Source organism: Phacochoerus africanus, chromosome 2 (assembly GCF_016906955.1).
Source record: "Phacochoerus africanus isolate WHEZ1 chromosome 2, ROS_Pafr_v1, whole genome shotgun sequence".
NCBI classification, from domain to species: domain Eukaryota; kingdom Metazoa; phylum Chordata; class Mammalia; order Artiodactyla; family Suidae; genus Phacochoerus; species Phacochoerus africanus.
Window position 1 is genome coordinate 264,255,944 of NC_062545.1, and position 110,629 is coordinate 264,366,572.

Below are 110,629 nucleotides of genomic sequence, written 5' to 3' on the forward strand. Positions count from 1 at the left end.
ACGTTGACCTTTGAAGGGAGACACGAACAAATGAGGAATTGGGCTCTGTGAACAGCTAATGCCAAGGCCTTATGATAGGAGCTCCCTGTATTCGAGGACTAGTAAGGCCCATGTGGCTGGCTCACAGTGAAGAAAAGCAAGTTAACAGGCTACAGGGTCAGACAGGCAGTCAGGGACAGGTCATTTAGGGCCTTTAGGATTTAGGTCTTTGAATTTCATTCAAGGTGAGATGGAAAGCCACTGAGAAGGGAAGGACACGCTCAGGTTTTGAAAGGATCTGAAAGTAGCTTTGGTTACTGTGGAGGCACGAGGGGAGACAGGGAAATATTTAGGAAAGAACTGTAAGAGTCCAGGCAAGAGATGACAATGGCTTGATGGTATGTTGAAGGTGGTAAAAGACTTTTTTTTTTTTGGCTACATCCATGGCATATAGAAGTTCCTAGGCCAGGGATCGGATCCACGCTGAAGCAATGACTCAGCCACTGCAGTGGCAACGCCAGATCTTCAACCAGCTGCACCACAAGAGAACTCCCATTTTTTTCTTTTTTCTAATTTTTTAAAGATGCATTTTGAAAGTAGAGGGCACAGGATTTGCTGAAGGACTGGATAGGAGGAACGGAAGAGAAAAAGAGAAATCAAGGATAAATATGATGGAATCAAGTCATGTTTTAGGAACATAATGATTATATAAAGGAAAATTTAACATTAACCTGTACAAATTAAACCCATTTATATAGTAGTATTAAAAAGAGATTTATCTGGTGATTTAGAAATTAACAGCACATACCTTAATAGACTTTTAAAAAATTTTTGGGGAATTCCTGTTATGGTGCAGCAGAAACGAATCTGACCAGTATCCATGAGGATGCAGGTTCGATCCCTGGCCTTGCTCAGTGGGTAGGGAATCTGGTGCTGCCATGAGCTATGTAGTAGGTTGCAGACACGGCTCAGATACTGTGTTGCTATGGCTGTGACTGTGGCTGGCAGCTGCAGGTCTGATTCAACTCCTAGCCTGGGAACTTCTATATGCTGTGGATGTGGTCTTAAAAAGAAAAAAAAAAAAAAAAAGACAAGACAGTTCATACCTCTCTCCTAAATACTTCCCTTAATTCTTTACTATGGTATAAATCAAATAAGTGACATACTTTCAGCAAAACAGTAAACCAACACATCCTTTTAAAGTAAAGACAACTTCATAATAAAGATCTGACCAAGTCAACACTCACATTGCACAAACCTTTCAAACTGCTTCAGCAGATGTACAACACACCCATTTATTCTTTTGAAAACCCTACTCTGAAAGAAGGACTAAACACTTTATGATCCTTTAGGGGACTTCCAATAACAACTTCTTTTCAAATAGATAGAGTGTGAAGAGCCAGTCTCTTTCTCACCTCTAACAGTACAAGCAGGCAGGCATAACGGTTGGAGAGAACTTCTGCTGAGATCAGAGAAAGAGCACTCCGCCAGGACACACCAGCTACACCAGAACATACCAGCTACACCAGGACACACCAGCCGAGGCCCATGTCCTGAAGGGAAACAAGCCTCCCCGAGTGCTACAGTCTTTGTTGCAGGACATGGACAAGAGAAGACACAACCACAGACACGGTCTTGCGTTTATTCACACAGAGGAATCAGAATTGGTACAAATAATAAACATTGCTTTAAATACAAATAAATAGCTCTGGTTTCTAAAGGAAACAACTCTAGGTAATTCAAAGTTAAGTATTTTCTAAGTTCCTATTAAAAATAGAAGACTATTTTGCATTAAGTAAGTCCTACTCCACCATAACCCTTTGAGGACTTAAGGATAAAACGGTGAATTCTATGTTCTAAGAAGTCACCAGAAAAATGGGAGATGATGCTCCCACCTCCCTGAACCATCCCCCAAGTGGAAGGAGAGTTACCTGCATCTTAGAGCTAATAAATGCAGGAAGTATTTAATATTTAAACATATCTGAAAAGTTTTACCTTGGGAAAGGTGATACGAATTTTTCTGAACCAGGTCTGTGAGTTCTGAAACCTCACTATGCTCAAGTTTTGGTTCAAGTGTCCTAAATTCATTTATGCTCATGGGAACACTTAAGCTCCTATAATGAAAGCTTCCTCTGCTAGGAACAATGACAGTAAACAGTCTGTAATCATTAAAAGTGGCAGCCTGGGTACCAAAAATGATTTACCCAGTCAAGAAGCAACAGTGCTGCCCAATGAAGCTGTCCATCAACCTGGCACCAAAATGACCAACACTGCTGACAGAAACATACTCCCAAATCTAGTGATTTATTTTTCTTTCTCTATTGTTATATTTTAAATGTTCAAAGTGGCAAAAGTTATCTGAGGAGAAGTATGTTTAACAAATGAAGAATCGTTTTAAAGTCATGCAGCTTTTCAAGTCTTTTTTTTTAAACACACAAAACATGAGGTCATTACAGTCCTGGTGCCAGAGCAGTGGCTGCTCCACTGACTTTGTGTGTCCACTGTATGTCCCCACCTCACCCCATACAAGACAACTCAATTTCTTCTACTCAGACCCCTACACAATTATTAATAAATAACATGTTTGATAGTGATCAATACATCAGTGTTTAAGTTTTCAAAGAAATTTTGCTTTTCCATTTAGACTGACCATGATACAATTCCAAATAGAACATTCTCATGCTATTAAAAACAGTCTCATGCAATAAATGCAATTTTAAAAGTCCCGCATTAATAATGACATTTGGTATTATAGAAGGCAGGATTATTAAGATTAAAAAAAAATGATCACAATAGAATAAAAGTGGGATTTCCAAACAGAACTTCTGTTGTGGTATAAAATGCTAAATTTCATTCTACAGTTTCGTTGACGCAAACAATTTTAAGATATACTCCATGTTTTCCTAATTGGGATTTTGAAACAATAAGCATAATTCTTAAAGAGATTATTACTACAAATCTTGCTCAAAAACCAGTTCTTTTTGCCAAGAACTTTTTCTTATTAGTCCAGTTGGAGGGATTTCCATAGAAAGTTTTGGGAAGAGCAGTCCTGAACATGATTCAAAATTTCTCATTTCCCTCCCTGTCTTTTATGTTTTCTTTATGTTGTAAAGACACTTGAGCACAGAAAATGCTGTTTGTTTTTTTTTTAAAGACAGATGTTAATAAATTAAGTTTCCTGATTGAAATAATAACATTTTTTTTTGTGTTTGCCTTTCTCTCTGGCACACTATACAAAGTTTCTGGAGTTACAAATCCAAACAAACCAGCCAATTAGAGCATCTCAGTGTTCAAATCAGTTTTGGATACAATCCTATTTATTCTGGATGATGCTCAATTCTACACATACTTCAGGGGAGAAACATTCAGAAGAACATCCAAAAATGTTATGTTACCAAACTCTACCATGTGATTGTGCTCTGTCTGATAGTACCATTCACATCTACAAGTACAAAGGCAGAGGATTTCAGGTGTGAAGACCGATTTGCTTTTGCTGTTACAGTGATTCATAACCATCATCTTCGAGATTTCCAAGCTGTTCTAGAATAGGGAGTAGTCCTTTTTTTATCTGGTGGCTTGAAGTAGGAATAAACTGGTGCTGCTGGATACTCGGCATCAGGATTTTCTGCCATCATTTTCAGCTTTGCTTCAATGGCTTTTATCTTTGCAGTGACACTGGAGAAAGAACAGAAGATAACAGTGAGCCTGGGCACATTCAGAGAATACCTGGGTATTTCATCTTCCTGCCTCTTCAGAGAAGCATCAGAGAAGCAAGAGCAACTCAAACACAAACTTTCAAACATTCAGAGAGAACACACACAAAAATAATTAATGTTCTCATTTTAGGAAAGAGATCAAATCTGAACCATCTACTAGGTTTTTTCTATAAGATACTGTTAGGAATACTTTGCACATTGCTATACTTAAACCTCAGACACTAACACTATCCAGCACCTTAGTGCTTGCAGATAGTAGGCACTCAAAAATAATTTATGTAGGGATTGAAAGCAGAGTCTGGGAGAGATACGAATATAGCCATGTTCATGTAGCATTACTCACAACAGAGAAAATGTGGAAGCAACCAAAGTGTCCATGGAAGAGTGAGTGGATAAGCCAAATGTGGCCCACACACATGCTCCAACATGCCTGAACCTGGAGGACGTCGTGCTAAGTGAAACAAGCCACTCACGAGGAAACAAGTATGTGTGATCCCACTTATATGAAGCACTTAAAAAAGAGTAGTCAGAATTACAGAGAAGGTGGAATGGTGGTCGCTAGGGCCTTGGGGGAGGTGAGAATGGGGGGTTATTATTTAAAGTGTATGTAGTTGCAGTTTTACAAGAGGAATTATGGAGATGGAGGATGGTGCTAGCTGTACAACATTATGAATATATTTAATCCCACTGAACTGTATACTGGTTAAGGTGGTAAATGCTATATTATGCATATTTTACCATAATTTTAAAAAAATGGAAGAAATAATCCATGTAGGCTATATCCTTCTTCTTTTTTTTTTTTGGTCTTTTTGCCATTTCTTGGGCTGCTCCCTCGGCATATGGAGGTTCCCAGGCTAGGGGTCTAATTGGAGCTGTAGCTGCTGGCCTACACCAGAGCCACAGCAACTCGGGATCCGAGCCGCATCTGAGACCTACACCACAGCTCACGGCAATGCCGGATCGTTAACCCACTGAGCAAGGGCAGGGATCGAACCCGCAACCTCATGGTTCCTGGTAGGATTCGTTAACCACTGCTCCACGACGGGAACTTCTATATCCTTCATTTCTCGGATGAAACTAAGGCACAGAAAGATTAACTTGCTCAGTGTTACATAGCTAGTAAGTGGCAGAATTGAGATATGAATACAACTGGACTTTGGAGCCATGTTATGAATTATTATACTGTACCACCTTCTGAATCACTGAATAATAATTGGGAAAACATCCTGGAAATCCTATAGAGTCCCCTTTTACTGACACATGTGTGCTTAGGCTACCATTTACATTTACAGAGTGCTTACAATGAGCCAGGCAGTACACCCAGCATTTCACTTACATCATCTCCAATCCTTGCAATAATATTCCAAGGGTTATCATCCACATTTTATAGCTAAACAAATGCAGAGAGGTAATGATTCACCTAAGGTTCACACAGCTAACAAACTGGAGCCAGGATTCAAGTGCAGTTTGCTTATATCAAAGCCCTTGCTTTTTTCCTCTCCCTTAGGTTGGGAGCTGAGGAGTCCTGTACTAGAGAGAACGGGTAAGGAGACGCTGCAGAAGTTGTGAGGAATTCCCTTCTGATCAAGGTCACTGCTGTCTCTGGATCAGAATGCAAAGCACTGAGGGAGAGTATTTTTGGTTCACGGATCCCTTTATTTTCCATTCTGATGCTGTCAATGGTCTACAGTTAGGGAGAGAAGCTTGGGAGGGAACGTGTATGTGGCCTTTTGGAGATCCTCAAAGGCATACCTCAGCACATACTCATCATTTTACACGGGCAATGAAAAATTAAAAAAACTAAGTTGCAATACAAAAGAACCCTGGGGAGTTCTTTCTGTGGCTCAGCTGGTTAAGGATCTGGCACAGTCTCTGCAGTGGCTCAGGTCGCTGCTGAGGCATGGGTTTGATCCCCAACCCGCCTGGCTCAATGGATTAAGGATCTGGCATTGCTGCAGCTGTGGCTCGGATTCAATCCCTAGCCTGGGAACTTCTAAATGCCTCGGGTGTGGCAAAAAAACAAAACAAAAACCAACAACAACAACAACAACAAAAAAAACAAAGAAAAAAAATGAGAGAAAGAGAGAGAGAACCCTAAAATATCACCAAGGTGCATTCCAGCACCTTTTCCATTAATGGAAAATTAACAGCCAACCATTCATTCTGCTTGCGTCACAGGGAAAACAACCTTCTCTAATTTGTCATAGATGTTAATCAAAAGCTATAAACTGAGATCCTCTGGATTAGAATATAAATGGAAAACACCACACTAGATTATCTAGTAAAAAGAGCAAATACTGAAAATAAGAAACTTAAGATATGTTCATTGTGCCATGGAGATCACCAAACATAAATGCAGTTGTCTCTTCCCAAAAGGACTCAGATCTATGAGAACCTCCATAAAACCAATCTGTGATCAAGGAGGTTCAATCTAATGGGGAGAATAGGATAGATAAAACAAGTTCCCAGCGCATCCACAGAAGTCATAATTAATCAAAAAAACAACAACTGGGGAGTACAACATAAAGCAGCACACATTTATAAGAAATCAATGATATTAAACAAATTAGTAACCATAAAGTTAATTTTAATGGACCAATTTTATGACTCCTGAAAACATTTTAGGATTACCTCCCCCTGAGTTTAATGAGGTGCTTATAAATCTGTTTTGTTTGCTACATATAATATTCAAGAAAGGTTGTTTTTTTTCTGTCTGGCCCTCTATCCAAATAGGCATCGCTTTCCCAACTTTAGGATGAGTGCTAATTTCTGATTCTTATAAAACACTGATGCTCTTTTCATGTAGCCTCCCCCCACCCCCACCCCAGGGACAGGCTTTAAAACTGCTCCTGCATTTACAGCCTGGAGTTTCTTTGAAGCAGAAACTAGAAGACTAAATTTTGAAGTCCAGGTAAACCTGGCTTAGAATCTGGACTCCGCTATTTGCTACCTGTGTGATCTTGGCCAAAATCTAAACTTCAGTTTCCTCATGTGTAAAACGAGTATAAGCGTACTTTCCCAAAGTCTTTATAATTCAACGACATACGGCAATGTAAAATGTTTAGCACAAACCCTCCCTGCTTCATGGTAAGCCCAATAAATCCTGGCTATTGTTACTGTTAACATTTCTCCCTAGGCTACGATGCAAAATAAACCCTCTACTTCTGCTTATCCATCTACTTAACTTTCCCTTTCTCCACTCAACCCTCAATTCCTTCTGTTCTGAATTAACTCCAAGGAAGTTAACTGACAATCTGTATGTACTAGAACCAAAACTGGTAATCGTTGCTGAAATAGCACATAAAATTAAAGTGCCGCCACTTCGAAATCTGTATAAAGGAACTCATAGCTGGGGAGGAATTACTGTATAATGACAAATGCTGAAGATAAGGCCTTATTAAGATGCTCATGTTCACGGCCAAGGCTCGTGTCTGACTGACCTTTGTGTTCCCAGTGCCAAGCGTGATGGCTGGCAGTGCCTTCTGAGCATATGAATTCTGTAAATGGGTGTTACACACTTTTGGGGGTATGGGAAGAGGTGAAATGTATACGTTCTGGACACATCCATATACTAATTGAACACATCTCTCAAAAGTTAGTAGATTCTACTCTAAATTGAGAGTCCAAAGATTGATGAGAGCCTGAGTGAAAGTTAGAGTGAAGAAGTACTCAGGCTCTCGTACACATGTTTGCGTCTTTCTCCAGCGCACCTTCTTACCTGAGGTTAGACTGAGCGGGCTCGGTGCTGGAGGACGGCTCCAGACTAATGGGAAGGATCTTGTCATTCTTGTTATGATCATACCTCTGAAAGTAAGAAAAAGGCAAATTATCTCACCTGGGAGAAACCAGCCCTTTACTGTAGTGCAGGTGTTCAGAAACTCCAACCCCAGGTATATTGTTAGATTATTTCCAGACAATCCTAGGACTGCTTTACATTTAGAATTAATGCAGAAGTTACATAGTTTTAACCTAAAAGTTATAAACTGAGAAATTTAGAAGAGGTGTTCCATCTAGGCATTAGTTCTAGTAAGGTAAGGAAAGAATTTCAACCTTTAAATTCATAGATAGTACAAATAAACAGCAGGACTGACCTCTTTACATTCTTATTGTCACATATCACTTCTTCACAACATTTATTTTGCTTTATTCAAAGCATTTTGAAATTCTGCTAGATTTTTACAAAGTACCAACTGTAATAGTCAACTCTTAACAGGTCTAAGGGGAGCAGAAAAGTAGGAATAGCTTTTAGCTACTGAAATATTCTCCAGGAAAAGAGCAGCTTAATTGGTGTCAGAAAATTATATACTTCTTTTAAAAGGTAAGTACAATATTAAAGAGCAATCAAGAGCCTCTGATCAAAAAGACTTGTAGGAGAAGAGAACTGTGGGGCATAGAGATTCCCAAATGAAACACAGGATGAAGGATGATTTATTTCTCTTGCATGTCTTTTCTTTTTCTTTCTTTCTTTCTTTTTTTTTTTTTTTATCTTTTTGCCATTTCTTGGGCCGCTCCCACGGCATATTAGGCTAGGGGTCTAATTGGAGCTGTAGCTGCCAGCCTATGCCAGAGCCGTGGCAATGTGGGATCCGAGCCGCGTCTGCAACCTACACCACAGCTCATGGCAATGACGGATTGTTAACCCACTGAGCAAGGGCAGGGATCGAACCTGCAACCTCATGGTTCCTAGTCGGATTTGTTAACCACTGTGCCACAACGGGAACTCCTCTCTTGCATGTCTTTTCAATGAGATGCAGAATGAGAAAATGACAGTCAGACTGGCAAACGAGACTTGATTTTCTTTTGAGTAAAAAAGCATTGGTAATTCTCCTTGTTGTTCCTATTTTTAAGGCAATGAAATTGAGAAGGCTCTGTGATTACCTGAAACTCTCATAAAGATCCAAAGTGTCTGAACTCTGTTTTTCAGCTTGGACACTGAGCTCAAATGTTTAATTTCTGTGACTCTTTACTGGGAAGCTTGTTGGGTAGAGTCTCTGGTCAAAAATCATGTTCACATAGCTAAAGACTGAGGCTCTAGTTCTAACTGCCACATATCTTTTTGCAGGCAGGTCTGTCAGGACCACACTGCAGAAGGAAGAGAATGAACTTTTGGGATTGCTCAAGTGCACATACCTCACCTGTGCTGGTTGTAACATGACACTTTTTTTTTTTTTTCTTTAATGGTTGTAGCTCTTTCAGTGCATTTTCTCAAGAGAACTAGGATATGAAGACCACAGTTCACCATGGCTTGAACCTCTGGAGTCAAGGCAGACAGTGCAAAGTCCCACAAATAACTCTCAAAAAAATCTATGGAGTAAGGAAATGCCAGTGCTTTAAGCACTCTTAACAAATTATCCATTTCTCAAGCATTTAGAATAAACAATTCAAACTCTCCACAGAACTGAGAGGCTGGGAAGAATCTAATAATGCCTAAAGCAACTAATTTTAAAAATAAATACATTTTTTCCTCCAAAGAACCACCCTGACCAAAAAAATGATAGAGGTCTGAGTATACACATCAGTCACATGGAAAAATCAATCAAAACCAGAATCTGTGGGTATGTGGAGAGAAACAATGAAGGAACTTAATCCCTCCTGAGATGTTTCTCAAAAGAAAAATCTGGCAACACACATGGTAAATACAAGTAGGAGACCACAGTATGGCTGCTCCAGATGTGCAGAGGCTGTGATGCAAATGGGTAAGTGGACAACTGTCTATCTGAATATTCATTTAGGATGAGCTGGTGCTGTCTTTTTAGCCTGTTACACTTACCTTTACTTGAGCGTGTGCCCACCGTACCACCAGCTTCTTAGACAGAGCCAGCTTGCCATTGAGACAATGGATGGCTTGTTCTGCTTCCTGTTTGAGAAAGGGACTAGTGTTAGTCAAACACTTAAAATGCTTAACTAGCTACATGTATTCTCACAGGGCCTCACAAGCTTTGATGGCTGAATTTCTAACTGCTTTTGGTAAACAAGTGGCAAAGGGTTTGCAATAAAGTAAAAAGGCAGAATAATGAAAAGGGTATGAGTTTTTGTAAACTCAGTCAAATACTGGCTCTGTTCACTTCCTGGCAGTAAAACATCTGGCTGGTCACTTAATCTCTCCGGATATTAACTTTTTCACCTGTGAAACATGGACACTATGGCATGTTTGGCATGTTCCTCAGTGTCACTGTGAGGAGTCAAAGAGCACAGGTAAAGTATGGAGCATATGGTAAGGACTCAACCAACATCAGCTAAGAGTACTGTTCTTATTAGGCGATACCTTTCTATACACTTCTGTTACAGTAGCATCTACTATGTCAAGAATGTACTCCATCCTCCCACCACCCTCCTGGGGGGGGACTATGAAACTGTATCCTGGACTAGGGCTTATACTCCCTGCATCCCAAGTGAGAAACAGTAATGGCTTCAAAGGATACGGGAGTGAAGGAAATCGGGCCGGAAAAAGCAGGAGTGAGTCAAAGAGACTATGAGCAAGGTATCTGTGTGAGCCAATTCATGCACCTGGCTTTCAGAGGCAAAAGTTCTCTGACTCTTTCCCATCAGATATAGGAGCAACAAGGTTGAAAGGAATTCCTGGAGCTGGATAACAGGCACTCTAGGACATTCCCAGGAAGCCTGGCTGTACTTTTCCATCCTGCAAACCTTCTCTGCTCTATTTGTATGCATGGGGCATTTGGCCAAGTGTAACCCACGTTTACTGGGAGTGAAGAAGCCCTTAAGGAACAGGAAGAGGAACAAAGAGAGTCTGAGGCTTCAGGGTAAGACGAGTAGGCATTCCAGCCTGGTTTTACCAGACTCTTTTACTCCTCTGCATTGCGCCATCAGGACATTCAACAAACAGATGGGTAGCCGCTATGTGTCAAGTGTTCGTCACTGGCACCCTTGCCTCACTATGGCACACAAAGTTAGAGGGACCGATGTGACAGTTCATTCTTTTAAGTGTCACTTAGTGAATTAGAATTTACATAACGCTCTATTAATTCTGTACATCAACAGTCATAAGATGCCAGCAGGTAATAAATGTTGCAAAAATAACTTCCTCTCCTCTCTCTGTAACTTGTTTCAAAGTTCATGTATCCAATGATATTATTAATCATATCTATCCTCAATTATTCTTTCAACTTCCTATAAGGTAATAATGAGGGTGTGTTTTTTTTTGTTTTTTTTTTTTGTCTTTTTGCCATTTCTTGGGCCGCTCCCACGGCATATGGAGGTTCCCAGGCTAGGGGTCTAGTTGGAGCTGTAGCTGCTAGCCTACGCCAGAGCCACAGCAATGCGGGATCTGAGCCACGTCTGCGACCTACACCACAGCTCACGGCAATGCCGGATCGTTAACCCACTTAGCAAGGTCAGGGATCGAACCCGCAACCTCATGGTCCCTAGTTGGATTTGTTAACCACTGAGGCACGACGGGAACTCCAGGTGTGTGTTTTTAATCTCCATTTATAGATGAAAACTGAGGCCAAAAGAAGTTATTTATTAAACTTGCCCAAAGTTAATAAATAAAACAGCCAGAAACTGAGCTTTGTTGACTTCTAGTTTAATATTTTTAAACCACTATTTATCTCCAACATGATCACTGATTTTAGTCGTCTGTAAAAATCCTCATCACACTCTATTGTTAGGGAAGAATAAAGAATTTTTTTTTTTTTTTGTCTTTTTGCCTTTGCTAGGGTTGATCCTGTGGCATATAGAGGTTCCCAGGCTAGGGGTTGAATCGGATCTGTAGCTGCCAGCCTACACCAGAGCCACAGCAACGCGGGATCCGAGCCACGTCTGCAACCTACACCACAGCTCACGGCAACACCGGATCCTTAACCCACTGATCAAGGCCAGGGATCGAACCCTCAACCTCATGGTTCCTAGTCGGATTCGTTAACCACTGAGCCACCACGGGAACTCCAGGGAAGAATGAAGAATTTTAAAATGCTAACTATATGGGGCATTCTTTCAGTTTCCGCACCCCCCCCCCCAAATTGAACAATTAGAACAATAATGTATCCCTTACTGTCCATTACTTTTGCAAAATTAGTGGAATTTAACATACAAACAAACAAACCCTGCAGCACTGGTAAGGACAAATGACACTTGCAGAACACACTGATACATCATTTCTTGAGGGCAATTTGGCAGCCTTATTAGGAAAAAATACTCGTGGCCTTTGTTAACACCACTCCATTTCCATGAATATGATAAATATGATAAATAGAGCTAAAAAGATGTTCACCATCGCACTATTTACACATTTGGAAATTAATCAAGTAACGTATCATTTGTTCATATAATAAAGTATTATGCAGTCACTGAGGATGATATTGATTCATTTTTCAACTGAAGTCTAAATAATAAAATGTATAACAGATATAGATCAATGAATTTTCACATATAACTATAGTTGTACAGATGAAACCACAATATGATATAGAATGTTATCTTGATGTGTATTAGAATACAGAAAAGATTTTCATTTGTTTCCAGTGGTAAAGAGGATAATGCGATCCTATTTGTGTGTTATAAGCTGTACATTTTTTCACGTCTGTGTATGAATGTGAAGAAAAAGAGGCTAGAAAGATACGTAACTAAATATTAAAAACAGTGATTACTGGAGTTCCCGTCATGGCACAGTGGTTAACAAATCCGACTGGGAACCATGAGGTTGTGGGTTTGATCCCTGGTGCCGCTCAGTGGGTTAAGGATCCAGAGTTGCTGTGAGCTGTGATGCAAGTCGGAGACGCGGCTCGGATTCCTCATTGCTGTGGCTCTGGCGTAGGCCAGTGGCTACAGCTGCAGTTAGACCCCTAGCCTGGGAACCTCCACATGCCACAGGAAGCAGCCCTAGAAAAGGCAAAACAAACAAACAAACAAACAAAAACCCCAAAAAACAGTGATTATTGTTGAATATTAAGCTGGTAAATGAAGTTACCCATGTTTTCATCTATAGGAAACAGATATCACTTTTATAATAAGAAAACCGTACAAATACAATTATTATTAATAAAACGACAAGCAGGCAATGTTCTCATATATGACTAATAAAGTTATAGGGCTGTAAGTGGTGTGTCTATATTTCACTACATTCAATTCAATTTCTTTATCAATCCATGTCCACTCCCAGGACTAAATTTTAATGCAGAGTATGTGGATATATTGTGGTTGAAGCTGGACTTTCTTTCTCCATATATATTCAAATTTGTCTGTATTTATTCTAAGACATTGAGAAGAAGGGTCTATTTTTAAGAAATCAAAATAAAAGAGTTTGCGGGTGGCTCACCACAGTCATGGAGGGCTTCTACACCATGGGGCAAAACTACTGAAAGGAAAAGAGGCTTTGTTGGCCAGCCACTAAAGGAACAAACAAAAGAGAACAGGGAGGAGGATGTCCATGTGCTTCACGAGGGCATCCCAAAGCATCTGGTCAGGAAAGTGGGTCAGTCGCCTTAGACTGCCAGCCGAGGGAAGGGAGACTTTGAAAGCTATTCAAATAAACTAATTCATTTGTTTACTTCACCTCCTTGAGGACACACAGAGATGAGGCAGACGCGGCTCCTGCCCACAGGGAACTGCCACTCTAGCAGTCAAGAGGGACACACAGATAATGAGGAGAGTGTAGGTGCTGAGAAAGTGGGGGGGGGGGCTTCAATTACCTGCTTTGTCTCAAAGTTAACGAAACAATACCCTCGAGGCTGTCCCTCCAGAGCACCTGACTTGTGGAAGAGGAAGTCAAACTGCTTCACTGTGCCAAACTTCTGCAAGAGCTTGAGGAGGTGGTATCTGTGGAGAAAGAACAGGGAACTCAATTGGCCCCTCAGCCTTAAGTGGGAAATAAAAGCAGGAGACAGTCTACCCAGGGATAAAATCTCGCCCTGCCCCCCTGCCTTCCTCCAAACTGCCTTGTTAGTTTATTTGGCAAACACAGTTGTTTGCCTCTATTTGGAATGGGAACGAGAATTGTCATGGCTATGCGTTTGTCCAGCACAAAAATACCAAACAAACAAACAAAAAAAACCACACCTAACAAACAGCTGTCTGGCTCACAAGCACCATTTGTTTTTCTTTTGGAGAAATGCTCAAAAATAGTGTTGACTGATTTATTTTTAATTTCTTGGCAATGAAATAGTATTTGTGAGTAACTACAACTCCATCAGAGGCACACATCCACACTGGAAACGCCAAAGCCAACCCTATCTCAGAAATAAACAAAGTAACACATATAACAAAGGGTAAAACAAACCTGGAAGACTTCCCTGTCAGATTCACAGTTAATTATTAGCCCCAAATTGCACTTGAGGGAAACTCTGCCAAAAGCCCAACCACAGCCAGTGGCACTTTGATAAGCACCTGAGAGGTTCCATTCCTGATGTGACTGAATGACAGGACAATGTGGAACCTGAGGAACCGCAATGTGACTGAGGCTGGTCTCACACAGGCGGGGGAACCTGGCCAATCCTGTAAATCTTCCAGCTGCAGATAACTACCCAACTTCAGTTGCTTTGACAGAATTTATGCTCCGGAGTGTGGTCCAGTGATGAACACAGGCGCACAGGGAAGAAGACACTCCCGCAGGAGGTTCACCCAAAGCTCTTGCTCGCCACTCTGCCCCTCACCCTCTTTCTGGATTCCTTTCTCCGAAACTTATTTGGTTTCTATAGAGCTTTTAAGTTATTCAAACAGATGTGGCCTTAACAGGTTGCTGTGGCCAATCTCAATTCCGACTTCCTGTCATCTGATGTGAGGGTGAGACAAACCAACAGCTCTCCCGTTTCCTTTTCCTCTGGCCTTCCTCCTGGCATCCTCCCCGCTATTCAAATGGAGTCAAGGCTTTCTCTAAACAATGCTGTCCCTGTGATACTAAAAAGGTATCAACCCACATGCTAAATCTGTTATTACTGGGAATTCTACCCCACAGGGAGTCAGCAAAGCTGTCGTTACAGCCACATTTATATTCACATTGTTTTCTAGGAGAAACTCATCAAGATTTTATTCTTGAGTAAGAATCTCCTTTGGGAGGCAGAAAGATATGAAATGGATCATAAGTTACACTGAATTTGCGACTAACGCACATCAGCAAGCGAGCCCTTTATCCTGGATCAGGTGCCTGACACACTGCAGCAGGGAAGACATAGTACAGGTCTTATACTGGGGCAGGATGTGACGATCCCAAGGCACACTGTGGACATGAATTAGGTCTTTAGATGTGTTTTGAAAGGGAAAACAACCATAACCATCTAGGTTCCAAATTCTCAATTTCCATGGAGATACCTCAACTGCTAATGAGAACCTAAGAGGTGACCCTTCAGGGGAAAGGGAGACGCCTCAAGAGCAAATTTCTGGTGTTACTTGATTTCTGTGAACAGGCTTACAGCAAGGGTGAGTGAATGTACATCAAATGCACAGACAGACAGGCTAGCAGAATTACTCTCAGGGTCTTAATTCACAGCTGCATCTTCCACTTACTAGACCTTAACACTGCACCAGTTGCCATGAATGGTGGGTCAAACCTGTTTTTTAAAAAACTCAAGGATGACTGTGGGCTGGTCATCTTTTCATTAGCTCCATTCTACTTAATAGCAGGAAGGTAAGGCGATTGGCATTTCCTAGGAAATGAATTTTAATTTACTCAGGAAAAAAAAAGAGCCGACAGATTATTCTTTGAAAAGCTAACAAATGCATTCTGCCCGAGAAGTGCGACCTTAAGATTCCAGGAACATCTGCTTAGGTCTGTGTCTTTCAACTTCTCCAGGATTTCTTTTCTTGTCTGATAATTTCTTGAAATTATCGGAACACCGAAACAAAAGGAATGAAATGTTTACTATTTTGCTTCCTGGAGATGGGGACTGCAAGCTCTGATAGTGAAAAAAGCCTGAAGAATCTTGCTTTCACATCTGCAAGCACTTTCATCTGCTGCTGAAGTCTGAGAGCTCGCTACTCATCAGAGCCTTGCTTCGTGTAGTGAAACGTGGGCTCTGCAGCCTTCAGGAGCCGCAGAATTAGTACACCAGTCCTATACAGAATTCTGTACAGGAAATTACAGAAAACAAGGTTTGAACGGGTCATCAATATAATCAATGAATGTAATCAATGTTTTCTGTAATGGGTCTTTAAGACAGCCTTCCTGCCTAATGACACAGAGGGAACTGATCTACACAAATGTCAAAATGACACCTATAAGGTGTCAAGCACTGTATTAGGCACTTGGCCTACCCAGATGAATATAGCTAGGTCTCTATCTTCAAAGACTCCTCTGGTTAGAGGAGAGAAATATGTAAACAACCAATTTTACAACAGCATGAAGCTTGCACAAAGGGGTATGTCTGTGACCACACAGAGGAAGATGACAACTGTGCAGGGAAGGTGGTAGTTGGTGATATCCTGCGCAAAGATACAAGGTGAAAAAGACTGATCCATTGGAGGAGAGTGTGGATAGACACTTAAGAGATGAGGCTGAAAGGCAGGCAGGCGACAGGTTGTGAAAGATGTTGTGGGCTTAGTGAGGGGATTTTACATGATGCTGTAGGCACTGGGAAGCCAATGAAATGACATTTAAGATTGTTTTTAATGCACAATTTGTTTTAGAGAAACAAAGAAATTTTCTTTATAAACTTATACAAATTATTGTGTGACAGGTCTTTATGCTGTATGCCCTGTATGTTATTAAATGGTTTTACTTTGTTTCAAATTTAAATAAGCAAACAGTAAAGATTGTTTCATACAAACAAAGCATGAGAAGAAGCATGGATCATGAAGGGAAAATAAGGAACGGGCTAAGAGAATCAAGGATATCTTCGGGGAAAACTCTGTTCTTACATGCGAGTGCACTTATTCTCCCTTGAATTCTAGTTTAGCCCTGAAAGTCTGCATTAGAAGCACACTCCACCTGGGTGGCTCTTCACTGTTTTTAAGTTTTCTTACTATACCTCAACCTCTCCTCTTCCTCTCTACAAACTATGCCTCTTTCTAACCATTCCACTGGCCAGTGGACACGATTCTCTTCAACTTCTCAAACAAGAAACACAGGGTTGTCTTCAGCTCTTCCCTCCTCTTCAATCACTTTCTTTATCTTTCAGACTCTGCCCACTGGTCTCCAAGTTCACTATCTCTCCCTAGGTGATACTACTGGCAGGGCTGAAGCCAACTTTCTCAGATTCTCTGTTGAAGGCACTAGTAATGATATTTAGAGGTATTGTTTTCACTCTTACAGTTAGACTGGGTCCTGTAACAATTTAAAAGAAGTCCTGACATTTTAAAATTTAGAATAGAATATGTTATGACTGTCCAGTTGTTTGCATTGTTAGAATATCTGTGCAAAGAGCCCTAAATTAGGTGGTGGGAAACTAATCCTATCATTAACTACTTTAGTGAACTGAGTCAACTCACGTAACTCTTCTTTACTTAAAAAATAGGGAAATATTGGAGTTCCTGTGGTGGTTCAGTGGTTAATGAATCCGACTAGGAACCATGAGGTTGTGGGTTCGGTCTCTGGCCTCGCTCAGTGGGTTAAGGATCCGGCGCTGCCATGAGCTGTGGTGTAGGTCGCAGACACGGCTCGGACCCGGCACTGCTGTGGCTCTGGCATAGGCTGGCAGCTTCAGCTCTGATTGACCCCTAGCCTGGGAACCTCCATATGCCGCTGGTGCGACCCTAAAAAGACAAAAAAAGACCAAAAAAAAAAGAGAGAAATATCTGTTCCACTTGCCTCACAAGGTTGTTACAAGCTTAAATAAGAGCAGCTATGCAATATTACAGCTAGGAGACATCTCTAGATCATTCAGTGGAATATTCTCACTCTATAGGTAAGAATTATGAGGTATAATGTAGTTAAAAGGAATCAGACTATAGTAGAGAGAACATGGGCTTGGAATCTGCTACCACCCTAAATAAGAGTATGTCATCATTCCCTTAAATCCAAATCTCTAAGATCTATTTAGTTATACAGACATTCCTGGCAGGTCACAGGGCCCCAGAATGGTCAGTACTGCAACTACACAGTGAACAGAGGATCAGAGGGCTAGACGGGTGGTCAGCAGTCCTGTTGGGAAAGGCTGACGGACCCCCTACTTAACTTGAGTAGAGCTCGGATTAATAACATGCACACATACACCAAAGACTAGAGTTATTACAAAATAAACTTTGAAAAACTGAGGGGAAAAATTTTTTTTTTTTTTAACTATCGCTGTCTTACATGTCCTATAACCCTTCGTGACAGTAAATATATACTCTTACTTCTCTCCTAACAAGAATTGAGAGAGCATTTGTAAAGGAGAAGCATTCACATCTGTTTATAAAAGAGGTAAAGAAGAGGGATGGGAAAGATTAGGGACCTGTGTAGGAGGGAGAGATAAGGGTCTGTTGAAGGTAGGAGCAACAGGAACCAGCAAATCTAAAGCAGAGATCTGCAGTGGTATCAGTTTAATTGGCAAAGCTGGAGTGTGCTTTGCAACCATCTGTCAAGAGTCACTAGAAGTTTAGGGATTTTTTTTTTTTTTGATGGGATGTATAAATTCCCAGGCCAGGGATCAAACCTGTGCCACAGCAGTGATAATGCCAGGTCTTAACTTGCTAGGCTATGAGGGAACTCCCAGGGATCTGAATTCAAATAATATTTTCTGAGATCAGATTACCACATGTTCACATAAGTTTTATCACGCAGTCCTTCAATGCTTGGGAATGATTGTATGTATATATATTTTTTGCCTTTTTTTAGGGCTGTACCCATGACATATGGAGGTTCCCAGGCTAGAGGCTGAATCAGAGCTGTAGCTGCTGGACTACACCACAGCCACAGCAACACAGGATCCAAGCCGCATCTGTGACCTACACCACAGCTCATGGCAATGCCAGATCCTTAAGTCACTGAGTGAGCCAGAGATTGAACCTGCATCCTCCTGGATACTAGTCAAGTTCATTATTGGTGAGCCACAATAGGAACTCCAGGAATGACTCTATTTTAATAATTAGTTCGGGTCCATCATTGCCTACTTTGAGAGGAATAGGATTCAAAAACTTGGAAGAGGAGTTCCCGTCGTGGCACAGTGGTTAACGAATCCGACTAGGAACCATGAGGTTGCGGGTTCGGTCCCTGCCCTTGCTCAGTGGGTTAACGATCCGGCGTTGCCGTGAGCTGTGGTGTAGGCTGCAGACGCGGCTCGGATCCCGAGTTGCTGTGGCTCTGGCGTAGGCCGGTGGCTACAGCTCCGATTCGACCCCTAGCCTGGGAACCTCCATATGCCACGGGAGCGGCCCAAGAAATAGCAACAACAACAATAACAACAACAACAAAAAAAGACAAAAAAAAAACTTGGAAGAAAATCACATATTTCTACAAGATAAGACCCACCTAACTACAATGTTAGGTTTCTTTGCTGTAATTAAGTAGATTAAATGAAGTAATACTAAGCATTCCATGCTAACCATAAGTACAGTCAGTAGTTATGTCTTTAAGAAGAAATTTAAGGAGTTCCCTGGTGGCTCAGCAGGTTATGGATCTGGCATTGTCACTGCTGTGGTGTGGGTTCGATCGCTGGGCTGGAAACTTTTACATGATGTGGGTGCAGCCAAAAAAAAAAAGAAAGAAAGAAAGAAAAGAAAAAGAAAAAGAAATTTAATAAATCAGTTTGTTTAATCAAGAAAACATTTTAAGATAAGGAAAAGCAATAGAAATGATCTCTGACGCTAGGGAGGTGGGAAGTCAGGGTAGAGCCAGCAAGGCCCTGATGGGCAGCCTAGGACTTGATGTCCACTTTTGGCCTGATATAAAAAGAACAGAGATACCAGCGGGAAAGTTTCATGAGTCAATGTTCCTGTCAATGCTCTAACTAAAGCAAACATTCATATTCTCCAGCTTATGACATGAACTGAGGTGGCAGATGCCCATTTGAACCTTCCTGTCAAGCAGCAGGATACAATTACAACAAGAGTATCATTACAGGGAACTGCAGCCAAAACAATGAACATTGTTTCCACGCTTCAGATTTCCATTCAGAGGAGCAGAGGAGGGAATGGAAACCACTCTTGGGAGCATCCTCTCATAGCTTGGGTTTTAGATGATGGAAACAGCTTCTCTGTTTAATTCCCCCATTAACTGAGAGCTTGGTCAGGTTCACATGTTCATCCTCAAAGCCATAAGCCATAGAGAGAGCCAAAATAAATGCACAGTCTACATCCCAGGGCCTTCACGACCAAGGTAACGTCATTAGGGGGCAACGCATCTTAAATACCATCATAATTTCTAGAGGGACCCAATGATATCTACACTTAGCCAACTGCACTGGAGCAGTTTTAAAGAACTGAATATTGTGTCATGTTCCTGATATGTTAGTTTACATCTCTTTTCTTCTCTCATAATCCCCAAATCCTTTCATACACCTCTTCTCAGACTCAAAACAAGCATATTCCCTTGTCTCCTCTCCCCTTGTCTTTTAACACTATTCCAAAGGGAGTAAGTTCTAGAACCCGGGATACACGCCATGCTTGGTTTAAGCACTGACCCTGTACAGCTCAATCCATTCACCCATGACTATCCTGCCACCAAGCACCACCTGCCCCTTCTGAATAACTGGGGGAAGGAAAAATCTCTCAATTCTCTCTGCTAAGAATTTTCTTTCCACTATAATATCCACAATGGAAAGAGTGGGAAGACAATTCAATTAGTTTTGTGGCCAAGGGCAAGGCACGTCCCATTTCTTGGGCCTCAGTTTCCTCTGGTGTAGGATGAAAGAGCCGAAACATACCAGAGGTTTTTAATTATGCTCCACGGAACCCTAGAAATGACTGCCAAAGAAGAGGTGGCTGTTGCCAAAAGCCATTGGGTGCACCATTTCCCCCCTTTAATCAGAGCAACTCTTAGCTTTTATTTTACATGCAGGTTCTGATTGCTTTAAGACAAGGTTCTTCAGATTTAAAAAAATTGGCTTAGCAGGACACCTGGCATACAATAGGCAATCAAATCATTTAATGAATGAATGAAAACCAAAGGGACTGGGGTGATCTCTAAGATCCCTTCTGACTTTATGTAGTTTCATGGCTGCTTTACATGAATGAGAGTCAAATGGTACCTCTCTGCCTTTTTGCGATGGTACTGATGCTTCTGCTTGTTCCTTCATTTTGAGCAACAAAAGTACGCCCATGGCTGGTTTTAGAAAATAATTTCCTAGTCAATGGGTATAAGTATTTTCAAAATAGTTGAAAGCAGAGAACATCTTTGGCAAGCAGGGAAGAGAAGTATATGGTTTAAAAGGGTACCCAAGTCTGTATCTTCATAGTAGAAGAGTCCAAATATAAGAAAAATGACAAGATAAGAGGTTAAAACAACATCACATTCCTTTTGAAGATGATGAAAACATAAATAAATGGGCCAAAATATATTCTACAACTCTTGAGAGTTCTCTTGGACATCATCACCACAAGCATCCCAATTCTGTAGGGAATTAAAACAGCTCGGACTTACTCTGTGATTTTGGGGTCCAGGTTGCCGATCCATAACCGGTGCCCTTCCTGTAGGGAACCCTCTGAAAGGATGGATGCGTTCTCCAGGGGAAGAGTTTTGGTTTCTGCTTCCATCAATCTCTATGAAATACTAGAGGAATGTGAACATTCAGGCAGGAGAGGAGCAATGCTGTGTGAACAAGAGACTTCAGATTCAATTCAACAAACATTTATTCAAGGAGGGCATGCCCTGGGCAGTCCTTCAAAGGCCTCAGTTATTCCACAACCAGGGCCCCAGCACCAGTTCCCCTGGGACAGCTCCTCTGGCAGCCAGAGAGCAAAAGATTCCACGTAAGGAGAAAGGGGAGTGGTTCTGTGTGTAGACCGAGTTTTCCTCCTCTGAAGCCAGAGGCTGACTGGGCAGGAGGCCAAGATTTCTACTACGATACTCTAGTTCAACAACTGTCACCCAAAGTAAGTCTTGGAAACCACCGGAGAGTCTTTATGACACTTAAAAGGATGGGTGGGGAAGAATAACAATAATTAGTCAATGAACTATTTTCATGTTTAATATTTTGGCAGACACTGGGAAAAAGAAACTAACTTCCAGAGTTCCTGTTGCAGCTCAATGGTAACGAGTCTGACTACTATCCATGAGGACAAGGGTTCAATCCCTATCCCTGCTCAGTGCGTTAAGGATCCAGCATTACTGTGAGCTGCAGTGTAGGCTGCAGACGAGACATGAATCTGGTGTTGCTGTGGCATAGGCTGGCAGCTGCAGCTCCAACTCGACCCCTAGAACTTCCATATGTCACGGGTGTGGCCCTAAAAAGCAAAAAAAAAAAAAGAGTAACTAACTTCCTCCTTAGTTATTCCAGTTCTACTATTTACTAGTTCTATAATCCTAAGCAGCAAGTTACTTAACCACTCTGTGCCTCAGTTTTATCTGTAAAAAGAGGATAATAAGAGTTGTGCAGATGCACTGAGTTAATACACCAAAAGCATTAAGAACAGTGCGTGGAACCTAGAAGCACTCAAATAATTTTAGCTTAAGTTATTACTAGTCTTAGTTTCTGAAATGTCTCACCTCACAGCCACAGGATGAGGGTTATGATGGAGTCGGTAATGGAAAGAGCAAAAACCCTGTGGTCAGAAGGCCTGGTTTCAAATTTTGGCATTTCCATTGGAAGTTACTTCTCTCATAGAGTTTCAGTTTCCTCATCTCTAAATAATAAAAGCTGCTCTGCTTATAACTTAAGAGATGTTGAGATGACCAAAATTAGACAACAGATATAAAATTAAGCTTTAATGTATAATGTGGTAGAGAAAGAAAAAAGGCCTGGGCAGATGGCAGGCTGTGCCAGACTTCAGAACTCCTTGCTAGAAAAAAACATGGGTCCTATAAGACCAGAAGTGCCTTTGAGATCAGTGCTGTAGGAACTGCGTCTTAATAACAACAGCTGCCATACTGAATGCTGGCGTTATCTCTCATTCACCTCAGCACAGCCTCTACAGTCTAGCACACAGTAGCCCCTAGATATTATTTGTTAAATGTGTTTATCTACCCCCCCAACACACAAGGGCGTTCTTCTTCCTCTCTCACATGTTCAATCTGTTCTGTAATGTGTGACAAGCAGCTACCAGCTGCTGAAAAAGAGAAATGAATAAGCCATAGCTCTTGCTTTTACTTCCTGGGAGAAAGGAGAAATAGGCATGACTAGAATCCCAGGCATGGAGGTTGGGGGAGGAGAAACATTTTGTCTTCTCCTGGATTTCCTTTCCTTCTACTTTCTTACAGACCATTCATTCAAAAAACTTGTAGAAAGCCTGTATTTTCCAGGCATCGTCTAAGTCCTGGGGACAGAGCAGTGAACAAGCAAGGTTTCTGCCTTCTGGATACACATATTTAGAAAAGGGGCAGGACAAAACAAATGCAAAATAAATATACAAGGTGTAATTTGTGATCAGTGCTGCAAACGTAGTTAAGCAAGGAGATCTGACAAGGAGACTGGGGCTGGACTACTTCAGAATGAGTGGAAAGCCCTCTAAAGGAAATGACATTTGAGACGAGACTTGAATGTAGACCCTTCTGACTCTCTCATGTCTAAAAACAGCAATAAATAATACCAACAAGTACTTAATACCACACAAGTGAATCATTTTAAGGGGAAAGAGTACAGGGTATGGGGCCAAAAGACAGGCACTCAAATCCTGGCTTTTGCACCCAGGATTTATTATTTTGTGACTCAAGTCGTGATCTCCCCTCAAGTGTCCTCTAGCCCTAGAAAAGCTTTCCCTTAACAGAGTAAGGGCGTCTTGTTAGTCTCTATCATAGGCACTTTTTCTTTCCACTCAATACCAGTTCAATGCCTTATACGTTGTTTTATCTTTCGTTTCCCTCACTAGAAAGTAAGATATGAGAAAGTAAGCTACTACTGAGCAGGGTCTTGATTATTTTGATGATTCTATTCCCTCCCCACCCCCCCGCACTTAGTACACTGGCTCCTGGCTGGTGCTCAAAATTTAGTGAATGAACGAATGAATGAAGCAGGCAAGCCATTTCCCCACTTGGAGCTTCCGTTTTTTCTTCTTCCTTGATATGGGCATTATTATCCTTATCTCGAGTTGTTATGAGGCTAAAATATGGCAATACATTTGATAAGTTGGCACAGAGCTTTTTGAGAAATGCTAAAGTGTGATAAGTGATTAAGATGGCATGCAACTATCTCAAAATTCTTGGGTTTGCAATGGCGACAACCCTTCAGATTCATAGTTCACAAAACGCTTTTTAACCTTCCCCCATCCCGCCCCCGCTCAGCTGAGTTATAACTACCCTGGAAGCCAAGAACAGTCATTTGGAAAAACTGAAGTGCAGAGAAGCAAAGGCGCTTCTTCTTAAAAAGCTAATGGTAATGGTGGGGGTCAAGGCTTGAATCCCGGCTTCCCGATCCCTGGCCGCGAATTCCCAGCTGCGAGGGGTCATTACTCGGATTGATATTTCCGGGCCAGCGGCGGGACGATCCGGGGCGGGGTCTGAGGAGCCGTCTCACTGGGGGAGCCTCCGCTGGGAACTCTTTGTCGGGCCGGCGCTAAAGGGTAGGGACGCGTTGTGGCCGGACTCACCTCTTGACTTCGGAGTCCTCTCCTCGGCTCATGCCCCCAAAGCAGGTCCCGTCTCCGCGGTCCCACGGCCCTACACCCGTCCACCTCAACGCCGCCAGCTGCCAGGCCGCCCTTGACGCTCTACGCCTGCGCCGCCGCACCGCCCCGTGACGTCACGACGCCCGCGCCGCCTCCGTCGCCGCGGTCGCGCGAGTCTTCCTAGTACCCTGGGAGCTAGCTGGTGAGTGTCCTCGGTGTAGTCTTGAGGCTCGCGCGCCAGAGACTTCTGCTCAGGGACGTCTCAGGGGACTGTTAGGGCCCGGAACACCGTTCCCGATGCATTCCGTTGGAATCCGGCTTGACCTTTACAGATGGGGGCGGGACTGGTAGATCCGAGAGTCTCACGGGTTGGGGGCGGGGCTAATCGCATCAGCTAGGAACTTCCAGGATGGGAGGCTTAGGTTACTAAATAGTATCAGGTACTTAGTTGCCCGCTATCTGGCAGGAACATTTAATTTTCTGAACAATCCCGTGGGAGGTTTCTCCCCATGATGGAGAAACGGAAGCTCGAACGAGTAATTTCATCACGGTCACGCGGCTAGTGAGTGAGGGGACTCAATTCCAACATTACTCTGTGCCGTCCAGTGGCAAAACAGTCATTTCAGTAGCCCTTCTGTATTGGTAAAGTGCTTCTGCAGCTCTTATCTCATTCGATCGTCCTGGTAACCCTAACAAGTCGTATTGTCATCTGCAGATGAGACTGAGGCCAAGAGAGTTTGACCTATATAAGGTCACATACCCAGGAAGTGCTGGAACCAGCATTCTTTCCCAGGTCTTTTCTGAGTTGGATGCTTTTTTCCACTCACCCCACTCTATTGCGTTCTCAGAATCTTGAAGGCTCTATAGTTAGAAAGAATGAAAATCTGGTCTGACTCTTCGTATTATAGTTGAGGAAACAACCTCAGAAGAAATGACTTGATATAAGTCAAGTCAGCGGCAGAGCTTCCACAAATACTTTTTGAATACAGAGTAGTTACGAATCTAAAAAGGATAGTTGGCAGGAGTGATGAGGTAGGAATATCGGAATCCAGGCCTCCTAGCTCTTAGGCAAAGGCTCTTTCTCCATCTGTTAAAGTGTCTTATCCTCCCTTTAGTTGTGCCAGGGATGTGATCTTGTATATAGTCAGATACTATAAATGCCCTCACAAGGCACCGAATTTAGAGAATAATATGCCTTATTATCTCTAAGTGAAAAATCTGTCAACCAAGAGACACTGGAAGCAGTTTTGGGAAACAGAGCCCAGGACCTACAGTCTGGGGCTTAGATTTCAGTTTTGGTGCCAGCATTGTGACCTTGAGGAAGGACTTAACCTTTCTAGACTTTCACTCATCTTTCATCACATTTATTCAGAGTCTTCTGTGTTCAGGAATGTGCTGGAGACTGGAGACGTAGCCATGAACAAGACAAGCATACATTAGTCCTTGTGGTGCTTATAGTCTTATGGAGGGAATTAGACCATGATCAAATAACTGCATAAATATTAGCTGATATTGTTAAAGTGCCATGAAAAAGTACAGGGTGTTATGAAAGTGGGCTATAGGACATTTGACTTGTTGGGCTAGAGGAGGCAGCCAAGGAAGGCTTCCTCTGAGGAAGTGATGTTTAAGCTGCAGTCTGAAAGGAAAATGTGAGGTTGTTCATTAAAGAGGTGTGGGAAGACCTTTGCAAGCAGATGCAACAGTATGTTTGAAGGCCCTGAAGCAGGAGGAGTATTCAAGGAAATGGAAGATCAGTTTGCTTCTTTGTAAAATGTGGGTGGTAATCATAACCCTGGTTATTGTGGGAATCAGGTAATACATATGAAAGTATTTTATGTACAGCAAGGGTCTGTGTGTATTATTAGCGTATTATAAGCTAATACACGACTGGATTGGTAGGGGTTGCTGGCGTAGTGGATGAGCCAGGACGTGTGTTTTCCTCATCTAGTTCTTTACAAAATTAAAATGTGCCTTCTATGAAAAACAGGACAGTTTGGAGTTCCCGTCGTGGCTTAGCGGAAATGAATCTGACTAGCATCCATGAGGACGCAGGTTTGATCCCTGGCCTTGATCAGTGGGTTGAGGATCTGGCATTGCCATGAGCTCTGGGGTAGGTCATAGACTCGGCTCAGATCCTGCGTTGCTGTGGCTGTGGCGTAGGCCAACGGCTATAGCTCCGATTTGATGACTCCTAGCCTGGGAACCTCCACATGCTGTGGGTGCAGCCCTAAAAAGACAAAAACAAACAAAAAACCACAAGGAAAATTCAAGTTTTGAGAACCTCAACTTTAGAGAATATGTACTTCTGTAGTTTTTAAAAATATTTCAGTAGTTTGAATAACAGTGCCAGCAACCATACTGTTTTATATACACAGTATAGGATAGTGGTTAAGAGAACAGACTCTGGAACAAAATTGCTTGAAATAAAATCTTGGGCAAAGGATTTATCCGTGCCTCTGTTTCTTTATCCATAAACTGTATTATAATAATAGTATTTATCTCCTAGGCTTATCATGAGGCTCAAATGAGTTCATGTATGTAATATAGCACTTAGAATTCTTTCTGGCTCATAGTTATCAGTGTATAATTATAAGCTATAATTTCACTATTATTGTCATTGTATTTTTAAAGGTTTATTAATATCTCCATGAGAAAGATGTGGAAACTGTAGCTCAGAGAGGCCTATCATCTCCCCAAGGTCACACAGCTAGGAAATAGGCTAACACAGATTCCAGTTCAAGATTGCATCCAAAGGCCCGCTACTTCCAGCTACTTTATTTATTTATTTATTTATTTTTGAGTGTTGGTTAATTTTGTTTTATCATACTTGGGTTCCTGTGATGGTTCCTTTCCTTGACCTTACTTCTATGCTGAAACTTACTTCTCTGTTCTTAAGGTAAAGGGTCCAAGGGACTGCTTTTATTGAACTTCTACTTTAATGTTTCCTGACTTCTGTGCAATTAAAATCTACGCCTTAAGCTTTTCAGCAATGTGGTTTATTTATAGAGTTGTCTTCCGGTTCATGTGTGCTGGGTGTGCTTTGGGGTGTTGCGTTTTCTGTCAAAGGTTGTTTATTTCTAACCCATTTTGATTTCCTGTTGCTTTGTAGATTGGTGTTATGACCTGCAACAGGAACACCAGGAAACCTGTCTTAAATGGAACAGCCAGATTGAGACCCTGTAGATTAAAAACAACAACAACACATTATTTATTATACAGCCATATTTGGATATGTGTGGATTAGGCATTGGCTATATTAGGCAAAAAGCTAGATATAGAAATCTCACTTAGATGCAGATTTCTGTGAACAGTTTTGCCGCTTTAGGGCAGAGCTATTAGCTTCATGCCCTTGGTCAGTGACACTCTCTTTGAACCTCAGCTTCTATATCTATAAAAAGAAAATTAGTACACTCTTTGTGGCATTTTTGAGAGGATTAAAATGAATAATATGGGTAAAGCAGGCAGCTTAGGCCTGACCTCCATTAATGGTAGCTATTGATAATAATTAAAGAAGAGGAAAAAAATATGCCTTCATTTTTTTTAATCCAGATCTTTTTATACTGACTTCATAGTGATTATTGACATCTAGCATCTCTTGCTATTAAAAATTCCATCAGGAGAAATTATTTGCCTTTGTGCATCTCATTCGCTTTTTTTTTTAAAGATAATGATAATGATAGCCAGCTTTTATTAAAAAGCTATACTAGATTTTTTTTGCATGAGGTTTTTACATGCATTCACTATCTTATTTTAAGAACAGAATTATTTTTGTCATTTTGAAAATGAGGGAAGTGATGCCTAGAAAGTGGAATGAATTGCCCAGAGTTGAAATTTATATCCAGATGTGACCGACTCTAGGCTTCCTTGTACATCAGTAATGACAGGCAATATTTCTTTATAGTGTCTGACCCTGGCATGGAAGTCTTTGAAAGGAAAGGTGATAGCCAGCAATAGGTATCCTTTTGGGGGGCTCCTACTGTCTGCTAGACACTATGCCAAGTGTTTTACTTACATTAACTCATTTATTCGTCCCAACTGTAAGAAATAACTATAAATATCCCCATTTCACAGTTGAGGAAATCAAGGTGCAGAGATGTTCGAGGGCATTTAGTCATGACAGAGATGGGATTAAATTCCAAATCTTCTTGCTACAAAGCCCATGTTCTCATTCAGTCTGTTATACTGCATCAACATTTTAGAATGGAATTTTTTTGTTAATGAGGTATGGGACTGTTTTTTTAAAGATGGTACCTTCCAGGTGTTTGGTACTAATTGTTATTAATTTTTCAGCTGAGTAATAATGGCCAGATTCCTGGCAGAAGCTATCAATGCTACATTTGCCAGTTAGCTAGACCTGTGTTCTGTCCCAGAGGTAGCCATAGGCTGTAGCATCTTTCCATGGTCAAAGACCCCAGAAGTATAATATGTAACTTGTGTTAACACGGAGGAGGGTGGCATTTTCCAGGGCTTTAGTTCTATTGCATGGAAGACCTCAAACCTCAGCCATGCTTCAGACTCACATTAAAGTGCACTCTAATTGGTAATCAGTGCATAAGGAACCAAAGAAAATTTTAATTAAATGCTGCCGTGTGAATTTTCCAGTCATTTTATGCCTGTTGAAATGATTTTATTTAAAGTCCTCTTCCAGTGCTCTGCCCTTCTTCTTTATGGTATAACTTTATCAACATTTTGTGCCTTTTCTCATATTAGGGTTTAATTTCCATCGTTAAGGATTAGGCTGTTGCAAATTTACTTAACTCTGTTCCCTGTGTACCGAGAGGCATTTTCCGTAGTAGAAAGCATGACGATTTGGAGTCCTACAGACTGTGAGCAAGTTACTTAAATCTTTGTGAGCCTCACTTTCTTTGTTCTGTAAAATGTATTTCCTTGTACATCTGTTGGGAGGAGGGTTCGAGGTCGTGTATTTCAGTTACCTGGCACATAGCACCGAACTGATTGATAGGCTGATAGGCTCTGTTGAAAGGTTTTGCTTGTTGACTGGACAAATTATTTTCTGAAGTTGTAATAGAGTCTGTTTTACTTAGATCTCTTTTTTGCCTTTTTTTTTTTTTTAGTGGATGTTCACAAGGATTGTCTTCAGTCATGGCCTTGGGTTTAAGGTGCTTCCGCTTGGTCCACCCTGCCTTTTGCAACTCCCTTGCAGCCTTGACCAGACCTGTTTCAGAAGTTACACTGAAGACAGTGAGTGGAAGCCGAAATAACCATGGACAATACATGGCCTATCCAGCTGTACCGGTCTGCCATTTTGCTACCAAGAAAGCCAAAGGTAGGGACCTGACCACTTCACTCCTGTCTTATATTCAGCCATTGAATTATCATTGAATTACCATCTCAGATGTCAGAGATGTTCTGAATTTCTCCCCTTGCCACATGAGGAAATGGTGTCTCAGGTGGTTCAGCTGATTAGCTTAAAAGGTCACAGTGACAGAGATGATATTGGAACTCAGGGTCTGTTTTCTTGTTGCTGTGCTATCTGATGGCTCAGAAAGTGCCTACTTTCTTTTAGATTTAGAATTAGGGGTGTAAGGGCCAAGCAAACCAGAAAACTTGTGGCAGGGCTCAGCCTGTTTTCTCCTTATTGGAAGTAAAATTAAAACCAGAAGGTCGTTGGGTGAGGAGGTATTAGAGCTGTGGATTTAGATGGATGATCTTAATGGCTTGTGTCATCCAAGAATGAGACTTTGATATACCTCAGGTCTCAGCTTAAATGTCACTTCCTCAGGGAAGCCTTCCTTGACCTCTTAGACTGGGTCAGCTCCCTTGTTACATGCTCTGTGCACACCATTATTTTACCATTGACATATGTAGCATAGCACTCATTAATTAATTAATTGTAGGATTGGGATCAGAGCCGTGTCTGTGACCTATACCATAGCTCATGGCAATGCAAGATCCTTAAACCACTGAGCAAGGCCAGGGATCGAACCTATGCCTCATGGATACTAGTCAGATTCGTTTCTACTGCATGGCATCAGGAACTCCTTTTTTTTTTCATGGCTGCTCCCATGGCACATGGATTGAATTTGAGCCTCAGCTGTGAACTATGCCGCAGCTGCGGCAATGCTGGATCCTTTAATCCACTGTGCCAGGCTGGGGATCAAACCTGCACCTCTGCAGCCACCTGAGCCACTGCAGTTGGATTTTTAACCCACTGCACCACAGAGGAAACTCTCCTACTGCTTTTCTTTTATAGTTTCATACAGACATTTTCCTTTTCTGTTAATAGGAAAATTAACAGGTTGCTGAAAGAGCATTAATGCATAGAAGATTTTTTTTTTTTTTTGGTCTTTTTGCCTTTTCTAGGGCTGTTCTCGCAGTATATGGAGGTTCCCAGGCTAGGGGTCTAATCGGAGCTGTAGCCGCTGGCCTACGCCAGAGCCACAGCAACGGCAATCCTTAACCCACTGAGCAAGGGCAGGGATCAAACCTGCAACCTCATGGTTCCTAGTCGGATTCGTTAACCACTGCGCCGTGACGGGAACTCCCTAATGGATAGAAGATTTATAGTCAGTTAATAGTGATAATAGTAGTAAATTTTTTCAATGTTTTATTTTTTTTAAGCTTTTATTTAATTTTTTTGTTTTTTAAATTTTTTTTTTGCCACACCTGTGGCACGTAGAGGTTCCTTAGTCAGGAATCCTTAGCCAGATCCTTAACCCACTGAGCCAACTGGAAACTCCTCTTTTATTTTATATTTTTATTGAAGTATAGTTGATTTACAATGTTGTGTTAATTTCTGCTGTATAGCAAAGTAATTCAGTTGTACATATATTTGTGTGTATATACATATACATTCTTTTTTAAAAATTCTTTTCCATGTGCTTTATCATAGGACATTGAGTATAGTTCTCTGTGCTGTACAACAGGACCTTCTCATTTATCCCTTCCATGTAGAATAGCTTGATATAGTAATGACTTTTGATCTGTATGTTGCCTCATATATATTTAAAAACCCATGTCATTTAATAATTTAATTTGATTCTTGTAATTATCCATTGAGGAAATTATAATTATCCTGTGAAGAAATTCTTCTCATTACCTACTGAAGCACAGATCTCACCAATTTGCAAGTGAGAAAATTGAGGTACCTACGTCAGATGTTTGCCCAATGAGCATCTTGAGTTAGTGGCAGAACTTGAATTTGAGGCTCCTGATGCCCTCAGCACTGTGGTCCTCCAGTGTACTAGTCATCAGCTACAACTTGTAAAAGCATCTTTTCATATTTAATTGGCTATTCGTTTTTTATCTTCTTTTATTGCCTCTTTGAAAAGTTGGATTGTTTGACCTTTTCCTTTAGATTTATTGTATTCTTTCTGTACTAGCAATGCCAATTCTTTGTTGACTGTATGCATTACGAGTTTCTACTTTGTGTTTTCACTTTATGATGTCTTTCATTGAACATAAATTATAATGTCATATATATTTTTCATTTTTGCTGTTATGCTTTATCACTTGTGCTTTTTATGTCTTATAATGAATCCTTACCTACCTGAAAGTCACAAAGCTATTCTGTATTTTCTTCTAAATATTTTAAAGGTTTTTTTTTTGGAGTTCCCGTCGTGGCTCAGCGGTTAACGAATCCGACTAGGAACCATGAGGTTGAGGGTTCGATCCCTGGCCTTGCTCAGTGGGTTAAGGATCCAGTGTTGCCGTGAGCCATGGTGTAGGTTGCAGATGAGGCTCGGATCCTGCGTTGCTGTGGCTGTGGTGTAGGCTGGCGGCTACAGCTCTGATTAGACCCCTAGCCTGGGAACCTCCATATGCCATGGGAGCAGCCCAAGAAATGGCAAAAAAGACCAAAAAAATACATAAATAAATAAAGGTTTTTAATTTTCATATTTGGGTTTTTATTTTTTTTAATTAAAAAATTTTTTTTTTTGGTTTTTAGGGCCGCACCTGCAGCGTATGGAAGTTCCCAGGCTAGGGATTGAATCAGAGCTACAGCTGCTGGCCTGCGCCACAGCCATAGCAACAGGGGATATGAACCACATCTCATGTGACCTACACCACAGCTTACAGCAATGCCGGATCCTTAACCTACTGAGCGAGGCCAGGGATTGAACCCAAATCCTCATGAATCCTAGTTGGGTTCGTTAGCTGCTGAGCCACGATGGGAAATCCCCATATTTGGGTTTTTAATCCGTATGGTCCATATGGAATTTGTTTCTGAATGTGATATGAGGTAGGGAATTTTACTTCTTTTTTCTTTTTTAAGGGCCGCACCTGTAGCATAAGGAGGTTCCCAGGCTAGGGGTTGAATCGGAGCTGTAGCTGCAGGCCTACACCACAGCCATAGCAATGTGGGATCCGAGCCACATCTGCAACCTATGCCACCACTCATGGCAACAACAGATCCTTAACCCACTGAGCAAGGCCAGGGATCGAACCTGCATCCTCATGGTTCCTAGTCGGATTCATTAACCACTGAGCCACGACGGGAACTCCCATTTTGCCTTTTTTGAACTCAGTGTGGATTCTTTTATACCTGGCTTCTTTTGATGACAATCCGTATGTGAGATTTCCACATGTTGTTGCCTGTAGTAGTTATTGGTGCATTTTTATCACATTCCAGTGAATGTGTAAACCACAATTTATGTGTGCTCTGTATCGTTAATGGATATTTGAGTTGCTTCCAGTTTTGAGCTAAAATATGGAATGTTGTACCTGCGTTTTGGTGCCATATGTATGCCATCATGTTGGGTGTACCAAGAGGAGGGGTTGTTGAGCCTTCGGTTTACACGTATTCAGTTTTAGTACATACTCTTCTCCAAGATAGCCACGCCAGGTTACACTCCCCCTCAAAGTGTTAGAGCTTTCTATTTCTCCACATACTTGTGAACACTTGGTATGGTCAGCCTTTTAAATCCTAGCCATTCTGGAATTCCCTTCAATGGCTCAGCAGTAACTAACCCAACTAGTAGTATCCATGAAGACGTGGGTTCAATCCCTGGCCTCTCTCAGTGGATTGAGGATCTGGCATTGCCCTGAGCTGTTGTGTAGGTCGCAGATGTGCATCGAGCTGGCAGCTGTAGCTTCAATTTGACCCCTAGCCTGGGAACTTCCATATGCTGGGGGTGAGGCCCTAAAAAGACCCCCCCCCCAAATTCTAGCCATTCTGATGAGTGTGTAGTTATATCTCATTGTGGTTTTAATTTGTATTTCCTTGACGAATAATGATGGTGAGCACCTTTTCATTTCTTTAGTGGCTATTTGGATACCTTCTTTCCAGTCCTTTGCCCATTTAAAAATTGATTTGTAACGGTTTTAATATATTCTAAGGACATACTCTGTCATATATATGTATTGCTAATAATAATTGCCTTTTCATTCTTTTCATGGTGTTTTTGTTTTGTTTTTTTTTTTGTCTTTTTCTAGGGCTGCACCCACAGCAAATGGAGATTCCCAGGCTAGGGGTCGAATCGGCGCTATAGCCGCTGGCCTATACCAGAGCCACAGCAACTTGGGATCCAAGCCGTGTCTTTGACCTACGCCATAGCTCACGGCAACGCCAGATCCTTAACCCACTGAGCAAGGCCAGGGATCGAACCCTCAACCTCATGGTTCCTAGTCAGATTCATTAACCACTGAGCCACGACGGGAACTCCTCATGATGTTTTTTGATGAACAGAAGTTTTTAATTTAATTTTAATGTAGTCCAATTTATCAATCTCTTTCTTTCATGACTAGGTGTTTTTTTCCTATTTAAGAAAAATTTCCCTACCTTAAGCTCTTAAGTATATTTTATTTTATTTTATTATTTTAGAGAAGATTTATTGTTTTAAGTTTATATTTTTAATTGTTTATGTACTTATTAACTGCCCCATGACATATGGAGTTCCCAGGGCAGGGTTTGAATCCCAGCCAGAGTTGCAAGCACGCCACAGCTCTGACAACATCAGATCCTTAATCCAGTGCACCAGGCTGAGGATCAATCCTGTGTCTCTGCCACTGTGCAAACACTGTTGATCTCATTGTGCCACAGTGGGAATTCCTACATCTTTTTCAAAAGTAATCATAATGTTTGGTTTCAGGTAAATAGGAATACTTTTGATTATTATACATTGATCTTGTATCTTGCAACCTTGCTGAACTCTTTTATTAGATCTGTTGTTTATATATTCTTTTGGATTTTCTAGATAGATAATTAAAATACCTACATATAATGATAGCTTTGTTTTCCCCTTTCCAACCCATATACTTTTATTTCTTCTCTTTTTTTCCCTTCCTCCCTTCCTTCCTTTTTTCCTTCTTTCCTTACTTCCTTCTTTTCTTCTGTGTTATCTAGGAATTCCAATATAATTTGAATAAATTCTGTTATTGATAGTAGGCATCCTTATTTTATTCCTGATTTTATAGCGAACACCTCTTATGTGTTAACATCAAGAATTATGTTTGCTTTATTTTTTATTAGTTTCTCTTTTAAGCAAATATCTGTTATCCTTGTTTTGCTAGGAGGTTTTGTTTTGGATGGGTATTAAATTTTTATCAATGCTCTTACTGCATTTTTTGAGATGATTATTTTTTAGAATCTTTTAATCTCTTATTAACTCAACACCAATAGCTTTTCCTTTTTTCTTTCTTCTTTTTTTTTTTTTTTAGGGCCACACCCATGGCATATTAGGTTCCCAGGCTAGGGGTCAAATAGGAATTGCAGCTGCTGGCCTATGCTACAGCCACAGCAATATCAGATCTGAGCTGCATCTGCCACCTACACCACAGCTCACTGCAATGCTGGATCCTTAACCCAGTGAGCAAGGCCAGGGATCTAACCTATGTCCTCATGGATGCTAGTCAGATTCGTTTTTGCTGAACGACAACGGGAACTCCTCAGTAACTTTTTCTGATGTTAAACCACTTTTGCATTCTTGGTATAAGCCCTACTTCTTGATATGTAATCTATATATATATAGCTTAATAATCTGTGTGTACATTGATAGATTTGGTTTGCTAATATTAATTTAACATTTTTGAGTCTATATTTAAATGTGACATTAGTCTTAATGTAACTTTCTGATACTGATGGGTATGAATTTCTAGTATGATCTTGTCTGGTTTTGGTATTAAGACCATGTACATAGTCTCGTAATGTAAGTTGAGGAGTTCTGTCTCTCTTAATGAGTCAGTATTATCAATTTCTTCCCTGATGGGTAGAACTTACCTGTAAAAATCATCTGGACCTGGTATTGTGTGTGCGCATGTGCATGTGCGTGTGTAGAATTTAAACAATAGATTCCATTTCTTTCTTTTTTTTTTTTTTGTCTTTTTCTAGGGCCGCATCCTCAGCATTGGGAGGTTCCCAGGCTAGGGGTCTAATTGGAGCTATAGCCACCGGCCTACACCGCAGCCACAGTAACACCAGATCCGAGCAGTGTCTGCAACCTACACCACAGCTCATGGCAGTGCTGGATCCTTAATCCACTGAGCAAGGCCAGGGATTGAACCTGCAACCTCATGGTTCCTAGTTGGATTCGTTAACCACTGAGCCATGACGGGAGCTCCATTTCTTTTATTTTCTTTCTTTTTTTTTTTAATAACAAAGTCAAACCACAGGTGTATTGGATAGTCTTTTATTATTTATTTAATTTTTGGCCAAGTTCCTGGGTCAGGGATTGAACCTGAGCCACAGCAGTGACTATGTCAGATCCTTAGCCCACTAGGCCACCGAACGCCAGATTCCATTTCTTTAATGATTACGAGGCTATTTAGATTTTCTCTTTTTTCTTGAGTTAGTTTTAATAAATTATGTGTTTGTAGGACACATAATTTCTAAGTTTTCAAAGTTCTTGGCATAAAGTTGTAATAGTCTCTTAAGATTATTAAAAATCTCTATTGTTTTGATAACTGTGTTCCCTTTTTCTTTCTTATTATTTGTGTCTACTTTTCTTTTTTATCAGTGGTTCTTGACATAAGTTTGTCAATTTTATAAACCTTTAAAAAAAGTTTTTAATTTTATCTCTCTTTTTAAAATTTTACTGACCATTGTTCTATACTGTTAGCTTTCTCCTGTTTCCTTGTTCTTTTTCTGTCCTTTGAACTGGACAGTTAATTTTGACTTTTGTTCTTTTAAGCATTTAAGTCAATAAATTTCAACTTTATATGACTTTGTGTGTTTCTTACAAGTTTTTGATATATATAGTATTTTTATTATTGTCTTTTTTTAAAATTGCTTTTTAGGGCCATATCCAAGGCATATGGAAGTTCCCAGGCTAGAGGTCAAATTGGAGCTACAGCTGCCTGCTTACACCACAACCACAGCCACGCTGGATCCTTGACCCACTGAGCGAGGCCAGGGATTGAACCTGCATCCTCATGGATACTAGTTGAGTTCACTTCCACTGTGCCACAACAGGAACTCCTTATTATTGCCTTTTATAATATTTCCATTTTTTGTTTTTCCCTAGTCCATGAGTAGCTTTGTAGTGTTTAAAAATTTTCAACCAGGAGTTCCCTGGTGGCTCAGTGGTTTAAGAATCTGGCATTGTCACTGCTTCAGCGTGGGTTTAATCCCTGGCCCTGACCTTTGGAATACTGTGAGTGTGACCCCCAATTTTTTTTTTTCTTCAAGAGAAAAAAAAAGAGAGTTAGCTTAAACCTACTGTGTTCAGAGAATGTGGTCTGTATGGTATTGATTTTTGATACTTTTTGGGATTTGTTTTGTGGGATAGAACATGATCATTTTGTTTAAATGTCCAAGTGTGCTTGAGAAAAATGTGAATTCTGTTATTGTTGGGTGCGTGGTCTATATGTAACCATTAAGTCAAGTAGACTAATTGTGTTGATCACATTTTCCATTTATTTTTAAAAATTTGCTCAGTTTGTCAGTTGTCAGGAAAAGTATAATTAAAATCTAGTATGATTGTGGATTCATTAGTTTTCTTTCAACTCTGAGGCTATGTTATTGAGAATATTTATGCTCAGAATTGTTACAAATTTCTGGTGAATTGTTTCTGTTACCATTATGAAGTAAGTGGTCCTTGTTATTTCTAATAATGCATTTTGTTGTAAAATACATTTTGTCTTATATTACAATAGCTATACTAGCCTCCTTTTGGTTAATATTTGCCAGGGTTATAATTTTCTCTGTTCCTATATATTAAATTTTCTGTGATCTTTTGTTTTTGTAAAACCTCTTTTATATATGGCATATGGCTAGATTAAAAATTCATACTGAGAATTTCTAACTTTTTTTTGTCTTTTTGCTTTTTCTAGGGCTGCTCCCACTGGATATGGAGGTTCCCAGGCTAGGCGTAGAATTGGAGCTGTAGCCACCGGCCTATACCAGAGCCATAGCAACACCAGATCTGAGATCTGAGCCGTGTCTGCAACCTACACCGCAGTTCACGGCAACGCTGGATCCTTAACCCATTAAGCAAGGCCAGGGATCAAACCCGCAACCTCATTGTTCCTAGTCGGATTCATTAACCACTGTGCCACGACGGGAACTCCCTAACTTTTGGGGGTTTTTTTTGTTTTTTTGTTTTGTCTTTTCTAGGGCTGCACATGCGCTGTATGGAAGTTCCCAGGCTAGGGGTCTAATTGGAGCTGTAGCCGCTGACTTACGCCACAGCCACTGCAACTTGGGATCCAAGCCACATCTGCGACCTACACCACAGCTCACGGCAATGCTGGATCCTTGACCCACTGAGCAAGGCCAGGGATCAAACCCCGCAACCTCATGGTTCCTAGCTGGATTCGTTAACCACTGAGCCACGACGGGAACTCCGAGAATTTCTAACTTTTAACTGGTCCTTTTGTTCTGTTTGTTATTTGTATATCTGTTACTTTGTACTTTAAGATTCTCTTTGTTTCTTCTCTCCTTTCTATTGGACTAATCAAGTTTTTTATTCCTCTTATTTTAAATCTCTGCTGATTTGGAAGGTATATATTCTATTTCTTATCGCTTTGGTAATTACCTTTAATTTCTTTATTTTTAAATAAAAATAAAAAAGCACCCATAGAAAAGTGCAGCTGTCATAGGAAAACAGCTTGATAATTTTCACAAATTGAAATGTATTCAGCAGCCAGATAAAAATCTAGAACATTCCCAGTACATCATAAGTCCCCTTAGGCTTCCTTCTAGTAATTTAACCATCTTCTTCCCCTTGCTAGTAACTGTTATTCTAACGTCTAATAACATAGTTTAGTTATACTGTTTAGTGTATGTTCTTATATCTTGATTTGGCACTGTATAGTCTGGATTTTTAATGTCTAGCTTCTTTGCTTAGTTATATTTGTGAGATTCATTTAAATTCTTTGCTTTGTAGGTCTTTATTTCTCATGGTTGTCTATTTCATTTGTAAATAACATTTATCCATTCTAATATTGATGGAGTTGTGTTAACTTTTTTAACGTGCATACTTTGTTTAAAACTAAAGTTGAAGGTATTATTTCCATTGTTTCTATATTCTGTTGTTGCTGTTATTCTACATTTTGACCCTTTGTGGATAATCTGTCTGTTCTTTTTGGCTGTTTTCACCATGTCTTTGTCCTTGGTGTTCTGCATTCACAAGAAGTCTAGGTACTTTTATTATCCTGTTTGGAACTCATATTTTTTGTGTGTGTGTCTTTTGTCTTTTTATTAGGGCCGTAGCCGAGGTATACAGAGGTTCCCAGGATAGGGGTTGAGTCGGAGCTGTAGCCAGATCCCAGCTGAGTCTGTGACCTATACCACAGCTCACGGCAATGCTGGATCCTTAACCCACTAAGGGAGGCCAGGGATCGAACCCAAGTCCTCATGAATACTAGTTAGGTTCGTTAACTACTGAGCCACGACAGGAACTCACATCTGAAGATTCATATCTTTCATCAGTTCTGAAAATTCTAAGCCATTAGTGTGCTAATTGAAGAGCAGTGAGGTTTCAAGCAAGATGGTGACTTAAGGAAATACATGCTGCTTACTGGTTGGTTACTTTGGGCAAAACCCTTTTTTTTTTTTTTAAGTTTTATGGCTATACCCGTAGCATATGGAAGGTCCAGGGCCAGGGTTGAATCTGAGCCACAGCTGCAACCTATGCCACAGCCGTGGCACCACCAGACCTGTAACCCAATGTTAAAGGCCTGGGATGGAACCCGTACCTCTGCAGCGACCCAAGTTGTTCCAATTGGATTCTTAACACACTGCACCCCGATGGGAACTGCTGGGAAAAACTTTTAAATGCCTTTTGCCTCAGGTATATCATCTGTACAATGCGGGCATTAATAATGTCTGTTCTTCCTACCTCAGAGAGCTGCTTTCAATATCTAATAGAAGAATGTACTTGAAATAACATTGCAGTTTATAATATGATATACAAATAGAACAGGAGCTAGCTCACTGTAGATGATGAGTAAAATTTGTTGTGAATGATCTCAGTAAATGTTTGTTGCATATTTAATAAATAAGTAAATGTAGGATAATGTTATTTAAAGATTTTTATTCTTTTTCTCCTTCCCACATCCTTAGTAAAGAAATGCAAGAATATTTTTTTATATTACTCATGGGAGTAACCTATGCATGTACACATTATAGCTGTAGATGAGAAATCACTATGATGGTTTAGACATAAAATGATTTTATTCAGTTCCCAATATTGTTGATTTTCTAAAATATAAGCCCCTGGCACTATCACGTGTGGTATTTAAACTAAATGTTGCTAAACCATTGTTATTCCTTTTTAGTTTGTATAAGCTATCAGATAATTTGCATATCCTTGTCTTAATATTCACTTTTAAGTGAATTGATATATATTCTGTCTCTCTAATTACATTTTATGGAGACAGTCTAATGGAAAGTTCATGGGTTTAAGGAGTTCCAACTGTGGCTCAGCGGTTAATGAACTCGATTAGTATCCATGAGGATATGGGTTCGATCCCTGGCCTTGCTCCATGGGTTAAGGATCGGCATTGCTGTGGCTGTGGTGTAGGCCGGCAGCCACATTTCTCATTTGATGCCTGGCCTAGGAGCCTTCATATGCCTCGAGCTCAGCCCTAAAAAGACAAAAGAAAAGAAAGAAAGGAAGTTCATGGGTTTAAAATTAGACAGATTTGGGAGTTCCCATAGTGGCTCAGTGGGTTAAGAATCCAGCTAGTATCCATGAGCATCCAGGCTTCGATCCCTGGCCTTACTTAGTTTAGATCCTTAGATTAAAGGATCTCGCGTCGCCATGAGCTGTGGTGTAGGCTGGCAGCTTCTGGGAACTTCTCAACCCCTAGCCTGGGAACTTCCATATGTTGCAGGTGCACCCCTAAAAAAACAAACAAACAAACAAGCAGAGCAGATCTGGGACCATACCTTGGCTTTACTACTTCATGACTTTATGACATTAGGCAAGTCATTTTACCTTTCTCTTCTGTTTATTTTTCTGAAAAATAAGGAATTCTTTCACTTGTGGAGTGTTTGCTGTGTGGATAGTGCCCTTTTAGGTATTTGAATTACATAATTTGTATCCTTGTAGCAACATGGAAGTGTAGGTATTATTATTATTCCTGTTTTATAGGAAAAGAACCTGATACCAGAAAAGAAGAGTAATCTCTTCAGTTCTTAAAGGTAGTGTGCATTATAGCCTGTATTTTCACCTGCATTGTCTCATTATAAAACCCATGCCTTGGAGTTCCCTTTGAAGTTCAACAGATTAAGAACCCAACTAGTATCCATGAGGATGCGGGTTCGATCCCTGGCCTTGTTCAGTGGGTTAAGGATTTGCCATTGCTGCAGGTGTGGCTCAGATCCCATGTTGCCATGGTGTAGGCCAGCAAGTGAAACTCCCATTTGACCCCTAGCCCAGGAACTTCCATATGCTGCAGCTATGGCCCTAAAATTAAAAATAAAAAAAATTTAAAAAACCTGTGCCTTCACTTATATCTGAGAAAGTGTTTTGCATGATGCTGAGTACCAGGTTGACAGTAAATGTAAACTCTTTTTTTAGGGCAGCGACAATGTTCTGCATTTTCTAGCACTTGGCATTTTCCCCTGTACATGGTAGGTGGCACTTCTTAGCTTATTGTTTATTGTCTGTTTTATGCTGCTATTTTTTAATTCATTGAATGTTCACTTTCTAGCCAAAGGGAAAGGACAGTCCCAAACCAGAATGAATCTTAACACTGCCTTGGTTGAGGATATAATCAGCTTGGAAGAAGTGGATGAAGAGATGAAGTCTGTGATAGAAGCACTCAAGGATAACTTCAATAAGACTGTCAATATAAGGACCTCACCAGGTTAGTGATGAACATGTGTTTGGAGAGGAGTGTAGTGGAAAGAGCATTGCTTTGGCAGAGCTGGGTTTTAGTCCCAGCTTTGTCACTTATTAATTGGTGACCACAAGCAGTTACTTTACTTCTCTGTTCTTCAGCTTGCTTTTTTTGTTTGTTTTTGCTTTTTAGGGCTGCACCTGTGGCCTATGGATGTTCCCAGGCTAGGAGTCAAATCAGAGCTATGGCTGCCAGCCTGCACCACCACCACAGCAACGCCAGATCCGAGCCACCTCTGTGACCTACACCACAGCTCATGGCAATGCCAGATCCCTGCCCCTCGGAGCGAGGCCACGGATTGAACTCATATCCTCATGGATACTAGTTGGATTTGTTTCCACTGAGCCACAACGGGAACTCCGTGGTCTTCAATTTTCTTATCTAATTCCTACCTCATAGCTTTGGGATGGGTATGAAAATAAATGAGATAGTGTCATGGTTCTAGCACTGCCCAGCATATAATTAACACTTTTATCCATTTAGCAAAGATTTGTCTGCTATGAACTAAGGCATTGCGTTGGTACACAATAAACAAAAATAGGCATGGTCTTTGCTTCCATGGAATTGTACTCCCCCCAGAATGGGAGTTTTGTTATTACTGTACTCTAAGCACTTCTAGGTATTTAGTCTCACAGTAACTGACATCTTTGGTCTGATTTTCCCAATTTGTCCTATTTGGCCGTTCTCATCTCTTACTGGGAATCGACTGGCTGCATTTCTGTACTCTTGAGTTTGACCAGGAAGATTCCGTTTGGGTTAATAACTTCCTGAAAGTGGCTTTTCTAAGTGGGAAATGTCAGAACTGTCTAGGAGAACCGTTTGCAGATGTGATGGAAGAAGTGAATTGTCAGCTAATGGTGCAGGCAGGCAGGAAAAATCCAATTGCAGTTAAATTGGCCTTTTGGAAATTGTCATCATCCTAGAGTCAAGCCCAGGACCCTCTCTGAAAGTATCTGTGGGAGCGCAGGCTGCTCCCACTCTCATCTTGGTTGGGCTAGTTCATGAGGGAACCAGAAAATATTTCATGAACTTGTTCTTAGGAAAACCAAGTGAAAAATATACAGCTCCATTTATAAACACCAGCAGAAACACAGAGAGTTCAGAAACGAGATCCAGTGTGAAACCAGAAGACCATTCCGTCATTTGTCAACCCTGGACTGGGGCATTTCTGCCTTTGCTGACAGTAGAGCGTGCCATTCAATCTCTCCCAACTGTTTATTTTAAACTTGCTTATTATTTTAGGTATGAAGCTGATAAAGTGCTTTGTCTCCCCTGTGCTTTCTGGCCTGTTAACATTCTGCAGCCGAAACCAGAGAGCAGTTTGAGAGGAGCTCAGGGAGAAATGTGATACTTAAAATTAGCCAGCAAGCTCCACTCTTGTTGAACTTAAAAAAGATGATGGGCCTGGAAAGAGGCTGGGAGTGTAATTTGTTAAATGTTAACCTCTGTGAAAATGAGGGGCAGGAATGAGGCTGAGGGAGATTCTCGCTGGGGACAGATTGAGGGAAAAGGATTTGATGCATTATGTCGATATGGATTTAGGGACTGGGAACCACCACAATCGCATACTGAAAAGCCCATGTTGCAACTTCGTGGCAAAGGATCTTATGGCAAATCAGGAAGACTGAATTAAGATCCATTTTCAAAAGGCCTCCCATTGGTATTTCCTCTTTGCTTCTTTCTCTTTAGGGTTATGTTTGTGCAATGTTCTGTGTAGAGCTTGGGGCCATGAAGAGACTGGATGAAACAGGCTTAACTTAGCCAGTCTTTTTTTTTTTTTTTTTGCCAGATTCTTCGATATCATTTTTTATTCCTATCTGAACCAGCAGGAACTTTTCTTCTTACACCTACATCATCTACCAGCAATTTCTGTCTCCAAGAAAGTTGATTGCTTTTACTAGATGACTAAAATACAGATTTATTTGTTCATTCTTATCCTCTCTCATTCATTCATCCATCCATACATAATATTCCTTTATTCATCCAAGCATTATTGAGCACTTATTCTGTGCTGGTTAAGAGGTGCTGTAGAGAAAAAAGACATTGTCCCCTGTAGAGAAAAAGACATTGTGCCAAGACCCTAGATCCTAGTGTCGAAGGATAGACAAGTAACCAACATGTATGAAATCATGTGGCAAAGCAGAATGGTGAAAAGCGGGGCTTTGGAGTTGATCAGACCTCAGTTTGAATTCAGGCTCCATTATTAAGAGCTCTTGCGACCTTGGACAAGTTATTCTCTCTGCCTTAGTTTCCACATTTGTAAAATGTTGGAACTGTCTCATAGGGCTGTCGTGATAATGGAAGCAAATAAATTATAGAAAGCAATTAGCACCAGGTCTTGCCATGGAAAGTGTTCAGTAAATATTGGTCGTTATCGTAGAAGTGTGCATGGGATCCTTGGGAGCTCATAAAGGGGTTGTAATCCAGCCTAGGATGTCAGACAGGATTTCTGAGATTAGATGCAATCATAGCTGAGTGTTAAAGAGTGAGCAGGCGTTATCTGACCAGAAAAGGACATTCTCATTAAAAGGAAGAATATACGCTAAGACGAGAGAGAACAGGCTATAATAGAGAAATTGAAAATAGGTTAGTTTGGTTAAAATATAGAGGAACATTGAGAAGTAACAATAATAGTTAGCAGTTATTGGGCACTTGCATATGCCAGGACACAGTTATAGGTGCTTTGCATAAATTCTTTCATTCAGTCCTCATAACAACCCTGTGAGGTAAGTATGATTTTTAATGCCCCATTTAGAAATCAGGACACAGATGCCCCAAAAGTTGAAGGGACTTTCCCAGGGTCACATAGTCAGGAAGTGGCAGGGTTGGTATTTGAGCCAGGTCATGGGTCTTCAGAATCACGGGCTTTTCCAGATTGAAGCCAGTGGTGTCAGCAGCCTTCTGCCTTGTGGTGGCATTGAATTGAATTGAGTACTGCGTTTCAGATCAGATCTTTGGGCCATAGTACGGTACTGCATTATTCTAACAACAATTTGCTGGGACAAGTCCCAATTTGTTTAAAAGACTCCCCCCTCCTTATTCTTTGTGTCTTGAATAAGCCGTTTGTGAGTGGTTCTTACTGTGAATGATAAGGCTTTCCTCTCATGCTCATTTGCATAGGAAATCAGGGTGTTTAAATAACGCCCCTTTTCTATCTGTAACTTTATGCTTGCCTTCTTCACAATAAAATTTTGCCTCAGGGTTTTCCAGAACTCAGATATGGATGAAGACCAGATCCAAGATAACAGTGAAGTGGTGCTTTTTTTGTTGATGTTGTTGTTTTTCCTAAAGGAAATCTGCCAAAATCAAGGTGATATAGGAGTTCCCTGTGTGGTTCAGTGGGTTAGGAACCCGACTAGTATCCGTGAGGATGCGGGTTCGAATCCCCGACCTTGCTTGCTGGGTTAAGGATCTGGTGTTGCTGCAAGCTGCGATGTAGGTGAAGATGTGGCACCGATATGGCATTGCCGTTGCTGTGGAGAAGGCCGCCAGCTACAGCTCTGATTTGACTCCTAGCATGGGAACTTCCATATGCCACAGGTGTAGCCCTAAAAAGAAAAGAAAAACAAAACAAAACCCCCCAAATCAAAGTGGTATAAGGGAGCAGTTCTGCAAGTCAGAATCATGTGGTGAAATTTTTAAAAAATTACAAGCTGTTTCCAAATCACAGGCTCTCAAGCCCAGACAGAAGCAGAATCTTCGGGGGTGGGGCCCAGAATTCTAAATTAAAAACTCTCTGGGGATTCGGATGCACAGCCAAAATCCGATAGGAAAGAGCCTTGATTAGGATTGGAATTAAGCACTCCTGAGTTGGAGCTTGGCGTTGCTCTTTTGTCAGCTCTGTGGTGTTGGTCCACTCTGCCTCCCCAGGTCTGTCTCTTGTGTAAAGTGGAGACAGGGATACAGTCTTACAGACTAGTTGTGAGAACTAAAAGGGCTAAAAAGATTTACCTTTTTGGAGTTCCCGTCGTGGCGCAGTGGTTAACGAATCCGACTAGGAACCATGAGGTTGCAGATTTGGTCCCTCTCCTTGCTCAGTGGGTTAACAATCCGGCATTGCCGTGACCTGTGGTATAGGTTGCAGACGTGGCTCAGATCCTGTGTTGCTGTGGCTCTGGCGTAGGCCGGTGGCTACAGCTCCGATTCGACCCCTAGCCTGGGAACCTCCATATGCCACGGGAGCGGCCCAAGAAATAGCAAAAAGACAAAAAAAAAAAAGATTTACTTTTTTTAATGTTTATATTTTGGTATACTGTTGTATACTTGTTTATATTTAGTTATAATCCTCAGTTGAATCCTGTAAGGTAGTTATTTTTTAATTGAGTCGGAATCCAAAATATACAGAAGATAACTGACTTAGCTGAAGTTTCCTGCTTAGTAAATGGCAAAATTGCTGGAGGGGCGACCACCTCTTTCCAATTTCAGCTTTAAAGTTCTGTGCTGCAGGAAAATACTCAGGGTCAGGCACACCAGGACCCTGGCAAGCCTGGTTGCTGGTAAGGAATTCCAACCTAGTTTTTGGTGACATTTCGAGCTCTTTGCATCACCAGACATTGCTGCTCCTATGAAAGCCCCTTGAACCGTTTTGCCACATTGATAAGGGATCCCTCAATATTAGTAGAATCTGAATTGATAGAGACTTAGATGTGGGGCTACTAAAGTCCTAAATTCTAAGACCCTGTAATTTTTTTTTTTTTTTTTTCCCCCTAGGATCCCTTGATCAGATCACTGTGGTAACTGCTGATGGGAAGCTTGCTTTAAACCAGATTGGCCAGATCTCCATGAAGTCACCACAGCTGATTTTGGTGAATATGGCCAGCTTCCCAGAGGTAAGGTCCCCCTCCATGCTCTCTTTTGGAATGGAGGAGGCTGGGTCAAGCCAGGAGGAAGTATTCTCTCTACTTTGGGATGAAATAAGAGAGAAGGCCTAAAAAAGGTGATTTAAAAGTATGGAAAAGCTCTTTTGGTGTTTCTGAATTCCTTTGCTGAACTCAGACACTATAGAGGCCAGGCAAGTAATTTGAATATTGACATAGGCCCCATCTAAGAGAAACAATAGTGACAGTGTGGTGATTGGCACTTGGCCATCACAGGGGGGCTTTGGGAAACTGTAGAGCCTGTGCCCTGTCTGCAGGGAGCAGCCTCTACCCAGCTTTTGCTGATCCTTCCCAGGCAGAAATGTAGGCCTGGTAATCAGATATTACAATTTTTATTTATAGAAGAAGCCAGCAACCCAAATTTTTATATAAGATCTTTGTTAAATGTTGATAACTAATTCCACCCTCCTCCCTTTTTTTTTAAGACTGTGACAAAACACGTTAGTGGGCCACCAGTTTGTGACTTCTGCATTAGTGTTTGGAGCAGACCCTCCAGGAATTCATATTCCTTTCAAACTGGACTGATCATTGCAGAATATTGCACAGAGCACAGTGATTCCAAGGCTGGAAGATGGGTTGCATTAGGTCATTGCAACCTTGAGGCTCTGATTTTAAGTCTAGTTGAGGAAGATAAATGGGCTTTTCCTTATTGGTCCAGTAGAAATTGACCTGGATTGGGAATCCTTGAGGACCTGTAACCTGGTCCCATCCCTCTGGCTGTTTGGCCTTGGGAGGTTGCATCACTCTCTAGGCCTCCATTTCCTCATCTATTACTATGCGGTGAAGGAATCTGAAGCCCCTCCTATTCCAGGGGTCTGTTTCAGTACTTCTAGCCAAAAGACATGGACCAAAGTGGAACCTGCTGGATTTGACAAACCGGGTTAGAGGTACAAGTAAGAGAAAGCCCTGGCTATGAACGAACTGTTCGAAATCAGAGGGCTCTTGCAGCTGATGTGCACTTTTCTAGGGGGTGTAGAGGGGCTCTTACTCACTACCTCCCTGTTCTATTCTCCGTACTGCAGCTAGAGCAAACTTTTAAAAATATTTGTTAGAGGAGTTCCCTTTTGGTACAGTGGGTTAAGGATCTGGCATTTTCATTGCAGTAGCTCAGGTCACTGCTGTGGTGCGCGTTTGATCCCCAACCTGGGAATTGCACATGCTGCAGGTGCAGCAAAACAAACAAACAAACAACAAGTCTATTAGATTATGTCGTTCCCAGGCACTGAGTTTATCAGTGGCTTCAAATAATCTTTAAGAAAAGAGTGACTGTGGAGTTCTTTTCATGGCTCAGTGGTTAATGAACCTAACTAGTATCCACGAGAATGCGGGTTCGATCCCTGGCCTCACTCAGTATGTTAAGGATCTGGCGTTGCTGTAGCTGTGGCATAGGCTGGTAGCTGTAGCTTTGATTCGACTCCTAGCCTGGGAACCTCCATAGGTGCAGCCCTAAGGGGGAAAAAAACAAAAAGGAAAAGGTGACTGTGGCCTAGAAGGCTTTGGATGAAATGGCCCCTGTCTGTCTCTGCAAACTCTCTAGTCTTGTGCTACTGTTACCTTTGCATGCTGCCGTAGCCACACCAGCCTTTTGGTTCCTTAGACCCTTTGCATCCTCAGGGACTTTGCATAGGCTGTTCCCTTTGCTTGGAATACTCTTGTCTGGTTAATTGCTACTCATATTTTGGATCACAGCTTACATACTCTTTTCTTTTTTTTTTTTTTGGTCTTTTTGCTATTTCTTGGGCTGCTCCCGCGGCATATGGAGGTTCCCAGGCTAGCGGTCCAATTGGAGCTGTAGCCACCAGCCTACGCCAGAGCCACAGCAATGCAGGATCCGAGCCGCGTCTGCAACCTACACCACAGCTCACGGCAACGCCGGATCGTTAACCCACTGAGCAAGGGGAGGGACTGAACCCACAACCTAATGGTTCCTAGTCGGATTCGTTAACCACTGCGCCACGACGGGAACTCCAACATACTCTTTTCTTAGGGAAGACTTCCCTAAGCTTCCCAATCTCAATGATTCCTCCACATTGCCTGCTTTTATACAGTGCAATTCTTTTTCTTCATCATACTCATCATTATCAATAGCATGTATTTATATCTTAATTTTCCATCTCACTTCCACTAGATTGTAAGCTTGGAATGTAGGAATCATATCTAACTTGCTCATTTTGTCCAGCGCCTACCACAGTGCCTGGCACGTGGCTGCACTCAGTAAAATTTCCTCACGTGGATGAATACTTGTCATGAGGTTGATGGAAGAGAGGCTCTCATTCCTGGTGTTACTGAGGAGCAGAGAAGTGAATGGAAAGGGAACTGTTAACTCTTTCCCTTTCTGGCCCCCTCTGAACCACTGTGGCCTCTCTGCCTTGTTCATCTAATCCCATAGGCACTGCTGGCCAATTTAGGGAATAGCCTCCTAATTACACAGCTTGAAGACCTCATCAGGCAGATTGCTTTTCAGAGCCAGCCACTTCTGTTATTAAATAGCAAATGGCATGCACAGAAGAAGCACCTGATTGGCCACCAGAGCATCTTATGAGGCAGGAGGAGGTATTAATAGCTTAATTTTTTCTTAGGAAGTTGGAGTATATCTTCATTTTTCAAGCAAAGCATCATGGCTGTTTCTCCAAGTTGAAATTCTATGAGTTAAAAAAAAAAAAAGCATCTATAGTCCTCTCAGTAGAGAGGTTCTTTACAAGGACAGAGTGAGGAAGTATGAGTTACATTGTCTTTTGAATTCCTTTATCTCATCTGGTGTATATATTAAACAAATAGCTCTAACTAAACATTTCCTTCCTCCAGTTTAGAAGCTGTCCACGGAGTCCGCAGGTTTATAGCTTCAAAATGCTGAGCTAATCCTCCCTGTGTTTATATAATTCCTTTCTGTTTCACATGCGGTTGGCTTGCTTTTCAAACCTGAGCATTTCTGTGTCATGCGGTGGAGACACAATGCAGATTTACATGCGTAATCTTTTCAAATGCATCGAGGACAGAACACTGCATTTCATTTGTTTAGCTTGTGTCCTGCTTGATAAATGGTACACACAGTTGCTGCCTTCCATAAACTTGCCTGCAGCTAGAGTTAATGATGGGAAAGAAAAGAAAGAAGTAAAAAACCACAGCATGATTTGAACAAGGCAAATGAAAAAAACAAATCCTGCAGGCTTCATTATTGCTCTTGTGGAAGGAAGAGAGCAAATGCGTATTAGCATCTACGCTGTTGCCAGGCACTACTTTCCCGTGTTGTGTTTCATGCAATCAACACAAATACTGTCTAACATTAGACAGTATTTATTCCTTTTTATAGATGAGGAAACCGAGGCTCAGAGAAGTAGAATTTCTTTTGTGGGTTCACACTGTCATGGCAGAGCCAAGCTTTGAGCAGGGGTCTGTTTGATACTAAAGCCTGTGCTCCTTTTACCATCCATTCATTAATTCCACAGATTTTTTTAAGTCCCTGTAAGTCAGCTGTTGACTTGAACCCATATTGTCAAGGACTTATTCACCTAACAAAAGTGTCACCATCTTTTGTCCATAGCTTAAGACGTGCACTCAAGTGTGAGAGTAGATGCAGATGAGTTAGATTTATTAGTTTAAGAATAGTCATGCAGACATTGCTAATTGATCACAGCACTCTTTCCAATCTGACCCCAGATGGGGTCTGTAATCTTTCTGGACACATCATGCCAGGCAGCCATGCCTAGTGGGCCAGTTTGGCCGTTGGAGAGCAGCCTGCTTGCCCTGAAGTGCGGTGGGCATCCCTTTCAGTGAGGGGTAAAGGCTTGGAGATGGAAATACAATAGTAATATTTGCTTTTTTGTCTGAACTATGAGTAGTTCAGAAATCATGTTGGGAAAATGACTATAATTCCCCGAGTTTCTGTGTCCTTCCATATCGAAGTAAAATACACATGTTTAGAATAGTTTAGATGAACTACCTCCTTTAGTAGGTTTCTTGGCAAATAAAACCTCTCGAATCATTTTTTCTGCATTTGAAAGGGCACAGAACAAGTATAAAATAGTATAAAATAAGGTTTTGGCAGGGGGTGGGTTATAAACATGAAGTGAAAGTTAGGAGATGCATTTTTCTAACAGATCTGAGCCAGTGCATTAATATACCTATTCAACAAGCTTTTACTGAGCACTTACCCTGTACTTGGCACTGAGCCTTGGGCTGGGAAGATGTAAATATTGAGGTATAGTTCCCGCCCAGCTTGGAAGCAGCAGTGGATTCTCCCGTGCCTACCCGGGAACCAGTCATGTGGCAGCACTTGAGCCAGCCGGTGAAAAAGGAGGTAGGTTGCAGGGGCGGGAGGAGGAGGTTACAGCTGAGTTATCAGTCATTCAGTGAGAAGCTTCTAAAGAGGAAGATGGGGAGACTTGAAATCAGGCCATTCCTTCAAAGTGGTGATTCTCCCTGTGTTATTAACTTCAGAAATCCCTGTTTCATTTTATTAAGGAAGATGGCAGTTCTCCTGCAGACGAAAATCTCATCTCATTACTCAGCTGCTTTATTTACTTGGGCCGTACCCTTTATATACCAGACCTATTTCCAAGTTCTTTTTGGCTATCAACAAGAAAATCAGATTCCTTGGAGTATGCGTCATGGCTTAGTGGAAACAAATCTGACTAAAATCCATGAGCACTCAGGTTAGATCCCTGGCCTCGCTCAGTGGGTTAAGGATCCATTGTTGCCATGAGCTGTGGTATAGGTTGCAGACTCAGCTTGGATCGGGCATTGCTGTGGCTGTGGTGTAGGCTGGCAGCTGCAGCTCCGATTCGACCCCTAGCCGGGGAACCTCCATGTGCCACAGGTGCAGCCCTAAAAAAAAAAACCCAAAAGACCAAAAAACAACTAATTCCCTGTGCCACAATTACTGAATACATTGAGCTAGGGGATCAGGAAGAAAAGAGAGACAAAGTAACCACCATTGGATGAAGAGTTGAGTTGCTAAGAATCTCCTCTTAACCCTGACAGTAACTGGAAGCACACTGGCGAGGTCCTCAGTCATTGCTCTTGGCTCCCAGGGACTGTTTTGGTGTGTAGGGATGTGACTTTTACCAGCAGCTCCCTGACATGTCAGGAAGGGACGGTACCTTGTTATGTCTGAGATCCTGTCCAGCTCCAGGAGTCTGTGGTCAGAGGTGCATTTTAAGAATTTACAGTTTTAAGCGGCCTCACTGTTAGGTTTTGAGTACAGCCTCCTGACGGAATGATTCACCAGCCCATGGAATGCTGGCTTGTCTTTACAACTTTACGATAATACCTCACGTCCTTGTAAGATTGAGGTCATTTTAAAATGAAACAGATGAGTTTTTTAGGCAGTCCCTTAAAAAACAGAACAAAACCTGGAAAAGTAAAATAGGTGTGCAACAAACCCCATTTATTTAAACCAAAAAGTCTAGGGAGAAACTCAAGGCTGGGAATTGGCCCTGTGAATCCAAGTGATGCGGATTGGCTCTGACCAAACCTAAAATTTGTTTGAAAGTGTCAGGGGCCTTGTTTTCATGAATTCTACATTGGCGTGCCCGTGAAATTCTCTCTGTCCCACGCTGCTGTCTTTTGTGCTTTAGGAACACAGGCCAGGTGTGGTTATAATGTTGCTTGAGGTGCGCTGAGGGACTTTGGGAAATCAGTGCATCAGTGTGCCACCTAGCACCTTAGAAAGCAAGGCTGGATCAGAGAAGACCCTGGAGGATGGCAGGATAGCAGCGGGCGCATCAGCTAAGTGATGACATCAGCTCAGCCTTATTTGGGGATTTTGTGCATTCTTATCTTTATTGAATAAATTTATATAGTAGCATCCCTCACCTGGGTGTTATGGGCACCGAGCAAGATGCATGGCTCATGTTACCTCATTGAATCCTCTCTGAGGTGTGGTACCGTGGGGTCTTAGATTACAGCATGGAGGCTTGGAGAGGTCAAGCTTGTTGCCCGGGGTCGCATGATTAGCAGAGCTGGGGTTGGAACTGTGGTCTTCCTGGCTCCAAAACCATGCTTTTAACTAGAATGCCACACTTCCTTTCTTGGCACACACATGAGCAGAGATTCATGGCTCATGCCAAAACATGAGTGAGGTTGGTGTGAGCCTAGATGCGAATGAGTTAAATTTATTTACTCATTCCAAATCGGCACTGGTATATTTTGAGTGTAAAATGTCAACTGGAATTTTTAATGTATAAAATCTTTCAGCTGTCTTTACACCAATCCTTGCACAGACCAGCCCCCCTCCCTTGAGGATTTATTGTGGTTTTTGATCTGTGTTGCCTCAAACCATTGAAATCTTTTCAAAGAAGCAGTGCTGTTTTCTTTTTATTTTTTCCTTCTCTTTGCTTTTTTTCCTCCCGCAGTACACTGGTACCAGGAGTGGACATAGTTTGCTATTCAGCTTGATCAAAGCACTCTACACCAATGTAACTTCCTGATCTTACTGGTAACAGAACTAAATGTTTCCATGTTCTGCCAAGATGGGTTCCCAGTTATCGACAGAGGGCTTGCATCTGGTAATAATTATTTACTAATTCTGTTTACCTTTTGATCTGGTTTTCAGTGTACAGCTGCAGCTATCAAGGCTATAAGAGAAAGTGGAATGAATCTGAACCCAGACGTGGAAGGGACGCTAATTCGGGTACCCATTCCCAAGTAAGTTTGGCTGACGTTCACCTATTTTGATGCAGTGGAGCTGTTATCTTTGGAAGGAAACCAACACTCCAGATACCATTGGGCTGATAGCATACTCTACCTGTATGTACCTCCCGTCTTGGCAGGCTCCAGCATCTTTTGAGGTCCACTTTCTGATTCCGATGCAGCAGCAAATCTGACAAAGTTCTCGTCCTCATGTATTTTATAATGCGGTTGGAAAGATAGGACACATTAAATAGAGAAAGTCACTCCAGATAATGAAATGCTATGAGGAGAGAAAAGGCAGTGTGATCCATTAGTGACTTGATGAGGGTATGGTGGCAGGCACAACTTTAGCTGGGGAGGATCCTTGAAGGAGGTCACTTGAATGATGAGGAAGAGCCGGCCTAGGGGAAGAGCTTTCCAGGCAGAGTGCACAGATGGCCCGAACGCCCTGAGTCAGAAAAGACTTCGACACTTGGCATCTCTAACTGGGTTCCTTCAAGAGTCATTTTCACAATTGTCCTCGCTTGTCGAAGAATTTTAAGCATAAGAACAGAATATTGTTAATTGTATAAATATATGGAACTTAGAGTTTTAAATGCATAATATGTATGGTTTTTTTTTTTTTAATTAAAAAAAAAGAAATGACAAGGCCTTGGCATGTTGGAGGAAGAGAAAGCCATTGTGTCCCAAAGCCAGTGAGGGAGGGAAAGAGTGGCAGGCAAGGGTTGGATTGGTGAGAGAAGGGTTCGTGCTTCAGGCATGACAGGCTGAGGGGAGGGGTGCGGGCTGTACTCTCTTTGTACAGGAAGCCATTGGAGACACTTAAGCCGAGGAGTGATCTGATCTCATGCTGACTTTTTGGGGGTCTCCCTGGCTGCTGATTAGCATTGGAATGAAGGGGGCCGGTAGGCTCAGGGAGAATAGTGGAGAGGCCACTGCAGTAGTCCAGGTGGGATAGAAACCTTCTCAGACTCCGTAGCAGGCAGAATTAGCTTCTCCTTCTGTACTCTCATTTCTTACTTATTTATTTATTTATTTTGCATTTTAGGGTTATAGATGCAGCATGTGGAAATTCCCAGGCTAGGGATTGAATCAGAGCCACATCTTTGACCTATACCGTAGCTCATGGCAGCACTGGATACTTAACCCACTGAGTGAGGCCCGGGATGGAACCCATATCCTCATGGATACTGGTCAGATTCATTTCCACTGAGCCACAATGGGAGCTCCCTCTTAGTTATTTTTAAACCCCTATTCCTACACGCTGCCTCACAGATAGCAAGTCCCAAATAAGTGTTGAATTCATTCGTTCAGTCATTCAACAGATGTTTATTAAGCACTGGCTACATGGCAGGCACTGTCCTAGCTGTTGAGATGAATCAGCAAATGGAACAAATATTCAAGAAATCCCCATCCTCCTGGGGCTTACTTTATAGTCAAGCAGACACAGTAAGCAGAAAAATAAATACATAATGTGATGTCAGGTGGTGATAAGGACTGTGAAGGAAAATAAGCAGGCTAAGGGGATGGAGAGAGTCAGGGGTTTTGTGGATAGGAAGGTTCAGGAAGGAGTCATACTGTAGACCTAAGTGAAATGAATGAATGAAGCTTCCAAATAAGAAGGGGAATGGAGGGTGACACCTCTGAGTCATTCTGTGCCACAACCATCTTGTATTCCTTTACATATAGGAATTCTGTGCCACAGTCTTTGTAGAGTGGATTTTTTTCCAGGTGTGGAAATATAGGCTCAGAGAGGTACAGTCATATCTCTGAGGTCACAGAGCTGATGCTGAGGCCTAAACCCAGGTTTAGATGATTCTAAGGCTTCGTGATGCACACATGCTGTTAGCAAGAATTAATACCAACACTGAGAGTCCAGGAACTTTCCTGCTGAACTTTCTTCCCTCCTCATGGCCAGAAAATGGCCAGCTTACCCACTGTGTACTTGGTACTCTGTAAATCAAAATGGACACTCTGCCATGAAAGCATGTGAATTGGGGAGCAGTGTAACCCAGGGTTTAAGAAGCAAACAGATTTGGTTCAAGTCCAGTACCTGTTTGCTTGATTAGTTCATTGACTTAGCAGATTTTCTACAACTGTGTTATTTGCCAGCCTCTGTGCTGGGTGCTAGGGATGAATGGACGTGGGGTTTGCCTTGTGGAAATCAAGGCCATCCTGAGCCCTAGTGTATATTACCTGCAGCTTGTGGAATTTACTCTTATCCACAGTTTGTAGATGAGAAAATAGAAATTCAGAGAAATTCAGGGATTTGCTCAGGATCACATGGCCAGTTAGTAGCCGTCAGGATGCAAATCCTGAGTTTTTCTGTTAGCTGAGTCCAGGCTCCTTCTCCTGCACTCTGGGGGTAGATGAGTAATTCTGGAAAGTGCTGTGTGTACTCATGGAGAGCAGAAGCAAGGCTTGCAAGTGGGATGAAGGGATGAATAGTTGTCAGCAGCTTTATTTTCTAGTTCTTGCTCTTCTGTCTGTGAAATCTTGGAAAAGCCACTTAACCCCTGAGCCTCGGTTTCCTGCTACACAGGATGAAGGGCTTGTTCTCACCGATCTGCCAGCTCCCTTCTGGAGCTCTGAAATGCCGTGGCGCTGTGGATTTAAATGCTCGTTGCTGGCTTGGATTCTTCTTAGAGTGGCCCAGTCGTGGATCATATTTTTCCTTCAAAGAGCTTGTTGATATATGTGCACCGCTGCAGCCCCACACGAGTTAACGATTGCCCTTATGCATTGTGTGTAAGTTTGAAAGATCAGTGAGTTTAACTTGAATTTCCAAAGACATGGGGATCTGTTACATTGTATTTTGCATTTTGCATTATTGTATGTTGCTTAATGGGTGTAATCCAAGAGAAAGTTGACGGACCAAATCCGTCTGCTCCCGCAAACCTCATTTTTTATATACTTTCTTCCCTTTGACAAGGTGGGAAGGTCATGAGACCCCTTACTGAATTATACGTTTGGTATTTTTCCAGATAAAAAATGAATGATCTGTTCTTTATTATGGAGGCCGTGTCTTGTGAGAGGATAAAGCTTGATTTAGATGTAAAGAGGACCAGGGTTTGGTTTTATTTGGCTTTGGCAGTGACTTCAGTATGACTCTGGGTGTATCACCCTAGAGCATGCTGCCTCAGGTTCCTTATTTGTAAGATGAATGAATACGTGATAGGTGGAGATTTGGTGGGGTTAGGAAATAGATTAAGATCTAGAGGAAAGGAGCTATATTATTTCAGCAGACCTAAAATTTTCCCTGTGTACGTAATTTTACATCAGGAGGAAAGGAAAGAGCGAGGAAGAGGACTAATACGTTGAGTATCCACTATGTGCCAGGAGTAGTTAGGCACTTGACACGTGCAGGAAAAGTAGAAAAGTTTAACGCTTTAATGGTTAAATTTGTGCCTTGGTATCACAGAAGCGTGAAAGTGAGTTCTGACTCTTGTACTTTTTAGCTGTGTGACAACGGCAACTGTCTCTACCTCTGAAAAATATTCATAGGACTTGCCTTAGAGAGTTATCGGGGATTTCGGTGAGATAACGTACACAAAGCTTTCGATGTTTTGCAAGCACCCAGTTAATGCTAGCATGTGTTCCTTCATTCCTTCCCTTAAATGAGTAGGCACCTCACTTCCTTTCAGGGATGAGAAAATCAAAATTCCAAGAGGTGAGGCCTTAGCTCAGGTCACGCAGCTGGTAATTGGCAAAGCTGTGGGGAGGAGAGTAACACAGAAAAGCTTATGTTAGGCGTTTGGGAGGTGGGAGGGCATCAGAAGCATAGATTCCAAGGATCAGTTTCTGATGGTAAAATTTCAAATTTAGTTCTATAAAAATTTACCTTTCCTGTTGATTGTGCTTCTTCCTCTGCCCGATAATAATCTACAAGTCTGCTTTTTTTTTGCCTTTGCTCTGGATGCCCAGAGCTAAGTTTTATTTTCAGTTGCAGCAGATCTCAGCTGGTACCTCACCCTCATTATGCTCCTCTGATTCTTATATTCTTATTTAAATGAGTCTACTGAGTACGTGACTCTTACCGTAATCTGCCTCTGATCCTTTTGGGAAGTAATCGGAAGATAAATCCCAAAGCAGTAACAGGTCAGACTTGGAGCCTGGGTGGCTCTTATCACCAAGCCTTTTCATAGCCTCTTCCAGTCCAGCTGTGTGTGTGCCCCTGTGCAGGTTTTTCTCCTGGCCGTCCTTGGTAAAATGCCTTGGACCTCACAGGCTCTGGGTTACATTCATCCCCATTGACAATATGTGCAGCTTTTGTTTTCTTCTTGGCCGGTGTGCTTTCCTTTAGAGAAGTCAGTTAACTAGATGGAGCCTTTATACATTCCTGTTAATTAAGATTCGCCGAAATAGTTTCTTCTGTTTTTCTTTCCTATTTATGTAGTCAGGTTCTGAGTCCTATTTATTAACCCCTGCACTGCAGGTGCTGGGCTGAACACTTGAGGGTTTCTCCTTGAATTCTCCCAGCTCCACTCTGAGGTCAGGAGACTGTTCTCTGTCCACTTGCCTGATGAGTGACCTCCAGCTCCTAGGAGCTGGGGCCTGCTGCTCTGGGGCTACCGAGGGGCAGAAGCAGGACAGAACGCAGGTCTTTTTTACTGCCTTATCCCCTCTTCTTGTCTCCTGATAGCAGCTTTCTCTGATATATCAGCCCTTCACTACTTCATCAGGAACCCTGAAGAGTTTTGAGCAGTTTATTTTGATCAGGTTAGATTCCTGCCCCCAAACAAACCAATACTCCTTTACTTACTGTTTTACCAAATATCAGTGAGAAAACCACAGAGTAGAGTGAGGCTTCTTTGGTTTGAGAGCACTGTGTTCCTGTCTGGCTTTAAATAAACTGGTAAGGGGGAGTTTCTGTTGTGGCTCAGGGGTAACATACCTGACTAGTATCCATGAGGTTGCAGGTTCGATCCCTGGCCTCGCTCAGTGGGTTAAGGATCCGGTGGTGCTGTGAGCTGTGGCTGTGAGCTGCCCTTGTTGCTGTGGCAGCAGCTGTGGCTCTGATTCGACCCCCAGTCTGGGAACTTCAGTCTGCCGTGTGTGTGGCCCTAAAAAGCAAAAAACAAAAACAAAAACAAAAAAAACAACCTGTAAGGAATCATAAATTCACCAAAGAAACAAAAGTGCCTAAAATAGACTTGTTCCCCAGCGAGAATGCATCCTTTCTGGATTGTCCTCCTCTTTCATTATTTTTCATCAGTATCTGTATTGGTTTTAAGTAGGATTAAAGAAAAAATTAAAATACCTCTATCCTTTCCTCCATTGGGCACCACTTCTAGCACCTTGATTTTCTAGATTTTTCTATGCAACTTGAGACACATGTCTATATCTCCCTTTTTCTTATAATGATACAGGATTATGTTATACGTACTCTTCTCTCTCTCTCTTTTTTTTTTTTTTTTCAGTGTGTGTCATTGCTCTCTGATGAGAGTTTCCTCCTTCTTCTTTTTAAGGGAAGCATGGTGTTTGCATGTTATGTATAACATTAAATAGTTTCCAGTTGTTGAGTATCTTGGTTGTTTAAAATTTTTCTTTTTTACCAAGAGGGTTGTAATGGTCTCCTAAGGCTTTGCTTCCTGTTCTTCTGCTGGAAGTGGAAAGTGGTAGAGGGGGGACTGTAATTGGGGACTAAATGAATGGAATGTGGGGGCCTTGGTGTAGCCTTTGCCCCGTAATTGTCTCAGGCTTGTTTGCATCCATGTACTGCATACTGCTGAGCTTCTTAGAGACGTGGACGTTTCAGGGCCAGGTAACCATTTGCAGCACACCTGAGCAATCCCTCCGGTGGTCCTCAGACCCAAACTTGACATCACTCTCTTAAGAAACCCCATTGATGTTTGAACAGCTCTCCTGGCTCACTGCATGGCAACAATAATGTCAGGCAAAGTGATTGTTTACTGAGTACATAGTATATTCTGGGCCTTACCCTGTATTATTTAAGTCATTCTGTTATTTCCTATTTTTTATACAAGTAAGTAAGTCGAAGAGAGGTTAAATAATTTACTCAAGTTCATTTAGCTACTAAAGGTCGAGTTGTGCAGGGTTTCAATATGGGTCTGCTTGACTTCAAAGTCTATTCTTATGTCTGTGGACTTCTGAGAGCACGTTTTCTTTTTGTAAAAGGGACAGCAGTTGGTATTTTAAAATTTATTTATGTACCAACCCAAACCATGTGGAGCATAATTGCCAAAGCTCAGATCAGGGTGCATAATCTGAAAATAAATTTGTGTGCCACTTTTTGGTGTAAGAGGTGGTCTGGAATATAAGATATTTGGTTTTGGTTTTTAGTCAACTTAATTGAGGTGTATCTTACATACAAAAAATGAACCCATTTCAAGTGTACATGATGATGAATTTTGACAAATATATGTGTCCCTGTAATCCCCACCTCAGTCAAGATACAGACCAATTCAGTCATCCCGAAAGTTCCCTGTGCCCCTTTGCAAGTCAGTCCCTAGCCTTTTCTGGCCGCAAGTGACTTAATAGCTTTTATGAGAATATGAAATTTTTATGCTGAAATGTGAAACTTTTAGGATATTCATACACTTATTCAGCAGATATTTATTGAGCGCCTACTATATATTAGGCGTAGTTCTAGACATGGAAGATATAGCAGTGAACAAGCCAGACCAAGCCTCTGCTTTTGTGGAACTTCTGCTGGGGAAATGGACATACAGTGTGTCAGATGGCCATATTTTTCTTCCTGTGGAGAAAAATAAGGCAGTGGAAAGAAATAAAGGATGTCATAGCTGGGGTAGTGGGCTGGTACAATTTTAAGTAATGTGTTCACTGAAGGCTTCAGGGAAAAGGTGATAATTGAACAGAGAACTGAGGTTGTGAGAGAGCAAACTGTACTTGTATTCATCACGAGGGCAGAGGAAGCAGCAAGTGCAGAAGCCCTGAGGTGGGAGTCCACTTGGGGTGTTCGGGGTATAGTAAGAGTGTGTGTGTGGCTGTCGCAGAATAAGGGAGGGGAGAGAAATAGGAGATGAGGTCTGAGTGAAATGGGGAGGCCAATATCGTATAAGGTCTTTTATTAGTCAGGGTTCTCCCTAGAAACAGAACCAACAGAATATATATGTATCCATATATACACACAGACACACATATGGATATATGTGTGTGTGTGTGTGTGTGTGTATAACTTTATTATAAGGAGTTGGCTCATGTGATTATGGAGGCTGAGAAGTCCCAGGATCTGCAGTTGACAAACTGGAGAGCCAGGAGAGCTGATGGAGTTGTTCAGTCTAAAAGCCAGGAGGCTCGAGACCCAGGAAGTACTGATGTTTCAGTTTGAGTCAAGGCAGGAAAAAGCCATTCTCCCAGCTTGAAGGCAATCAGAAGGATTCTGCTCTTATCCTGGGGAATTCCCAGTCATTTCTGTTTTATGCAGATCTTCAACGGATTGAGCGAGGCCCACCCACATTAGGGAGGGCAGCCTCCTTTGCTCAGCCTGTTGATTTAAATGTTCACCTCATCCAAAAACACCCTCACAGAACCACCCAGAGTAATGCTTGACCAAATATCTGGGTAGTCGTGTGTCACATAAAATAAACCATTATAGTCCTTACACACCCTTAAAAGAATCTTGGTTTCTAGGATGAGTGAAATGGCAAGTCATTGGAGGTTGATGAGGTAGGGAGTGACAGGATCTGATTAGGTTTTGAAAGGATCATTCTAGCCACTATTTTGAGAATTATACTGTAGGAAGGCAAGGCTGAAAGCGGGGATCGGTTAGGAGCTATTGTTGGAATCCGGGTATGATGGTGGCCTGGACTAGTGTGGTTGGTTAAAAGTGGTCAGATTCTGGATACATTTTAAAGGAAAAGCTGCCAGGATTTTCTGACAGATAAGTTGTGAATTTAGAAAGAAAGGACCCAAAGAAGACTGAGGTTTTTGGCCTGCGCAACTGGAAGGCTGGAGTTGCCATTTACTGAGATAGGCCAGACTATGGGCTGCCAGGCTGGGCACTCCTGTTCAGGAGGAGCAGGCTTTGTCCATATTTATTTTGAGATGCTACCAGACATCCACGTGGAGAGGTCAAGTAGGCTGTTAGATAGGTCAATTTAGAGTTCAGAGGACAGTTGTGGGCTAGAGAGAGAACTCTGGGAGGCATAAATATGTAGGAGAAGCCATGAAATTAGATAAGGGTAAATATAGGTAATGAAGAGAAGGGTTTGGGAACTGAGCCCCGGATGCTTCACATCCAGATTTATGGGTCACGGTGATGAGGAGGAACCAGCAAGAGAGACTGAGAATAGTTGGCCAGAGACCCAGGAGAATGTGGGGGGTTGTGTTGTAAAGATGAGAGACTCATCAGCGACACTGGACGGTGCTCATGGGTCAAGGAAGAAGGGATGTGAGAGTTGGTCATTGGATTTAGCAACAGAATTTATTTATCAGTTCATCTCTGGGTACGAAGGACAGACAGACCTGGATTCACATCCCTGTTTATCCTTCTCTGGATATATCAACTTGGTTCCTCTGAAAAGCAGCTACCAAGACAGAATTAGGTGTGCAAGAGATTCATTGGAGGGGAGGCCTGTGAAAGAGATGGTGCAGGTCTGTCGCTGGTGAAGAAGGGAAACGGCCAGGAGTGGGTAGAAGACAACTCACACTGCAGTGCATTTCTGAGAATGTCAGCCAGGCTGATGGATGTTTCCGAGCAAAGATTGCCCCTTAAAGGGTCCCTCTGCCACTGCAGCCCAGGGAACATGCCCACTGCAGTGACCTTGGAAAAGTCACTTACTTTTTGGAAGCTTCAGCTTCCTTATCTATAAAATGGGCATAATTTCTATGATTTTTTTGAAGAGTAATGGAATAGTATATGTGATGCTCCTATTGTGAGGCATCCTTCTTCTTCTTTTTCTTTTTCAAGTTCCCAGGCTAGGGGTCAAATTGGAGCTGCAGCTGCCAGCCTATACCACAGCCACAGCAATGCAGGATCCAGGATGCCTGCAACCTATACTGCCGCACCTCACGCCAATGCTGGATCCTTAATCCACTGAGCAAGGCCAAGAATCGAACCTGCATCCTCATGGATACTAGTCAGGTTCATTACCGCTGAGCCACAGCAGGAACTCCTTGTCCATCTTGTAGTAGTTGTTTGATTCACCAGGTTAAAGAGTTCTTGGAAACATTCTTTTCTGGTTATTTGGGAGTAAAACCAATGATATTTTCTTTCTTTTTGCTGATTGCGCTTTTAGTCCTTAACACCCTCTTTTCTCTCTTCCCTCACTAATCCCCTCCCGTAGCTTCATATTCATTTTTTTTCCTATCTTTTCCTCCATTTTTAGGGGTGGGAGGAGTGGAGTCATTACGTTGTAATTATCTTGAAATTTAAGTTGCTCAGGAACACTGCAGTTTGATTGTTAATGAGCACTTGGTTTGTTCTTTGAATATGAATTATGGTGAACAAGCCCTCTTGGAAGGTATATCCCAAAGTTGAAAATTCCATGACTAGTCCTGCCTGTGGTATGAGATCTGCTTAGTGTTTCTGGAAAAGCCTTGGTTCTTGTCGACACCCTCAGCCCACCGAACTGCTCCCCAAGGCTTCCCAGTAGTTGGGTAATTGCCGTCATTGACTCCCACTTTTCCTCTGGGCCTTGTCAGTGATGATAGACCTTATACCTAGATCAGGCTCCTGCCCTCAGACCTTGTCTCCAGGGACAGCATGGAGGAGAATTCTCTCTGGGGTTGGACCAGGCCATTTCACCAGGTAACAGTAAAAAGCCCTGGGTTGTGGTTTTCCTAGTCTGAATTTTTTTTCTCAAGTGTTTGTTCTGAGCATATGCTGAAGGACAGTTTCTCTTGGATGACGACCTGGTTTTTCTAGGGAGAGCAAGCTGGTAAGGCAGGGTAGCAGGTCCCCAGGCCCAGTTAAACAGGGAGGGGTAGCTCCTGTGCAGCCAGGGAGCATGGGAATTGACACCCGGAGGAGCCAAGGTTATCAGAACAACTCGAAGAAGAGAATCAGTGAAATGAGTTATGTGACCTGAGCCTAGTTATTTCAACTCTCTGAGTCTCAGTTTCTTCATCTGTAAAATGGAATAATAGCATTATTTACTTTTCTGAAGAGTTACTGGGAGGAGCTTCTGTAAGAAGAGAGCAGGAGTAGAGGGGGCTCTGTCTTTAGACCTTGAGGCAGGTCTGACGGCAGTGAAGAAAGCAATTGACAAATGAAATGAAAAAGAATGTTATTTTAAAAATCATCATCATCAAGGTAACTGTTGTTACTGAGCATTCCTGTGACCTTTTCTGTGTGGTCACTGTTAACCATTTGAGGGAGCAGTTCCTGCCAGTCCCTGGGTGAGGAGACCGAGTCACGCTGCCGGCCACCAAGCTTTCCACCTGTAGGCAAGTACTGTTCCATGACGAGAACCAGCTAGGCATATGGCATTTTTAACAGCTTTACTGAGATGTAATTCACCCATTTAAAGTGTATACTACAAACAAACAGGAAAAAAGTGTATACTACAGTGGTTTTTAGTATATTCAGAGAGTTGTGAAACTATCACCACACTCAGTTTTAGGATGTCTTTCATCACCCCACAAAGAAACCCTGAACCCACTGGCAGTCACTCCCCACTTCACCCCCAGGTCACCCCCGGCCCCAGGATTGCTGTAGACACTACCATTCTGCTTTCTGTCTCTAGATTTTCCTATTCTGAACATTTCGTATGACTGGAATCACATTGTATGTGGTCTTTTGTGTCTGGCTTCTTTCACTTAGCATTAAATATTTCCAAGGTTCATCCATGTTATAGCATGTATCAATACTTTCTTTTTCATTGCTGAATAACATTCTATTGTGTGGATGTGCCACATTTTATTTATCTATTGATAAGCTGATGAATTTTTGGGTTGTTTCCACTTTTAGCTATTATGAATAATGCTGCTTTGAACATATTTGCACAAGCTTTTGTATAAACATGTTTTCCGTTCTCTTGGATATATATCTATATATAGATATATACCTATATATATATACACACACATGAGTGGAATTGCAGGGTCACATGATTACTCTAACTTTTTGAGGATCTACCAAACTTTTTCACAGGGACTGTACATTTTACATACCTGCAAGTAATGTTTAAGGGTTCTGATTTCTGCGTCTCCTTTCTAACACTTGTTGTTGTTATTATTATCATCTAGTGTATGATGTGGCTCCTCATGATAGTTTTGACTTGCATTTCCCTAATGTTTATGACGTTGAGTGTCTTTTCATGTGCGTGTTTGCCATCTATACATCTTTAGAAAAATGTCTATTCAGGTCCTTCACCCATTTTAAAAATTAGATTTTTTGTACTTTTGTTGTTGAGTTGTCGGAGATCCTTGTTATGTTCTGGATATGAGACTCTTAACAGATATATGATTTTCATTTTTTTAATTATAAAAATAATATACATTTATTGCCAAAATTCAAATCCTACAGAAAAATAAAATGTTCTTTTGTAGTTCCCCAAGTAGTCTTCTTAGAAGTAACTGTTGGTAAGATTAACATGTATTCTTCCAGATTTTAAATGATGCATGCGCATACACACACACAAACACACACACAACACACACACATATTTAATTTACATAATGGGATTAAGTACCTACAGTGCCAAAACTTGCTTTTTTTGGCTTAGCAAAATCATCTGTACATTTTTTCATGATGATCTCATTGTTTTTGTGCCTACAGAGAAATACCCTTTTGAGATAGGTATAATTCAGATGAGGAAACTTGGAGTCAGAAAGTTTAAGTGATTTGCTCAAGGTCACAGATTTGTAAGCAGAGGAGTCATCGTTCATATAGAATCTGTTTTGACGGCCCATTTTCTTGCCACACTGTCATGTTGCTCTTCAGGCTGCCGACCTGGAACCTCCTTCCTCCTAGCTCTGTGGCCTCTGTCTAGCTGCTGTATGGCTTTGTGGATCTTGTACAAAGATCGTGTGTATAACGTGCACATTCTAGGAAATATTGGTAATACCCTTTTTTTACACAACCGTCACACCTACAGACTGTTAGTGGTCTTGAAAGAAAAAAAGTCAGAGGAGGACACCTAGTGACCTCATCTGTGCTGAGGCAGCCACCAACTACTTTGGAGCAACTACAGCTGCTATTCCAGCCCTATCATGCCCACTGCCTACCTGCTTTCCAGGACCATTCATTCACTCATTCATTCATTCTGCTGGAGGACTTCTGTATGTGGTCTCTCAACTGTCCAGGCCAGGCGAGCCTCCGTGCAGTATGAGGAGGCCTGCTTTCTCCTCAGCCCGCCTGTGGCTTTTTAGGAGCACTTCCTACTATTTCAGGTCCCAAGTGCTTGGAATGGGGTTCCCTCCCTGCACGAATGTTCGGTTTGAAACACACCAGAAAGAGCGGTCAGGAACCAAGTGTGGAGCATGGGCTGAGGAGAAAGCTGCGGCAACTCCAATGCAGAAGTGGCGCCTCCTTCCCCTGCCCCCCCACCCCGTCCTGTACCTGCTTTCAGAACCTGGCACTTGGCCGTTGGAGGTCAGGTCACTGCCCCATTGCCGACTTCTAGAGACTCCCTTTCTCCTTTCTACCCACTGCCCTTACGCAGTGGAGCTGGAGGGGTGGCCTGGAGCTGTGTACCTACGCGGGCCTCAGTTAGAGCGGTGCTCCCCTCATCCCTGCAGCTGGTAGGAAGAGCTGCTTGGGTTTGTCTAGCACCAGTAAGGGAGGTCTGGAATTCACGAATCAGGCTGCCCTGGGCTCTGATCCCAGGTCTACCAGGAACTTGTTGAGTGGCCTTGGGCATGTTACTTGATCTGTCTGAGCCTCCCTTTTCTGACCTGTAAAAACCAGGTAATAAGACCACTTAGGTCATAGGAGTGATGTGAAGGTTCACTAAGCTAATAGTCATCTCAGAGCCTGGCACGTGGGAAGAGCTCTGCAAATGTTAGTGTTGTTGTTATTGAAGGGGAGCAGATGGCATTGGGGCCGGAAGTCCGGGCAGTTGTCAGCGGGCGCTTACTGTGATCGTAATAAGGTCCCTCCTTATCTCCCTGTCTTGCTTTATTTTCTTCATAGCACTTAAGTGGCATTTCGTAGACTTATGTTTACTCTCTCCTTCACTAGAATGTGAAGTTTTGTTTGCTGCTATATTCCCCAGCCCCTGAAACAGGACCTAGCAGGTAGTAAGTACAAGAATGCAGTTGGTGTTTATGGGACGAGTGAATGTGAGTGTGTCCCGTGTCCACTGCTGTCCCGGGTGCTGTTTGTATATTAACTAAGGTATTTGTAACAGTCTTAGAGGGACATATGTTATTATACCCCTATTTACAGATGAAGAGACTGAGTCACAGGGGGAGGGAGTTCTTTGTGCCTGGTGTCACAGGTTAATAATGGGAAGAACAGATGTCTTTCTCAGCCTGAGCTTGTAGCCATTGTCCTCTGCTCTCTCTCTAGGAGACATCACTGTTATTTTTATTATTAATCTGGTTGACAGCTTTTTAAAAAATTTTAGAATGATTTTTATTTTTTTCCATTATAGATGGTTTACAGTGTTCTGTCAGTTTTCTACTGTACAGCAAGGTGACCCAGTTACACATACATGTATACATTCTTTTTTCTCACATTATCATGCTCCATCATAAGTGACTAGATACAATTCCCAGTGTTATACAGCAGGATACTCATTGCTTATCCATTTCAAAGGCAATAGTTTGCATCTATTAACCCCAAATTCCCAATCCACCCCACTCCCTCTCCGCTCCCCCTTGGCAACCACAAGTCTGTTCTCCATGTGATTGACAGCTTTTAAAATACTCAGTACCTACATATGCAGAATTCTTTAACCATCATCTCTCATTCGCTCCTGACACCAACTGTGGAAGAAGAAAGAGAGCATTTTTATTACCTTCCTCCCCTTTACAGTTGAGGAAACAGTAACAGATAGTGTTACTGAGCACATCTCCATGAACCAGCGCACTGAGTAATTCTTTTCATCCTGTGCTGCAGTCTCATTAACTTAGTGGTGTTATACACATTCGACAGATGGGAACACTAAGGCAAAGAGGTAAAATCCTTGCCCAGGGTCATCCGGCTAAGCAGTGATAGATCTGAGCCTCAAACACTGGCAGTCTGGCTGCAGAGGCTGTTCTCTTAAACACATCACGCGACATGCTTTGTGATCTCGGGAGGAAAAACCAATTGTCTGCCGTTATCCCACCTGTAAGTGACATAGCTGGAAGCGGAAATCAAGTCTGACTTGATCACCCAAACCTGAGCCCTTTGTCCTGTACATGAGAGCTACCTCCACTTATCCCTGGACTTGGGTTTCCAGCTTCTAGGATGATAGGGAAGGAGAAAACCGGGGACTTAATCAAGGTCACTCAGCTGGGAATATGGAGCTGTGACCCCTGACCTCAACCTCCTCTGTCTTTCCATCATGCTGGGCTATATTTCAGGATGGCCTGTCTGGTTTAGCTGGCCTCAGTCACAGGATAGGCCTTTGAAAGCAGATGAGAACTAAAGGTATTGTGATGGTAGAGATCCTTCCAAAGGGTGTGCACGATTTCCTTTGGGCTAGAAGGACACCTCCTGTCTGGATGAGATAGTAGCGTGTGTAAGATGGGCTGGGGAGCTGAGGGGGGGGGGGCGGCTCAGGGGGGCCGATGAGGAAAGAGGGGAGGGAGAATTGTGGACCTGGGAGCATAGGAAGTCTGGCTGGGCTACACAAACAAAAATATTTCCTTCAGGGCCAGTGGCCCCGAGGCATTAGGCAGCGCCCACCAGCAAACAATAAAGCAGGGCATGTGTCTGCCGCTGATTGCACACCCTGCTGCTGTAGGGGGCGGGGGGCGGGGGGGGGGGAGCCTCAGTGGCCCAGGGAGGAGGGGGCAAGCTTGCTCTCCTTCGAGCCGTCAGAGACGTGTTTCCCTGGGCCGTTTGTTCTGTGGAAGCACGGCTCCCTTCTCCCTCAGCCTGTCTCGTGCAGCACGGCTGCTGGAGCCGAGCTCACGCCTCCCACGGCCCCTATTCCCTGCTCTCCTCTCTCCTGGTTCTGCCCCTGGCTGCTCACCAGCCACATAGTAGCCTAAGCTCCTAGTGACTAAATCCTTTTGACTGCGTTCTCCCCCACTGCTCACGTCCTCTGTTGCCCAGCCTTGCAATTCTGTGGTAAGAGTAAGAAAGTGGCCGCCCTGCACGGAGCTGCCACCATCATTTCATGTAATCCTGTGCTTCCGCCTTCTTAGTCTTTATTCTCATTTACACGAGACTAGTCTGGAGAAGTTGAATAACATGCTCACAGTTCTGAAGCTAATGAGTGGCAGAGCTGGGATTCCAGCTTAGGTCTTCTTGCCTTTAAAGCATGTCTTTCTACCTTTTTAAGTTCTGAGTGACCAAAGATCCTTTGGAAGTCTGACATTATAACTGGTTTTCTCTGTAGTTGCCGTGCTGACCGTAGCTTCCTCTGCTGTACACCTGGTGAGTGGTTTTGCACATGTCCCGTTCTCCTTGAAACAATAGGAAGTATCCTTTCTGTCAGGGGGATTCTCTGCCATGTGAGTTACTGGCGGGGCAGGCCCCTCTGCTTATTGTTCATGGGACACACTCAAGGAATTTTACAGGAAGGCCCCCATCCAGGATGTTACTGGAAGACCTGCTGGAGGAGTTTGTACAAACAAAGTGTGACCCTGCCAGCTCAGTCAGAACCCCTGCCTTATGCTGGGAGGCTCTCTGACCCCAGCGGAAATGGCTGCTGTCTTCATCACCCGGCCACGAAGCTTCTATGGGCTAGGGCCTGAGCTCCCCGTCTGCCTGCCCAGAGGCTCCCGGGTGGACTTGTCATGTGCTCAGATCTGGTTTGCACATTGCTGTCTGCACAAAATACAAAGCTGACCACATTTCCTTTGCCTCAGACGTCTGTGATATTCCATCTTGTTCTTAGAAACAGTCTACTGAGACTGTTTTTTTTTTTTTTCCTATTGTGGCAAGATACACATTAAAGATTTACCTTTTCAGTACTTTTAAATGTACAGTTCAATGGTATTAAGAACATTCACATTGTTGTGCAGCCAGTCACCAGAACTCTTTTCATCTTGCGAAACTGAAACCCTATACCCATTAAACAACAGCTCCCCGTTCCCTCATCCTCAGTTCCCTGGTAATTGCGATTTTACTTTGTGTCTATGAATTTAACTATGTCAGGTACCTCTATTTGTGGGATCATATATTTGTCCTTTTCGGTCTGGCTTATTTCACTTAGCATAACCTTTTCAAAGTTTATCCATGTTGTAGCATGTAGCAGAATGTCCTTCCTTTTCAGGCTGAATCCTGTTCCCCTGTGTGTATCTCCCACATTTGTGTGTGTGTGTTCAACCATCTGTGCATCTAATGAGCCTGACAATGGCACTGAAGTGCCTGCGTGCTAGTCTCGCCCTTACCAGCCCCCCCCAGCCTCCCCACTGGAAACAGTCTTTCGGCCCTGCTTTCTGTACTGCAGCCACACTGCCGTTCTTCAGTTCCCCAAGAGCAGTACCCTCCTTCCCTGGACAAAGGCCTTTGTTTACCCTGGGCTCTTCCCCCATTAGGAAGGATCTTCCCCCAGCTTCTCCACTCTTACTCATCCTGACTTAAATATCCCTTAACTTAAATATCTTCACGTTTTCTTCCTAGAGTCCCACAAGGACAGCTTGGTCAGACTCCTTTCCCCTGCTTATTATTTTCAGAGAGCTCTGTATGTCTTTGTTGGGTGTAACTTATGATTAATTGTATTTATTTAATGACTACCTTCCTTGAGACTGTAAACTCATGTGTGTATAATACCAAATTCTTTGTATGTGACATAGTGGCTGGAACACAATAAATATACAGTAAATAGCTGCTGAATAAAACTATAAACTGAATGAGTGAATTCATATCAGAAAGAAAATTTCATGGCTACATGCTGTGAACATTTGTATTTTGCAGTGTACATGAGATGTTAACTCACAAGTCAAATCTCCAGAAGTCATCTTGCTGGAGCTTGGATTGTTTGCCCTGTCATTTCCCTGTTGGTAGAAACTTCCATGAATAAGCTCATCATTATTCGAAGATGCCCCCATAGTTGCCAAAACATAAACAATGATAGCAACAAAATCAGCATACATTTTCTGATTGTTTATATTCTACCAGGATTTGCACTGTATGCTTTCCATATATTATCTCATCTAATCCTCATGAGAACTCTGAAAGGTCGATGCTGGGGATTTTGTTAGTTGATCTTCGGTTCCTTTTTCCAGGTGAGATGAGCCAGGCTCGGAGATTTTTAAATTCCTTGCCTAATGTCAGTGAGTCAGTAAGGGCAGACCCAGAGCAGGGGGCAGTCGGGGTGGCGTTCAGTTTCACAGGCCTGTGATGGGGACCACCCCCTCCCCTCCGTGCCCTTCCCCTCATTACCTGAAATAGCTCTCTTTTTATCTGTTTCATAAATGGGCCCTCTGCCTTGGTTTTATTTGAAGGCATGCTTTCATGGTAAAGAAGAACTTGAAAACCCTAGGCTTACAGAACAAACTTGACCCTGGTGCACCTTTTTCAGCCTCCCACCTTCCTGCCATTGTGTCTCCCACTGTGCTTCTGCTTAAAGTGCCCTTTCCTTTCTTCTGCAGTTGATGAGTTCCTCTGCATCTACAGGGCATTTTCCAGATCGCAGGGCAGAATGAGCTCTACTCTGGGCACGCTCCACCCACCCCCCCCCCGCCCCCCGAAGAAGGCCCATCCCTCTGTCCTGGCAGCAGTCATGCTCTTCCTAAGTAGTGGTTGACAAGTCTGTCTACACTGCTGGGCCGAGCCTCTAGAGAAGTTGGATCAGGCCTGCCTCCTCTCTGGTACTCCCCAGCCTGGCCCAGGACCTGGCAGGGAACACAGAGGCCCCAGCCAGTGCTTGATGAGGGAATGCTCGCCAAGTGCAGCGCGGGTGCTCAGAACCAACTGGCTGGGGCCAGAGCCTGGGCTGCAACTAGCGTATACTCTCAGAACCCTGTGAATGCGAGATGGAGATGATCAGATGTATTAATCACTGGTTTGGAAGGGAATTAAAATATTTCCATAATATAGTATGTTTCTTTTCTAAAACAGATGTGCCCTCGTTGTTTCATGAGGAAGTAATTAAGTGTGTTTGATTAAAACATTCATAAACGCTATCATTTATCCAAGGCTACTATATGCTGCTATCTGAATTGGTACTTATATATATGTTGTGTCTCTTTCTCCCAATCACCCCGTAAGGTGTTTTTATTATCTTCATTCGAAAGACGAAGAAACTGAGAAAGATTAAGTAGCTTGCCCAAGGATAGTCAGCCTCTGAGTGATAGATACCAGAATCAAACAGGGCAGTCTTGTCTACGGCCGTACCACCCTGAACGCGCCCCATCTCATCTGATCTCAGAAGCTAAGCAGGGTCAGGCTTGGTTAGTACCTGGATGGGAAACAGTTCTGTCTTGACCTCAGAACCAGTCCTTTCCATTGCCCTGACTGCTTCTGATCTTGTATTGTGGATGACTTGTAGCTCAACCCCCAGAACCAGCACACTGATGCCTCTCTTCCTCTCAGCCCTTCCTGTGCCTGTCCCCCCGTCTTCCCTCCTCCTCACTGCCCTCCCCTCTCCTAGATTATTGCCTTGTATTTGCATCCTGAAACTGGAATATTTTTGTCAGTGTCAATAATTGAATATTACCATGTATGGAAACTGGTGTTAGTAGTGTACTGAGATCACATTTACATGAATAAATATAAAAATATACTTTATTAGGCCAAATTACATATATTATGGTTTTATTTTCTTTATACAGCCATTTACTCTTAAGATTTTTTGAGTCCCAAATGTCGTGCCTCACCCAGGGCATATGGAAGTTCCCAGGCTAGGGATCGAATTGGAGCTGCACCCCCGGCCTATGCCACAGCCACAGCAATGCAGGATCTGAGCTGTGTCTGCAACCTACACCATAGCTCACGGCAACACCAGATCCTTAACCTACTGAATGAGGCCAGGGATTGAACCCGCATCCTAATGGATACTAGTCGAGTTCACTAACCGCTGAGCCACGACGGGAACTCCCCAATTTATATATTTTTAAATGTGTGATTTTTTTCCCCTCAATGTAAAATATAAATATAATAGTTCAGTGAAAAAGAAGTGGGTTAGATAAATTTTTTATTTTATTAAATTTTGTCTAAAAAGCAGGCTACCTAGAGATTGAAATACTTCTCGGTAGAGAATTTTAAGAGGTTTCTTTCAGACTTAGAATCATTTATTTTCTGCCCCTCCTAGTATTTCAGCAGGATTAGGTTTTTTGAATCAGTGGATCAAGTTTTAATTTTCCTGTTCCTTCCTTATACTGACATATGCTTTGGCAGAACAAAAAAGAGACCTAAACATGTCAGCATGATTTTTGTTCAATGAATTAAAAACCGTAAAAGTAACAAGATCTGATCCAAATCCCTAAACTCCTGACATGGTGGTTTTGTCCTTTTCAGTCCCAAGATTCATATTACTGACTTTGAAAAAAGCTTTCTGCCTGGAAGCAGAAGTAATGGCAGCAGCGCATAGTTTATTTGAAATAGATTGCAAGGGGTAGGCAGCATGGAGAAGTGGAAAGAACACAGGCCAGAAGATCTGGATTTGGATCCCAGTTCTGTCGCTCAGACCCATGGGCAAGTTGCTTGACATCTGTGTGCCTCAGTTTCCTCACTGGAAAATGGGGGTTTTCAGATCTAGTTTGATGAGTTGTTGTGAGGTTCAGTGACGTAATAGACTTACAGTACTTACCTGGTATTGAGGGGCTTAATAACGGTAGGAACCAGGATTATTTTTATTTTGCACATACTTTCAAATAGCTGGGTCCAGAAGGATTTATTTATCACACAGCCATTCACTTTGTCCTCAGAGCTTATCCTTTCTCAAAATTCTTTAATTATTCCCTCATCCTCTCAGGGAAAAAGTACCAGGTAGATGCCACTAAGTTTTTAAGACCTGCTTGTCACTGTTTCACATGGAACATATACCCCGGAACTTGGGACTATCCCCAGGATCACATTGATTTGAGGGTCAGGCACCGTATGCCAGGGATGTTAATTTCAGGACGGGAGGCAGATAAATTTTGTCATACTAAGACCTTGAGCTTTTGAGACAGGCCATTCTCAGTTTGACTTTGTGTAAGATACCAAATTACTTTGGACCTTATTTTCTTCATAAAATGGGAGTTCATGATCTTCCAAGACCCTCTATGACAAGGCTCTCCAGCCTCTTGTTACTCCTTTCTTTGTTTTCTGTGCTCCAGTCAGTTCCTCACATGAATGTGATCTCCTTGCAGCTTAAAGCCTGTGCACATGCTCCTTCTTCATCCAGGAAATCCCTGCCGGTACTGGTGACTTGCACTCATTCTTCAGATCCTTGTGGTGTATTAGGATAGGATGCACAATGCTGTAGCAACAAGCAACCCCCACATCTCCATGGTGAAAACAGCAGAAATGTATTTCGTCTCTCTTTTTTTTTTTTTTTGTCTTTTTGCCTTTTCTAGGGCCGCTCTCACGGCATATGGAAGTTCCCAGGCTAGAGGTCTAATAGGAGCTGTAGCCGCCAGGCTACACCACAGCTCACAGCAATGCCGGATCCTTAACCCACACACATCATGCCATAACCTTGACACCACCCCTTTAAAATAGGTGTTGACAGTCCCCGTTTTACAGATGGGAACTCTCTATAATGAGGAAGTCCGTTATGCATCTGGTAAGGGACATGGCCAGGATTTGGCATCAGGTCTGCCGGGACTCCCTGCTCATGCTTTTAAGCAGTGCTCTAACTGGCCGTCCTCAGCCAACTCACCAGGGACGTTCTTTGACCCTGAGCATCCCCGGGAGGGTGTCAGAAATGTAAAGATCCTCCACCAAAAACGACTAAAGTTACGAACTGCTGAGCTATTGAACAAAGCGACATTAAATTCTTGGCTGGCTGTTAATGTGTGGGATGGTGCTCTTGAACGGTCTTTTGTCTTTTATCAGAGTGACGAGGGAGCACAGGGAAATGCTGGTGAAACTGGCTAAACAGAACACCAACAAGGCCAAAGAGTCTTTACGGAAGGTGCGGACCAACGCAATGAACAAGCTGAAGAAGTCAAAGGACAAGGCCTCGGAGGACACCCTCAGGCTCATAGAGAAGCAGGTACTGTTGCCAGCGATGTAGTATTTAGGATTCTGACCCAGAAAATCACTGGTTCATGTCTGAAGTGAGGACAGTTAAGAGACTACCCCCAGCTCTTTCACTGCCATGATCAACACTGGCTGAGTGTCCTGGGCCTAGCCCTGCGCTGGACCCTGGGAATATGGAGGGAGAGGAAGCTGTTGCCCCTTGACTGTGTTCCAGGCTCTGTGCCGAACGCTTTACTGCACTCTCTTATCCTCGTCACTGCAAAGCTGTGAGGTAGGCGGTGAGGAAACTGGGGTTCACAGAAGGTACATAACTTGCCCAAGGTCACACCGCTGGTAAATGGTAGCAGTGGGATCCATACCCAGGCAGGCTGCCCTCAGAGCCCGTGTGCTGATGCTCTCCTGTCTGTGCTTGGTTGTCTGGGTGCCGAGAAGTGAGGACTTAGCACTGTTCTTAGTGTACTGAGTTGTGGCCCTTGAACAAGTCTTAGGAGCTACTGGAGAGAAATAGTGAGAGACAAGAGTGAAACAGCATGGGCAAAGGTATGGTGATGGGACCGAGCACATTCTGTCAGGTCGCTGGGCTTGGACTGGGGTGAGACTAGGAAGTGGTCAGAGAAGACAGAGTGGCCAGTTCCTGGTGGGTCTTGTATACCAAGTTGAGGAGTTGGAACTTGAACATGTTCAGAGGTTCCCACATTGGCCCTGCATCTTTTTCAGTTGTCTGTGGTCGCAATATAAATGCTGGATAGCAACTTACCTCAAAACTCAGTGACTGCTATGTCCAGCATGAGTTCTTATTCTTGTTTCTGTGGGTCAGGTGAGATATAGCTGTTCTAGGCTGGGCTTGGTGTACTTGCCTTCAGAGATTAGGCACCTGCTCTTGTCATATCCCACTGGCCCCACAAATCACATGGTCCAAGTCACTGGGGCAAGGAAATATATGGGTTCATGGAAGCCCGGGGGAGGCCGTGAATGTTTGTCGAACAATAATCTTTCATAGTATTACAATCACTTGAGGAGCTAATAAAAATACAGGTACATGCCCCCACCCCTCGCTCTCAGAGATTAAGTCAATGAGTCAGGGTGGGACTCAAGAATAATGCATTTTAAAACGCTCCCCAGGTGATTCTGATACTTGAACTAACTCCTTTGAACAGTTATTTTTTAGGACAGTGGGGGCGTCACACTTGTGTTGAAAAGATGACAGTGGTGGCTGGGTGGAAAATAGATTGTATAGGGGCACTACTGGAAGCAGGGAGGCTGTTGTAGACATCCAACCAGGAAATGACATGGCTTGAACTGGTGGAATTAAGACAGGAAGATGAGTTTACCAGAATTCAGGAGATAGAATTTTTAATGTTTAGCATAATATATTATAAAGGGTTCAAACCTTTTATAAAGGATTTGCCTGAAGCCTCCTTGTCTATAATAAAAGCATTATCTTAGGAAGATTAAACAGGAGTGTGGACAGGATGGGGAGTAAAGAGGGAGGATGCGAGAGGCAAGAAGGCCATAAATGGACTAACTCTCTCTGCTCTTAGACCCGCAGTTAGATTCACAGTTAGAATGCTAGTTGGGGGCTCTTCTCCCCACCTCCCAGCAGCCCTGGGAACTATTTGCTTTTCTTTAAGAAAGACTTTGGGAAAAAAAAAAAAAAGTAGACCACAGTCACTCCGGGGGGAGAGTTTTAGATGGCTGGCTGGCCCTACTCCTGCATTTTCTGATTCAGTAGGTCTTCGTGGGAGTGTGTTTTTACAAAGCTCCCCAGGAGTTCCTGTGGTGGTGCAGCATTAACAAACCCAGCTAGTATCCGTGAGGATGTGGGATCGATCCCTGGCCTCACTCAGGGGGTTAAGGATCCAGCATTGCTGTGAGCTGTAGTGTAGATCTCAGACTTGGCTCGGATCATCTGGTGTTGCTGTGGCTGTGGTGTAGGCTGGCAGCTACAGCTCCAATTCGACCCCTAGCCTGGAAACTTCCATATGCGGGAGTGTGGCCCTAAAAAGACAAAAATAATAAAAAATAAAAGCTTCCCAGATGTGCAGAAGCAGACAGGAAAGGAAGTGACCTGGGAGCATTACAGTGTGCTGCTGTGATGGTGCTAGGGTTGGAAAGAGGTTGTTCTGCACTTCATGTCCTATGACCTGGGGGAAGTTACTTGACTCCTTGGAGACTGTTTCTTCTGTAAAAGCGATGTACAATTCCTGCCTTAAGGGTTGCTTGCCCTCTTCATGCCCTCCTCTTGCCCCGAGTCAGCTAAGAGGGATTTGTATACCAGCCAGGCCTTTTCTGAGCACTGAACAGACCTCGTAAGAGTCCAGCTGGGCCAGCTCCTTGTCTCTCTCCCAGGGGATTCCATCTCTGCCATTGACACTTGGCTTTTTGTTGCTTCCTGTGGACCTTGGGGGCCTGTCAGGCCCTCCTCACTCAGCAGATCTGGCATCTGCCTCAGGGATCAGAGCCCATGCTCCTTGAAAAAAGAAGAATGATCAGATAGCCAGTACTCTTCTTCTTTTTTTAAATCTGTCTTCCTGTGTTTAAAAAAAAATATGTATTTAGCATTGATTGGTAACACTGTATGTGTCATGTATACATTGTATTTTGACTTCTGCATGCACCACAGTGTGCTCACCATCCAAAGTTTAGTTCCCCCCCATCACCCTACAGTTGACCCCCTTTACCCATTTCACCCTCCTTCCACCCTCTTCCCTTTGGTAATTGCTGATCCTTTCTCTTTTTGTACTGGTTTTTGTTTTGTGTGATTTGTTCTTTTTTTTTTTTTTGGATTTTTCATTTTAGCACTCTTTTTTTTAGCTGCACCTGTGGCAAGTGGAAGTTCCCTGGTCAGGGATTGAACCCACACTACAGCAGCTACCCAAGCTGCTGCAGTGACAATGCCAGGTCTTTAACACACTGCACCACAAGGAAACTCCTATACCAACACTCTTGGTAAAACCTGCTTAACAGGAGTTCCTGGTGCAGCTCAGCAGGTTACCAACGCAACTAGTATCCATGAGGACGCAGGTTTGATCCCTGGCCTCGCCCAGTGGGTTAAGGATCCAGTGTTGCCATGACCTGTGGTGTGGGTCACAGACACAGCTCGAATCCCACGTTGCTATGGCTGTGGGTAGGCTGGTGGCTGCAGCTCCATTTCTACCCCTAGCCTGGAACTTCCACTTGTTGGCCCTAAAAAAAAAAATCTGCTTGACAAAGACCTTGCCAGAGGCCTTCACTCATTAGCATCCACCTTTTCACCTTCCTCTTCAGATTAGTTTTTTTTCTTCAGTGTTTATTACCGTTGATTATTATTATTTTCTTTCTTTTTTTAATTTTGTTTTATTACTCAATGAATTTTATTACATTTATAATTTGGGATATTCCACCCCCTCCCCCTTTTTAAACTACGCAGTTTTTAACATGATTGAAAGCTTGTAGTTTACATACAGTTTTGAATCCAGCTTTTTATTTTCTGTTTAGCATTAAAGCTATTACCATTTTCCTGTGTCTTAAAAAACGCTTCGTAAACAACCACATTCTAATGATTGCAAAATAGTCCGTCTTGTGGTTATACCATAATTCAGTTTCATAAGCCTTCTTGTTGGACATTTAGTTTGTTTAAACTTTTTTGTTATTATAAATAAGGTTGCAGTGAATATTTTTATACATAAATCTTTGTTGAGATGACTTCCCTAGGATAGAGTCTCATGTGTGGAACTATGGCATGAAGGAATTGAATATTTTTAAGATTTTCGGTATGTACTGTCTAAATCACTTGCAGGGTGTTTAGAATATGTGTATTTAAAAAGAATTTTTGCCTTTTCTAATCCCAAACATTTTAACCTAGAATTAGTTTTTTTCCCCCACATCTGTGGCATGTGGAAGCTCCCAGGCCAGGGATGGAATGTGTGCCACAGCAGTGACAACACCAGATCCTTAACCAATAGGCCACTAGGGAACTCCTCAAACATAGAATTTGTAATGTGAATTTAAAATGTTGCTTATCTTAGAAGTATTGCTTTCAGTTCTACACTCCACAGAAAAGATTAAGATATTCTTTGTATAAATCCATACCCTTCTAGAGGATAATATGGTAGTATATACCAAAACCCATACATTACTGATTCTCTGACTTCGGGATTTATCCAAAATAAGTTATCAAGAATCTTTTATCTACAGAGGTGTCCATTGATGTATTATGTATAATACTAGAAAATTGGAAACTGTCTAAATTTCTGATAGTAGGACAATAGCTTGTTTTACATCCATTCACTAGAATCTCTAAATATAGACAGTTATAAAAATACAGACACTTTTTTAAGGTAGGCTACACAATAGTGTCATAATACTCCATTTTTATAATGAAAAAGTTTCATGCATGTGAAAAGCTTGGCAGCTTATTTACTTCAAAATGTTCATGATAGTCATTTGGATTATGAACAATTATAATTGTATTCTTTGTGGAGCTTTCCTTTTAAAAGTTTTTTTCCAAAACCTGTATTACAGAAGTGTTTCATCTTTGGTATGTAAGAATAAAAGGATTCAGTTTTGGCGGTGCCCCTGCCGTCACATCTGACCCCCACCTCTTCCCCGCAACCTTCCCAACTCCCAGCCCAGGCCAGCTCTGCTGAAGAAGGACTGGGGTCTTTCCGCTTGGGACTCTGACATCTGCCAGCCTGCTGTTTCACCTTTGCTTTAGTTTGCTATAAATGGGTCTGTGGAACATGAAAGCACTTGGCAGAAACCACCAGTAAATCCGGCCAAGATCCTTTCACTGCCTCCTTTTTCTGAGAAACAGAGCGGCTCCAAAGTGAAGCTGGTACTAGTGGAGCCGAAGGAGGGAAGGGCTCCTAGTGGACCACAGGCAGGCACGCTGGAGAGAGTGAGTTGGTGGGTGGAAGCAGCAGCCGGTGACACTGTGGGTGCTCTGAGCTTTGCTAGCTAGGCTTGCCCCGGGGGTAGGCTCTGTGCTTTTCTGTCTCTGCCTTTTCTTTTCTGGAACATGTCAGGAACCCGTGTGATGATATTGATTGTGAGGACAACAGTGATGATGATGTTATGATCTGTGTGAGGCACATGTTGTCATGGAAAGGGCTCCTGCTGTGGAGTCAGACTGGCCTGGATTCAAATCCGGGCTCTTTCAGAGTTCCCTCATGGCTCAGCTGGTTAAGGATCCGATATTGTCACTGCTGTGACTCAGGTTGCTGCTGTGGTGTGAGTTTCATCCCTGGCCTGGGAATTTCTGCATGTCTCGGGTGTAGTCAAACAACAACAGCAGCAACAAATCAAATCCTGGCTGTTTTACTTCTCAGTTGTTAAGGTCAGCAAATGGCTTTACCTTCCTGAGGCTTTGTTTCCTCATCTCTAAAGTGGGAGTATTAATGCCTATTTCACAAGATTGGTGAGAGGACCAAACAGCACAGCATAGTTAAAAGTAGCTAGTATGGTTGCTGGTCTTTAGTAATGGTTTGCACTATTTGTTGGTCCTACTCCTTACTCACAGTTTTGTGAATATGAGACGGAATTGACTTAATGAGTCTAACACAGCCCCCCCTTGATGAGGGAGGACAGGCCAGGTTCTGTGGGCTCCCCAGAGGAAGTAGCAGCACCAAACTGACAATCAAGGGAACCAGCGTGGGTGAGTTCTCTGCTCGGTCACACACTGACCTTTTATGTGATCCTGGGCAGGTTAGGTAACATTTTAGGCTTTGGTTTACTCCTCTGTGAAATGAGGCTAGGAGCTCTCACCATGGCTCAGCAGAAAAGAATCTGACTAGCATCCATAAGGATGCAGGTTCAATCCCTGGCCTTGCTCGGTGGGTTAAGGATCCGGCTTTGCCATGAGCTGTGGTGTGGGTTGCAGACTTGGCTTGGATCCCGCATTGCGGTGGCTGTGGTGTAGTTCCGATCGGACCCCTAGCCTGGGAACCTCCATGTGCCACAGGTGCAGCCCTAAAAAGACAATAAATAAATAAAATGAGGGTAATACCTGTTCTACCTGCCTTATAGTATAGATATGTGAGGTTGTTGGATTTGAATGAAGTGACAGAGGACAAAACACTTCTGCATTGTGTGAGCTGTTGTGCAACTGTCAGGTGAAAAAATTAATATTCACATTGTAGTAAAGGAGGATAATAGTAATTTGTATGTTTTGAGGATTGTGTGAAATAATGCATGTAAAGTTTTCAGCCCAGTGTTTGACATGTAGTAAATAGAAGCCGTTGTTAGTATTCTGGTTGTTCTTAATCATCATTATTTTAAGAAGGAAAAGATGCACTTACAGGCAGACTATCCCCAAGGACGTTTTATGCCTGTAATAGGGCAGAAAGTAAGTATTTTCTCCCTTCCTTCCTTCCTTTCTTTTCTTTCTTTCGTCTTTTTGGGCCGTGCCCACAGCATGTGGAGGTTCCCAGGCTAAGGGTCCAATCGGAGCTGTAGCCACTGGTCTACACCAGAGCCATGGGCACACGGCATCCGAGCCTCATCTGTGACCTTCACCACAGCTCACAGCAACGCTGGATCCTTAACCCACTGAGCAAGGCCAGGGATCAAACCTGCATCCTCATGCATGCTAGTCGGGTTTGTTAACTGCTGAGCCACGACGGGAACTCCAAGAAAGTAAATATTTTCACTAATCGATTAATTGAAAAGAAGTCAGGAAGTGGGTAAAAATCAGAGTAACACAAGCAGTATTTGCATGTAGCAATTACCCAGTTTAAACATACTTGCACATTCATGATTTTGTTTAGCCCTCACACTTAACTCTGAGGAAGGGACTATCATCCCCATTTGATAGTTAAGGAAACCGAGACTCAAAGTGGGGAAATGACTTGCACATTGTTTCCCCAGTGAGACTTTAACCCATAACCCACGTTATCAAACTGTTCCTCTAAGTCCTTTTCCTCTCCCCAGTCCTAGTCTGTGTTCCCCAGATGCCATTTTTCCAGAGGAGGCTTGTAGCCCTGGTTCCTGGCTGTCCCAGGCTGCCAGCCTGCAGGTGCTGCAGTGCTGCTGGGCACCCTGCACACCCCATGCGGTCCAGCTGCTGGGGGGTGAGGGCAAAAGAAGCCTCTCAGGGTTTGTGCCAGCCAAGTGAGAGCCTGAGCAGCAGGCCTGAGCCGGTCCTGTTCCGGCGTGCCCAACTACAAAATGAGCAGCTGTTGCTATGGCGAGAGTCTGGCTGTCTCCTTGCCTGGGACCAATTGCTCCAAATCCTTTTTTAGTTTCTACCCTTGCCAGTGCATTTATTGCCCAGTTCCTGGCCAAGGCCTGTGGTCTGCAAATAAAGATGTTGGACAGCTGCTGTGCTGCTGAGCGCACAGATCCTGGGCACCATTCTGCCTCTTCCAAGCTTCCTGCCTAAGGCTTCCTGCCTTAGGTCCCTCCTAGACGTAGGACGGAGGCTGCAATGCTTACTAAATTGTGTTTTGTTTTTCTTCTTAGAGGGAGTATATTTTATTGCAGAAAATATGGGGAATACAGAAAAACACAGAAAACTAATAATACCTTTCACAAATATTTCCTGAGCACTTGCTATGTGCTGAGTTTTATGATGAATGTGACAGACACCAGCATGAATAATACATTTCCCATCTTTCCATCCCTGAAAGATAATCACTATTAATATTTTGACACATTTTCTTCCAGTTTTAAAAATATGAGTATTTTGAACATATTTGAGATCGTTTCTGCTGTATATATACACACTTTTATTTCCTGCTTTTTCTTTAATTCAAGGGTAACATGAGCATATTTCCATGATATTATAAATAATATCTTGAAACATTTCTTTTTCTCTGATTACAAGAGCAATCCATGCTTGTTATAAAACAGACATTTCAGAAATATATACTGGAATGTTATTTATATTTATACCCTCTCCATGAGAAATAGACAGTCTTAGCCCTTTTAATGGCTATATGTATTCAGTTACATATGCTATCATTTAAAATTTTCTGACTTGTAATTATTAAAAATAAAGTTTCAGTAAATATCTTTGCGTTTAGAATTTAAGAACATTTTTTTTTTTCAGATTCCATTCATGTGGTAATTTCTCAGTTGAGAAGTTGGGGGTTAAAAAATAGTAAGAACATTTGCATCAATTTGAATTCCTATTGGTGATATGTGATATATCCACTTCACCATAGCTCTGGCATTGAATATTGTAATTAAAAACCACAACATCAAACTTTGTTAACTATGATAACTAAATTATATCTTGTTTTAATTTGCATTTCTTCAGTGTCTGTTGAATTTTCCATGTTTGTTAACCAGATGTACTTCATCTTTTTTCAAGCCCCCTTTTTTTTTTCCTGCTTAATCATTGGGATCTTAATATTCTCCTTATCAGTTGATACAAGAGCTTGGTATAGCAGAGTGTCTGAGGTGTAGGAATTCCAGAGGCTCCTCAGGGACAGATAAAGCTGGCTTCTCTGTCCCCTGTAATAGTAGTTAAGAATTTTTGTCTGTGCAAACTACCCAAGATTAAATTTAGTCATTTCTGCTTTCTAGCTGTGCGTCCTGAACAAGTGATTTTAACTGCCTCAGTTTCCTCCTCTGTGAAACGGGATAATAACGTATCTCATGGTGTCCCCTCTTGCTGTTAGGAATCAATAAGAGTGTGTATGTAACATCTTAGTACAGTGCCTGGCTGGAACACAATTCATGTGAGCTTTTGTCACCATAATTATTATTAGTATTTCCCAGATAACCTTTCATAGTTCTGAATTATTTCTCCTCCTCCTCTTCATCTTCCCAGCTCCAGTTATCAGGTTGTCTCATTTTGTGTTTCTGCAGATCAGCCAAATGGCCGACGACACAGTTGCAGAGCTGGAGAGGCATCTGGCAGTGAAAACCAAAGAACTCCTTGGCTGAAAATCCACCAGGGGCCAGCATTGCTCCAGAGCCCAGTTCCTAGTGGATCCCATGGGTGGCAGATTGGCCTCTCTCTACCCTATCCACACAAAGGCTGTCACCCTGTAGCTCTCAGTCTGCATGAGGCCCAGCCTTCCAGTGGGACATTGTTCATTCTCTTCCTCCAGTCCTCATCTGCTCTGGGCCTTCTGGCATGGGTGGCCCTTGGAGAATGTCTGTTGCTGACAGAGGGCCTTTACTTGACCCATCTGTCTGACTGTGATGTCACCAAGCTATCAGGACCATTGGCAGGCTTACACTGCTTGCTTCTCATCATGAGAGCCTCCTTTCAAACAATTAGTCAGGCCCTGTCCCTATCTTTGAATTCTGATTGGGCCAACATGGACCCTACCTGTGCCTGGATACCTTTGCTAGAGGCCCATTTTTACCAAACAATAAAATCTAAATAAATTGGAAAGAATAACAACCACAAAGGAAAGGATGGTGTTGGTCTGGATTAATGATCTCTAAGGCCCTGTGTTAAAGCATCCAGAACAGTCCTTTTGTCTCTGAGTCATCACACATGTTCATTTCTCTGCCTGGACCATTCTTCCACTCCTCACCTGGCCGTGGCTGTTCATCCTTGGGTCTCAGCTTGGGTAGCGCTTCCTCGGGGAAGTCTTCCTTTTCCCCCCAACCTAAGACCCCTGTTATTAACTCTCCTAGCACTGTCTACTGCTTTTATCTGAACTTTAATTGTTCTGTTGGATAGAGTCTGTATATTTTTAGTATCCTTAGAATATGGCATAATGCCTGGAACACAATAGGCCTGCGAATGCATTGTGAATGAATTGCACATAGTAGCTTCTCAACAAATGCTGGCTTCTTTTCCTTTCTTTTCTTACCTTTGTCCTCACCATTTACTTGACAGTGAGATCCCTGTCCCCAGGGCCTGCCTGTTGTTGATGGATGAGCGGTTTGTTATAGCTCAGCTTTGGGTACTAGGATAGGTTTCTTCCCCCAGTAAGTTTTTTTTTCCCTACATTCATTCTTTCATTCATTCCTTCACTCATAATATAGCCATCATGAGCTAGATACAGTTCTAGGTAATATTTTTAATCTTCACGGCAAACTCACAAGATGTATATTATCTCCATTTAGCAAATAGGAAAACTGAGACGTGGCAGTGTTAGACAACTAGCCTAAAGTGTTAGAGGGTTCCATTATTCGATGTCAGTCTCATGTTACAGAGGGGAAGAGCTCAGAGAGGTTCAGTTTCTTGCCCGGGGTTCCACAGCTAGTAACTGGCAGACCTGGGAGTCACGTGGAGGCCTGATCTCGCTCATGTGCACTGCCTGCTGCATCCTGCTGTCTCCACAGATGGCGGGCACCCACTTTGTGTCAGGTACTGTGCTCTGTGCTGGGAATGTGAAGATGGGCGAGACATGACCCATCTCTGAGACGTGCATGTGCCCTGGACTGTTGCTGTCTGTGATGTCTTGGGTGGAAGGTAGGAAGTTTATTCCAGTTCTGCCAGATGTCTGCCTTGAGAATGGAACCCACTCTGGCAGCAGCAGGGCCTGGCCGCTTTCCTTCGGAATTGCAGCCAGCTTCTCTTTGCTCCTTGACTCCTCTCAGATCCTGTCCCATGCTGGAGATATTAAGGGTTGCACTTCTCCCCCTGCTTGCACTAGTGGAGCACGCTGCCCAAAACCCGGTGGGATTCAAGGTCAGAATTAGGTCAAAGATGAAAGAAGCCAACACAGCCTCTTGCTCTGCTTACCTGTCCTCTGTCCAACCCCGATCACCAGCCCTGGTGGCCATCACACTATCGGAAGTCAGCTGGGGAAGAACATGGATAGAAATAGCAATCAAGGAGCCTTTTTTGGGGTAAGCCACATGGCAGGGGCTTTGCAACAGTCTTTCGTGAGTGGCCGAAATCCCCCACTCACTGCAAATGTGCTTTTCAAAGATGCAGGATTTTTTAATAAACAGAGGAAATGATAAATTATGTTGAAACTCCACTCCAAAGGCATTTGGTTCTTAACAGCCAAATCCTCTGTAGTCTTTAAATAAACAAAAACTTATTTGGTGAACAGACGGGGGGGAAAATGAAAGATTTTCTGTACTTGGGTTCCACATGTCAACAATTTCTCTCCTGTGTGTATGTTGGCCAAAGCCGTATATCATGATAAATGAATAAAGGAAAGCCTCAAGCCCAGGGCAGGCAGACAGCTCGGCAAATGGCTTTCAGCTGATTGCTCTATTTCAGTTGACATTTATCAAAGAGTTTCTCTGTGTGTCAGGCCTACAGTGGTGGCAGGAACGAGAGTTAGACTACCTGTTTGGATGTGCTGAGTAATGACTAATGCTGCAGCAATTCTTTCTCCCTCCTCAGTCTCTCTCTCTTTCAGAAAGAAATGCTGGGTATGGAAATTCTCATCCTTGCCAGAAGAATTAACCACCTCCTCTATTCAGTTCAACAGCTTTCAAAGTCCCATGAAAAATACAAGCCAAAGAAAATTTGAGAACTTTTTTCCTGTTTATTTTTTTTTCTTCTTTTGTGTGTGCATTTTCTTCTTTTGTGTGTGTTGGAAATTACAAAAGAAATGGGAATGTAAAAAGAGCACTTCTTACAAATCCTGAATCTTACTCTTCTTTAACAATTAGATGTATATACTTCCAGAAATTTCTTGATGCATTTATAATTTTTTTTTTTCTTTTGAGGACTGAACTTGCGGCATATGGAGGTTCCCAGGCTAGGGGTCTAATCGGAGCTGCCAATCTACACCACAGCCACAGCAATGCCAGATCCGGGCTGTGTCTTCCACCTATACCACAGCTCATAGCAATGTCCGATCCTTAACCCAATGAGCAAGGCCAGGGATCGAACCTGCAACCTCATGGTTACTAGTTGGGTTCTCCAACCACTGAGCCACAGTGGGAACTCCCATTTATAATTTTTTAAAAACAGAGGGAGTCCCTGTCATGGCTCAGTGATAACAAACCTAACTAGTATCCATGAAGATGTGGGTTCCATCCCTGGCCTCACTCAGTGGGTTAAGCATCTGGTGTTGCCATGAGCTCTGGGGTAGGTTACAGATGCAGCTTAGGTCTGGCATTGCTGTGGCTGTGTTGTAGGCTGGCAGCTGTGGCTCCAAGTTGACCCTTAGCCTGGGAACCTCCATATGTTGCAGATGGGGCCCTAAAAGCAAAATGATAAAAAATTAATTAATTAATTAAAATAAAAACAGGGATGGGAACTGTTCTGAAGCTCGCTTTTTTTTTTTTTTTAATGCAATGAATATCACGGCCATCTAGCCATGTGTAAACATGCAGATAAAATTCATCCTTTTTCATTGCAATACAGTATTCCTACCATATTCCATAATAAGGATGTACCGTAACTTATTTCACTGTCATTCATTTAATATTTTAAAAAATCATTTCAAATGCATTGGAGTAAATTTCTGTTTAAAATTTTTGTGTGGGAGTTCCCGTCATGGCTCAGTGGAAATGAATCTGACTAGTATCCATGAGGACGCAGGTTGGATCCCTGTTCTTGCTCAGTGGGTTAAGGATCCGGCATTGGCATGAGCTGTGGTGTAGGTCGCAGATGCGGCTTGGATCCCGCGTTGCTGTGGCTGTGGTGTAGGCCAGCAGCTACAGCTCTGATTCAGCCCCTAGCCTGGGAACCTCCACATGCTGTTGGTGCGGCCCTAAAAAGACAAAAAAAAATTTTTTTTTATATGTTTGTTTGTTTGTTTTTTAGAAAAAAGAACCCCTGGTTTATCTCTTTGGTAAGTTCTACTCTTTGGTAGGTTCTAGTCAGCCTCAGATGAATATTTATTGAATGCCTACTGTGGACCAAGTACCATGGTGAACACTATGTGTGTTATATTTAAACTGCCAGACATTCCTAGTTGCTGTAGGTATTAACTCCTATTTGTGTTTACATATTGGAAAAGTGAGGTTCAGAAAGGGTATTTCGCTTGCCTAACATAACACAGCTAGTAAGAGCTGGGGAGTGAAATTTTTAAAAAATTTTTTTAATTAAAAATTTTTTTCATTATAGCTGGTTTACAGTGTTCTGTCAGTTTTCTACTGTACAGCATGGTGACGCAGTTACACATACAAGTATACATTCTTTTTTCTCACATTATCATGCTCCGTCATAAGTGCCTAGACATAGTTCCCAGTGCCACATAGCAGGATCTCATTGCTTATCCATTCCAAAGGCAATAGTCTGCATCTATTAACCCCAAGTTCCCAGTCCATCCCACTCCCTCCCCCTCCCTCTTGGCAACCTCAAGTCTGTTTTCCAAGTCCATGATTTTCTTTTCTGTGGAAAGATTCATTTGTGCCATATATTAGATTCCAGATATAAGTGATATCATGTGGTATTTGTCTTTCTTTTTCTGACTTACTTCACTCAGTATGAGAGTCTCTAGTTTCATCCATGTTGCTGCAAATGGCATTTAGTGGGTCCTTGATCAGTGTACTTCAGTTCCTAAGTCTTCATTGAGTACTTACATTGTTCTGGGCCCTGAAAGGTGAGATAAAAAACACAGAAAGCCCACTTTCATAAAACGGTTAGAAAGCTCTTTCTAGTAAAGAACTTCATGTAAAACAGTACAGTAGCTGGCCTAGAGTAAATACTGAAGAAATGGTAGCTCTTGGGGAGACAAGAAAGATTATGTATTTATACCTCACCTGTTTGGTAGACTCCTCTAGATCATTTCAGAGAACTGGGGAGCAAATAGAAAGACCACCCAGCAGTGGATAATAGCAATAACAATTACAGTAACAATAACAAGAACAGTAATAGTATCGGCAGCATCAGTAACTAATTTTGACTTGGTGCTTTTTAGTTTTCAAAATTCTACATCCTTTAGCCCCTTGAAACCATTGGGTGAAGGTTTGCAATGTCTTTTGCCGTAATAACGGTTAGTTTCCATGATATGAATAAAAAGGTTATATTTTCTGTTTTGGGTGGGGTACAAGATTTGCTACGGACAGAGGTATTTTATAGATTACGTTGTTTAGGTTTTCCATATTTTTACCTTTTTTTTTTGACTCTTGGATGAGACTTGGACTGCTAGTGTCTTTTAGTCTCCTGTTGCTAGCTTTTGTATTTCTTCTTGTATTTCCTGTAATTTCTGCTCTGTGAAAGTGCTGGTGTGTTGTTTGCTGCAGAGGTAGCCTGACTCATACCCTCTTCGTCTCATTCACTGCCTGGAGTCTGAATCCTAACTTCATATATCACAGTCACAGCTCTTGCTTTCTTTTTGTTTACATTTGCTTGGTGTATCCTTCCCATTCCTTTATTCTTAGCCTTTCAGATCACAATCTTAGGTGTGTTTCTTCTTGTAGTGGTTGGTTTTGTCCTGTGAACTATTTTTTTTTTGTCTTTTGTTGTTGTTGTTGCTATTTCTTGGGCCGCTCCCGCGGCATATGGAGGTTCCCAGGCTAGGGGTTGAATCGGAGCTGTAGCCACCGGCCTACGCCAGAGCCACAGCAACGCGGGATCCGAGCCGCGTCTGCAACTACACCACAGCTCACGGCAACGCCGGATCGTTAACCCACTGAGCAAGGGCAGGGACCGAACCCGAAACCTCATGGTTCCTAGTCGGATTCGTTAACCACTGCGCCACGAAGGGAACTCCTTATCTTTATTTTTAATTGTGGTAAACTACACGTCCCATAAAATTTACCGCCTTAACCATTTTAAAGTATGCAGTTAGGAGCATTAAGTGCATTCACTTTGTTGTGCAGCCAATCTTAGAACTCTTTTCACCTTGTAGAACTAAAACTCTGGACTCTTTAAACAATTCCCCATTCCTCCGGACCCATTAAACAACTCCCCATTCCTCCCCACCCATTAAACAACTCCCCGTTCCTCCATCCCCCAGACCCTGGCAACCACCATTCTGCTTTCTTTCTCTGTGAATTTAGTTGCTCTAAGTACCTCACATAAGTGGAATCACAATATTTGTCTTGTTGTGATTGGCTGATTTCACTTAGCATGATGTTGTAGCTGTGTCAGAATTTCCTTCCCTCTTAATGCTGAATAATGCCCTATTGTCTGTATATATGAGACTCCTTTTAATAGGTGACTTAAACTCATTGATACTTACTGATAATACTGATATTGGAGTTCCTGTTGTGGCTCAGCAGTAATGAATTGGACTAGTATCCATTAGGATGTGGATTCAGTCCCTGGCCTTGGTCAGTGGGTTAAGGATCTGGCGTTGCTGTGAGCTGTGGTGTAGGTCACAGATGGGGTTCGGATCTGGTGTTGCTGTGGTTGTGGTGTGGGCCAGCAGCTGCATCTCCGATTCATCCCCTAGCCTGGGAACTGCCATATGCCAAGGGTGCAGCCCTAAAAAAGACAAAAAACAAACAAACAAACAAACTGATGTTTAGTAGAACCCATTTACTCTCTCTCTCTGTGATACCAACTCTAGGTGTTTTGGTGTCTAAATCCTTAGCAGAATAGGGACCAGAGATTAGCTTGAGAATGGTTGTTTTTGCAGAGGTGAGCAAATGAGTGGTGATCCTTGTCTCATGTTCCTCTCTTCTGGTGCCTGTTGGATCATCCTGTGCTGTTAGGTTAGATCAACCTAAAACGTAGCCTTTGTCGTGTCATTCTTCTGCCCCAGACCTTCGGCGGCTCCCCATTGCCTGCTGAGTTATGTCCAGACTCTTCTCCCTGACATTCAGTAACCTCTGCAGTCTCTCTCTCTCTTTAGCTGTGATGCATGTTTTACAACTACTACTAATGCAACCAGTGCTTAAGATGACTGGGATTATCAGCTTTTCTGAAATTTTGTGTTGCTTTCTTCTACCTCCATGTCTGGTCTTAGGCTATTTTCTTTGCCTGTTGTATGCTTCCTTAACCCCACGCCCAAACAGGCACAATTTCTATCTCACCTTCAAAGGCCTTCTTGGTACCCCATCCATCATTTTGTCTAAAGGTTTCTTCTCATCCCTAGACCTGCATATGCTTATTGAGCCTCTCCAGTTGGATGTGCCTCACTCACCCAAATTCCACCGGCCCCGCCTGAATTGCGTGTGCCCCCCAGACCTGCTTCCCCTGCTGCATTTCCTTTCTACTGAGGTGCCAAGCCGGGACATTGGGAGCCACACGTGCACCCCCTCCCTCATCCAGGAAGTCACTAAGTGCTGTCAGTTCTGGCTGCCAAGTGCTCTGCTTTCCTTCCTGGGTGTACCCTTGAGTGGCCCGTGTCCCAGGCTGGCCTCGATGGGGTCTCCGGCGCCAGGTTAAAGGAAGCCCCCTGCATCCCCTAACTACCGCAGTGCTCGGCGCAGAGTGGATGTTAAGGAAATGTTTGTCCAGTTGTAAAGGGCCTGCCAGCCTTGAGTACAAGTGAAGTCAGTTTACATCAATAACCCAGAGTTTCTCTCCTTACCCTCACCTTCCTCTCAGACCTCCAACCTCATCTGCCGGGTCACGAGTTTCTGGGCATCTCCTTAGGCTTCCTCCCCAGGTGTCTGCAGTCACAAGCAACCACCATACACTGCCCCCCAAGACTTCCTTCGCTGGCACCTCGGACCACAAATACCCCTTGAGACGGTTCACCTGGACTCTTAATGAGAATGTCAGCTTTAGTGACAGGAGTGTTGGCTCCTGGCCTGGGGATGCCTGAGTGTGTTGAGTGGGGTCTCTGAAGAGATAGGAGATTTTCCCCCTAATCCCAGGCGGCCCTTGGCCCCCTGAGCTCCAAAGTGATCTTCCTGGGGTCCAAGCCCCTAAGTTCACCAGCACAGTGGCTCCTCCACAGGCAACTGCTGCAGCTGATGGGGGGGCCCCCAGCAAGCTCCTTGGAGCGAAGCCCACGTGCTTACTCCCTTCCAGGCTCCAGCCTCAGCTAAAATCACCCTTTTGCTGATAGTAACAAATCCTGGGCTTTTGCTGTGTATTAGGAAGCTCTGGAAACTATTATTTTGCTCGTTTTAGGAATGAGGAAACTGAAGCACAGAGAGGCTAAATTACATGTTCAAAGACACACAGACCAGAGGAAGACTTAGGACACAGGGAGTCTGGTCGCTGATCCACAGCCAGACCACCTCAATAGGTGGAAAGGGCCTTGTGAGATACCAAAGTAGCCAGTGAGAGCTCGAGGGTCCTGTTGCAGTGTTGTCCTTTCCACCTTCAAAAGATCCCTCCATGTCCCTCTGGGTACCAGAGAGGGGCTAGGACAAGACCAGTGGTTTCTATTTCAGCCACAGAACCCCTGCTACTCTCTGACATTTTCACCCACTTGGGGCAAAATAAGTAAAATAAAGACAATGTAGCAAATGTTTTCATAAAATTAAATTTATTTAACTTAACTCTTCTGTATTCTCACATCTTGCTCATCCTACTTTTGTTTTTCGTGTTAAAATATTCTTTAACGGAGTGATAAGAAGTTGTTGATTCTAAAAATCAAAAACTTCATTTAGAAAAATTAAAAGTTGGTTCCCCCTTTTTTTTGTTTAACTACCGATGCATGAATCCATAAGTCTGGGAGCTACTGCACCTCCCACCTACTCCAAGAGCTGACGTCCCTGAGGCTGTCATCCAGGGAGGCTGTAACCAGGGAGAGAAGCGCCCAGAGGGAGGCAGTTTGACCTGTGTGGGTGTCAGGGACCTCGTGGGTGAGCCAGCGCCAGCAGAGAGGCAGAGGTTGGAACAGGACAATAGTCAATCAGCAGGGTTCAGAATTCCTCAAGGGAGGAGGGCGGGCAGGGAGAGGGAAGTCAGAGAGAGGAGAGAGGGAGACGAGACCGAGAGACAGAGATGCCACGCAGGGCTGGAGGGAGGGAGAGGCAGAATCAGAGACAAAGACACGCACGTGCACGCGGTGTACAAAGACAGGGACCAGCAGGTAGAGACAGTCACAGCAAGAGAGCAACAGATGGTGACAGACATTTAACAGGTATTCACCAAGAGACATAAGAGAAGTACACACAAAGAAAGTGACAGAAATCCAGGGAGAGAAACACAGAGAGATTTTTTTTTTTTTTTTTTTTAAAAAGGATAGAAGAGGAAAATGGAAAGAGCCAGGCACACCTCGACAGACACTGAGGGAGGCAGAGACAGGGCGGAAGAGGGCGCGAAGAGGCGTTGGCTTTGCGGGGGCCCAGCTTTGCAGCACAGGGGGTGGGTGGAGGAAGAGGCAGCAGCAGCACCAGCCGGGGCCAGGGCTGCAGGGACCAGATAAGGAAAGCAGGGGAAGGAAAGACGTTTACAAACCCCCCGGGGGAGAAAGCCAGGGAGGCTGCCCCCAGGCCCCGGAGAACAATGGGTACTTGACTTCAGTGGGTCATTAATGAGACAATTAATGGAAAGTGTAACAGAGGCCTCCCTGGGGAGAACTTGGAGAGTGGGCAAGTGGAATTATTGTGGAGGCCGTGCGGGTGGCTCTAAGAGGGGGGGCTGTCCCCACAATCCCAGATGTCCAGCAGCCAATTGCAGAGTCCTAGCCTGGGGCATGGGGCCTCCCCCAAATCCCCCTCACATGCCCTGGCTCCCCCACCCTGGACCCTGGTGAGCTCCCAGATGCGTCCCCAGCCTCCCTATCCCCCTACTTTTGCTGCTCTCACTCCCTCTTCCTTGGATATTAGTCCTTGATGATCTGCATCCATGGAAATCCTACCCATTCCCGCGGTCGATGAATGTGGTACATCCATCCAATGCCATGATGGGTCAGGGCCCTATGATTCAATAAAAATAGGGCCCCCAAGGAGTCCCCATCGTGGCATGGCCCAGTGGTTAATGAATCCGACTAGGAACCATGAGGTTGCGGGTTCGGTCCCTGGCCTTGCTCAGTGGGTTAACGATCCGGCGTTGCTGTGACCTGTGGTGTAGGTTGCAGACGTGGCTCGGATCCCGAGTTGCTGTGGCTCTGGTGTAGTCTGGCAGCTAGAGCTCCGATTTGACCTCTAACCTGGGAACCTCCATACACTGTGGAAGCGGCCCTAGGAAAGGCAAAAAGACACACACACACACACAAATAGGGCCCCCAAACATAAAAAACAAATGGAGTCATCCAGTGTGACACCACTTGTGTGAATTAGAATGACACCAATGTAAAGCAATCCTTTTTAAAATTACACCAATCTGTAATTCTCGTGGCTCCGCGCTAACCAACCCAACTAGTATCCATGAGGATTCGGGTTTGATCCCTGGCCACATTTGGTGGGTTAAGGATCCTGTGTTGCTGTGACCTGTGGCATAAGCTAGCAGCTGCAGCTCTGATTCGACCCTTAGTCTGGGAACTTCCATGTGCCTCAGGTGCAGCTCTAAAAAGACAAAAAAAAAAAAAAATTATGCCTGACCTTACTTTGCATTATGAAGTCTTTTTCTAAAGGGAGGGTTGTGAAGGGGTACTGCTCAAATTCATAATGGTAATTGTTGCTGAAAAGCAGGGGCACGACTTAAAAGGTACCAAACATCATCTCACATGTAGAAATATGGCTAAAGATGTGACAAAATGGTAACCTGGGGTTGTGAAAATGCAAGTTGGTTGTTACCTTCTTTTCTTTTCTTTTTTCATGTACTTAAATGTGAGAGAGACAGAGACATCCTAGCCATCCTCCAGACCCAGCTCAATGCAGGAAGCCTTCCAAGAATCCATCCCCAATCAAATGTGGTCTCCCATCTCCTTTTATTTTATTTTTTTAATGCTTTTTAGGGCTGCACTTGTGGCATATTGAAGTTCCCAGGCTAGGGGTCACACTGGAGCTGTAGCTGCCAACCTACACCACAAACACAACAATGCAGGATCTGAGCCTTATCTGTGACCTACACCACAGCTCATGGCAACTCCGGATCCCCAACCCACTGGATGACTCCATTTGTTTTTTATGTTTGGGGGCCCTTTTTTTTTTTTGCGTGTGTGTGTTTGTGTGTGTGTGTGTGTGTGTGTGTGTGTGTGTGTCTTTTTGCCTTTTCTAGGGGGTCGAAAAGGAGGGCCTCCAGGAGGCCAGGGGTCGAACCTGCATCCTCAGGGATACTAGCTGGGTTTGTTACCACTGAGCTGCAATAGGAACTCCTAATGTGATCTCCCTTTTTCCGGGTACCAGACTCCCAGGGCTCTGAGTACTTTCCCTCTGGTGTTTACCTTTGTAACTGGGTTTTCCGTGACTGTCTTCCACATGGGACAGGAGCCGGCACAGAGGTAGAGCCCAAGGGCATTTGTGAGACAGCCTTGCTCTCCTCCCAGACATTGCAGGAGGCAGTCAAGCTCCTATATTAGATCCAACATACAGTCAGTGTTGAGGAGTGGAGGATGGGTCCTAAAATTCAAAGCATGGCTTCCGGAGTGGGGGTCTAGGGAGGGGAGTAGCTGCCACTCAAAAATGTTCAGGGAGGAAGGAGGAGGTCTTGTTTGCTGTGACCAGGACATCTCCCCATCCTGGTCAGCCTGTTGTTCGTGGCACCCCTGCTAACAAAGCCTCAAGCTAGAGTCCCAGCAGAGTTCCCCCTGCACCCCCAGTGGGGCAGAGAGACCTTTGACTCTTTCTACCCAAATCTACCCACTGAAAGAACCCCTGAATTCCACCGGCCCCCAGTGAATTCCAGTTACTGGTAAAATAGAGCCCTTGTGAAGGTGGAAGGAAGGCCACCAGTTCTGGCCCACCCACCCAGGCAGACATTGGCTCATCCATCACAGCAGTGCCATTGACTGAGTGCTTCCTCCATGCTCTGCCCCTGAGCTACATCATCTAATCTAATTCTCACAATACCCGCTGCATTACAGGTGAGGCCTCAGAAAGCCTGATGTTCAGGGTCACAGGATGAGAGTAAGGATTGGAACTGGGGCTCCAGTCTTGCGTCTGAACTGGGGGCTGCAGAGCTCTCCCTACTTCTAGGCAGCTCCCCCTTGTACAAAAGAGGATGCAGAGCGCCAAAGAGGGAAGAACTCACCTGTTAAGAGCCAAACAAGTGACTGGCAGACCTGGGGCTTGATCCCAGATTTCCTAACTGCTTCTGGTCCCCCAGGCTACCCAGGGGGCTCTACCATATAGGAGGATTTTTTTTTTTTTCTTTTTAGGGATGCACCCCAGGGCATATGGAAGTTCTCAGGGCAAGAGTAGAATCAGAGCTACAGCTGCTGGGCTACAGCCACAGCCACAGCCATAGCAATGCGGGATCTGAGCCTCCTCTGCGACCTACACCACAGCCCATGGCAATGCTGGATACCCGACCCACTAAGCAAAGCCAGGGATCGAACCCACATCCTCATGGATACCAATCAGATTCCTTTCCGCTGAGCCACGATAAGAACTCCCACATAGGATTTTTAATCTACTGGACTTGGTGTGTCATTATGCCTTCATGGGACATAAAGCTGCAGGGTTGGGGAGCAGGGAGGGACCTTAGAGATCATCTTGTTTGGTTCCCTCTCTGTAGCGATAAGGAGTTTAAGGCCTGAAGAAGGCGAGTGACTCACAGGGCCTCTTTGATATCAGGAAGTCCAGACCAAAAAAACAAAAACAAAAACAAAAACGGCCTCGTGATCCAGAGTCCCTGGGGTTCTCAGAACTCATTGACCCCCACTTTAGAACCCATTTTAATAACGGTAACTTGGTAGCCCAACTCAGAGCTGATTGGAAACCATAGAGTGCCAAGAAGAGCAGCTGCACAGACATGTCTGTTGATGCTGAATACATGAATGAATGAATGAATCAGTGAATCGCTGCCAGGCTGATTACTGCCTCCTACCTGGTTTCCCCTCCTCAGTCAGATTAATCATTTTTAAGCCGGGCTTTGCCAGACCATGGCCCTGCTCAAGAGCCCAGTCGCTCCCCACGGCCTGGCTAACTGCATAGCCTCCTTCTGTCCCCGGTGGGGGGGCCCCTTTGACCCGCTGCCCAGGCAGTGAACTCTTCAAAACTCAAATCAGGCTGCTCCCCTTCACAGCTCCCCATCACCCCCAGGAAAAAGCCTCAGATTCTTACCCCCAGCTCTTAGCTGCAAGGTTTGACTTGCACCATCTTTCCAACCCCATCTCACTGTAGACTCCCTTTGTGGCCCCAGCCAGCTCTGACTGTGACTTCTCTCAGGTGCCCACACGTGCCTTTCACTTCAGGGACAGAACTTGCCATTCCCCCTGCCTGCCATTCCCCCAGACCCTTCCCTGCCTGGCTAACTCCTATACATCCTTTAGATCTCACCCCAATGTCACCACTTCCAGGCAGCCTCCCCTGACCTCCCCAGATGGACTTCCCGAAGCCCGTGAGTCTGTCTGCCCCCAGCATTGCTCCATCCTATTTGATTATACATAACATCTTCAGTGCCTGTATTCTGCCCATACTCTGGGCTCCAAGCGGGTAGAGACTGTCTTACTCACCAGCACAGGCTTCGTGCTAGCATGAAGCCTGGCACACACCCTCAATAAGCATTTGCTGAATGATGGAGTAAAAAGATTTGGCTTCTCATTGAAATCGATTCATTCATTCAACAAATATCTATTGAGCGCTCACTATGGGTCGAGCATGGTTCTCCATACCCCACGGCGGCGCGAACACCCCACTGCACAGTACTGCCCTCATGGAGCTCACAGTCTGCCTGGAAGAGGCAGGCATTAGGCGGAGAAATAGCACAATGCCAGACCTAGTGTTATGATGGAAAGCAAAGCAGGGGTCAGCGAAGAGCACTGAGTTTGATGGGCAGTCACCAATTTCAACAGGGCAGTCAGGGAATGCTGCATGGAGGAGGTGACATTTCAGTGCTAAGCTGGGGCTCCTGAGAAACAGAGCTGCTGCCTCCCTTGGGCTGGCTGGGCCCTAGGTGTGTCCAGGGATGACAGTCCCAGAATCCCCAACCCTCCCTGCCTTCCAGGGCGAAAGCAAAAGCGATCCAGAAGAGGCCTTCGTCCAAGGTTTTGAGGCGGGTGCGGAAGCCCGGAGCGGCTCTCCACAACAGCCGTGATTGGGCTCTTTCTGCGTGGCGAGAGGCGGCGATTACTTTGTGCACCGAGGACTCGGCTGATTGTGGCCGGGCGATTGGCACCCACAGACCACGGCCGCCAGGGTTTACCGCGCACCCCCAGCCCCGCGGCGGGCCGTGCGCAACGCGCCAGCCCAATCTCGCCTCCTATATTCAGAGTTGATTAGACGCTATTTCTGCCTGGATTTTCAGAAGGCTCAAGAGCTTTTTTAATCACTACAGTGGCTCATTACGGTTTTGCAGTGACACTCATGTCCTTCAGTTCTCTTCTCAGATTAGATTCTATAGTCAGATGAATATTGGATGATTTCATTACATACAAATGCAATCAACAGTTTTGCATAAATTTCTTCTCTTTTCTTGAGTTTCAATTGACCCCAGCACCCATGGTGGCAGGCACGATCCACATGCAAATGAGCTGGGTTTGCAGCCGCAAGTAGGGCCGGGAGGAGGCGGCGCTCGCCCCAGCCCTGCCCGGGAGGGAGTGAGCCGGGAGGCTCAGGTTCGGGAGGGGGGGCTGTGGGGAGGGGGCGCCGCTGCTGTCTGGGTGGGACAGCCCCTTCGGATGACGTTCCCGCAGGTAAACTGAGGCACGGGGCTGCTCAGAGATGGGCAGAGAACGGAAGGTGGAGTTTCAGCCCCCGCTGCTGAGCTGGGAGGAGTGCGCCCAGGACTCTTGGGGCACTGGCTGCATAACAACGGGTATGGACGTCGTTCGGTATTTTTTATGTATGCCTGGCAGGATGGAAACAGTGCATTCCCGCTGAAGGTTAGCTCTCACCCGACAACGACGACGACAGCTGTGACCAGTGTTGTTATTAGTCGTAGTATAGTTATCATGGTCATGGCCATCACTTCTCCTGGAGGCTTGAGCTATGGCCATGCAGACAGAAGTCAAAAGAAGGCAGGCAGGAAGGTTGGGGGCCTGCCTGTTGCTCTTGCATCACTTTCTTGATTTCTCTCCTTCTCTCTTGGATGGAAGGGCAGGGTAGTCTCATAACTGGGCCTCAAAGGGTCCCAGTGCTTCCTTTAGCTGGTGACCATATCCTCTCCAACGCACTCCTGACAGCCGGTGCTTGTTCTCCCCTGGGGCTCAGGAGCTCCCTGCCTGCCACTGGGCATACTCAGTTCCTTGCTGAAGGGGTGCTCTTGATCCTGAATTCTAGGCCCACACCCTACTTCTGCTCCCTCGCCCCGTGACACCCCTGAGGTCTGCAGCTGGGTCACCTTTTCTAGGATGGGCTGCTGCAGCATCTCTTCCCAGGAGCTGGCCTCCAGCCTCCCACCTGGACTGTCCTCCAGATGCCCCAGTGGCTGTCCTGGTTGGTAGTCCAGTCCTGGACCCAACCCAAGGCATGAGGCTGGGGGTGGGGAGTAAGCTGTCAGGGGAGTCTGTGCCTCCCATGGGGAGCCGTGCGGGGGGGGCGGGGGGGGAAGAACCAGGAAAGGCACAGGGAATGGAACAGGGTCTGTCTCAAACCTTACTTCCTTCAGGCAAGTTCTTTTTAAAAGCTCCCCATATACACAGACATGATCCTGGGTAGGATCCAGGACCCAGAGAAGGGCAAGTGGATATACAAGCGCTCAGGTCCCATTCCATCAGGGATGTGACTCATGCTTTAGTCCTCAGCGTGGACATGATGGAACCCTGTAGTGGATGGAATCAGAGCCCAGCCAGGCGTGGATGGGACATCTCTGTGTCTGGCCCCTGCCTATCACTGCCCTCAGCTCTGTGGATTGGGGTTAGAGAGATCCAGGAATCTGAACGGAAGCAGGCGACCCCATGCTGCTTTCATGCTGCTGGTGGGTGGGACTCCTGAGGTCCAGAGAGGGGAAGATTGAGCAAAGATCCCCCCAGCATGAAGCTAGAGCCTCCTGACAGTCTGGGGCTGCTTCCCTGCTCTGCTGGCTGCCCCTGAGGACCACTCCCTAGACATTCTGTCCTTCTGTGCAGAGTGACCAAGGTCCCTTCTTCCCCACCGAATGGATCCACCCCTCACTGCCTGCATTTGCCTTCTGCAGCTTCCCAGCCTCCCCAGGCTGCTCCTTTTCCGCTTGCATCTCTGTGTGCATCCCCCCTCCCCACCCCATCTTCATCCTTGATTCTGTCCCTGTCTCTGTGTCCCTCCTTCCTCTATCGACTGCCATCTCTCTGCTCCTGACTGTCTGATCCCTTTGCCTGGCCACATCTGCTCTTTGCTCTCAGCTGCTGTGTTACCAGAGCTGACCTCTGTCTGTGGTTGGTAGATCCCAGATCCCCATCCTCGGGCTGTTCCTCTTAGAACTGTGGCCCTTGAAAGGAAGAGGTTGAGGTGGGGGCTGGTTTCTGAACTCTCCGGAGCTTCCCTGCAGTGGCCAGCACTGGGCCATCCATTTTTCCCTTGCAGGCAAGGATGGCAGGAAAGCTGCCGTCTCTTTTTCATCATAGAGCTACAGGAGAGGGGGCTGCGAGGCAGGGGTGGCAGGGTTGAAGGGGCCTCCCACTGGCTCCTCAGGCAGGCGGGTCATCCCATCCAGGCCCCGGGGTTTCTGTCTGTGGTGGGCTTCCCCCGTGAAAGCTCGGCTCCTGCCCATCCTCCCTCTGGGTCCTCCTGGCAGAATGACCCTGGCCCCCCAACCCCATGGAAATCTGTTCTGCATCCACCTTACCACCTCCTCTCCTTTCCCTACTGACCTCTCTGTCACCCAGGCACAGAGGCCTGCCTTCCTCAGATGGTCCTGCTTTCTGACTCGGTGCCTTGGTACACGCAGGGTAGAGGAAAAAGCTGGGCTCCGGAGGCCGGAGGCCGGGGGCTTGGTGCCGAATCCCACCTCTGCCACCTGCTGGCTGGGTTGTCTCAGGCAAGTGACTTAACCTCTCTGGGCCCAGTTTCTTCCTCCATAAAATGCAGATAACACCCCCTCCCTTGCAAGGCTGGCATGAGGATTGATAACTTATGAGAAAGTACCTGATCCAGAGCTGGACACAAAGTAGACATGTGACAGAGCTTTCGTTTTGGATAAACACATGTGTAAATAACAAGTGAATAGTAGAATTAGGACCCTCGTAAGTGGGGCATGGGGAAGGAATCCCAGGTGCCAGGAGTGGCACAGCCAAGGGCGTGAATGTAGGAGGTCTCGGAGAGGGACCAGGGGGCCATATGCAAAGTCTGGAATCTCAGAGGGAGGTCTCAAGTAGCAGGGACAGGAATGGTTGGAGGATGAGGGCCTTGCTGAGAGTCAGTGATGCACCGGGCAGCTAAGAGTACCTGTAGCAGGAGCTGCCCAGGATAGAGGCTCCATGCTGGAGCATTTGCCAGCAGTATCTCATTTAATCTTCACAACACCTGTGTGAGGGAGATGCTATTATTATTCCCATTTTACAGATGAGGAAATTGAGACCTGGAGAAGTAGAGTGCCTTTCCTGGGTCTCACAGCAAAAAATTGTCCCCTCCAGCATTTGAACTATGGTCTAGTCTGGCTCTAAAGCTGGTCCTAGACCTCTTCCAAAGGGAGGCCCCCACTGCCCCCCAACAATCTCTCACCTGGCAAGGCCATGTGAATAAAGGGGCTTAAAAACACCTTTGGTTGGAGTTCCCTTTGTGGCATAGCAGTATTGAACCTGACTAATATCCACGAAGACTCAGCTTCGATCCCTGACCCCACTCAGTCAGGGATCCTGTGTTGCCCTGAGCTGTGGTGTAGGTTGCAGAAACGGCTCAGATCCTGTGTGGCTGTGGCTGCGGCTTAGGCCAGCAGCTGCAGCTCCGATTGGACCTCTAGTCTGGGAACCTCCATATGCAGTGGGTGTGGCCCTAAAAAGATAGATAAATAGACGTATAAATAATCAAAACTTTGATTAGTGAAGAAGAGTAAAGAAGGCATAATCGGAGGGCCCAAGTATCCAGAAGATAGAAGCTTGGGTCCTAAATCAGGAAAGGCTTTCTGGAGGGAGCTGAGCATGGAGACAGAGGCATGGCCCAGAGGTGAGGCTGAGGTAGCCCGGAGTGGGTGGAGGTGGAGGTGGGGGTTGTCACCTGGGGTGACACTAGAGCTCTTGACTTAGATGTTTTCACTTGGGTCCATGCCCTTGGCCCCACCTGGCCCAGCCTGTGCCTCCTTCTTGCCAGTCCCTGGAGAGTGGGGAGGGCAGGTTTCTGACTACTCCAGACCTAAGCCCGCCAGCTCTGCTACCCTCTCATTGCAGGGCCTTGGCCAAGCTGACTCCTCTTTCTGATCCTTACTTTATCCACCTGTGTAATGGGACTAACCCTGCCCACAAGCCGGGTGCAGCTGCAGGTCAGAGCAAGTGCTGAGCAAGGTAGGCTCCTGCTCTTATCCCCAGGGCCCCCAACCACTGGAGTGGGCCCAGACCCCCTATTCAAAGCATCAGAAGCCAAAAAAGATGGGCGGTGTGCTGCAGTGGTCAGACTCTGAAGCCAGACGGCCTGCCTCTTTCTTGCTGGGTGATCTTGAATACTTAACCAACTTCTATACAGTTTCCTCATCTGTAAAATTGTATAACCTTCTAGTGCGATGTGAGGCATTTCTTTTTGTTTGTCTGTTTGTTTCTTTTAGGGCTGCACCTACGGCATGTAGTAGTTCCTGGGCTAGGGGTCGAATTGGAGCTGCGGCTGCCAGCCTACACCACAGCCACAGCAACACCAGATCTGAGCTGCATCGGCAACCTACACTGCAGCTTGTGGCAATGCCAGATCCTTAACCCACTGAGCAATGCCAGGGATCAAAGCTGCACCCTCATGGATACTAGTCGGGTTTTTAACCCACTGAGTCACAACGGGAACTCCCAGGGCATTTCTTACAATCAAATTTACTCAATATTTTTTTCAACAAAACATGTGAGTATTCATACCGGGTAGTGAAATAAAGACCAAAAATAGCATCTGCTCAGTTCTGGTCGCCCAACCTGTGTGAAAGCTTTTGGTTGCTGAAGCTTGTAGGATGATAATGCTGTGGAGAGGGGGTTGTGGGCCTGGTGTGTTTGTCTCATGGGGCTGACATGTGGATCAGACGAGTTACTACTCACAAGGCGTTCAGAACCACGCCTTGCACAGGGTGAGCCCTCACACATGCTGTACGTGCCCCTCCCCAGCTTGAAACGCTCCCATGGCTCCCACGTCCTCAGGGTAAAGTGCAAACAATTTTGAGGGAGGCCCTTTGTGACTAGAGCCCTAACTCCAGCCTCAGAGCTGACCCCTGCCCTGCATACCTTGAACTTCAGTTTCATCATCTTTTTCCCGTTCCTCAGACCACCAGGCCCTCTCTCTCTGTAGGTGGTTGCACTTGCTGTGTGTTCTGCCTGAAACACATCCCCTGCAAACCTTTCTTAACGATTTCGTCCTATAGGTCTCCCAGCCTCACCTAAGCATGAATCACATGCTAGGAGAATTGCTGGTCCCCTCCGCTAGGCCGTGATCTCTGGGAAAGCAGTGGCCATGTGCACACTCCTCTGACATCCAGTTGGTGTTGACTAAATGAACCTCCTCACCAGTCAATGGCTTTACCACTAACTCGGGGGCTGAATGTGTGTTTGTTGAATGAATAAATGAAACACTTCTCTGGAAAAAGATCCCACCCCCATATGCACCCCAAAAGAAGATTCTTGGAATGTTCTACCCTCTCCCTCGCCCTTCAAATTCCTTAAATGATTTTTCTAAAAAGGGACCCAGTCCATGCAGGGGGCCAGTAGGGCCTCCAGGATTGAAGGGCCTGGGGGAGGCGGCTTTAGTACATTAGGCAGAAACCCCCTGCCCAGGGTTGGTAGAGGCCTCTGGAGCCCAGAGAGCAGGAGGCGGGGTGAAGGGGGCCTCCAGCACTCTGGACAATTGCTATAAAATAAACTCCATAATCAGGTAAATGCGTTTGTGTGGGGGATGGTGCCGTGCAGCTGCAGGCGTTCCCCCCCCCCCGGCCCCGGAGGGGACCTGTCTAATCTCAGGGTAATGAAAACATGGGTCCAATTACGGTGGAGGGACCAGGCCTGAGCCTCGGCCGGAGTGGGGAGCTGGGCCCCTGGCAGCGGAATTAGAACATTTAAGCTGTCAGCCCGAATCCGGGAAAGGCCTGATTACCTGGCCCGAGAAGGGGCCGCTTTGGTTTGGTGTCGACTATAATTTCCTGGCCGCCAGCCGTGAAGCCAGGGGCCACCTTGCCTCCTCTGTGATGGGGACCCAGGCCCTGCATCTCTGACCTCCACTCCTCCGGACCCACTTAGAGGGGCTAACCTGGGCCTCCCAAGCTGCCCGTTGGGGGCAGAAAGAGGAACAGGTACATGCTGGGGATGTGTCATATAGGGTTAAGGAGGGTGTGTACACTGGCCACGTGTGAAAGGCACATTCACAGGAGGTGAATAGGAGGTGGACTTGGTCCTGGGTCTATGTAAATGTCTGTGGATTACATGCAGATGATCCAGCGCTGAGGTGTGCGAGCGACTCTTGCACGTGGGCTGTGTGCGCAGGATACTGGGATGGGCGTGTGCACACAGCAGGGCTGTGGGTACACAGGTTATGTGTGGTGTGTGTTCACAGCTGTGTCCGCTGGTCCATAAGTGCCGTGAGAGCAGGGGTGAAATTCTCCTTGCTGACTGCTGGACCCCCAGCACCTAAGCTGGGTGCCTGGCTGGGTGGTTAGGTGTTGATTACATAAATGTTGAATGACTTCACATCTGTGTCATAGGTCCACGGGAGCTGTGTGATGCATATATTAAAAGTGGGAGCAGATGGAGTCTGCAATGGTGTGTGTGCCTGCCGTGTGTGTCACTTGTCCCCGTAGTGTGATATGGGGGCAGGAGTGGTGGAATGCTTTGAGGTCCTGAACTTGAACTGTATGGCCACCCAGACCTGTGCTCTAGACCTGCCTCCTCCACTTAAAGATTGTCTGATCTCAGGCAATGCATTTAACCTCTCTGAGCCTGACTTTTCTCATCTGTAAAATGGATACTAGAAATTAAACAAACCCAGCAAACTTTTATTTTGTCTGGTACTATTATTTTCATGCATTATTATCTTACTGACTTTTCATAATAACCCTAAAAGCAAGTACTTCTTGTGCCCCCCTCCCCATTTAATAGATGGGGAAACTGAAGCTCTCTGAGGTTAGAGCATGGTGAAGCCAGGATTTAGACCTAGGCAATCTGCCTGCAGTGTGAGCTTTTAACAGCCAGTTTAAACAGATAGTACCTATTTCATAAGGTTGTCCTAAGATAATCCGAGTTAAGTACCTAGCACTGTATCTGGCACATAGTAAGTATTCTGTGACTATTATCACTGTTATTTGCATATGATGGATGTGTCTAGGATGTATAAAACAGGTACAAGGCAGTATGTGGGCAATGTGTGTGTAGTATATTTGCGTGGGAGAGAGACTGGTAGGTGTGTTTGTGGGAGGGTATAAGAGGCATCCATTTATGTAAAGTGTACCATACATGAACTTGGATATATGCGTATGTGATACATTTTACATAATGAACACGACGTGTAAATAAATGTGTTCTGATGTATTATGACATTAACAAGTGGCATATGAAATCAGGGAAATCACATTCCTTGAGGCGTGTGATGTATATGAGCCTGTACTTGTACATGGGGCTCTGCCCTCGGGGTTGAAGAATGTATGTCAATGGGTAATGATCTGAGTCCAGGCATGGCGATAAATGCGCACGTGTGCACACTGCAGGGCACATTTGTGTGTGCGTAGAGGTGATGTGTATGGATACAGATATGCATGTAGTGGATATGCATACTGTACAGATACAATGCATTGTATGTGGTTCATATGCCCACACAAGGGAAGTGCTTATATAGGCTCCACGATGTAAATGTGCATGTGTGTGTCTAAGGCATAGACTTAGGCTATACAGCATATCCTTCTGAGATGTATGTATTTGTGATTCATGTTCTCTGCATCTTTGATCAAATGACACCTTCTCAGTTAAAAAAAAAAATTACCTGTAACCACCCTGTTTAAAATAGACCCAATGTCCCATGCCAGTCCCCTTTTTATTTTCTCAAAAAAAAAAACAAAACAAAACACAATTTAAGTCAGTACTATGTGATGTTCGTTGCCTTCTCCCTCGCTGCAACGTAATTTCCGGAGTCCGAGGGCTTCTCTCGGTTTTGCTCTCTGCTCAATGCCGGCGGTGCCTAGCAGAGAGCCAGGCGGGCTGGAGACGCGAGGCGCAGCTCCATGCGGGCCAGCGCAGGATGAAGCGGAGACCCCTCAGGGGCGCGCGACCCACCTGAGCCGCTTGCTCTGTGCGCGCCTAAATGATGGGCGCCCGTCGGGCCGTCACGTCGCCTCCATCCCTGCCCGCCGCCCCTCGGTCCCAAAGTCCCTCCCGGCCCCCGCCGTGCCTCGGGGCGTGACTCGCTGTCCCGGCGCGGCCAACCGGGCTCCGACCCATTTCCCGGCGGCCGCAGGGCGGGGAGCGGCCGCGGGGCCGCAGCGGGCCGGGCGGCAGGAAGCGGCGCATTGTTCGCGGGCCACGGCCCCGGGCAGGGAGTTCCCGGCCCCGCACGGACATGAAAGGAGAAAGCAGCGCCCGCCGAGCGGCTGGCCGGCGGGCCCCGCGCTCAGCTGACCTGGCATCCGCTCCGGGCCGGAGGCCGGGGAAGGAGGAACGCGCCCCGCCCATGTGGCCCGCCAGCCCCGGGTTCGAATTCTGGCTCGCCGCCTCCCGAGCCTGCGTTTCCTCCCGCGTAAATGAAAATTAGCGTCTGGAAGCTCACCTCCGCAAACACCCCGGGCGCTCCCTGAATCCCGCCCTCTCCCGCCTCCAGTTTGCTTGTCCCACTAAAAACTACTACCCCTGTTGCCAAAGTGAAATCCGGGCTGCAAGGGAATGTTTTACCTACTAAAGAACACCCACAGGTGTTGCCCCTTTGTGCAAAAAGCGCAGCCCAGGCCAAGGCCCGAAAGGGCCCTCTTCAGGCTGGAACTTGGGCTGCAGGCTCTGCTACGGATGGGGAAACTGAGGCCCCCGGGGGGTGGGGAGAAAGGCTTGCTCGGGATTTCTCTCTTCAATCACAGGGTATCCAGCAGCCTTTTTACAAGTAAAGGCTCTCTTCCCCCGTGCTTACAAGTTCGGCCATTTTTATGGCATTTTTGTTCAGCCAACTTATGTTGTTTGTAAAATTGATCCAATGAACACGGTTACTGATGTGTATCCTTTCAAAGCGCTTTACAGCTTGTTACACTCTTGATCTTCTCATCTCCTCTGGAAGTGGGAGGAGTAAACTGAGAGGTGAAATGTCTCCCCCAGCAGGTTAGGGAAGGGGGAGAGGGGCTTGTCCCTGGTCTGTTTTAGGAGATGTTAATTCCTACAACTCTGGCACCATAATTTTGGGTGGGAAGGTTTTTGCGGGAGGGTTAAGATCTAATCAAGGCAGGAAAAAGTAAAAGATTAGCCACTCCACCGCATTCCAGCCAAGCCCACCCAGTCCACAGCACTAAGTTCTACCCTCCAGGCCTGGACTGTACTCTTGCCTCTTGAAAGGAAAAGTGCAATCTTCACCATTTCCAACAGGGGCCCAGAGAGGTTAAGGGACTTGCACCAGGCCACACAGCAAAATGGTTATGACACAGAAGCCTTCCACCTACAGCCAGACCTTTCCTTCTAGGGAGAACCCTCTCCCTGAGTCCTGAAATTTGGGGAGCCTGTCCTGGGGTGCCTTTACTCTCTGGGCCAGGAGCTTCTGATTATGGAGAAACGGCCTTCTCTCCACCTCTGCCCCCGCCCTGCCCGGGAACCCTACACCAGGGGTAATTGAGATCAGATGCGGCTGTGACCCACGGAATGCTCCCCAGGAACCTGGAAGCATTTACTGTCTGGAAGAGAATCCAGGGCCCACTCTAGGCTGCCCTCTCTCCCTCCCTCCCTCCCTTGCTGTCTCCTCCCCAGGCAGCTGAAGGTGGATAGGGGCCTTGAGGAGCCTCTGGTGCTGCCTGGGGCTTAGTGCAGGCTGCCTTGATGAATACGACTGCTGAAAGCGCCTTCCTGGCTTCCTCCTTCCTGGGGATACGGTTACAGGGGGCCCGACTTCCTGCCCAGCCGGCCCAACTTCGGAGAGTGGATCTGCAGGCTCTCCAGGCCAGCAACTCGGCAACTCCACCCCCTCACCCCCAGCTGGGGCACAGGCAGACCCCATCTCATTCAGAGCTTAGCTCAAATGTCACCTCCTCAGGGAGGCCCTCCCTGACCACCCTGTATGAACTAGCCCACCTACCGCCAGTCTCTCCTTGTCCTTGTTTCATTTTCTTCCTATTAGCTCTGGCTGGTTGGTTCATAGGTTTTCTTAAAATAATGTTTATTTCCTGCCCCTCCTCTCCCTCCGGAATGTGAGCTGTGCGAGGGCAGGGACCTCGTCTGGTCCACGGCTGCATCCCAGGGCTGGAACTCTGCCTGGGACATAGTAGTTGCTCAGTAAATAAAAGCAGTGAATTGCACCCCTGCCTTTGGCCTCTGAGTTTGGAACTTGACCTTGAATCTGTGCTCTGAGCTGGCTTGCCTGGGCTCTTCTGCCCTGGTCTCACTTCTCTGGTACAAACCTCTGGTTTCTGATGCTCACTCTCCTGCCTGTGGCCTCAGCCTCTCATCTGGGAGGTCCCCACAGATTTCTGACCTCACATCTCTGACCCCTCTTCTTTGCCCTCCTCTTCCCAGCCTCTGCTGTGTGACATTGGGCAAATCTCTTGCCCTTCCTGAGCCAGCAGATTTCTTCCTCAAACAAAACTTTGCATAAGAGTTCAGAATGTGAGACACAAAAGGATGAAAGGCAGGAAACGGCTGATCCCTGAGTGCCTGGCTTTTGCCATATGGCCTTGTGTTGTCCCCAGCACAGCTTTGCAGTTCCTTTCAGCTTTGAAGAACTCTAGAGTTTGAAAACCCCAGCCTCTTTTAGCTCCGTAACGCCACAGTGCCATTACTTAGATGTCTGTCTGTCTGGTCGTCAGCGTTCACTTAGTCATTCATTTCGTCATTTGTCAAACATCAGTGGGCCACACAGTTGTGTGCCAGGCTTTATGCTCATTCTGCTTTACAATGTCTGGTCTGCTTCCCTCATTCAGCAAGCAGCCTGGGAGCACATTTCATGTTCCAGGGCCAGGAAATCTCAGAGGATTGGGCAGGGTGGCTGCTGGCCAATATGGTACCTTTGTGTGACTTAGGAAAGGGTACCATCCCTTCTGAGTGGGTGTAGTCTTGCCGGACCGCAGCTTGGCAGCAGAAAGTGCCTTGAGGGAAGAAAAAGGTGACTGTCTTCTTGGCAGACAAAGCCCCACATTTGGGCACTTCTGGCTGGATTTCAGACACCCTGCATTGTGTAGAACTTCATGGGTGGCTCCACGGATGTGTGACTTGTGCTTGGTTTAATGCTCTACTGTCACTGTCAGAAAATTAAAAAAAAATTTTTGAATGAGAGGCCCACTGTTTCATTCTGCACTGGGCCCTGCAAAGTGCGTAGCCAGTCCCGATCCTCCACACAGTAGGGTCACATAGAGTAGGGGTAGGGAGTAGTGAGAGAAGGTGCTGGAGAGTGAGGGAGTGAAGAGCCTCCGATACCAGGGTGAGGGGCTGGACTAGCCTCTGTGTGGCCTGGGAGGGTCGCCAACCTCCACTCCGACTAGAGCAGATCAGTGATAAACCTGTTCTCTGGTTTATACATGGAGTGGGTGAGGAGCACGTAGGATTTTGTTTGTGAAAAAAGATGTTGCCTCTGCAAATATGTTTGGACGCCACAGCTATTTAGGGGTAGAAAGTCAGGGAAGGGCTTAAAAGTGCTCCTGCCAGCCTATGGCTCCTTTGAAGGGCTTGCACTCTTTATAGGCAGAAACCTGAGCCTCAGAGAGGGGCAGGTGTGGGTCACAGGCAGTATCTAGAACCCGGGATTCCTGCCTCCTGGATCAGGGTTCTTTTGACACTGTACCCGTGAGAATTAGAATTCACACGCCCTGGATGAGGCTCCTGGCCCACTTCCCCAGGTCTCCCCAGTAAGTGTGTTCCCAGCAGAGAGGTTTCCTTCTCCCACAGCTAGACCTCCTCCCTGGGAAAAGGTGGCCTCTGCTGCCACCTGGTGGCAACTCCTAGGTAGGGGAGTGTGCCACCTCAGCCCTGGAGCTAGCAGCAGCAGTCCTGGCCCCAGACATTGGCCCCAGGCATTGACCCCTTGGGATTCTAGGACCATTAGTGGTGGTATAGCCCACCCCCAAACTGTTCTTCCTCTGTCGTCCCCTACATTAAGGACTTAGCACCCTAATTGTCTAATCCAGAAGCCTGAGAGTTACCTTAGGCTCCTCTCACTGTCTCATGCCCTAAATTCAATCCATCCCAAAAGTCCCGTCAAATATACCTTTTAGGTGCACCTGGATCATGTCCATTGCTCTCCATCCCCTGGACCATGGCTCAGGTGGTCTGTTGTCCATTGTCCTCACCTGGTCTGCTGTGGTGGCCTCACATTGGGCCTTCTTCCCACTCAGACTTGTCTGCAGTCCACTCTCCATGCTGCATCCAGGGGGACCCTGCTAAAACCCACAGCTATGCATGTTACTCCCTGCTTAAAACCATCAAAGTCTCCCCACTGATCCCAGGACAAATCTCAGCCTCTTTACTGGGGAACTCCTTCAGGGAACTGTCCCCTGTAAGCCCTCAAATCCCTCCAGGCCCCCCAGTTGGGCTGTATGGCACAGCGGTTATGGACATAGAATCTAGTGCCTGGCTGCCCACCCCCACATCTCACCTGCCTTTCATTTGCCAAACGTGCAGCCTCGACCAGGTGACTTAACTCAGCCTCCCAATGTGTAAGGCAGTATTGATGGTGGTGGTACCTCTTTAGAGTGTTCTCGTGAGGATTCAGTGAATGAAGCTGCAGCAGGTTGGGACCAACTACCAGATCAGAGGGCGCAGGAGGCTGCCTGCACTTCTGACACCAATGGCAAGTTCAGGAGGGGCCCTAAGATTTGGTAATTCATTAGAAAGACTCATTCGACCCACCAAAAGCTCTTATGCTCATGGTTATAGTTTATTCCAGGAAAAGGATACAGATGAAGTTCAGCCAAAGGAAGAGATACACCAGGCAGCTACCCAGTAAGGGCTGAGGCGGGGCTCATGCCTTGTGGAGGAACTGGACTCACAGCCTCTTGAAACAATTTTGCTGCCAGGAAAGGTGATGGCAGCTGGCCCACTTCCGAGGGCCCCTGTTTCCCCAGAGGCTGCAGCAGGGGAAGCCCAGAGGTTTCTAGTAGGGAAGCAGATTTCAGTTTCACACGCCCAAGGACCTTCCAGGATGACGACAGCCTCATGGTTGGGAGTGAATGAGCTTCAAGAACCTTCCAGGATGACAACAGCCTGGTGGTTGGGCGTGAATGAGCTTCAGACCTGCAGTCCTACCCCTGAGCTGGGGGCATGGCTTACCTTGAGATCCAGCAGGGGTGGAAGGGGTGGCAAGCAAGGGTTCAAACCCTGTCTCTGCTGGGCCGAGGGCGGTGTGGGGAGAGGGGTGCTGGGGAAAGGGGAAGGAAGAGCCAGCCAGGCAGAGGTCAGCAGAGGAGGAGGAGTGGCAGGAGAAGAGAAGAAGGGCCCGGCCCTCCCAAGGCCTCTGGGAGGGAGAGAGCTGAGACCAGGCTGAGCTGTGGGCTCTGAGGACCAGGG

The 110,629-nt window shown here is 44.5% G+C and overlaps 2 protein-coding genes across 6 annotated transcripts; one reads left to right on the forward strand and one right to left on the reverse strand.

Moving 5' to 3' along the window:
* Positions 1 to 1,605: 1,605 nt before the first annotated feature.
* Positions 1,606 to 24,388, reverse strand: RBM18 (RNA binding motif protein 18). Of its 4 annotated transcripts, none has more exons than XM_047768329.1 (6): positions 24,246 to 24,388; positions 21,145 to 21,273; positions 13,346 to 13,472; positions 9,466 to 9,552; positions 7,414 to 7,499; positions 1,606 to 3,654 (listed from the first exon to the last, which is right to left on the reverse strand). In XM_047768329.1, the coding sequence occupies exons 2-6, from the start codon at positions 21,255 to 21,257 to the stop codon at positions 3,495 to 3,497; spliced, it is 573 nt and encodes a 190-aa protein (XP_047624285.1). In that variant the 5' UTR covers positions 21,258 to 21,273; positions 24,246 to 24,388; the 3' UTR covers positions 1,606 to 3,494. The 4 variants fall into 4 exon arrangements, with proteins under 4 accessions (XP_047624285.1, XP_047624287.1, XP_047624286.1 ...); XM_047768331.1 differs by having other exon boundaries at positions 21,145 to 21,263; positions 24,246 to 24,387; XM_047768330.1 differs by having other exon boundaries at positions 21,145 to 21,312; positions 24,246 to 24,387.
* Positions 24,388 to 83,526, forward strand: MRRF (mitochondrial ribosome recycling factor). Of its 2 annotated transcripts, none has more exons than XM_047768328.1 (7): positions 24,388 to 24,465; positions 29,339 to 29,550; positions 41,322 to 41,477; positions 46,221 to 46,339; positions 52,941 to 53,032; positions 74,031 to 74,190; positions 82,971 to 83,526. In XM_047768328.1, exons 2-7 carry the CDS (start codon positions 29,367 to 29,369, stop codon positions 83,046 to 83,048), a joined length of 789 nt encoding a protein of 262 aa, XP_047624284.1. In that variant the 5' UTR covers positions 24,388 to 24,465; positions 29,339 to 29,366; the 3' UTR covers positions 83,049 to 83,526. The 2 variants fall into 2 exon arrangements, with proteins under 2 accessions (XP_047624284.1, XP_047624283.1); XM_047768327.1 differs by lacking the exon at positions 24,388 to 24,465 and adding an exon at positions 41,189 to 41,241 and having other exon boundaries at positions 29,513 to 29,550.
* Positions 83,527 to 110,629: the final 27,103 nt, after the last annotated feature.

Excerpts from the sequence above, each read along its gene's own strand:
- RBM18 (XM_047768329.1), bottom strand. The coding sequence starts at position 21,257 with ATGGAAGCAGAAACCAAAACTCTTCCCCTGGAGAACGCATCCATCCTT. Across the intron at positions 13,473-21,144 it reads CTGGACCCCAAAATCACAGA|ATACCACCTCCTCAAGCTCT; the intron begins GTAAGTCCGAGC and ends CTTTCTCCACAG. Across the intron at positions 9,553-13,345 it reads TTAACTTTGAGACAAAGCAG|GAAGCAGAACAAGCCATCCA; the intron begins GTAATTGAAGCC and ends TTTCTCAAACAG.
- MRRF (XM_047768328.1), top strand. The coding sequence starts at position 29,367 with ATGGCCTTGGGTTTAAGGTGCTTCCGCTTGGTCCACCCTGCCTTTTGC. Across the intron at positions 29,551-41,321 it reads TGCTACCAAGAAAGCCAAAG|CCAAAGGGAAAGGACAGTCC; the intron begins GTAGGGACCTGA and ends TTCACTTTCTAG. Across the intron at positions 46,340-52,940 it reads ATATGGCCAGCTTCCCAGAG|TGTACAGCTGCAGCTATCAA; the intron begins GTAAGGTCCCCC and ends TCTGGTTTTCAG.